Source organism: Macaca nemestrina, chromosome 9 (genome assembly GCF_043159975.1).
Source record: "Macaca nemestrina isolate mMacNem1 chromosome 9, mMacNem.hap1, whole genome shotgun sequence".
Classification (NCBI taxonomy): domain Eukaryota; kingdom Metazoa; phylum Chordata; class Mammalia; order Primates; family Cercopithecidae; genus Macaca; species Macaca nemestrina.
Window position 1 is genome coordinate 21,452,392 of NC_092133.1, and position 144,179 is coordinate 21,596,570.

Below are 144,179 nucleotides of genomic sequence, written 5' to 3' on the forward strand. Positions count from 1 at the left end.
TGCAGTGCTTCCATCCAGAGTTCACCTTCCTCTCACTTAAACAGGCCAGGCAGTGCTCTCAGTAGGCTGTTAGGAAGGAAGCAAGTTGATTCTACCTGTATCTGGGAATCAGATCTCTATCTTCCTTTGAATCATCAATTGCCAGCTTGCTAGCTCTGTGCCTCTAGGTAAGATATTCAGTCTTTCTGAGCCTTAGGTAAAAATGTTTTAAATGCCAACATAACAGCTATTTGTCGGCCTAATTGCCATTTTCTCCATAAATAATGATGAAGCCCTTTTAAATTTCTTTCGTTTTTTTTTTTTCTCTCTTGAACTAAACATCTAGGAAGCCAAGACTGAATATTTAGGAGAAGAATAAAGACCTGTTTTTCATGTGAAGAGTTGAAGTAGGAAGAACATAGGACTTCATTCTGGCTTCAGTTCCTGCCTGGGTAGATTTTGGCAAGTTACTCTAAAGTTTCTGATTCTCCAGGACCTCATCTTTGAAATGACAATAAAAATACTACCTTCCTTTTGCTTAGAGTTGTGGGGAGGGTTACATGAGCGAGAATGTATAATTGTGCTTTATGCACTGTGAAAATCTGTGTAAATGTTAGACTCGGCTGCTGCTGTGACATCATAACTTCTGGCGGGAGAGAAGCCCTTCAATGACTAGCTCTCTCATTTGCTTTGTTCTTTCCTGTTTCCCTGCTATGAGGTTGTGAATTTGTGGCTCTAAGGGTATGCAAACTTGTACATGAATGTCCATAGCAGCATTATTCATGATTTCACAAAACAACAAAGCAAAACATGGAAACCACCCAAATGCCCTCCAGCAGATAAATGGTGGATATCTGTATAAATTGTAGTATATTTATACTATGTAATATTATTCATCAATAAAAAGAAATGAAGTAAACCTTGAAAACTTTATTATACTATGTAATATTATTCATCAATAAAAAGAAATGAAGTAAACCTTGAAAACTTTATGCTAAGAGAAATAAAACTGCTGCAAAGGTCACATATCCTATGATTGCATTTATAGGAAATGTCCAGAGTAGGGGTTTCTGATCTGTAGAAGACATACAGTAGATCAGTAGCTGCCTAGAGCTGGAGGAGGTGTTGGCAGGGTTGGGAGTGATTGTTAATGGGAAGGGAGTTCTTCATGGGGTGATGGAATGTTCTAAAATTCATTCTACTGATGGCCGCACAACTCTGTGTCTGTATTAGAAATCACTGAACTACACATACACTTTAAACGGGTAAATTGTGGGGTGTGTGCATTTTATTTCAACGAGACGTTATATATCAATATTTTTTTAAAAGGAGTGGAGATACACACCTTTGCTTTTTCTCCTTCTTTCCCCAGTAGGAGTGGTGGCTCACACCCGTAATCCCAGCACTTGGGGAGGCCAAGATGGGAGGATCATCTGAGGTCAGAAGTTCGAGACCAGCCTGGCCAACATGGTGAAACCCCATCTCTACTAAAAATAAAAAAATTAGCTGGGTGCATTGGTGGGTGCCTGTAGTCCCAGCTACTTGGGAGGCTGAGGCAGGACAATCTCTTGAAGCCAGGAGGCAGAGGCTGCAGTGAGCCAAGATTGCGCCACCGCACTCCAGCCTGGGGACAGAGTGAGACTCTGTCTCAAAACAAACAAAAATAAAATAAAATAAAAAAGGAGACGAGATATACACCTTTGCTTTTTCTCCTTCTTTCCCTAGTAGAAGCCCTGCAGGGGGTCCCCTTGGAGAATATTTTGACTGTACTTGTCCCTCTGACTTGGATCCGTTTCCTGTCCACCACTACTGGTTTTGTTGTAGTTCCTTTGGACAGGCCTATACCGTTCATGACAAGCCCTCTTCACCAGTCCCTGCCATTGGTTCCACTGCACTCAGGACTTCTTTCACAAACTGCTACCTCCTGTGCTGACCTTGTTTTGGGAGGGCAGGGAACTGCGCCAGGTTTAACTCACCTCAGTGCCCCCAGTCAGCACATCTCTACCAGAGTAGATGCAAAATAAATAACTGTTGCATGAATGCATATTTACCTAACAAGAGGGTTCCCCTTAAGTTCAATATTTAAGCTTAAGAGCTTAAATATTGAACTCTAATACATCAAGACCCTTTGAGGGTTTGCCTACCGGTCTACGGGGCCTGTAAGAGCCTCACAGGAAGGAGAGAGAGTTTTTATGCATTTAGTCTTTGCAACAATTAAACAGGAAGCAACTGACAGTGTTCAAAGTCACATGGACAGGGCTACCAAGGGCCTTTATTGGCCCCTACACCTTCTTAGTCCCCAGAACCTACTCTCTTTGCAAGACCTCTTCATAAGCCAAACAGAGCAATAATAGCTTTGAAAGGGGAGGGTGGCAGCAGCTGGAAAGGGGATGAAGAAATACAGAAGACCAAAGTCATGACTGATTGAAGACAAACAGGAAATGCACGTAAAGCATCTCCGTCATCTCTCCATGACCGTTTCAGGGTTACAGTCAGTGAGCTGCACATTTGGCATCAAATAGACTCACCCTGTGGGGACCCCAGCCCCCCTCAGCCCCACTCAAGCCTCCCTTCCCCTCAGCAGTGAGAAATGCAAGTTGGAAACAGCCAGGCCAGGAGCCTGCCCCACGTGAACACTCAAGCTGCGGACACCTCCACCGAGAATGAGGTTATTGAGCTTGGAGCTTCACTTCCCAGTTAGAAAATCCCCACCAGGCAACGCGAAGAAGACACCATTTGTTGCATCATTAAATTGTAACAAGCCCTGAAATGCACTCCGGAAGCCTGGGTCTGTTTGTCCTTGCAGTCGGAAGGACGCCTGTGATTGGCTGGCCAAGCTCAGCCTAGCAGGCCTTATCTCTGACTGGTTATTATTTGATTAAAGAGCCTTCCTCCTCCTGTGGTGTTTCAAAACTGCTCTGGGAGAATTTGCTGTTGCGGGGGGGACTCTTTCTGAGGTTACTGTGGAGCACCCAAAGTCCGTCAGCCTCTGGCCGTGCAGAGGGGCACCCAGAGGAAGTAGACCTTGCTTCTCATTCACCCACAGCCTGGGACTGTCTTCTCCAGAGTCTCCATCACCTTTGCTAATCGACTGATTGGAAATAATTCCTCAAACACCACCAAGTCAAGGATACAGGTATTTAAAAACCTGGGGGTCATGGAGTAATTTCTTAGGATGTCATGACATGAGACATGGGGGCAGGACGAGGAAGCCAGGGAAGCAGCGTGGAATGCAGGAGAGGCAGACACAGTAGGAAGAAGAAAGTCAAAGACAAGAACTCAGAATCATGGAATTCCATGGCTAAGGCAAAACTGAGGCTCGTGGGCATAGTTGTTTGCAGCTGAAAAGAGGTGCAAGCGCTTTTGTGATGTAACATTCACACCTGTGTGCATTTGCTCCTCATGAAATCCTTCCCGAGTTTTTGCTAGTCTTTTGGCCTCCGTGTAATCCTCCATCCTGGCTCAGAACCCCCAAATCCTCAGAGGATTTTGGACACTTTACGAAAAATGTAATTGCTTTGGCTTGAAACATCATTAAATCTGATTTGCAAACGGCACATGGCCTTCAAAGGCTCTGCTTAGTAGTACAGATCCTGGTACCAATCCTCGTGATGTTGGCTACAGAGGAAAGAGGAGGAGCTGAGCACCTCTTTTAGGAAACTTTGTTTCCCCCTTTAAGATCTGTGTTTAACGGGTGATATTCATTCTCATCCCTACTGTATTCCCTACTCGGGGGTGTTTTCTGAGCTTGGGTCGGGCAGACAGTCTCGTATCAAAGGACTTTCTCATTGTAGGGGAAAGCTGGGCTCCATTTGGGGCCAGCAGGATTTAATTGTCTGGAATGAAGATCAAAGACGGCAGAAAAGACAGGCTTCATTCTCTCTGTTAGATTTGGCTGGAGGTGGCAGCAGAGGGGAAGATACGATGCAAAACCAAGGAAATCAATACTTTTGTTTTAGTACTGAGTGGAAAAGAATGTTTTTTACAGTATGTCAGTATTCTTAACACTGATTTTTCCCTGTATGCGTTTCAGGTTAAAAAATAACCATGCCAACCGCATTTCCTCCCTCCACTCTCTGTGGCTGTCTATATTGTCTTGATTCCCAGTGTTGGTATCCAGATAGTCCCTGCTTTGTTAGCCGCAGTGGAATGAGTCCGTGGATCCCCCGGCAGGACGGTGGAGATGCTTCCTGTGCTGACTGCTGTGGTCCCCAGGGAGCCTTCTCTGCAGGGGTCCCATGGGATTTCCTGAGCTTATCCAGAGTACGAGGGCCGAGAAGTTTGTCATAATGACTCATGCTCTTCTTCATACATTTATGGAAACTGCCAAGAGGCGGAGGACAAGCCCGATGCAAGGGGTTATACTTCTTGGATGTGATTCTTCTCTGCTCTTTTGGAACATTTTCTCCCTTTGCCATTACCAGCATGGTCTGGATCCTGTGTGCCTCTTGGGCCTCTTTTCTCCTCCTTCTCTACCTCTGCCTCACCACAGGAACACGCTTTCTGTTTTCTGGACCCACCGTGGTCGAACCTTATCACATGTTATCCTGTCTGCTTAAAGCATTCTTCACCCTACCCTGCCTCCGGGTCTGACCAAGTCAGGAGATTAGTCAGGACTCTTTCTGAGTAAATCCACTTCTGCTATGAGGTTAGGGTCCCCTGAACTTCCCCTTACTGGACCACTAACCACATTGTCTTACGATTGCTTGTTTCCTGATCCATTGCCCCCGCCAGACTGATAGCTGTGAAGGCAGGGTTCATGCCTTTATGACTCCCAGCCAGGACCCCAGAGCCTAGGAATCTGTGACACCCAGTAGGCTCTTTCTTGTGATAATGGCTAACATTGGTGGAGTGTCTTCCATATACCCAGCACTCTCCTAAGGGCTTTATCTTATTAACTCAGTCCCCACAATGAGCCATTGAAGTCACTGAGGTGTGTGTCAACCCATTTAACGAATGAACAAACTGTAAGTTAAGTAAATGGCAGACTTCAGAGCCCTTTTTTTTTTTACATCTATGTCACGATGGCCACTCTAGGGCTGAATGAGCCAGTGAGGAACGAATGAATGATAGCAGGCTGATGGTAAAAACATTGTAACTGTTTCACATGCTCGGCTGGACCCATTCATTCAGCCGGGCCTACTGAGCACCAGCCATGTGCCAGGCTATGAGCAAGGCTTTGAGAATACAGTGATTAGCAAGTACAGACCCTGAGCTGAGATGTTTCAGTTCTCAGCTCTGCTCTGTTCTCTCTGTCGAGATCAGCTTTCCCGTCCCTCTCACCTGCCTTGGGAGCCAGGGTTAAGCACTTACAGGCTCTCGCCTCAACACGAAGAGGAGCTCCATATTTGGAGTTTGTTCCAGCCTTGAAGTAAACGCTTAATGAAGCTAGCCTTGTCTGGAAGCTGACTGTATCTCAGGCACCAGGCTGAGTGCTTTGCCCTGGCTGATCTCATATTTCCTCCTTGTGAGGCAGAGGGGTTACCACCACCCTGTGTTTCAGACGAACGAACCAAGGCTAAGAGAACATAAGGAATATGCCCAAGCTGGTAAGTGCTAGAGCTGGGACTCAATGGCAGGCTGGTCTAGCCTCCAAGCCTTTGCCCTTTCCATCAACCAGGGACTTTCTCAAGACCCTAAGCTTTGGGCTCACTGCATCCTGATGACTGGTTTCCGTTATTAAAAGTAACAGCAAAAACCAGAACTAACTTTCGCACCAACCTAATAATATTCCTGTCAAACAGATATTCCTGTCTGTCTGCCTCCCCAGTTACTGAGTTTGGGTTTTCTCCCTGCTTAGTGGTCCTCAGCCCCCTCTTCCTTGACTGTACCCCTGACCTAACATCTTTTCTGACCACTGATGCTTGTGGGCTCCACATTTGTGCCTGATTAGGCAAGACGGGGCACCTGCCTGGGGACACCTGCTTTGAGCAGCCCTCAGTCTCCAAGTGGCCCCTCCTCTTCTCTTCTCTCAGGGAATGGTCTTGGAGCATCTCGTTCTAGAACATCATGTTTGAAGAAGTCTAAACCAAGGTCCCCAGCTTGAGAAACCCTCATACATCTGTTATCTTTTGTTAGAAAAGCAGACAGCCTAAGGAAAAGGGTCATTAGAATCCAGAGCCGAATCTCGCGTTTTTCACTTGTTATTTAAATTGTACAAGCTCTAGTTTCCTCCTTTGTAAAATGGGTGTAATACTTTCTCAAGAGGTTACTTTGAGAGTACAGATTCTGTGTTCAGTAAGTATCGGTTGTGTGCTTACTGTGTGTGAGGCACACAGCGGGTAGAGTGGAGAATGAAGCTGAGAAAGCTGCCTGCCCTTGTGGAACTTACAGTTGAATGGGGATGACCGACATTTAAAAAATCACACACACAAATAGCTCAGTCCCATATGTGATGAGAAAAAGAACAGAGGACCGAGTTAGATGGCGTGGGAGCTAGTCAAGAAAAGACCCATTGATGAACCAACAGGATTTGAACCCTTAATACCCTGCCTTGACCAGAATGCAGGAAGTTCTCAATACTTGCCGCCCTGGCCATAGACCTGCACCTCTCTGGGGCTCAGAGTCTGTGAGAATAAAATGAGGGAGTTGGACTGAATGATTCCTAAGACTGAGTTGCCCACCTCTGGCATTTTATAATTTGATGGCAGGTTAGATCCATGTGAAACGAGGGTCTCTGACTCCCTATCCTGGGCTCTTCTTCCCCAGGTGCTTCTGCTGGTGGAGAGAAGCTAGGCCCAAACTCAAGGACGGCAGGAGGAAGAGGTGGCCAGTTCTGTCTTCTAGAATCCCCTTTCTCTCAGCACCTCCCCACTACTTCCCCCAGCTGGAGCCCAGTATTCACTCCCCTGGGGTCACTCCTATCAGAAGAACTCTCTAAGCCCCTTTCCAGGAACTATGGCATTCCTGTAGACCCAGTTCTCTGTGTCCTTCCTCTCCAAGCACCTGCACGTCCAGTCTGGACAATTAACGCACCTGGGGTGGGATTCTTTGGATGGTGAAATTCTGAGAACAGGCAGGCTGCGAGGGCAGCAGGGAGCTGAAGATTTGAGAATAAGCCTAGGTCTGTTCCTTGGCTGCCCATGAATGCTCCCAACACTTTCCACTTGACCTCCCCCAGGCGCACCATGTTCCCTCTGCACAGCACACAGTGTCTATTGTGAGCTCTTATTAGTGACATCTCTTGCAAATGGCTGGTTAGCATTTTTTCCAGACAGAGCAGAAACTCTGGAGGTGGTGGGGAGGCTAAGTTTGCAGAGGGTGATGAAAGGAAATGCTTAGCCTCAGGGCCCTGAAAGAATGGGGATGTCAGCATCTTCAATTCTCTCCCACCTTTCCTGGGTGGGGTGCAGGGGGGCTGTCCCCTTGACCTCCAGAAGCATATGCGTTCTTTCTCCATCTCTTCTTCCCTACCTGGGGTCTCACTCTTGCCTGCAGCTGTCTGTTATCCAATACCCCCATTGCTAGCTGGTCATGGGACCTCGTGGGACCTCCAGGGGCACTGGCATTTTAGCCGACGATGCCTGAAGAGAGTAATAATGGTGAGGAAACTGTGGTAGGCATGAGACTTCAGGGCACACAACTTTTCTCCATATGAATTCAGGATTTGAAAACTCCCTGTTTGATGGTCGAGTGCTAGAGAGTTGAATATTAAGAAAGGGACAGAGATGCTATGCTAGATCAAGAACATTTCCAAAGAGAGGTTGAATAGGAAGTTGTACCCCAGGGCAGTTACCCCCAACAGCTTGTAAGAGGAAAATGACAGTGTATGTGCAATGAAAAGTTCACTCTCATCCTTCAGTTCCCAGAACTTCAGCGTTGCTATTCCCACCATGTGGTGCTGGGTTCTCCAATGGCCACAGCATGTCAGATGTAAAACGGGCACCCTGGATGTCAGACTGAGCGAGTGCTAATTAAAACATTGCATCACGGCTCCTGGGCTCTCCAGGCACAGGCAGGCAGGAGCCCTTTCCCCACTCTGTCCTCCTTGCCTGGGTGCACTTGCTTAGTGAGCTCTGCGTGCAAACTCTACCCATGCCCTGTGGGGCTGGCGGGAAGTGTGGCTGTGTTATGGGCTTTAGCATCCTGCCAGAAATCAGATTGGCCATAAAAACACCCAAAATGAGTCTTGAAAGAAAGCGACATTCATTTCTCTCTGGGCTGGACATTCTGCAGGAAAGGGGTGGTTGCCGTAGAAATGAACTCTGAAGGCTGCTAGTAACAGCGTCATTCCTTTTTTGAGTCAATTCCAAAAAGTGACTATGAGGAACAGGGGCCTGGGAAAATTGAAAACCTTGGGAATGAGAGCTCTGCTAGGACTTGGCTATGGGAAAACCAGGGGGACTATGAAGCAGCCGCAGGCAGGAGGCTGGCTTCTCCCCACCATCAGCTCTGCTTCCACTTGGACATCTGCAGGCACCATGGGACAGGAGCTGAACTTTTGCTCAGTGGTCCCCCCAGGCTGAGGCAACAGCAATTCTGACTCCCATCAGGCTCCCCTTGGGGCGCATTTTAATTATCCTGTGGGTTGATGCTCAGGGTGAGCCTGCTGGGTAAGGCGGGCTGGAGCCCTTTCCACTACCCAGACAGAACAACATGAACTATTAGATACTAGAAAATGTGCTCTCTAATCCTCCAATTTTATGGATCTGTGAAGCAGCACCGTGTGTCCCTGGGGCTTCACCATCGCTCCTTCAGTGCATGACTACACCATCATTCCTGACCCATGTCTGATTAGCTCCATGAATCAGGGCAACAAGGCGTAGTCACTGCTCTCAAGGAACTCACAGCCCAGTGGAAGAGACTGGTAATTAAACAGGCAATTTAGTGCAGCATTACAGAGTGGAAAATGTGACCGGACCATAGAGCAGTGCGGTATATTCACAGTGCAATGTGTTTCTTCCCAACTCTCCCTGTCCCCAATCCCTGTCCCTGCCCTGAACACCGTCTCCATTCTAGCTGGGTCTCAAATCTGATTTTTCTCCAGCCAGTGCCAGTGGTTGTTTAGCATTCATGGCACCCACATTACAGACAGCAGATAGCTGTTGGCTTATGATATTTTTTCCAGTCTAGGGTGAATGTAGTCAATTTGAGGAACTTCCCTTCGTTTTGAGAGTCTCTCCTTCCTGCTTGTTGGAATTTTAAAGCATTATTTCTTTTATCAAATGATGGGGTTTGTTGATTGGCAATTTATGTTTAATTTAATTTTAACGTTATGACTGGGCAGAATAAAAAAGTTAGTATCCCTTGGTTTACTGCACTGTAATAGCTCAGAGTCCAGGAAGCATTGTTCAAAAAGCTGCTTGTCACTGAGGCTAACATTCATGCCTAAACCCATGCAGGAGCCCTTGGGATATCCTTCTTAGTTTCTGATTTCCCAGCCTGTAGCAGAGTAGCAGAGTTGATCTATTCAAATTCCATTCACTTCCCCAAGACACTTAGCTGGCTATTGCAGCCAAATCCTTAAATAGAAACTACTGTTTTCTTGGCGTCCCAGGCTCCTGTATGTTTAATGCCTCAAGTATCCACTTTCTGGGCCAAAGTCATGAAAATCTAAAGGGGAAACTATCCGTCTCAGAAAGCAGTTGCAATGGAAATAAAAGCCATTAGTACTCAGTGTTATCAGGATGTTTAATTTTTCATTGATATTTCAAGATAAAAGTTGATCTTCAGAGTGGTGTTAATTCAGGTCACCAGCTTCCACTTAGATGCAGCTTAGAGACTGCTGCAAAAGATGCCAGTACCTTGGTTTATGGTAGCTGAATCTTGGGGGTTCTCCATCTGCCTGCTTCTGTTAGGGGATCTTGGGATCATTGGCTTTGCTGTGATTAAATGAAGTCCCCTGATGCATGTGGTTATTCTGACACTTGAGATATGTCCAGGGCACTGGAAGTCTCTCACAAGCTTGATAGATGCAACAAAACGTCCACCAGGCAAGCCAAATCCCAAGAATGTAAGTGGCAAAGTCCAAGTTCTTGGGCTATAGTTGAAAGTTCCTGTGTTAAACATTGTTTAAAATAAACAGGTCATGCTAGGACCTCAGTGCTTAGATATTTAGCTGCAAGGAGCGTTTTGTTTGACCCATGTTTGCAATCTTGCCTCCTTTCTGTGACAGCAAATGCAAAAGAGACTCTCATGCTTGTGTTGAGTGCTTCTTGAAGTCAAGGATATACCTTGTGCGTGATATTGGTGGACACCTTCTCCCTCTGCCTGTCGCTCCCTTGAGACCCAACACATCTCCTGGCACATAAGAGGCCAAACATGGTTGTTGGTGACAATGATAATGCAAACAATACACATTTTAGAGAGAATGTTTCTGGCAGTTTCTACCATGACCTAATACGACTACTTAATTATTAATATTTTAACTTGCCTATTTCGTTATTAAAATAAATTCCTTTGACTTGGTCATTGTGTTTGGTTTACTTCCCTAAGAAAAGGAAGTTGATGGAGCATGAAGCTGGTGGGCAGCAGGGCCTGCAGGCGGACACTGTGTTCCTTTGGAACCTGCACTGGCTGCTTATGCAGGGGCAAGAACATTGTAGAAGATTTCAGGCAGTGTTTCTCACCAAGGCTCTGTCAGCTGTGTGGACCTATGCAAGTCTCTTTATGTCTCTGGGTTTGGGTGTCCTTAGCTGTAGAATGTGTTAGGCTGGATCTGAATGGCTCAGCCTTGGCCCTATAGGTGCTATACATTAGATAATTATTTTTGTTGTGGGGACTGTCCCGTGCATCATAGGAAGTTTAGCAGTGTGCTGTCTCTAACTGCTGGATGCCAGTGGTACCCCTCCCTTCATTTGTGACAACTAAATATATCTCCAGACATTTACAAATATCCCCTGGGGAGCAAAATCATCTCTGGTTGAGAACTATTGGAGCAGATGATTTCTACCTGAGTTGGAGAAACCACACTAAGAGTTGTTAATGCATCCTGTTTTATTGAGCTTCTACTCTGTGCTAGGCACTGTATTAGACTTTGTAACTTGAATAGATATTCTATTGAGAAAGGGGCATCTACTTCATGAAAATCTGAATGAGAGCTGGATAATCTGAATTATTTGCACAGGCATGGAGGTAGAGGGAAGAAGATAGAATCCCTGTTTTGATTCTTACTAGCCATGTGAGCTCCATCTCCTCATCTGTAAAACATCATATTTTCACACTGTTGTCAGGATCTAATGCCCAGTGTATAGGAAAGCAACAGATCATAGTAGACACGCAATAATTAAACTTTCCCCAACCACCGAGGGATTCAGATCTGTGAAAATCATTACTTTTGCCAGTATTGTTCTATCTTTACAACCTACTCTTCTTCCCCTACCCACCCCAACCCTCTTCCTTCTCAAGCCAGTGCTGATATATCATCTTAAAATCCCCAACTGTCTATTTCAACAAGAGCCCCCAGATCTCTTGTGTCACCAGATTGTTGAACTTGGGCCATCCTTGAAAGGGTTGTCTCTTCCTATCAAAAAAAAAAAAAAAAAATTCTCTAATAACCGGAGATTTGTAGACAGCCTTGTTCTACCTGTGTGCTTGAGCAGGACAATGGCAATAGGAATTGAGGACAAGGGACCTTCTACCCACATGCATTACCTGCATGCTCCTCCTGGAGGCACTGATTAGGCATGGGTTCTCAGTGTCTCAAGACCATGCTTTGGATATTGACAGCAGCTGCTGTGCCATCTCCTCCACGGAAAAGACCTTGGTGTTTGGTAGCCTGGCATAGTGAGAGTCCTCATGTCACAGTGAGAAGGATTTCGGGGTGAGGGAGTTTGAAGCTGCACCCTCCTCTCAGTGAGAAACTGACTAGGGGCTCCAAGGAACATAACGACTGTGTAGTTCTTTAAAAAACAGACTCTGCCTCAAATCCCAGCTTTGCCACCTACTCCCTGTGTGACCTTGGGAAACTTAGTTCTTTTTCCTGAACCACAGAATCATCTCTGAGAAGTCTGTAATCATAAGGGTCTTTCTCAAGTTGGATAGTTATGAGAATTAAATAACAGAGTGTATGGAGAGCGCGTGGCACAGTTCTGGTAAATACTAAGTGCTCACCAGAAATCCATTATTGTTAATAATATGTATCATCTTAAATGGTAACTCAACACTAATGAATGTAACATGTTAAACAGACAACAAAAAGCATAAGTTTGGGTGGATGAAAAATATGAGGTTGACTCATTCTGTTACCGACAAGAAAACAGGCTTAGAAAGGGCCACAGTGGGAAAGCCTTAGCAACTAGGACCTCGGTGCTGGCTGTTGGCAGAGCTGGGACAGATTCCCCCTCTCCAGATTCCCCTTCAGATGCTGGTTCTCCCACGCTGGGGCTGCTTTCCTGCTCAAACCTTTATGGCTCATGTTTAGAAAATTACACAAGAATTAAGGGAGTAAGGTTTTAGAACAGTGTGCAGTTTGCAGAGGGAATCTTTTTTGGAGGCTTGTTTTCAGAGGGACTCTTTCTTCAGGATAAGAGAGAAATGAATATTTTGTCTAATATGTTCCTAAATACCCAGGGGTACCCCAGAGCAGGGGGTTTCTAAACTTCCGTCTTAGCTAGATGAAACAGGAAGAGGAGACTGAGTGTTTCACAGCTTCTCTCTCCCCCTACCCCGCTCCCCCTACCACAGCGCTGAGAGGAGGCCTGTCCTCTACACACCAGCTCACACTAACCCATTGCTTATGCATCGCCAAGCACTACTGAAACTACCTCCTTTGCCCATTGTTCTCCCACCTTCTCAAAGTTCAGCTCCTGACTCCCAACCTAGACCCAAGGGATGGCGAGTTGATATTTTGCTTCAGTGCTGATATTCGGTCTTAAGAACCACTCTGAATTACTAAACAGCTGAGCACAAATAATATTCACCTTTCCAAATGAGATTTTAGATTTCTCTGGGCTGGCTCAGACCTCATATCTTGCCTTTTACCCTTGGCCAGTGACTCATAAGTTTGCTTGAGAAGGAAAGACTGAGGTGTTCAGGGTCCATGGTTGAAAGAAGAAGAATTTTTAACAGAGTGGCTTGGTACTATTTTAGACATGCTTGAGATGAAAATTTATGTAGGTTTTTTATGGTGTCAGCATGTAAAATTATGCATGACTACAATGTGAATGGAACCTTGCTTAAAATGTCATAAATTATTTGAATTAAACTCTACTGTAGTCTTAAGTGATGGTTATAATTCAGTCAAAAGGTTGAATCAGTGGAGTCATAATTCCTATTAGAACTCTATTTCCTATTTTGCCTTTTTAAACGTAACAGTCATCTACCTGCTGTCTTACTTATTAAAAGAGGGCTCACCATGAACATAGTACACATTTGAATGTTATTCTTTTCCTCACCCCCTCATTTTTAAACCCCTTTCTAGAATAGCATATATAGAACAATGACTTAATGGAAAGATTGGTAACTATGGCTCCTGGGCCAAATGCTGCTTATTCATCAAATCTGTTTGATGAATAAAGTTTTATTGGCACACAGTCACATCAGTTTTCTTATATACTGTCTAAGGCTGCTTTCATGCTACAAAAGGACTGAGTAGTTGTGGACAGGACCATATAGCCCACAAAGCCTAAAATATTTACTATCTGGCCATTGATTTTTTAAAAAGTGCTGATTTTGACTTAGAGAATGAGTGTCAGAGTCAGATACATCTGGGTTCAAATCAAGTCTTGGTTCCTTGCTAGCTGTGACATTGGGAAAGTTGCATAACCTCTCTGCGAAACCTAATCTGTACCGTGGGGATGATCAATACCTATCTTGGAGAGCTGTTGTGCGAGTTAATTGAAAAACCTACAGCCTTGTGCCTGGCACAGAGTAAATGCTCAATAAATGGTAGCTATGCTGATGATCTTTCATTCTTTTATCCAACAAATGTATATTTGGTGCTTTTTCTATGATAGGTCTGGGGGCTATGCAGTTACTAAAATGTAGAAAGTTTCTGCTCTTATGGAGCTCACATTCTAATGAGGAAGATAGACAATGGTCAAGAAAAAAAATTAACAGGTTATTTTCAGAGAGGGATAAGTGCTATAAATAAAATAAATAGGATGATATAGAAGAAAATGACAAGGCAAGGGACAGAAAGTTGCTAACCAAGTTAAGATCTAAAAATAATAATGAATCAGCCACGCAAATGTCTGAAGAAGGAATGTTCCTGGGAGAAGGGACCATAAACACACAGTCTCTGAGCCAGTCATGAGCTGGGGATGGTCCAGGAACAGAGAGATGACCTTGGGGACGAGGGTTGAGTAAGGCAAGGGAGAGTGATAGAGGACCAGAGGCGAGAGGTAGGCAGGGGCAAAACCATGTCAGAGCTTGTAATTCCTGAAAAAATAATTGGCTCAGAGGCAGGGATGCAAGCTGAGACCATGAAAGGGCAGAAATGTAAGTGGGACCTTGACCTTATTCTATGATCTTTGTTCTAAGTATCATCATCCATCCTCTTTGGTCTCAGGCATTGGCCACTGTTGAACAGAGGAATGAGTAGGGTCCTCATGAGTCCTGGTCAAAGTGGCAGCTTTTGGCTGTGGCAAACCCCTCACACCCTACTTGGGTTCTTCTCCTCACAGTGCCCCCTGATTCAGCAGACAGATCTTCTGGCCTATGTCTCTACCTCTTTAAAATAATTCCTTTTCAGAAGCTTTTAATGCTTCTCGAGGTAGAGCACTTAAGGTGAAAATCAGTTAATGTAATCTCAAAACTCTAATAAATGTCCAGCAACATAAGACCACCAGATAAGCATTTTATCCCTAGGGTCACTCAGAATTCACAGCTCAGTTCTCATAATTAGCATTTCTTTTATGTCTGAATCATTGAACAGGTGTGGAGAACTCCATAACAATATTTTACCTGTTTAAGGTTTAAAAGCAGGCCTTAGATATAATCAGTTGCTCAAACTGCCTCCAGAGTTGCTAATAATAGCTACACAGTATTCCACAGTAGCAAAACACTATTGCATACTTGTGGCTCACTTAGAAGTAAAAGTATCCCTTCAGTTTGCTTACCTTTATCCATTTTGAATGACTCCTTCTCCTCCTCTGGTTGTTTTCCTCTTTATTCTCCTTCTTCATCTCCTTCATCATCAGCAAAACTTTTTATTGGAAGTACTTAGCTCACTAATAGTAATTAATATTTCCCTTACAAAGCCGGGCATGGTTGTTCATGCCTGTAATCCCAGCACTTTGGGAGGCCAAGGCAGGAGGATCCCTTGAGCCCAGGAGTTTGAGACCAGCCTGGGCAACATAGTGAGACCCTGTCTCTACAAAAATAAAAACAAAAATTAGCTGAGCCTGGTGGCATGCATCTGTGGTCCCAGCTACTCGAGAGGCTGAGGTGGGAGGATAGCTTGAGATGGGGAAGTCGAGGCTTCAGTGAGCCAAGATCGTGCCACTGCACTCCGGTCTGGGCAACAGTGAGACCCTGTCTCAAAAACAATTAATAGTATAGTTGTTGAAGGAAAACTATTCTCTCTCTATATATATAGTATATATATACTACATGTAATATATACTATATATAGTATATATATACTACATGTAATATATACTATAGTATATATACTACATGTAATATATACTATATATAGTATATATATACACTACATGTAATATATACTATATATAGTATACATATACTACATGTAATATATACTATATATAGTATATACATATATTTCAGTCCTTGGGTTTGCAGAAATTAAGTATTAAGTATAGTTTACTTACATATCTATAGTATAGTATACTTACTATATATAGTATGTTGCTAGATATATATATATACTTACTATAGTATAGTATATATAGTATAGTTTACTATATATACTATATAGTATATGTAGTATAGTATATATAGTATAGTATAGTATATATAGTATAGTATAGCTTACTATATATATAGTAAACTATATTCAGTAAGCCCACCCAGAAGTGGGCTTACTGAATCACATGGTAGCTCTATTTTATTTTTTGAGGAACCCTCATACTGTTTTCCATAATAGTTATACTACAAACACTGATTCTTAATCTGGGGTACAAACACTGATTCTTAATCTAGGGTCCATGAATGACCTTGGAGGGAGGTTATGAAACTGCTGAAATGGAATATAAATTTTTACATGTGCATTTTTTTCTGGGAAAGAGACTGGAGTTTCATCAGATTATCGAAGTGTTCCCAGATGCCAAAAAGTGAGGACTTACTGCTTTATAGACTTCGCTGCCTCAATCAGTAGTATAGTCCTTGAAGGAAAACTATGTAAGTTTATACCTGGAAAAGAAAAACGTGCTGAAGTTGAATCCAGAGAAGCCTGTGATTCTGAAATACACCTATTACCGGCTGTGATCTGTGAAAGCAAGTGGGACTGATATCTGGATCCAGTGGAATCTTCGGTCTTTGAGGGGACCGGACATTTTCCTAGGAACTGCAAGCATTACATAGTACCCACTCTGTGCCAGGCACTGTCTCAGTGCCTTACATATTTTAACTCTTAATCCTTTTAATACTATGAAGTAGGTACTATGATTAGCTTTATTTCACGGATGAGGAAAATGAGGTACAGTGAGATAAAAACCATAAATTGAGTTTACTTTAAACATTCCAAGACCCTTCACAATTGTGGACGGTGTAGTTTGATGAGCTGTAATTAATGGTTCAGAATAATTATCATTTTGACATGAGTAAATGGCAGCCATGTTGTAATCTTGAAGTACATACCAAATTAATAACAGGATTCCTATACATGCCACCTCTGTTTTTGTGACTAAGAATGCCGTACCAGGTCACATACAGAGGAGAGCCAGTTAACTGATTTGCTTAATTAGAATTTGGCTAAGAGTCACTGTGGCTTATAAAATAGGTTTACTAACCAAGTAGGCAATTTTATTTTTGTAACTATTAGCACAATCAAAAAAATTCAGACTGTTTACCTAAGGCATGCCACAACTTTGTGGAGCTTAAAGTCAATGAAACTTTATCTCTGGGAGGTTAAAATTTCATTCATTCAGGATTTGATCAATTGATGGAGCTTTAGATATAATTCATTCTTTACCTGGATTATATTTATTCAACAGTTAACGAGCAGGTGACCTTGAAATTTAAACGAACTATTCTCTAAGAACATCACTTATAAATAAGCTAGAGAAAAACCAACATTATTGTGTTGGTTTTTATTATTATTATTTATGGCCCATGTTTAGAAAGTTAGGCAAAAATTAAGGAGAATAAGGTTTTAGAACAGTGTGCAGTTTGCAGAGGGAATCTTTTTTGGAGACTTGTTTTCAGAGGGACTCTTTCTTCAGGATAAGAGAGAAATGAATATTTTGTCTAATATATTTCTAAATACCTATGGCTACCCTAGAGAAGGGGGTTTCTAAATTTCCATCTTAGCTAGATGAAACAGGAAGAGGAGACTGAGTATTTCACAACTTCTCTCTCCCCTCACCCCGCTCCCCCTACCACAGCGCTGAGAGGAGGCCTGTCCTCTACACTCCAGCTCACACTAACCCATTGCTTACGCATCGCCAAGCACTACTGAAACTACCTCCTTTGCCCATTGTTCTCCCATCTTCTCAAAGTTCAGCTCCTGATTCCCAGCCTAGATCCAAGGGGTGGCGAGTTGATATTTTAAGATTTATTTAACCCATATTAAGATTTATTTAACCCATATTAAGATTTATTTAACCCATTGGTTACCTATAGCAGTTACTAGGAATTCTACAATTTATGTATGTGTGCTTAATTTACACCTGTGTCCAGTGCTTTATGGAGGTGAAGTAGGAACACTGGCCCAGAAGTGAGAGCCTCTGGAGAAATAACTATGATGTGATTGATAAAGGGGGAAGGTGTTTTGTTATCTCGTAAGCAGAATCACATGTGCAAAAGGAATGGGGTGAGGGAAGTGTTGGTCTCTGTGATCCATCCAACCAGTAGTAAAACAAAATGGGGCTAGAAGAAGAAATTGCACCTTGCAATCCTAGATTATGAAAAGCCTGTTCTCTAATATCTCACTTGCATGTTGGAGATCATCCTTGTAATAAACATCAAATATTGTATGGAGTAAGATGATGATGACTGCTAGTTAGAAAAGATGTGGTGAAAACCATAGCCAAATAATCCTGCTATGCTTACTTAAGTTTTGCTTTATGTAAGGTAATTTAGGTAATTGGAAACTAGATTGATAACACTCTTTACTTTGGAGGCCTTTTCTTTTGGGAAATCTGTAAGTTAAAAGCCAAAGACAGTTACACAGAGTATGTTTAGAACACCCAAGAGAATAAATTTTCTAAAGGAAAATATTTGAGCTTTTATATGTCAGATTTCTTTAGAAGTATTCTAAAAATTCTAAATGTCTTTAGAAGTATTCTAAAAATTAGCCTTAGTTGAACTTAGATTGATCTTCCTTTCAATTATACTTAATGAGTGAGGTTCTACCTTACCTTGAACTCATTGGAAAAAGAATAATCCAATTGCCAAGTAGTTCAGCTTCTCCTCTTCAGGAAAATTCTTTCCTTTTGACAAAGACTGATTCTGAGGGAGGAACGATAAAAATAAGTCTTCTAGCCATGCCTAGTTTTTCCCTTTCAAGCCTTTTCAAGTTCCTTCTTTCAAGAGTATTGGACATATGTGTGTTTACCTCCCAGCCTCTGCTTGGCCTTGTTCTAGATCGTGGCATTCTGTTCTGTGTAGACCACCCCATACACTGGAGATCAGGGCGTCTAGTCTTCCTTGTAGTCACATGTTTCCTCTACTCTGACCCAAGGAGTGGGGTCAGGGAGAGAAGATGGGAACTCCGCTGCCTACCTTAGATGCATGCCTGCTCTAAGAGTTACAAAGTGATAAGCCCCCAAACTGTGGTTCACACATCCCTCCTTGAATGTTTTTATTCCTAAGGCTATCCTTGTTCAGGACTCTTGATAGTTATAACAGCCATGCATCCTCTCCTTTTATAAGTAGCTAATCATGTCTTATGCTTAGACATTCAACAAATAGATATTGAGCATCTGCTTTATGCCAGGTACTGTTAGGCACTAAGAATGCAGGGGAAAAGTCAAGAATGCCATTTGAGAGAGAGAGAGGGGCAGATATTAAATGATTAATTCTACAATTAAATGTTTAGTTATAATTGTGGTCATTCCTATGGGGAAGAAGCTTAAGAAAGGGGCCTGCCTTAGTCTGAAGGGTCCACAAAGTTTTTCATGAGGTCATGAGTCCCGAGCTGTGTTATGAAGCATGAGTTGGAGAGGAGATGTGGTGGGGACCACTGCAGGCAGAGCAAATGCCAGAGAAGGGCAGAGCCTGGCTTTCACGGGGAAGTGAAAGAAAGCCAGGGTGACTGGAGTCAGAGAGAGAAAGTGTACGTGGAAGGAGATGGGGGTGGTGAGATTAGCAAGGGCGGACTGAGCCAGGTATTCGACACATGTTACAGGCTTTAGTTTTTGTTCTAAAATCTGTAAGGAATATATGGAAGGATTGTAGTCAGTTGGAATGGTGACAAGGGAGAGAGATGGGGGTATCTGGCGTGGTGCATTTGGCACGCTGCGTTTTCAAATGCTCGGTCTGACTGATGCGTATGGGACGTCTGGATGGGTAGCCAGTGCAGAAATAGATGTGGGGCGTCCAGGCAGTGAGTTTTTATGCCCCCCAGTGAAGATGGTGATATTTTGGATTAGGATAGTGCAGGTGGAGAGGGAGATAAGGGGATGATGAGTTTAAAGCTATTTAAAAGGTACAATTGTTTAAGAGTTAGTGTTCTATTGGATGTAGGAAGAAGTCAAGAACTTCTAGGTTCTTCGTCTGCTGAGGAGATGGTATGAAGTGAGAATGAAGGAAGGACTTGAGCCAGCAAAACATGCCAAGAGAAAACATCTAGGTGGGTAGAAAGAAATGCAGGAGAGCATGGGGTTGTGAAAGCCAAGGGACTGCCTGGCTCTTTACACCCAGAGCCGCGACTTGCTCAGCAAGCCATCCCTACCCAATAATCTGCCGTCAGGTTATACAACAGTAGAAAGCTTGGAATGAGTCTGGGCTTGTCCACATTAGAATCTAGTCCACATTAGGATTTCTTTTCCAGACGGCAAGATGCTTTGTTTTGACTTCATTCCAGCCAGCATCTCAGCTCCCCAAGCCATCTTGGACAGCATCTTTTAAGAACCAATGGTGATTTTTAGGGAAATGGTCTTAAGCAATACTTACGAACAAAAGGTTTTCCTGAAAGACATAGCGTCTGCAGAGATGCAATTTTAAGCACAGCAAAGACAAGTTTTTATGATGTTATATAGTGTAGCCTGGCTTGTTAGAAGCTCCTAAGTCTCTTCATTCTACATTAGGATTTTGGTTTATCTCAGCCCAACCAGAACTGTCATTGATGTGGTATGATTGTCATTAGAGCTGTTCACAAATGTTTAATTATCTGGGATATATGGTAGGATTACACTTCTTTACCCAGCAAAGCAGATTAGGAGCCAGTGTACAACTTACTCCACTCTCTTTTCCAGCCTTGGCAAACACGAAGGTATCTGTCAACATGGAACCTTCCTCAGCCTGGGTTCCTCAGTGACCATTATGAGCAGAGTCCCAGAATAACCTGCTGTTGACATGTAGTATAGGCAAGAAATAAACTCTGTTGTTTCAAGACTAAGACTTTTGTTACTGTATTATAACCTAGCCCATTCTGACTGATAGAGAGTCATTCTTCCTAGAACAAAGTAACTTTAAGGGTTCATATGAGTTTCAAAAATTTTAGGACAAATTTTGCCAGGATCCAAGCTCAAAGCAACAGCATTTTCTCTTTTGTCCCCAAAGTATCTGCAAGAAGTATGTTTTCCAAGCATAAGGTTTTGGCAGCCTAGCCCTGAGATGAGGATCACCGAAGAACTAGAGCCACTTCCAAAGCAAATCCTAAAAACAATTATCATAGTGTTTTCAGACCTGGGATCTGCTAGTCCAGCTCTAACTGCCGTGTTCTTGCGTAGGCTGGCTGAATAATACAGCCCTTGTATGTTTGGGCTTTAGTATCAGGGAGACGCTGAATTCAAAGTGCGTTTCTGCCACTTTACAGATTCTGACCTCTCCTGGTGCCTCAGTTTTCCCCATCTGAAAAATGGGAGTAACAATAGTTTCTAACCCACGGGGCTGTTGAGAGGACAGGTCCATCATCTGCCTGTTTGCCCTCAGATCTATTCCCCATCCTTCCCTGCTCTACTCTAGATCTTAGGACAACGCCCCCTTGCAAACTTATTCCTCAGGCTTCCTTGAAGCTTGGGTCAGCCCCAATTGGCTGAGAGAGGATAAAAGTCATGGTGTCTCCCTCTTTCTCAGGTGGTACCTTCAGCAGTGGTGGCTCCATGGTTTTGGCTCCTCCTGGGCAGGACCCCCTCCTTGGTCCCAGTTGTAGCCTATGAGGTGATGGCTCGTGGCTCTGTCAACACCCGTCTTTGCCACTCCAGCCTGAGGCAGGGCAATGATCTTGTGTTGCTGCTGATCTCTGGGCCTCACCCTTCTCCTTTTGTCCTCTCTGCTCTTCCAGGACCTTTCTAAGTAGTTTTCTGTATTAACGTCTCACTAGTGAACTGTCTGGAAGGGGTTCTTTTTTCCTGATGGCACCATGACTGGCACAGGTGATTATTTGAGAAAATGCCTCTAAAGTACTTAGAATAGTGCTTGGCACATAGAAATTGCTCAATAAAGGGTAGCTAACAAAACGTACTTACTTTCTTCCTTACCTAGATGCTCTGCTGCCAATTCCACCCAGGCAGGCAGGCCCGTGAATACAACATAGCTCCTGAAGCATTGCCCACTTCTTCTCTCCCTGGTTGACCAAGTCCATAGACATAGGCTTCTATTTTGATTCACCCTTCTCTAATCTTACAAGGTAAAGGGTATTCACATACCTCCATGACATTTATGACACATGTCAGAATTTTATTTTGAAATTTCCAAACTTTTTACTATGGCTTACAAAGACCTGGTCTGCCTGCGTTTCCAATTCCTCCCTCTGCCATTTTCTCACTTATCCACTCCAGCCACACTGGCCTTGGTTCAGTTCTCACTCTCTGCCAAGCTCTGCCCTCCCTCCGGGCTTTGGCGTGTACTCTTCCCTCTTCTTGGAAAGGTCTGCTCTGGCCTCCTGTCTTGGCCCAGCCCTGCTCACACCCTGGCCTCAGTGTAACTCCTCTCCCGTTTTAGAAGTCCTCCCTGACCGCCTTATCCAATATTGACCGCCTCTCTTCTTCTCGGGAATGGATGCTGTTTGGATTCTTTATTGCACTTAAAAAAAATTTCATCATGATTTTAAGTTTGTTTATCTTTCTTCTTACTGTCTCCATCCCTACATACCATAGGCCATTAGACCATGAATTCCACAAGGGTAGGATCTGTGTGTGACTTCTTCATCTGTATATCTTCAGCACTTAGCAGGATGCCTGCCACAAAAAAAGGCTCTCAGTCTGTGTTATGAATGAATGGTTGAACGAATGAATACTGTATTACTCTGTCTTTAAACAGCTTATGTCAAAGTTCTCTTGCAGGGCAATAGTGATAATTTGGGGTATTCTACCCCTACTCCTTACCCTGTTGCTTGTGTTGTGTGGAAGCCAAGCAGAGGTCCTGGGTTGGCTCAGGCTGGTTACCTGCCCCATTGCACCTTGCCTGGGCTCTGCGTGGTACTCAAAGTTCCATTCCCTACGTGACATACTCAGCCACTGGGACCTTCGCTGAGGTTTCCAAGGTGCTACACTATCATTCTTCACAGTCCCCCCATCTTCACCCTTTTTTGAAGCCCTGCCACCTCCAAGCCTCTGCATCTGAAGGATCTCAGAGCTGAGCCACCATCAGACCTCTGAGTCCTGTCCCTTCTCAATGCCTGAGCCATCCTGGCCTCCACTCTTTTCTTGGACATTCTCTCCTCCCACAAGCCAGCTTGAGTCCATGAGAAAATAAAGGCCCATTTAGAATTTGTCTTCTTGGATACCAACCCCCCGAGCAGCTTCTTGTTTTTTTGCTTTTGATCACAAAAAGGCAGTTAATTGCAATTACTTAGCCTCCTTCCAGGGCTTAGGAAAGCTCAGGATTTAAACCACAGAGCCTGGCTATGCTCCTGGGAGAAGGGAAAATACCTTTCATTCCTTAAAAATGAGCAAACAGTAGTTACAAATTAAGAGACATCCAAGCTAATTTCTTAACTACTCTGCTCTGCTAGTTACCCCACGCAGGGCCCCCGTTTCCCTCTAGAATTGGTGCCCTGCCCAGTGGCACAGCTAGTGGCTGGAGGCATGGAATACTACCTAGTTCCCACCGTGCTTTCTTCCTGGGGAGCTGAACCTTGTCATGTACCCTATCTGGTGGCACATGACCAGAGAGATCTCCCAGAAGCCTGGCTGCTTACTGCCTGGCTCCAGTGTATTTGACGACCATCTTGAGAGACTGCTGCTCTAACCTGCCTCGTCACAAAGACCCTTTCCATTCTAGGATGTCTGAGTTGGACCTGGGCTTGGTGCATTCTTTGAACACTATGTCTCGTTGTAACTAACTTCAATGTCCAGGAAAATGTGCTTGTTTTCTCTTCTGTTTGGCTCTGCCCTCCTCACTCTCCCTCCTAGAAAGAGGTCCCAGGATACCTTATGCTTGAGCCCAGGAAGTTTACATGATTATAAGCCATGATGTTTGACCACAGTTCCGTCTTCTTTAAGACTTGGAAGCAAGTGTATATGTAAGAAAAAATATCACAAATATTTTAGCTTGGGAGCAATCATTTGGGACTAAGAAAATAGTTGTCTGTGTCTGTAGTGTAGGCCCACTTTTCTTGGTGAAGCATTCTGGAAGATTCTGCCTTCTCTAAAAGAAGGAAGAATATTCATTATTTGCTTCTCTGAATTATTCAGTTCTGAATTATGATTTCATAAACCAATATATATGTGATGGGTAACGCAATTAGCAATCCAAGTGTGGGGTACCGTTACAGACATTTCCAGCCAGCACCATGCTATTCCAGTCATCCTTTAACGTCTCTTATTTGAAGCTTAGTCTATTGATTGGTTTCCTGATGAGGCAGGTTTCAGTCAAAATGAAGTCCTTCTTATGCCATAAATGTGGTAAAAGTAAGTCAGAGGGGTTTCCTTTTCTTCTGGCCTAAGACCCTTTCTTCTTCTTCTTCTTCTTTTTTTTTTGATATGGAGTCTCACTCTGTTGCCCAGGCTAGAGTTCAGTGGCACGATCTAGGCTCACTGCCACCTCTGGCTCCTGGGTTCAAGTGATTCTCTTGCCTCAGCCTCCTGAGTCACTGGGATATCAGACACGTGCCACCACGCCCAGCTAATTTTTTGTATTTTTAGTAGAGAGGGGGTTTCACCATGTTGACTGGGATGGTCTCGATCTCTAGACCTTGTGAAAGACTTAAAGGCAGAATCTAAGGTCATCTTCACTGCCACCCCTCAGCATGTGATACACTGGTAGGGACTATTTCTAGACATTCTCTCTCTCTTTTATTATTTTTAAAGAATGTTTGAGTCATTCTAGCAATAAGATCCAGGCTCAAATATGATAGGAAATGCATGTATTTATTTGCAGCTATTTAATTGTGCATATTTTATTTTATCCAATGAGATCTTGAATTTCTAAAAACAGGGACTAGAGTGTATCCTCCTCACAGAGTATAGGTAGGCAGTAAAAAAGTTTTTGATTAATTGTTTAAATAAACTGGGCTTGGGATGTGTTACAATAAGGATCTAAGCTGCCCATTTCATTAAAATGAACATGCGTGGTGACAATCAGGAATGTATTTACCCAAGAGTAACGAAAGACAACATTGTAATGGCTTACACAGGTAGAGATTTGGCAAAATCCAGAGGTGTGTGTCTTGAGTTTGGACATTGAATTATGTAGCAAATGGGAGAAAAATGAAAAAGGAAGTAGTGCCAGCTGTGTCCTCTTTTACTAAGAAATAAAAACTTCTTAAGGAATCCTCAGTTTGCCTTGCTCTCAGTTCACATTGCCCAGAACTGGGTCATGTGACCTTCTTGGCTATAAGGATAGTTGCAGTATTAGGGAACAAGATGACCATAATTGGCTTAGATACCTTGATTCATTCTTTTCTCAGAGCTAGACAAGAGATCACCCTGAATATAATCAGAGGGTGGAAATACGTCTTGAACAGGTAGGTCTCAGTGACTGCCCCAAATCAGCTGGAACTAGGGAAGTGAATTCTGGAAGCCACAAGTCAATGAACTTGATGCTGATTTTTGAAACTTTTTGAAATAATGATTAAACAGGAGTAGTGTAAATATTCTAGACTATAAGCTTGAAGGGAGGAGGTATGGTGCTGTCTTGTTCAATGCTGTATCTACAATAGCATGGGTGGCATGAAGTAGATGTTCTATAAATGTATACTGAATAAATAAATAAACAATAGCAGCCCAAGGAAAAGTAGGCCATAATGAGAAGAGTATGGATCCAGTAGGAATAATTCATGCCAAGCTACTTCCTTTAAAAATTCTTGACAGAACAATCATTATATTTTATATAAGGGAATTTAATAGATACTTTATCATTGGATTCTGGCAAGTCAGTTGACAATGTCCTTACAATATTCTTGTAGAGCAATGCTATTATACATAGGTAGACCTGCAGCTACTTGAACAAATGAACCCAGGGAAGTTTGGTCAATGAATCTGGATCAGTCTGATGGGGAGCCTCTGAACAGGGACTATTAGGAAGGCAGCATGAATTATTGTCAAGAATATGAGGTTTAGTATGAGAAAGGCCTCGGTTCAAATCCCTTCTGTGCTGCTTTCTGTCTGGTTGATTTGGGCAATTTATTTAATTACTCTGAGCCCGTTTTTCTTATCTGTAAATTAAGGATCATAATATCTTGCAGCTTCATCATGAGAATGAGCCATGTTAAAATGTAGCAGGAATACTGGTCAATATGTAGGATGGCAGAACAAAGATTTTAAAATACCTTGAAAATCTGGAAAATGGCAAAACAAAACAAAATGCAGTGTACACAGAGGTACATGTGCATTACTATCACAAATGCAGGGTGTGCCCCATTTTCATAATTGGCTTAAGTATTATGATTCATTATTTTTTCAGAGTTGGCCAGGAGATTGTCCTGAACAAAATCATAGAGAGGGAAACAGAGAGCGAATAGCTTCTCTGTTGGTACAATGGGTGGGACCAGATTTTTATAGGATCTAATCAGACTCTCCTTATGAAGACAGGAAATCTAACATCTGGTAACACCACTCTGAAAATAAAAGGCAACCAGCTTGGGTAATGAAAGACTGTATTACTGTGTATATAGAATTTGTAGTGCTGTCACTCTTCTTGTTCCTATTACCAATAATGTATGTCCTCCTCTTTTTTCCTTATGAATCTGGCTAGAGGTTCATTAACTCTACTGATTTTCTCAAAGAATTAGCTTTCAGTTTCAAATGCTTTTTATTTTCCTACTTAAAAATTTTTCTGTTTTCATTGATATCTGCCCTTTATTATTTTCTGTTTTTGTTTTGCTTACTTTGGGTTTAATTTACACTTTTTTCTTAAGGCTGAATCTGAGATCAATAATTTGAGATGTTTCTTTTTTTCTAGTATAGGTGCTTTAGTACCATACATTTCTGAGTACTGTTTTAGCAACATGATATATTGTGTGTTCATTATCATTTGGTTCAAGGTACTTACTAATTTTCATTTTTATTTCTTTTTTACATCATGATTTTTTAAAAGTATGTGAGTTTCCAAATAGTTAAGGATTTTCCAAATACCTTTAAGTTAGTGGTTTCTAATTTCTACTGTGCTCAGAGTATATGTTTTACATGATTTGGATCCTTATATGTGCATTGAGACTTGTTTTATGGCCCAGAATGTGATCTATCTTGGTGGATGTTCTGTGCACACTTGAATGTTTATTCTCCTGTTATTGGGTGGAGTGTTCTATAAATGTCAATTAGACCAAGTTGGGTTTATAGTATTGCACAAGCCTTTTACATCTTTATTAATTTTTTACCCACAGTTCTATTAGTTATTGGGGAAGGGATATTGAAATGGCTGACTACAATTGTAGATTTTTAAAATTTTTTCTTGCAATTCGATTAGTTTTTGATTTATGTGTTTTGAAGTGCTGTATCAGAGGAATAAATATGTAGAATCGGTTTGTCCTCATTATGAATTGACCCTTTTATCATTATAAAATGATCCTCTATATTTCTGATAATATTCTTTGTATTGAAATTATGTTATTAATATAACCACCTATATTTCTTTTGATTAGCATTAGTATAGCATACTGTTTTCTAACCTTTTACTTTTATTTGTCTTAATATTTAAAGTAAGTTTTTAAATAGGTAGCGTATCATTGGATCTTCATTTTCTTTCCAATCTGACGATATCTGCCTTTTCATTAGGGTGAATACTTATATGAGCTTAAATCTATCATCTTGCCATGTATTTTCTCTTTATTCTATATATTCTTTTTTTTTCTCCCCCATCATTTACTGCCTTCTTTTGAATTCATTAAACATTTTAAAAATTCAACTTAAGCTTCTTTGTTGGTGTGTTAACAATAACTCTTAGTTTTGCTTTCATAATAGTTGCTTTAGGAGTTAAAGTATACATCTTTAACTTATTACAGTTTACCTTCAAGTATATTATACCACTTAGTGCATAAGATAAGAATCTTACAACGGAATACTTCTCTCTTCCCGGACTTTGTGCTGTTGTCATCATACATTTTATTTCTACATATGTTATAAGCCCCACAAAATATTGTTTTTGTTTGTGCATTAAGCAATTATCTTTTAAAAGGGTTTTAATGACTGACATGGTGGCTCACTCTTATAATCCCAGCACTTTGGGAGGTCAAGGCAGGCGGATCACTTGAGGTCAGGAGATCGAGACCGGCCTGGGCAACATGGTGAAACCCCAACTCTACTAAACATACAGAAAAAAATTAGCTGTGCATTGTGGTGGGTGCCTGTAATCCCAGCTACTCGGGAGGCTAAGGTATGAGAATTGCTTGAACCTGTGAGGAGGTTTCAGTGAGCCGAGATCACGCCACTGTACCACTGCACTCCAGCCTGGGTGACAGAGTAAGATTCTATCTCAAAAATAAAATAAAATAAATTAAAATAAAAGGGTTTTAAAAATAAGAAAAATCATTTACCTACATATTTATGGTTTCTTAAGCTCTAATTCCTTTGCATAGATTCAGAATTCCATCTGATAGCATTTTTTTTTTTTTTTTTTTTTTTTTTTTTTTGCCTGAAAGACTTTCTTTAACATTGCTTACAGAACTAGCCTGCTGGTGATGAATTCTTTTGGCAATTTGATGTCAAAATATGTTTATTTTGTTTTATTTTGATATATATATATAAAGCATATAAAATGTACATATTATATATTAATATAAAAGAACTCTTGAGTGATAGATTCTTCATTCAGTACTTCAGATACTGCTCCACCACCTTCTGGTTTGCATTTTTCTGATGTGAAATCTGCTGTCATTCTTATCTGTGTTCCTCTGTACAGTAATGTGTATATATATATATATATTTTATCTCTGATAGCTTTTAAGATTTTCTCTTTATCAGTGGTCGTAGGCATTTTGATCGTGATGTTTCTTGGTATGGTTTTATTCATGTTTCTACTGAGTTTGTTGAGCTCTTTGGGTTTATGAGTTTATAGTTTTGGTCAAATTTGGAAAGTTTTCATCAATTATTCCTTCAAATACTTTTTTCTGTCCTCCCTAATCTATTCTTATGTCATATTTCTCATTTTCTTCAGGGACTACAATTGCATGTATACTAGGCTCACTGATACTCTTTTACTTTCAGTATTTTTCTTCCTTCAGTGTTCCATTTTGGATAGTTTCTATCACAATGCTTTCAAGTCTGTTTATTTATTTATTTAATTTATTTTTTTTGAGACGGTGTTTCGCTCTGTCACCCAGGCTGGAGTGCAGTGGCAGGATCTCGGCTCACAGCAGGCTCCACCTCCCGGGTTCACGCCATTCTCCTGCCTTATCCTCCCGTCAAGTTTTTTACTGTTTCTTTTTTAGTAATGTCTAACCTATTAATCCCGTGTGTGTGTGTGTGTGTGTGTGTGTGTGTGTGTGTGTGTGTGTGTGTGTGTGTGTGTTAGGGTGCTAAAAATCTCAGATAGTGGTTTTATTATCTCCTAGATGTTTGTGTCTTTTTTTTTTTTTTTTAAGATTGTTCACATCTCTACTTCCCATGCTCAGTTTATTTTTTCTACTTGTTGAACACATTGAATACAGTCATAATTACTTTCTTAATGTCTTTGTTCTCTTATTTTATCTGTCATTTCTGGGATGCTTTCAATTCATTGATTTTTTTTTCTCATTACTTTCCTGCTTCTTTTTGCATGCCTGATAATTCTGATTGGATTCCAGATGTTGCAAATTTTACCTTATTAGGTGTTGGTTATTTTTAATTTCCTGTAAATATTCTTGTGCTTTGCTCTCAGACACTTTGTTCTTAAAAACAGCTTAATCCTTTGGTAGCTGGCTTTTAAGATTTCTTAGATAGAATCAGAGTAGCTTTTACATTAGGGCTACTTTTGCCCCACTACTGAAGCAAAACCATTTGAATTGTGAATTATGAGGTCTTCCAGTGTGGGTGCCAGGATCAGGCACTATTTCTGGTCCTGTAGGTTCAGCTGGGTACCTTTCTACTCTGCCTTGTGGGAGCAGAATTAATTTCCTACCCTGTGCAAGCTTTAGTACTTGCTCTCTCTTTTGTTCATACATGATTATTTCCTGCCCTTAGGTAGCTTCCTCACACACCTGCTCTAATAAGCAGAAGACTGGAGTGAGATCTGTTGTAGATCTCCACAGCTCCTTCTTTCTCTGTGTAGCTTTCTCCTTGCTGATACACAACTCTCAGTTCCAGCTGCTTTGGCTTCCCTGCTCTCCCAGTTCCATCTCCTCAACTCAGGGAGTCTGCCTAGCTCTTTTGTGCTGCTCCCTCTAGTTAGTAAATCAAGGCAATCATAGGGCCACCTCATTTGTTTTCCCTCCTCAAGGACCACTGTCCAGCACAATGTTTAAAAGTCATTGTCTTATAAACGCCTGCTTGTTTTTGTTTTTAGTTGTTTTAGGCAGGAGAGTAAATTCAGTCCTGTTGCTCCATCTTAGCTGGCTAGACTGGATTGCTATAAATGACTGTGGCTCTCTTCATAAAACAGATTGCCAAGGGTGTCACCTGTTTCCAAAACAATTGTTAAGTAACATGAAACACCTGACATTGCAACGTACATCAGCTTCTCAGTAACGACTGTGCAACAAACAGGCATTACCGAAGAGTGGCCTATGAATGAATTTTATGTAAGATGATCCATTTTCCCCTTTGGCTTACATTTTAAAACTCCTGTGGTATTCTCTCTAGTGAATTTGTTGTTACTTTCTCTATAGTAGTTACTTCAAACCCTAATACTTTCCCCTATTTTCTCCCTTCTTTCTTTTTTTCCTTGTCATGGGCCAATAACCTGTATACAAAATTTCATAATGTTTTGGGGTTAAAATTCATCTTTCTCTAGTTAGCATAAAGTGCTTGAGTATTTAAGTGTGTGCTTATTGCTAAGATTATGTGTGTGGGTTGAATAAAGACAGGGTCTTTGACCTCAAGAAGCTCAAAATCTTTTAAAAAATATGAATATAAACTCCCATTGTTTTTGATTGTTGCAAAAGAGGAGAACATTTGCATTTTGGGGTGGATTTATACACCGAGGCATAAGAAAGTTCAAGATTTATACACAGAGGCATGAAAAATTCAAGAGAAGGATTTTTTTTTTTATTGTTCCTTAGCCCCAATAAGTACTGAGTGCTTACTATACAACAAGAGACTTTGGTGTTAACTAAGAGACTGAGGCAAGTCACTGACATAATGTGTTTGTAATCTTCTAGAAGACTTGACAGAAATTGAGAAAGATCCAAGGTGTGGTATTGTAGTATATATTTGAGATGTCACAGGAGAGTGTGGTTATTGAGGGCTGGAGAGATTAGGGAAGGCTTGAAGAACTAGTTCAGGAAGGAACTGTGGAGTTTCAGGGAGAACTGTATAAGCAGAATTAAGAGGATGAGTGCCCATGGCTTGTCTAAGAACAACCAGAGAGGAAGTAAAAGGCTTCTGCTGGAGAAGAGGGAATAGCAGAGGCCTCTCTGTGGAGGCCTTATTGTGTTCCAGGCTCAGGCATTTGTCCTATGAGGGGCTGTAGATGATTTTTTTCCAGGTGGATATGCACGAAGATTTGTATTGAATAGGGGATTAGGATTAGTGAGTATATGAGGGACAAGGACTGGCAGCAGAGGCTTGAGGGAAGGGCATATGCCTTAATCATCTTTGTATTCCCAGATCCTAGTTCATACTTAATGTTTGTTGCTTGAGTGCATGTAAAAGTTTATTTATTATATTTCGAGACAGGGTCTCGTTGCCCACGCTGGAGTGCAGTGGTGTAATTTTGGCTCACTGCAACCCCTTGCCTACCAGACTCCAGCAATCCTCCCACCTCAGCCTCCTGAGCAGCTGGGACTATAGGTGTGTGCCACCACCCCCCGGATAAAAAAGGTTATTTTTCCTTCTAAATTGTTAATGCTCTTGATAATCATTGGCCTTGCCAATGGCATGACAAGTATTGTGAAAGAACTTCATGGTCAGTGTTATTTTGTTCCAAGGGCTAAAGGTAGGCCAACTTCAACTCAGACTCCTTCAAGTCATTTTTTAAAAATTATATTTTAAATTAACTAAATAGTTGCATATATTTAGGGGGTACAAATCAATGTTATGACTTAATACAATGTGGAATAACTGAATCAAGCTAATTGACATATCCACCTCAGATATTCCTGTTTTTGTGGTGAGAACTTTTGAAATGTACTCTTAGCGATTTTGAATTGTATAATACATTATTTACTATGTTCACTATGGTGTGCAACATATAGTCCAAAGGGGGAAAAAAGTCCTTATTTCTCCTAACTCAGGCTTTTTATCCTACAAACCTTATTTGCTTCTTTACGTATCTCATTCTCCTCCTTAAAGGAAAAGGCACTCAGCCACTTTTGTAGAAATTACACAGCATGGCCATTTGCAATCCCTGCCTCTCCCATTCGTAATAAATCCTACATAGTCTTACAGATCTCATAAAAATTCAGACCACACACATAACCTGATAGCCCACGCGCACATTCCCAACAAAGCCTGGAAGAGGGACAAGCTCCCAGATAAGCTGAATTCACACAAAGCAGAATCAGGTACCCACACACACTCACACACGCATGGCCTAGGCAGTGTAACCATCTGTCCAGGCGCTCACACACTATCTTTAGCCACACACAGGCACGCACAGTCGAGTACACACATTTCACCCTCGGATCCACGCACGCTCCCCGAGACCCGCAGGCCGGGCCCTGCCCCCGGCGCTGGCTCGCCGGTGGCCTGCGTCAATTCCACGCGCCGGTTGCGTCATCATGGTGCGCCATTGCAGCAGGCATTGGCCGGGACTTGAAGTGCGGGGTGCTGCAGCAGCCGAAGCCGGAGCTGCTAGGGTGCGAACTGCGAGAGCAGGTGTGGGCTGCGAGAGGCTGCTCTGGCCGGGAGCGCCGGGACAAGTGCGTGGAGCTGGTGCGGGTCCTGCAAGTTGCTGGGGCAGTCGTGTCCCCTTTTCCCCGACCCCCGAGCTCCGGGCTTCTCCCTGAGAAATGGGTCGGGCTCGTGCAGGGGTGGGGGCAGGATTCATCTCTCCTAGGGGGACCAGACTGGGGCATGGGTTCCTCTGGGTTGGAAGGAGTCCTTATGGACTCAGTCCCCTAAGCATCTGCACGCGCGGAGGCGCCGCCAGCCAGCCCGCTTGGGTCCCTGGGGGACACTGAGGCAGCAAGGGGTGCTCTGAAAGGAGCCGGTATGCTGGAGATAATGACAGCGTCACCATTGATTGGACTGAGCGCTCACTGTGTGTTACACACTGTTTTAGACCCTTTGTTTATGTTATTCAGTCCTCTCAGCAACCCAGGAGGTAAGAGCTATCATTCTGCCCATTTTCCAGATGGGAAAACCAAGGCATAGAAGTTAACCAGCTTATGGTAATAAAACAATCACACAGATGGTAAGCAGTGGAAGATTTAAACCTCAGAGCCGGTCTTCCAGCCTCTGTCCTTTTCAGATCCTCCAGTCAGCTTCCCTCAGCGCATGCTGGCTGGTGCCTCTGCGATATTGCTTCTTTATTACTCCTTGACCTTGAGCGAACTGTGGGGAGGGAGGAAGTGCAAAACGTGGACCTCCTATTGGCACAAGCGAGCCTCTTTGTCCTCTCCTCATCCCTTCTTCACTTCGTTTTCTCAGGCAGCAGCGGCTCCCCTGTTGTATGGACATTCTGCACCCGAAACTGATAGCTGAGTCCTGAAGTTTTATGTTATGAAACAGAAGAACTTTCATCCCAGGTGCATTGGTTTATTCTCTCCCCTAGCCTGTTATGTTAGATAGTACTTATGTTAAATTGTTAAGGACATAGGTGGTTATGCCGAGAATAGCAGTGACTGGAGCAAACCCATGTGGGGATTGTAAAGAGATTGGAATATGCCTTCCAAAGGAACACTATTAATCTAGACATGACTTTTCAGGATGTTAAAGGAATAATTTTAGGCCAGGTGAGAAACAGGCAAAATCAAAAATAATTTAAGGCTAGAGACTATGTTTGAAAGTTTTTCTATTTGGGGTTAATATCTATTTTAGGAGTTTACTCTTAGTGAACCTTTTTCCTTAGGGTGGAAAAAAGCTTATCGAAAAGGATGAAAACTTATACATCAGATATTTCAAAATAGTGTGCTTTTCTTTCAGAGCTTTGTAGCTTTGTATTACCTTTGTATTAAAAGTGAAAATGTTTCTTTTAGGACATCACAAGAAAATTAAAATCTTAATTCAATTTAAGTAGGGGAACTTAAGGGGTGCCCTAATTGCCTTAATTAAATAAACATGCCTTCATTCTGCCAGGAACTATTCAATTATTAACAAAAACGAAATAAAAATAAGCTCTTATTTTCACTTGCAAATGACTGTTCATAGCTATTTTGTTTGGATACAATTCATAGCTATTTTGTTTGGAAACCATTTTGTTTGGATACTATATTTTGTTTGGATACTATTCGTAGCTGTTTTGTGTGTATACAAAGGATACAATGTTGTATCCTTATATATTCAGGAAGTCTTAGAATGCAAATGCTGATTTTTTTTTTTTTTTCTAGTCAGGGCCGCCTAACTGTGTTCATATAAACACATCAAAGTCAGTTTTTACCTTGTGACTCAACATGGTAGAAGTCTATCAGTTCATTTGCTATCCCATTATGGAGCAAAGTAATGTAGAAATCAGAATTTTGAGTTCTGGTATTTACTCTTTTGATTCCTTGTTAATTTAAGTGGTACTTATTTTTTATAGCACATGATTTGGGAATTACACTTTGTGACATGGATGAATCTGCACTGACCCTTGGTACAATAGATGTTTCTTATCTGCCGAATTCATCAGAATACAGTGTTGGTCGATGTAAGCACACAAGTGAGGAATGGGTAAGTTTAGGATAGCGTTAAAAGCATTCAGGCTAAAAATGTTCACTTCAGTGGTGTTTGTGAAGGTGCACATACTGGCAGCAACATAATATCACGTCGCGATTAATAGCTACAGAAACTGGTTAAGTTTATGAAGCCTAATAAAAATTTTTATGGCATTATATTGGGAAGAAAAAATGGTTAGGAAATTAATGTACACTGATGATGTTAGAAAATGAAACAATCATTTTGCATAGGAAAAAAAGTAGTAGTTTTGGGTCTTTTTTTCTTTCTTTCTCTTGGTATGTACTTTCCATGAGTTATACTTAAAAAGCATGAATTTTATAATAGAAATAAACTTTAAAAAATTAAAAATAGGAATGTATAGTATGAATTCAATCCAAAAGGCATACATTTTCTTGGATTGTTTTTCTTATTTCAGTATAACATGATGTATTTTAAATATTATCTCAATTGTCTTTATATAAAAAATAGTGGGGTTTTTTTTTCTTGCTTAATTTTGAGAATGTTATATCTGTATAACAGAGATTTGAGCAACTGAGCTCAAAGTTAAGCATTTTTAGAATAGAAGAGCAAGGTTTGACCCTAATTGAACAGCATAGCTATAATTTAAATTCTGGTCTTTAAGTTCCCTTTATAAGATAAAGGAATGTTATATAAGTTTACCTTTTTTTCCAAATTTAAAGTAAAATTATAAAAACTTGCTCACTATGTAAGGCCTTCATGTTCTGTAGTGGGACTGTGTGATTTAAAAGGGGGTAAGGTTAATTGTTATACTAGAGATCCCGGAGTCTGAATTTATTTATCTTGCTATCAGAAATCTGTTTGACCTTCTACAATTTAGTTTTTAAATTTTTGAATACTGCTTTCAGTGTGTAGCTGTTACTATGCTTGGGTGCTCAACGTTTGCTTATGTGGTAAGCTTTTATCCAAGTGTTGATCATGGAGGGAGTACTTAAATGAAAATCACTCCGAATATGCCAGAAGTTTTTCTTCTGTCCAAAATAGTTTTTGAGATCAAGTAGACAAGTATTCTCTTGCCATTTATAAACTATTTTTTTTCCTTAATATTTGTCAGGGTGAGTGTGGTTTTAGACCTACTGTCTTCAGATCTGCAACTTTAAAATGGAAAGAAAGCCTAATGAGTCGGAAAAGGCCATTTGTTGGAAGATGTTGTTACTCCTGCACTCCCCAGAGCTGGGTAAGAACCTTACTGCTTATGGACCTTAATACTCAGCATAAAATATGATTTCCAACTTTGTAGTAGGCGGTCTTATTGGACTAAATTCACTTTCAGAACAGAGACCCATGTTTATGAACTAAATATTTCAAGTAAAGATGTTGACACACTTTTTGTTTCCATTCATTTATTCAGTAAATATTGGTCCCATAATTGATACCGGGTAACATTCTAGTTCTTTTGAGGTTTTAGTAGGATTTTAAGGGGGAGAGTAGATCTTACTTTCAGTTAAGTCTTCAAAGGAGTTAGTGGGAACCTTCATGAACTTTTAGTTGTTGAACTTTAGCACTTAACATTAAAATCCTAGCAAGATAAGAAAGAGATAATGGGACAGAGTAAGAAGTTAAAGCTGTGACTTTGCTCTGAGCCTTTGCTAATGGAAGGTGTCTGTTGACTTTGTGATAGTGAAGGATTGTCACTAAAATGTTAGAATGAAGATTTAAGAGAGTGTATATGGGTTTGTTGATTGTATTTTGGTGAAAAAACACAAGCCATGCAATATCTTTTGCATTACAGTGTAGTCTTTGAGAAGAGTTGAGTGGGTGAGAGGTATGTTTTCGGTGGTAGTTGAAGAGAAGGACAAGTTAGCACAGGAACATAGAATTTCATGTGGTTGTGTTCGAAGGCAGTAGAATTGCCTTTTAAAAGTCATTTCTTGATGTTAAGCTTTCTCTGGGATCCAGTTACCAGGATGTAGAAATTCTGCCGTTTAAGTGCCTGCCGTTTATAGCTGTGGCTAGGTAATTGTGCTGTGTGAATTTTCTGCTCAAGGTTGGCTTGGCAGAAAGTAGAATTCTGAGTCTGATCTAAAGGGATTTACTAACATGGGAGAGATTTGTGTGGAACCCAAGCAGTTTATGTTAAATGTTCAGGTCTGCTGAAGAACGTCTTGTTATAAATATTGCTTCTTTTAAACCACAAGTACTTTGTTGCAAGAATTTGGTAGAATTCAAGGATCACAGAAATTTCTGGCCTAGGAGTAAGGCTAGTTCAGATTAATAGGCCACTTGAAATCAAGATTTAAACAGAATGTCATTTTCTTTTTAAATCTGATATCTAGTCTGATTCTAATTTTGAATGCTTAAAACAATAACTGCAAAGTGTTCTTAAGTCAGAGGCTATATTTGGTGGTGGTGATGGTTTGGAGTAAGGGTAGATGGTACAACAGACAAGTGATTTTTGCCCTACTAGAGTACCTGATGGAGTTGAACTTGATCTTGAATTACTTCCATGACAGGATCATTTAAAATAATTTGCTTAAAAAAGTTTTTTTTGGTAACTTTATGATATTTGCTATCTTTTCTCTGAAATCCTATTTTCCTTTCCTTTAAAGAGATTACAGTTAAGTGTTTTTATATTTTTTATTGAGGGAACACTGTGCTTTTTCAGCATTTGAGTGTGGAACAGTTACTTTTTTGCCCATATTGATAAAACTATAGACTGTCTTTTCAGCAAAGCTATCTCTGGATTATCTTTCAAGATCACATGTAAAGATGGTGACCAGTAGACATGCGATTTCTCATTAAGTGGACAGTTATTTGGGTGTAATAGAAAGACCATACTCTTTAAATCAAGACATAAGATTGAATCCTAAACCTCTGCCAGCCTTAGTTTCTCACCTAGAAAATGGTGATAACTCTTATGTGTCAGGATTTTTGGGAGATTTAGTAAGCAACAATAACTGCATGGTCCTTAGCATGGTCTTTGTATTTTGGGAAACCTGAAATCTCTGATATTCTTGTAGCTTCACTTCTTTCAGGGTGGAGATGAGGAGTCAAGCAGGAAGGGGTACTATTTCCTTTGGTTTTAAGGTGTTTTTTTTTGTTTGTCGGTTTTTTGTTTGTTTGTTTTGAGACGGAGTCTTGCTTTGTCACCCAGGCTAGAGTACAATGGCATTGTGTTGGCTCACTGCAACCTCCGTCTCCTAGGTTCAAGCAATTCTCCTGCCTTAGCCTCCCAAGTAGCTGGGATTACAGGTGCCCACCACCACGCCCAGCTAATTTTTATATTTTTAGTAGAGATGGAATTTCACCATGTTGGCCAGGTTGATCTCAAACTGCTGACCTTAGGTGATCTGCCTGTCTCAGCCTCCCAAAGTGCTGGGATTACAGGTGTGAGCCACTGCACCGGGCTGGTTTTAAGATTTTAAAGATTAGTTTTGAGTTTATGACTTTCTTTGAAGGCTAAAAAGTACTTTTCAATAAAACTTTTTTCTTCACTTAGATTTTTGTGGCAATGTCTGTTTTTATGCTTGATATTAAAGTCGTCAAGAACTTGTAATGAGAGCTCTTCATCAATCTAGTTGTTTATTTATGTCTACATTTACTTTGTTTTATATAGGACAGATTTTTCAACCCCAGTATCCCGTCTTTGGGTTTGCGGAATGTTATTTATATCAATGAAACTCACACAAGGTAAAAATAAATTTCTTGTGTTTTTAATACATCTCAAAAGAAAAACTTCATAATAATCAGTTAATACACTTTAAGCTGAGTTGCTTTGCGTTATTGAGAGTTAATGGAATATGAGTTTCTGACACAAGAGACAGACATTATCTGAAAATTGGAAGCAGTATAGCCACAGAGAGAACTATTACTGTTACCACTTGTGTACTTAAAAATATTTTCAGGGGAGTGTAGATGTCACTTCTTTGACTTATATTGATTTTGCATATGAAGTATGCCAAAATGTGGGAAACATTTGTCTGAGGAGACTGGTAGGTTTGAATCTCTTATGATTTATTATGACTATTTAATACTTTAAAAAAAGTATAAATTACTGAAATCTGCCCAATCTGTAGGGTGTTAGAAGACATTTTCTGTATTGAGCAGATGTTGTTTGAGTTATTGTTTACCCAAGACTTGACTTAGAATTCTTAAAATCTCTAGGCGTATGGGGATAGGCTTGTAAGCACCAGGGTGAGAGAAAAAGGTCTTTGTTTTATCTGACTCTAGGCCAGGGAACAAGGAAGGAGGGTCGAAAGGTTGTGTGAGTGTCTGTGAGGCAAGAGAATCAGTAGCCAAATGCTAGCAGTCCTTGTAATTCTAAAAATAGATACCTGGAGTAGGCAGGCAGATAGGCTCAGATGATGAGAAATACTTGAAATTCTATGAAAATTAGTGCAAGAAATCAACTGCTTGAAGCCCTTATATTACTTCTCATAATTTGATGATTAGATCAAATATGAGAATGATAATACTTGCATATATAGTAAACTTTAAAAAATAGAACTGAGGTCTAAGACGAGCAGATCATTCCCAGGCTGCTGGTCTCTCTCCCTTTTTTAAATGTATGTTTAAATTTAAATTTAAAAAAGAGGGGAGAGACTTTGGTCCATTGAATTTTTTTTTATAAGATGATAAGATCCTAAGAAAAGGGATCTCATAGAGTCTTCCTTATCTAAGTAGATATTTTATATAGAAAGCCAAGAGGTTTGTTTCTTGCCCTCAATTAGAGACAGTTAAGGAAAATTGCGTTTGCCGTGATGACTAAGCAGTATGAAACTATTCAGTGAAATAAGCTGCATGTTCAGCTATTTAGTTCTTCTGTATATTAAATGAAGCAAAGCCTAAAACATTTTTACACATTCACGTACAGAGTCACACACTCGGTCACTGTCACACTCATGCACATGTGCATACACACACACAATTCTTTCAGTCAGTTGCAAAGGGATTACATAGAGAGCTTGGACTTTGTACATTCCAATAATATTTCTGAAAATGTTGGCTGAAGGAAGAGTTTAGGATTAATGTTTAATATATTGGGCCAGATTTTTGGAAGATTTAGACAAAGGAGGAAGAAAAAGAGAATGGCAGGAAGGAGAGGTGAAGAAATAAGTCATTCATAAACAGTTCTCTCTCAAGTTACTTTTTCTTTGCCCAGAATTGAGGGCATTCTGGGTCTTTTCAGAGTTAATGAATTGATAATGCGATATCATGTAATCATTACAAATGGTTTCAAATTATTACATAATGAAAGCTTGTAGCATTCTTATTCTGAAACTTGTCTCTCCATCCTCCCATCTAAATACCTCATAGTAATTTGTAACTGACAGGAATATATTCTATCCCTCAGGTATATTTAAAATGTGAAGGGGAAAAAAAGTGAAAAATTCTGGCTTTGTTAGCCCAGAGTACAGACATTTAGATCATGCTTGACTACTTTCAGCTGATCAGCCTTGTCAATTCAATTAGTCAGCAATTATCTTAGGAAAAAACAAAAACTATAACAATAACAAAAAATTAGCCTTTAATCATAGGAAAAGACTTCTAAATTTATCTTTTATAGCCCATAGCTATAATTATAAACTGTATGGTTTATTAGAATAGATATAGCTTATATATAGCATTAAACATTTTTGCCTTTTTAATGGTATTAATAAACCCAGATGTTCTTATTTCATTTTTGTTTTCATATTAGGGTTATTCAGCACAGTAACACTATTCAAACGTTAATACACAAATTCCAAGTTTCAATTTTAGCTGAGAGTACGTGAATAAAATTGGCTGCACAACATTCTGAACTACTAAGGAGAATTTGCTGTAGGAGAACCCTAAATCTCAGAAATGGATGACATTAGGCTTTGTTTTTATGGGTGGAAAGTTAGTTTATGATTTAAACAACTTGTTTTAGATTTACCTCTAATACTTCTCTGCTAAATCATTTTCACAGACACCGGGGATGGCTTGCAAGACGCCTTTCTTATGTTCTTTTTATTCAAGAGCGAGATGTGCATAAGGGCATGTTTGCCACCAATGTGACTGAAAATGTGCTGAACAGCAGTAGGTAAGGGCAGGACACAGGTGTAAAGGTGGGAAATGGCAGGGATGGGCGGTAGGAGTGGGAGGGGGAAGTAATTCTCCTTAGTAACCTTTAGTTTCTCTGGGACTGTGTCTCAAGAAGTGTTCACATTTCCAAACATTAAATGTTAAGCTCCAAAGGAAACTAAAGAAGGGCAGGCAATAGGTGCTTTGGTGACAGTGCCATGTGGGAATAGCAGTCTTGTGTTATGGATTAATAATCAAATGGGTTTCTAAAACATGAAAGGCAAATAGAAGTTCAGAGATGCACATATTTCTAGAATTCTCTGTTTTCTGTAATATAAATGTTGGAGACATTGAATTTCCTATTTTATAGCCAAAAGAGAAGTGAATTTGATATTTTTGCCAGTTACTGAGTACCTAGGTACAAATTCTTATACTAGAAAGTCATTGCTAGAAATCTTAACAGAATGAGATACTGCCTTTGCTCTCACAGGAGCTTGCTTACAATAGGAAAGACTGATTGGAACTCAGGTGGAATGGGGAAATAAATATTCTAAAGTATGGGAGTTTGGGTGAAGGTGTTCCAAACTTCCATACTCTAGCATATTGATTCTAGAGTACTGGTCTCATTGGTGTGGCCAGTTTTAGAGATCTACCTGGATTTGGGGAGCAGGAGATCAGGGTGAATTAAAAGGCTGCTTTGAATTCACAAGTGTCATTTGTAGACTCTTCGTTACGTTTGTTAAGGCCTGAACAATGCTGGCACATAGTATGTGCTCAAGAGATACTTTTCGAATGGATGAGTGAGTAGTTGATAATTGAGGTGCATCAGTCATGGTAATGACTTGTAGAAACATTCCTGGCCAGAATGCAATGAATGCTTTTTGGGGAATAGACTTGGGGGGCATCAGTGTCCTGTGGTATTGGTCTTTTTGTATTAGTGAATTATGGGGCTGTGTGGAATTTTGCTGTACTTCACTAGTCTAAAATCAACACCAGTGGGATAAAACACAATTATTTGAAACTCTTAGGTTATTGTATATTCTGTTTTCTTGTTAAAACCTTTAAGTATGTTTGTTTCATACAGGTGTTTTGACTAGAAACTGGGATGTTAGAAGTGGTTTAAGGAGGTTGAACCTCATACTTTCTCCCTTAAGTCAGCTGGAAGATTTATAAAACTGGATTAAATGTTTCCTTTTATCTCACTGCTTATGATTCCATGCTGTGCTCTTTTGATCTTGAGCTGTGCCTTTTAAAAACTACTGGTTTGAGTTGAAAAATTTTGTAAATATTTGTGTCCCTTTTTGGCCCCTCCCAGAGTTTTACATATATTTTTACTAATGGAGTCAGAATACAAATTAGAAGTAAATTAAGTCTTCAAAAGAAAAATCACACATTAATTTGGTTGTAGACTTTTGGATACCTCTGAATTATATGCCTAAAGGGATAACCTTTCTTTTTCTCTCTTCTGCTAGAGTACAATTTCATGTCCCTCCCACTTCAGTGGGAACATTCAAATGCACATAGTTGTCACCCAGTAAATTTGAATTAAATTCTTAAGTCCACTTTCCAGATTCCTCAGAGATTCTTTGATTTAGGAATATAATACTCTTAATATTTAGTAGATAGCCAGAAAGAGCACTTCTAGCTTGAGCTTATTCTTTCATGTTGCCACATTTTAAAGAGAACATGTATTTTGTTTTGTGATTTACAGCTGCAGTTTAGAAAATACTGAATACAGAATTTAGTATAGAATCAGTTACATTGTCTCTTTTTCCATTTTCATACCAGAGTACAAGAGGCAATTGCCGAAGTGGCTGCTGAATTAAACCCTGATGGTTCTGCCCAGCAGCAATCAAAAGCCGTTAACAAAGTGAAAAAGAAAGCTAAAAGGATTCTTCAAGAAATGGTTGCCACTGTCTCACCGGCAATGATCAGGTATTAAAAGGCCAGACAAAAAGCTTTCAATCACAGCCATGCTGATTTGAGCAAATAAGACTGAATTATTGAACTTTCCTAGCACAGTTCTCTTTGTCCAAAAGATGTTTCAATGAATCCTGATATTAAATTAAACTCTTCTTAAATTCTTCTTCAGCTTTCATGCAAAGTAGCACTGTGGTAGGCTTGAAGGTGCCTTCATCTCTGTTAATTGATAGCAGCCAATGTATTACTACTAACATCTGCTCATCTAGACTAGTTGTGAATCAACTTTCACATATCCGAGTCATAAAAGGAGTGGTTTGTGTACATCAGAGGGATCATTCTGCTCACTAAATATTCATTCACCTTGGTCATTTGCTTCTGCAGTATAAAATATTTTTAGAGTGAAATATGATTGTAGTCTATAATAAATGGATACTTTTGTAATAGTATATATATATATGAAGTTAGCTCTAGTTCAGCAATTCAGATATACATGCATGCGTGTGCACACACACACACAAAGTCATTTATAAGAAATTTTAGGTTGTAGGTCCATAAATTTAGACAGAAATAACTGTGTATGCTTGTATGTAAAAATATATGTGTGTTCATTTATGTTTTTTTTTGTTTGTACTTTGTTTCAGACTGACTGGGTGGGTGCTGCTAAAACTGTTCAACAGCTTCTTTTGGAACATTCAAATTCACAAAGGTCAACTTGAGATGGTTAAAGCTGCAACTGAGGCAAGAATTTCTGTGAATCTGTTACCCCATTTTCCCCTCATTTCTAGAGTGATTTTAGAGTTCTTGTGGAAATATTCTCTTGTGTACTGTTATGTATTTCAACCCATTTGGAAGATTTCCCTCTTTTGTGATAACTTCAGCAGCTGTGTATTTGGGGAGGAGAAATGGGATACAGGAGTACTTATCAGCAATATGCAGGATTCTTTTTGTAAGTTACCTTGCAACAACCCTGAAAATCTGGTAGAACAATCTCTATTTTGTAGATGAAGCAATAGAGACACAGATAGATAAATAGGTTGTCTCAAGTGGCAGATAATAAGTGACTTGTCCTGGATTTCAAACAGACCAAGCCTGACTCCAAAACCTGTGCTCTTTTTATATCAGTAGAGCTGCTTCTCAGAAAGGGTATAAGTCAACTGGAACTCTTGATTGCTCTTCTTCCCCCAACTTATTTCTGTTGTTATAGTTGCTTTTATTTTTAGCTCAAAAAGTATTACATTGAAGGAAGTTCCTATTATTGGAAAATGTTTTTAAAGAGTGAGTCACTGATTAGCCAGTGTTTGAGTGACTCTAGCCAAATATGCAGTTGCAAAGTGTGATTGAATTTTACATTTGAATTTTAAATTTGGCATTTTTTCCTTTGCTAGATGAATTTGCCGCTTCTGTTTCTACCAGTTCATAGATCCCATATTGACTATCTGCTGCTCACTTTCATTCTCTTCTGCCATAACATCAAAGCACCATACATTGCTTCAGGCAATAATCTCCACATCCCAATCTTCAGGTAAGATGAGCTTATTTTGGAATTTAAGGAATTAAAAAGGCTATGTTTTGAATTTTTGTTTTTTAAATTATACCTTTCGATATGTTATTGTAAAGATGACATTAGCTTTTTTTTCTTTTATTATAAAAGTGATATATATTTATTGTGTAAAATGTGGAGAGTGCAAAAATGCATTAAGACTATCATCATTATTTATATATTTTATGTGGGATACTTGGTGAACTGTGGCTACCTAAACTTTATGGGCATTATTTATCAAATGGATAAAAGGTAGTTAGAAGGGCAAAATAGCAAATTACCAGACCAGGCTCAGCAGTAGGGAGTTGTGTGGTGGGGGAGGGGGCAGTGAAGTGGGAGAAGGGTTAGTGATAAAAAGATAACCATACCTGTAACTTTGACCTCATAATTTAGTGGAGCTAGAACCACTTAAAAAGTGCAATATCATGGGAAAGGTGTCTTTTAGAGGTTTTCACCTTTTGAAAGGTTTTTTAGAGGTTTTCCTCAATGTGTTCCATTTAGGGGAAATGGTATGTGCAAATGTGGAGAGATACAGGAGCATGATATGGTTGGGAAGTGGTGGACAATTTGGTAAGGTGGGAATGTGGGATGCATTAGGAAGGATCAGAGATTGGAGGTGGTAGCTGCATAGGTAGAGCCAGATCAAAACAATTTCTAAGCCAGGAGATTAGAGTTTGTCCCGTAATTGAGAAATGACACGTTCAGATTTGTATTTTGAAAGGTCATTCTGGATTCGGAAGAATGAAATCAATTCTGCTTCCATTAGGATAGTTCAGGCAGAAGATAATGAAGGTTTAAATTAAAAGTATAGTATTGTTTTTGGACAGGAGGGCATAGATTTAAAAAGTATTTAGTAGCTTGAATTTATAAGACCCAATGCTAGTCCATATGGGGTCTCAATAGAGGGGGAGAGGAAGGAGCAAGATTCCCAGGTGTTTACCAGCTAGGAAACTGGGTAGATGGTAGGTCTGATCACCAACAAGGAATTGGTGAGGAACTGGTTGAGCTGGTTTGGGAAATTAAAGTTTGAAACGTGAAAGCACAAAGCATCTCTAAGGTCAACTGTGTAGGTAGAGAGTGGATAAGAGGAGCATGAATTTAGAAAGAGACTAGAAGGAAAGTGGGCTGGCAGGTTGTGCAGGTGGAGCTTCACAAGATGGCATTTGTCACCTTTGTGTGCTATGTCCTCAGTATCACAGTCTAAGGAACTCCTTCTTAATCCCTTGGCTCAGAGTTCTATAGGCTTTCAGAGTTCTGTAGCTAACCAGACTCCTGTGACCAACTGAAGAGAAGCCATGCATTCATGTAGTCAATGATATTTATCCAGCTGTGCTTTAGACAAGAGAGAACAAAATATATAGTCCTTGCCTTCACATAGCTTAATGGATAATGTAGACAGACGGCTAGCTGTAATACAGTGTGATATGATCCTACAGGGTAGATGTGCTTTTCCAGGAATTAGAATATCTGTGTTTGCTCTCCAGGGGACCTCTTCCCAGAACCAAGGAACCTGGGAAACCGAATTAGAAAGTCATCAGGAAGTTTCTGGTGGGCACAGACTTAGAGGGAAGAATGTTCCAGTGGGGCTCTAGAGAAGCCTTGCTTCTCTTGTAATTAGAATATTTCCTGTACCTTTTTCCTTCACATTTGGTTCTCAACTAGGATTTCTTGGAACTACTTAATAAACACTGATAATGTTTTTGTAATCTAACTTCCCTTTCATGGACCCTATGCCAGCGATTGTGTAGCTCACCTGTCCTTCAGACACAGCAGGCTGTAGATAACCCAGTCTGTTTTTGTGCAGCTTTCTTTTGTTACATGACAGTCTACCCATTCACAAACCACTTCTCCTGTGTTATTTTTGTGGATGGCTCATCTCATTCATTTTATTCTGCAGAGTTTTACTCTCAAAGAGTGATACTAAGCTTTGGCAGCACCTTACTGTGGCCTCCTTATATTTATTGTACGGCAGTGGTCCCCACTCTTTTTGGCACCAGGGACTAGTTTCATGGAAGACAATTTCCACGGACCATGGGGGTGGGGAGAATGGTTTTGAGATGATTCAAGCATGTTACATTTATTGTGCACTTTATTTCTATTATTACATTGTAATATATAAAGAAATAATTATACAATTCATCATAATGTAGAATCACTCGACAGTCCCAACTGGAGGTGATGGGAGACAGTGACAGATCATCAGGCATTAGATTCTCATAAGGAATGCACAACCTAGATCCCTCATGGGCAGATTTGCAGTTCACAGTAGGATTTGCACTCCTATCCTATGAGAACCTAATGTTGCTGCTGATCTGACAGGAGGCGGAGCTCAGAGGGTAATGCAAGTGATGGGGAATGGCTGTAAATATAGACGAAGCTTTGCTTGCTTGCCTGCCACTCATCTCCTGCTGTGTGGCCTGGTTCCTAACAGGCCAGGGACCGGTATTGGTCCGTGGCCCTGGGGTTGGGGACTCCTGCTGTAGAGGATACCAAAACTATATATATTAATGTTTATATTAGTATCACTCTACTTGAAAAGAATAGGAGGCTGTGAGTTTGGAAAGATTGACTTAGTTTCAACTTCATATCACAATTAGTGTTGTTGAAAGAGACATGGGGTTGGGGAAAGAATTGTTTTATGCCTGTGTGTGTGCAAAGGAAGCACATTTTTGTTGCATGTTTTGGAAAGATGGTTATGTGTGGTTTCAGTTGGATAAAATTATTTTTGTCTCACAAGGACCCTTTGTAAGCAATAATTATTTGAGAAAATTTCCTCCAAGGAGCTTTCGTGATAAACATCATATTCATTTTGTAGTAAAGATGTCATGGGCAAATTTCAGAATGTCTAAGGGTCAGTGTCTTGAGACCCTGGGCAGGATTTTAAAATTTAGAAGTGTTCTGTAATCCTCTTAAAATCTATACTATCATTTTTACGGGTAATATATCATGCAAACTCCTTTTGGCTTGGAACAGATGTAATAGAGGCTCATTATACACAGTGATATCCCAAAGACTGATGAACAATGTAAATGACTGAAACATGTCAATAATGTGGAAAATGAAAAAAATGCCTGCATTTTTACTGTCAGCTGCTCAAGCAGCACATAAGGGCTTGTATCCATTTGGCAAATGTTTTGAATTAACTTGGAATGTGAGTATTCTTTTTACATTTTTCTTTGTAAATAATTCATGCATTCTGAATTTATAGTACTTTGATCCATAAGCTTGGGGGCTTCTTCATACGACGAAGGCTTGATGAAACACCAGATGGACGGAAAGATGTTCTCTACAGAGCTTTGCTCCATGGGGTATGTGTGAGCTCTAATTATCCTTAGGGCCATTGTGTTGGTTATCACGGTGGAAGGAAAAAGGACTCTTTTGAGTTGAGATTTTTTAAACACTACTCTGAGAAATTTGAGTGATTATTGTTCGAGTTTGTTAATTTTTTGTTGTTATTGTTGTTATTACCAAAATATAGCATTGGAGGAGCTGCTTTATTAGTGTGAATAAGATACTTTGTCACTAGTCAAGTTATAGTTTTTTCTGTTTTGCTTTTAAAGATTTAATTTTTCTGAGCTCATTCTAAGTTGAGTGGTCTTGAATTCGTGTTTTACTTTCTTCTTATATCCCAGCATATAGTTGAATTACTTCGACAGCAGCAATTCTTGGAGATCTTCCTGGAAGGCACACGTTCTAGGAGTGGAAAAACCTCCTGTGCTCGGGCGGGACTTTTGTCAGTTGTGGTAGATACTCTATCTACCAATGTCATCCCAGACATCTTGATAATACCTGTTGGAATCTCCTATGATCGTATTATCGAAGGTCACTACAATGGCGAACAACTGGTAAGGATACCTACACAAAAGTCATCTTTGCTTATCAAGTCTTTTAGACTTAACTTTTAGAATTTAGATTTGCTTTTAGAATTAACTAAGAATGTTTTTTCGGTACTCCCTGTGTTTAAAGCACTGTATGAAATGTGATTGGATGGGCACGGTGAGTAGCTTTCATGCCCTGTCTTTAACTTGATTGGTAGTGCTTGTGTGGTGTTTTCCTGAGCTTGGCAGAAGTGACCTGGTTAGATTTATCAGTGACGACCTTGGTCATGGGATTGGAAAGTGGGAGAAGACTTGCCACCACGTTGCAATCTCTGCTGTGGAAGGTTATCTGTGGTTTGTTCTCCCCAGGGCTTAATGAATATGTGCATATTTTAAATTGGGCATGAAGAACTTGTGAGGTCATAGTGGCAAAAACACCTACAGATTGAGAAGTAGCAATGACTTTTTCAGTATACCTTTTTATTGAAGTGTAATAGTTACAAAAGAGTAGATAAATCATAAGCATGTAGCTTGAATTATCACAAAGTGAATACATCTATGCAACTAGCACCCAGATCAAGGAACAATATTACCAGGACCTTTGAAACCCTCCTCGTGCTTCTCCTGTCATCATCCCCTCAAGGTTAATCATTAATTTCATTTCTTATAGACTGGATTAGTTTTGCATATTTTTGCACTTACGTAAATTGGATAATATGTGGTCTGTACGCATCTGGTTTCCTTTGCTTAAGCAGGTGTTTGTGAGATTCATCCACATTGTTGCATGTAGTCTATTCCTTCTCATAGCTGTGTAGTATTCCAGTGTATGAGTATACCATAATTTATTCTACTGTTAACAAGATGTTTGGCTGTAATTATTCCTGTATATTTTTTCTCGATGACCATATACATTCATTTTGTTGGGTATGCACCTAGGAGAAGAACTGATGGGTCTTAAAACATGTATTTTCAGCTTTAGTAGGTACTGCCAACCACTTTATCAGAATGGTTTTACCAGCTTACCACTCCAGTCAGCCGTTAGAGTTCAAGAGGAATTTAGTTTTGTTCTTATTTATTGTGGAAATTTTTGGTGAGGTACTTATTTCAAGCTTATGGCTCCAGATGTGTCAGAAATTCAAGGACATCTGACAATCAGAGGCTTTAGAAATTAAGTGATAGGCTTACAAATTAAGTGATGTGATCTGTATGACACTCTTCTCCTTGTGTTCTGTGAATCTGTCCTTGATGTATACCCTACTCATCCTGACTGTGTCTCACAAGTTCATATCTGAGTCTGTGTCCATTACATGTCCTGCCATTGTGCCTTATATGTAATAGATACTAGGTGTTTACTGAGTGAATACTCAGTTCAAAGGCCACTGTGAGGCTGGATTTGCAATTACTTGCCTAATATTAGACATTTAGACTCTGGTGATCATCAGACCTCAGATAAATGACCTCTTCGATGTTTTATTCTTATTTAAGAACTACAGAACAGTTTTCCAGGCTATGTCATATTTTTCCTTGATTAGTATGCAATTGTATTTTTGTGAATTGTGTGAACATGATACTAAATGAAATAGTATTAAATGTTTTGTTTTTCATTGACTGAATTCCATCTGCCAATGACATGATTACATCTTTGAGCATCTTTGAATACTAAACATTTTCTGACAGGCCACAGTTAATGACTGCTTCCTTTCCTTCTTCATTCATTGTTCTTTTTCAAGATGAACTTACAGTTTCCATAAAACAAGTTATTCTGTGGATAATAGAATGTTTGTGTATGTGTTGGCTTTATTTCTCACCATGTTATTATCACTATTGGAATTTAGGGCAAGCCAAAGAAGAATGAGAGCCTGTGGAGTATAGCAAGAGGTGTTATTAGAATGTTACGAAAAAACTATGGTTGTGTCCGAGTGGATTTTGCACAGCCGTTTTCCTTAAAGGTGAGTGTCTGTTGAAATGAAACCGTGTTGAAGCATCGACCTGGAGTCAGGAGGCTCCAGTGCTGAATCTAACAGCACCTCTCTGTGTGACTTGGGGGCTGCAGTTTGCTCTCCTGTAAAATGAGGACTATGAGAAAGGTGGTGTTGCCTAAATTTTTCCACAAAATTTGCCTATTGACAAAGAAGAGTGAGTATCTGTTTTTGGGAGATATCAGGCTCAATATTTATTGCTCTTATTATTTTTTTTTAATTCATGACCATCTAAGGGGAACAAAAAACACGTAGAAGGAATGAGTTCTAGTATTTGATAGTACAGTAGGGAAATTTTAGTTAATAGTAATTTATTGTATATTTCAAAATGAAAGAGAAGAATTGTAATATTCCCAACACACACAAAAAAGGTAAGTGTTTGAGGTGATGGTTATCCCAATTACCCTGATTTTATCATTACACATTGTATATAGGTATCAAAATATTGCATATACCCCAAAATATGTACAACTATTATATATCAATTAAAAAACCCCAAAAGCCAAAAAAAATTTTGAGATGGATGAATGAATAAACGAATAAATAATTGTAAAAAAATAAAAATTCATGTGAATCTTGCATGTGCCTTTATAATATGTATTTATATCTTATGTTTTAAAATTGTCTTTAGGGGAAATTTTTCCAAACACCTCCCCTAAAAGCTGCGTAACTTTTTTTTTTTTGAGATGGAGTTTCATGCTCTTGTCACCCAGGCTGGAGTGCAGTGGCGCAATCTCAGCTCACTGCAACCTCTGCCCATTAGGTTCAAGCAATTCTCCTGCCTAAGCCTCCTAAGTAGCTGGGATTACAGGTGCCCACTACCACACCTGGCTAATTTTTGTATTTTTAGTAGAGACAGGGTTTCACCATGTTGGCCAGGCTGGTCTCAAACTTCTGACCTCAGGTGATCATCCCACCTCGGCCTCCCAAAGTGCTGGGATTACAGGTGTGAGCCACTTTGCGCAGCCAAAGCTGGGCAAATTTGACAGGATGATGCTATGTCTTACTGTGTAGAATCCAGTACCACACATCCTAAGGGATAGTGCCATCCTCATTGAAAGTCTGGGACTGGCAGGTCCCTGAGGCCCTTGCTGTTTTAAATTCTTAAGATATTCAAATTGTAAAGGAGAAGGAGAAGAATGGGTACCGAAGTAGGGAGCCCAGGGATAAGGAGCAGAAGGTCCCGCCTCTCCTTTTATTCTACTTCCTGGCTTAACTTTAAGAGATTCCAGCTGCTGTGGTAGATGCTTGCTGGCCTTGAATGCTTTGATCTTTTAGAACCTCATCATTTCTTTTCTTTTTCTTTATTTTTTAAATGGTCACGTAGCTCCTCTGTCTTGTTATGATTTGCTTTTAGATTGAGGTTCTTTTGAAAATAATGTGGTTCTTGGGTTGCCAGATTTTTTAAAGTATGATTATGTCTATCATCACTATTAATGATATTAAGAATGTCAATTTTATGACGATGTGTGAGAAAAGTTAAAAATTTCTTTTAATTTTAAAATGATTTTGTTTAAGCATCCTATTCTTTGTGTCTTCAGTTCTTAAGTTCAGCTTCATGCTTAGCAACAATCTGTGAATCATTCTGGACTTCTGAAGATAGTCTAAGATATAGAAAGTATTTCCCATGCTCTATAGCATGGCTTATTTCATACACAACTGCCTTTTAACCTTTGGAAGATGAAATTACATTTTATATGTTGATGTGAAAGTGAGGGTAAATGATCATGTTGTATTTTTTTTCTCCAGGAATATTTAGAAAGCCAAAGTCAGAAACCGGTGTCTGCTCCACTTTCTCTGGAGCAAGCGTTGTTACCAGCTATACTTCCTTCAAGGTAAAATTTGTAGAGCTATCAAACATCTGTTACTTCTTGTATTGCATAGATTAACCTTATTAAAAATGTGCACATTCTTATTTTCACTTCTTTACTCAAGTAACTTTTCTCTTGGTCCAATAAGGAATATTGAGATGACATGTTTTCATATTAGTTTGGAAGTTTTTAATTATTTGCTTATAAAAGCTTTTTGATTTTGTGAATTATATAGGAGTTCTTATTTGATTTATGCTTTTTGAATACTTGAACTGAGTTTTTGTGGTAGTAGGTTATGCATATTGTATGTAAGTGAACCATAGAAAAGGATTTTGCTGTTTGAATTTTTCAGAATTCAAATTGAATTTTAACTTAGATAAATTGAATATGAAGCCTTTCCTTTCATGTGTGGAAGTGTTGAATTTTCAGAAATGTTTTAGAATCTGGCATCTTGCTTTATGTATTCTTTCCGCCAGTGGTTTTGGAAGTGATGTACCTAGAGACTATTTAGTCATAACTAAATAACAATTTTTGGCCAGGTCATAATATAGTCTATTATGTAGGAGAATAACCCATAGAAATAATCTATGTGTGGTTTAAATTTAAAATATATAGTAATTTAAAGTATCTAATTCATTTAAAGATCAGTTCCACATAGTTTGCCTTGTAAAAGAGTGTGGTTGTGGGTTGATTTTTGAAACACTTTTTAGACCCAATGATGCTGCTGATGAAGGTAGAGACACATCCATTAATGAGTCCAGAAATGCAACAGATGAATTCCTACGAAGGAGGTTGATTGCAAATCTGGCTGAGCATATTCTATTCAGTAAGTAGAATACCAGACTCTTTAATTCTACAATTTAGATTCATCATGGTGTGGTGCAAACTATACAGGTTTTGAAATCTGCTGAGGTTAGTTTCCACTTCTATTAATTCACAGGTGGTGATAGGTAAGTTATTAGAAAGAAGGTGATACCATGGGGATTTGAGGTAATTGGAGTTAAACATCTTATACAGTGTCTGGTAATTGTAGGTGTTCGTGTGGTAGTTGTTGTGCTTTTTAAAGATAGTTATTATTAAAATGATTTGTTGCCTCTGTTGCTCATTAATGTGTTTTATTTGAACTGCTTGAACTAATTTGTGGTACAACGTCTAGATTTATAGTTGCATGTCCATTTCTGCTTTGACCCCGTAGAGTTTTTATAATGCAGCAAATATGAGTGGCCTTGTATAAAGCTTTGCCTTAGCCGTGGAGAATACAAAATGAATAATTAATGGTTCTGAACTCAACGAGCTTATGTTCTCGTCAGTGGGATAGTTATACACAAATAATTAAAGTGAACCTGGAGAGGAGTTTGAGTTCACTGCAGGATCAGTCTTCTTTAAGTTCCAAGTTGTACAATTGTGTGCTGTTGTGGAGGCTGCTTTAAAATCCCAAGGCAGCACGATGGTTCTTTGCTGCTCAGCCCAGTGGTGATTTCTTTCTTGCTGCTCTCTGGGCCAGGACACTGATGATACTCTCAGCGCCTCCTGCCAATGCTACTGGGGAGGCCTCCCTCCCTCACCTGGCTCCTCCCATTCTGGAGGCTCCTATTCCTGCTTGACTTTGGGTCAGAGGATTCTTTCTCAAGCACGTTTGATTGTGTCTCTCTCTGGCTTAAAATCTGGATACGAAAAATAATACCTTATTGTCGAAAAGTTGGAAAATAAAGATGAAATAGATAGCGAAAACCCACTACCCAAATAACCATGGGTGTTGCTGTGTAGTCTCTAATTTTTTACAGTTTTGTATTGTGCAGCTTTCCATTTGTAACACATATATTCATATTTAAAAATTCTTTATAAATATTTTAATAGCTATACATATAGTACTGAGTACTTTTTTTTAAACACTGGAGACAACTTCAATTACAAGTAGTGAATGAAGTGTTCATAAATGTATTGTCACCTTAGAAAACTCACAAATGTTATCGTGTTTTCAGATTATCATTCCATGGGTGTTCTCGGATTTGATTTATATAATTATAATTTTATGCAAATTCACTGTAGGGGTGTGCACTGTAGTCATTCTCAAATGTGTTTCTGTGCCCTTCCTTCTTACGTCTGGGTCAGGTTGAAAGAGGAAATACAAATATATTGAGTGCCCATTACTGTGGCTCCTGTGCCGGGCCAATCATTTTATTCTCACATAGTCTAATGAGCTAGTAGTATTTTCATTTTACCAGTGAGGAAAGTGAAGTCAGGAATTCAAGTAATTTGCCCCAAGTCATGAAGTTAGTTAGTGAGTTAATTAGGATTTGAGCCCAGATTTTTCTGACTTCAAGTCAGCTGTTATCCTTTTACTACACCTTCATTTTAACATGGTGAATACCAGCAAGAAGAGTGAAGTGGAGTTGTAGTTATAATAGACTAGATGGGAGCAAGTCAAGGAATATGGAAATGGGAGATCCTGTAGAACTCAAACAGGCTTGTACTTTGGGTCTTGATATTTCAATAAAAGTGTCTCTTTGTCATTCAGTAACTAAATTCCATTGGCCTGGATTGAATTTGGACCTGTCTTAGCCTGTTGTATGATGAACAGTGATCTCTAATGACGTTCCATTATACCAGAACACTGTAATATTATAACTTCCTTTTGGTAAATCACACTTATGGGAAATGTGATAGATGACTTTTACAGTTTTAAATACTCTTGTTTAAAATTTAGGTATTTCAAAAAAGTTCAGCTATATTTGTAAAAAGTGCAACTAAAAAAAGCTTTGTGTTTGCCTTCCAGCTGCTAGCAAGTCCTGTGCCATTATGTCCACACACATTGTGGCTTGCCTACTCCTCTACAGACACAGGCAGGTATGTCTGCAATGTCACCTGCAGTTAAGTAGGAAGCATTAGGATGTTTTGTTAGCTGCTCAGATACATATTCAGGGGCAAATTTGGCCCACTCATGGCTAGTACCATGAGGTAAACAGTAAAATAAGCTGAGGACCCTGCCCAAAGGAGCTTATCAACTTGGTGGAGGAAGAATCTACATTTAAAAACAAAACAAAACAGACTGCTTAATATATGTAGTACAAAGCTATTGCTTGATTAATACTGTTAATGTAAATAAGATCTATTTCATTAACATGTGGTATGTATTCTGATAGCAAATGCTTTCCAAACAAATTGATTGACATTTTAGAACCCACCGTTTATCCTCCCAAAATACATTTGTCTAAACTTTATGATGGAAGAGACCACATCAGTCTTGTTCAGTCATGTTCTCAACACCAAACACAGTGCCAATATATATAGGCACCAAGTAAATATTTGTCAGATAAATATTTAAAATGAAGGAAATCTTGCTAAAAAATAAGCACTCCTTACTTGCAGATGGCTTTTTTTCTCTCTCTTGTGATCTTATGTGTGCATATCATGTGTCATGGCTAGAGTGTTCACTAGCGTGTGTAATACCTTGACATTCCTGGAGGACCAGCTTTTTAAGCAGTTTTCTGACTCGCTCTGCATTGGTGTTCTGGCCCTACTTCTCTCTGTGCTAGCAGTGAGCTGCAGGAAAGCCAAGGCAAGAAGAAAGTCTTGGAGTGTTGACCTCCCAACTTTTTGGAAAGTAGGTTTTCCACTGTCATGATACCATTTCTGTCTCTTTCTTTAGGGAATTGATCTCTCCACATTGGTGGAAGACTTCTTTGTGATGAAAGAGGAAGTCCTGGCTCGTGATTTTGACCTGGGGTTCTCAGGAAATTCAGAAGATGTAGTCATGCATGCCATACAGCTGCTGGGAAATTGCGTCACAATCACTCACACTAGCAGGAACGATGAGTTTTTTATCACCCCCAGCACAACTGTCCCAGCAGTCTTCGAACTCAACTTCTACAGCAATGGGGTACTTCATGTCTTTATCATGGAGGCCATCATAGGTATGTCAGTCCTTGAAATATTTTCAGTAATTTTCATGGAAAATAAAAAAGCCTAAAACACATAGTGGTATCTGCTTTAATTTGGGTGATAGCCCCTTGCTTGAGGGAATGTGGCTGTAATTTTAGTTTTCAAATGAAAATGTAATCTCCTGTTATATCACTGTTTATAACTACAATGAGTAATTACTGAATTACCATTTGTATAATATTACCCTTATTTCTCAGGAGAGGTAGAGTGTCTTGCAATCCAGGAGCTGAAAATCTAACTGAGATGAGACATATACAGGGCAGCAAAGTGAGTGGAGGGCCTCAGTTGTGATTAAGAGAAAAGAGAAGAAGGAGAGAAGAGGGGGCTTATGTGTTTGGAGAAGGGTTTTGATGCAGTTGGGATCATATGGAATCATAAGCATTTAATCTTGTGGGATTTACTTAAATTTCTAGAAATACAGGCCATTATTTTTGATGTATTAATCTCTTAAGGTTATTTGAGCCAGTTGAAGTTTTTCTTGGAGACTTTGAGCTGGCAACTTCATTGTTGCTTTTCTTTTCTTAGCTTGCAGCCTTTATGCAGTTCTGAACAAGAGGGGATTAGGGGGGCCCACTGGCACCCCACCTAACCTGATCAGCCAGGAGCAGCTGGTACGGAAGGCGGCCAGCCTGTGCTACCTTCTCTCCAATGAGGGCACCATCTCACTGGTGAGTGAAGACTCTTCAGTGTTGCCTGGTCTCTTTTCTTGAGCGTTTTCGTGAAAACATAACCCCCGTATTTTTCTGTTAGAGAACGTTTGGCCCATTTTTGATACTTTATATTCCACTCCTGGATTTCAGTGACCACCAAACCAATATGTCATTTACTATCTTGGTTTGCTCTCTGGGTCACTGCTCCACTGAATCTGTCCTGCAGTATGAGCCATGATAGGACAGATTGCTCAATGTTCTCAGGCAGTCACATCCAAAGCTAGTGAGCACGTATTGTGTGTGAGCCACTGGGTCAGTGGTTTGTAAATAATTAACGCACCCACCTGTAGATGATGAAACCACAGATGGTAAGAGTTAGAAGCAGCCTTAAAAATCATCTGCTCGGCCAGGTGCTGTGACTCATGCCTGTAATCCCAGCACTTAGGGAGGCTGAGGCGGGCAGATCATGAAGTCAGGAGATCAAGACCATCCTGGCTAACGTGGAGAGACCCTGACTCTACTAAAAATACAAAAAAAGTTAGCTGGGTGTAGTAGCACGCGTGTGTAGTCCCAGCTACTTTGGAGGCTGAGGCAGGAGGATCGCTTGAACCTGGGAGGTGAAGATTGCAGTAAGCCAAGATTGCGCCACTGTTCTCCAGTCTGAGAGACAGAGCGAGACTCCATCTCAAAAAAAAAAAACATCTGCTCAACCCCTCTCAGTTTACAAACGAGGAAAACAAAGCCCAGCAGTACTAATGAGCATTTATCATGAGACATATGTATTTAGCAGTAGATTTCCTTCTTCTCAAAATTGTCAACATGTAGAATTCATATTTTATTTGAATTCCGATATTTTCTTTTGTATGAATGTGTCTTGAGATGTTGATGAGATAAGGGCATGTGTTAGAGTACCGCCCCTCCACACCGTGCTTTGGGTGAGGTGTCCTGGTGGTCCTGTTGGGGAATCTGTTTTGCATGAACTGTGGGTGGTGGGATGGGAGGGACGAGGGCGGATAAGACTCGAAGACTGACTTTGGCTTTTCTCTGGTTTTTGTTTACTTATTCCAGTGTTGTGTTTCCTCAATCACCATGTTTGTGTACGGTATTTATTATAACTATTGCAAAAAAACGGTCTTAGAAAGTAAAAGAAGTAGGTGGTGGGGGGCTGATAAGCAGTCTTCAGGGGATTTGCCACGTTGTGGGTGTGGGGAGAGAATTGAGCTCAGGAGTACCCCTTGCAGGTGGTGCAGTGTTGGGTGCTCTGCCAGTGAAGTGACAGAGGTCTCTTCTTGGGCTTTGTCCATGGCCATGTGTGTATCAAGACGGTGGGCACTGGGAATCACAGGACTTGCTCAGTGGGGTGACGGAGGTAACAGAATGGAAGGCTTTGGCAGCTACCTTATACCATGTTTTCTGCCTTTAAAAAAAGAAGTATAAAATGGTGGCATTTACATCTAAATGACTTTTCTTTTCAGCCTTGCCAGACATTTTACCAAGTGTGCCATGAAACAGTAGGAAAGTTTATCCAGTATGGCATTCTTACAGTGGCAGAGGTAAGAGAAAGAGCTTTCCTTTATTTGTCTGTATGAAGTTACTTGCTCTTCATTCCCTTTTCTACCACTTATTTAAACCAATAATTGGCCGGGCGCAGTGGCATGCGCCTGTAATCCCAGCACCTTGGGAGGCGAAAGTGGGTGGATCACCTGAGGTCAGGAGTTTGAGACCAGCCTGGCCAACATGGCAAAACCCTGTCTTTCCTAAAAATACAAAAATTAGCTGGGCATGGTGGCACGCGCCTGCAATCCCAGCTATTTGGGAGGCTGAGGCACGAGAATTGCTTGAATTGGAGAGGTGGAGGTTTCATTGAGCCAAGATCGTGTCACTGCACTCCAGCCTGGGCGACAGAGTGAGACTCAGTCTCATAAATAAATAAATAAACAAATCAATAATTACATTTGGTATACAGTCATGTTCAGATGTAGAGAAGAGAAAAATAAGAATGGGGAGAATAAGTGTCCTTTGGATTATTTAATATTTTGGTTCCTATTTGTAAGTTGTGTTATCTAAAACATATCCTGACTTGATTCTGTGACATCCAGAAGTTTGTATGCTAAGTTGAGATGTTACACCTATCAGTATGCTTGTAGCTTGCACATCTGCAGTTTTCATTTTTGAGATTCTATCTTAATTTTGGTAGATTTAGTGTAGAGGGAATGGCCTGGAAAAGTAGATATCAATTTAGAATATGTGGGGGTACTTTTATTTGATCTTTCTGGTAGCTCTCCCCTCCCACCCGCCCTTTCTTTTGTCCCCTGCTGTCTCCCGACTGAGTTTGAGTTTGGAAGGGAAGTGGATTGACGTTATGAATGGCTAAACAGAGAAGAGCCAGGAAGGGTCAGAGAAGAGGACCGCCTTGTCCTGGCTCCACTGGGCAGTTGTTTGTGTGCCAGTGCATATTTATTTACTATCCATTGTCTCCTTGGCCTAGCACGATGACCAGGAAGATATCAGTCCTAGTCTTGCTGAGCAGCAGTGGGACAAGAAGCTTCCTGAACCTTTGTCTTGGAGAAGTGATGAAGAAGATGAAGACAGTGACTTTGGGGAGGAACAGCGAGATTGCTACCTGAAGGTACTTTGGTGAAGAATTCTGGTGGATATTACAGGGATATGTTGAGGTTTATGTTGCAATGAGATCAGCTGGAGCCCTGGTGATGTCTTCATATCTAAAGAACTCCCCAACTCGCTCTGGTGCCTTCTGTGTGGTAAAGACACTCAAACTGTTTGAGTTGAATTAATACCTTAAATTATTCGGTTTAAGTAGAAAAGGAAAGGAGAGTCTGAAAAGTCAGGAAGATGAATGTCATAGGTGAGACTTTCACCATCCTTTTATGAAATATACAGGTGTATACCTGTTTATCTACACCTGCACCCCCTCATGAGGCAGCAGTTTTGCTATTGAGCTGCCATTGGCCTGGTTGCTCTTTTTGAGTCACTCTTGCTGTCCCTCCCAAAATTTCATATATTGAGCTCTTTGCTGTCAGTTAAAACAAATACCATTATAGGAGAAAATTTAGATTAAGAAAAAGTCCCTGATTTAGAAAAATCAATTTTGTCTAATTTATAATTTTAGAACTTAGTAATAATGACCCATCTTTTCTGAATACTCTAAGTGGATTACTCTTTTTTGACATTTAGAAATTGTCTTCTTTTTCACTTGGGTGGTACTAGTGTAGTTTTAAGATTGGGCAGTGATCTTGCTTTCACACTCCAGAGGGGCTTCACCGAACCCATGTGTTTTGGGTAGGTACCGTGAGAGCCTCTCGGCCATAAAGCACCCCCGTCACGGTGGCCATCATTCCCCACATTGCTGGACTGTGGGCAAAGGCCATTTAGGGGAGGCAGGGAATAGGTGCTGAAGGAGGAATGACTTGATCTTAATGGTCTCTCATTGGTTGTTTTGCAGACTTGAGTGACTGTCGAGCCCAGGCTTCAAACTGTGGAAGGCCTAGTCTTAGGAGCAGCTATTTTCAGTGATGATAGCATATCATAATTATAGCATTCAGTTATGAAAATTTCTTCTAGGTGGCTGTTCAATGAACACAAGCCTCATATACTATAAAAAAGTGAATGATTACCATAAAGAATGTGTTTGAAAGCCAGCAGTTGTTTCCTGCAGAGATTCTCTGCATGAAGGGCAGGGGTCCGCTTTCGTGTAGTGCTGATGTGAGTGGCCATCTTCTCACGTTACTGGCTCTCCAGAGAAAGTCCTCTGTCCTCTTGCCTTGTGTCTCTTGTCCCTTCCTCATGACTTCATCTCCTGCTTTTGCACACTCAGGTGAGCCAATCCAAGGAGCACCAGCAGTTTATCACCTTCTTACAGAGACTCCTTGGGCCTTTGCTGGAGGCCTACAGCTCTGCTGCCATCTTTGTTCACAACTTTAGCGGTCCTGTTCCAGAACCTGAATATCTGCAAAAGTTGCACAAATACCTAGTAACCAGAACAGAAAGAAATGTTGCAGTATATGGTATGTTGAGTCACTATTTGTTCTTTTAAAAAATTTTTTTTGATTACAGAAATTTGCTAATTGTAGAAAATTGGAAAAATGCAAACTTATCCTGACCTCTAACACCATAGAGTATTACTATTATCTTCTTTGGTATGTTATATAAGTTGAATGATACAGTTATACACTCTTATGTCTGGCTTTTTTCACGTAACATTATTTTTGAGATTCATACATGTTGCATATAGTTTGTTCCTTTGTTCTTGTTGTGTAGTGTTCCCTTGTATAAATATTTACCACATTTTATTAATTCTGCTGTTGAAGGATATTTGGGTTGTTTTCAGTTCACAACTGCTTTGAACAGTGTTGCTGTGAGCATGTTTGAATATGTCTTTTGGTGAACATCTGTGCCCCTATATACAGCATATATATGGGAACAGAATTGCCTGGTTGTAGGCTCTAGATATATTCGGCTTTAGTAGATACCGCCAAACAGTTTCCAGTACCTGCTTGTACTCCCACAACAGTGTGTGTTTCACTTGCTGCACATCTTGGCCAGCGCTCCGTCTTGTTTGTTGTAGGAGATATGATTGGGGTGGGAGTAGTATTTCATACAGTTGTAGTTTGGAGCTGAAACTACTTTGAATCACTTTTCAGAGCCAGAAGGAATCTAATCTAATCACCTCATTTTATAGTTGAGGAAAATACCGAAGGTCACACTGCTAGTTAGTGGGTGATCTTGGGATCAGAAATCTTGTTTCGTAACCTCGAGGCCTGTGCTTTCTCTGGTTCCACTGATGTACAGTCATCTGCGTACCACTGGGTAGCTTAAAGAATGTTTATACGCTGTCTCATTTGATTCTCACAACAATCTTGGACAATGGATGTTTTAGGTATTTCTATTTCCCTCCATTCTCCCCATTTCTCTCTCTACACCCTCTTTTCTTTCCCCCTCCCTTTCTTGTTTACCTCAACATAGGCCAAAGTAGGTTTAAACAAAGTAGGTGTAACAGCAAGTCAGCTGAGAACTCATAGGTTGTCAGTGGTGGAAGTGGGGCCCCACCCCTGTCTGCTGACTTGCCCTCATTCTCTTCCGAGCTCCCCGTACTTTCTTACTGTGGCTATTGGGATTGTCATGATTTGTTGGGCCTAACCATTTGACAGGGTTTTATTCTCTCTCTTCAGCTGAGAGTGCCACATACTGTCTTGTGAAGAATGCTGTGAAAATGTTTAAGGATATTGGGGTAGGTGTCCACCATTTATGGTATAAAAGCTATCTTAACTTCTGTTCTCTTTAGATCGAGTCTGTTTGAGCTACCTTTGTGGTGGGGTGAACCCCGAGAGAAGCAGTTTCTGCTGGCTTAATGATACAGGCGTTTTTGGGAATGGAGCATGTAGGATGGGTTGGGCTATGTTGAAGGTGAAACCCATCAGTGTAGATTTATTTGAATGTTCTGGAATTTTACTGGTTTCACATTTATTCCCAAACTGCTATATATAACTGGTATCAATATGTTTCAAGGTGCTACAGGTTGAGTATCCCTTATCTAAAATGTTGGGACCAGAAATGTTGGATTTTGGAATACGTGCCTTAGACTTACAGGTTGAGCGTCTCTAATCCGAAACCCAGAATGCTCTAATGAGCATGTCTTTTGAGCATCATGCTGGCGTTCAAAATGTTTTAGATTTTGGGGTGCTTCAGATTTTTGACTTTGGGATTAGGACCACAATCTTGGCTCTTAATTATTCCATATGATTTTTAGTTACTTTCTTGTATTTTTACAAGTATTTCTAGAAGTATCCTCAGGTGTCCTTTACCTTCATAATTGATGGAGAATGTGAGTTCCATAGAGATACTAGTGGCCTTTTGTGAGGGACTGTTTGTGACTTTATTCTAAGTCATTTTAGAGTACAGTTAAATTGGTTGAAATTTTAGAATATAGTTATGTTGGTTGAACTCCATCAAAAAAAAAAAAAAAAAAAGAAAACCTTGCTTGCATTGGAAACTCCCACCTCATACACACACACATGCATACATTTACTTAAAGCCAGGATATGGTTTTGTGTGTCTTTACTGCCTTCTGAGGTCTAGGAAACCACAGATCAGGTTGGTGATAGAAATTATTTTTTATTTTTTGCCTTTAATTTAATCTAAACTTTTTCTTTAGGTTTTCAAGGAGACCAAACAAAAGAGAGTGTCTGTTTTAGAACTGAGCAGCACTTTTCTACCTCAATGCAACCGGCAAAAACTTCTAGAATATATTCTGAGTTTTGTGGTGCTGTAGGTAACGTGTGGCACCGCTGGCAAATGAAGGTCATGAGATGAGTCCCTTGTAGGTACCAGCTTCTGGCTCGAGAGTTGAAGGTGCCGTCGCAAGGTCACGCCTGCCCTGTCCCGCAGTGATCTCCTGGAAGACAAGTGCCTTCTCCCTCCATGGATCTGTGATCTTCCCAGCTCTGCATCCACACAGCAGCCTGCAGATAACACTTGGGGGGACCTCAGCCTCTATTCGCAACTCACAATCCGTAGACTACAAGATGAAATCTCAATACATTATTTTGGAGTTTATTAAAGATTGACATTTTAAGTACAACTTTTAAGGACTAATTACTGTGATGGACACAGAAATGTAGCTGTGTTCTAGAACTGAATCTTATAGGGTATACTTAGTGCTATTGGGTAATTTGTTGGTATATTATCTGGTTAATGGTTAATGCTTCCTTTAAAAATAATTGAGTCATCCATTCACTCTTTTTCAGTTTTATCTTTGTCAATAGTAGCTACATTTTTAATGGGAGTACCTTTTATCCCAAGTGCTTTATAAATGAATGGACTGATATATATCACACCCAGGTATCACTGTGCTGTCCTTTGCAGTCAGATATAGAAAATGTTTTTAAGAGGTATGTGAAAACAGACAGTATTAGTTTAGGTCGGGAACTGAGATATTGTAATCAAATAGTTAACATCAGGAAGTTAATTTGGCTGGCAAAATTCTAGGGAAACTTGGCCAGAAAACTGGTGTTGAAGGCTTTTGCTCATATAAAAAAGTGCCATTGAGTTTTAAATGACCAGCAAATATTTAGAACCCTTCCTGTTTTATGTCTGTACCCCGTCTACCCCTCAGGTAATACCTGCTTCTCACGGGTACAGCTGTTTCTTGGAAATCCTCCAACCAAATAGCAACTTTCCTAACTTGATTAGCTTGAGCCGACAGACTCTGTTAGAATACAGTGCTCTGGCCACAACTGATGAGGGCTTTCTGTACTGCACACAGATTGTGTACTGCACCCCAGTCCAGGTGACTGGTGCCCACTTGAGTTGTGCCGTGCACAACCTGTCCAGTATATGCATGTGGTGGCCCTACTGACTGGTAATGGTTAGAGGCATTTGTGAATTTTTAGCTTTGAGGAAAAACCATGACTTTTAACAAATTTTTATGGGTTATATGCCTAAATTATGCCACATAGTGGTAAATAATTATGAAAAATGATCTGTTCATAATTGGTAGGTGCCTTTTGTGAACAGGGAGCATAATTATTAGTTTATTATGGTAATTATGGTGATTTCTTAAATATCATGTAATGTTAAAACATTTTCTAACAGTTTACTGTTGCTTATCTCTAAGATATTATGGAATTAAGAATTTTTCCAGATGAGTGTTACATAGTTTCTTTGAATTTAGTATAAAAATACTGAGAATTAAGTTTGTACTTCTATAAGCTTGGGTTTTAAACACTAATAGTGTCTCATGAGTAACGTGTGTTTTGGGAGAGGGAGGGATGCTGATTGATATTTCACATTGTATGAAGTATCACGTTTGAAACTGGTAGCAATAATGCTATGCTGTTGTGATCCCTCTCAAGTTCTGCATTTAAAAGATATTTTTTCTTGATAGGAATTGAGGTACTGTTAAGTCATTGTCAGTTGTAGTAGCTCTGATGTTAATGAGATAATCACGTTTTAGCATTCCATTTTACTGACTAGGGTGGAAGAACACTTTTCTCGGCTACATTTGGAGGATACCCAGGGAGTCTTGGGTGTTCCTTATGTGGGGAATCAAACATTTCACTAGTCTCTTTTTTTCATCCTTTAAATTGTAGATTAAGGATTACTCAAGCTCACCATTATTCAAGGTTGGGACTCACTTCCCAGTGGATACTCTGCCCTGCCTGTCACTGCTGCAAAGAGCTGCTGCTTCGCCAGCCTAAGCAGAGAAAATATGGCTTCTCTTGCATTATTTTCCCTTTTGGTTGGTTTGTTTTCTAGAAGTTTGATCAGATGCTTTGAGGAATGCAATGTATGATTTGCTAGCTCTCTTACCACTTAAGTCACTGTGAGGATAAATATGCATGCATTTTGTAATTAACTGGTGCTTTGAAAATCTTTTTTAAGGGAGAAAAATCTCAACCAAAGTTATGCTCATCCAGACAAGCTGACCTTTGAGTTAATTTCAGCACAACTCATTCTTCAGTGCCTCATGACCGAAAAACAAAAAACAAAAAAGAAAGCATCTTCACAATAAAGCTTCCAGATAGCACCGTTTTGCTAAAAGATACGTTCTCATTGTTTTCCAACAGTGATGGCTTCCATGTAAGGTTAAACAAACTAGGTGCTTGTAAATAATTTTATTACAGTTTACTCTATTGCATTTCTATAACATGAAATGCATGCCCTTCAGGGGAAGACTGTGAGTCAAGTTAAAAAAAAAATATTAAGCAATATGCAACTGCTCTCTGTTTTTAAAATTGAGAATGTCCTAAGTGATTCAAAAGAGAGGAAGGAATTTATGTACTCTTAAAATTGCATGAAAAACAAGGCAAAAACTAGTGTGAAATGTGTAGAACTGTTAACTGAGACGGCATTGAGTCTTCCTTCTGAAATCTGTTAAATCTCACAAAGTCATGAGGGTATATGGAGAAAATATTTCTGGGATTACAATGAATGTAATCCCAGATTGTGGAATTTCCAGTAACCTGGACCGGGAAAAGCATTTCCCATAGTACTCCATGTAATATGAGTGCTCTGTGAGATGTTCATCAGTGTTTTATAGAAATGGTGTTGCTGGGAACTAAGTTTGCACATGGAGACTTACAATGCACTTTAGCGCAGTAAGGGCTTGGCATCTGGCAGTGAAAAACTGTTCAACCCAGCATTGCCCAAACTATTTTGACATCAGGACCTTTTTCTCCTTTGGGATACCTGTGAACCTCTCACTACTGTCCTGTGGAGAACATTTTGGGAAACACTGTTAGATAGTTCTTTAAGGAGACAAAACGGTAATGAACACATGGCACTGGGGCAGAATTCACATGCATTTTGTAACATCCAGTGTGGCATGGAATAGATGTGTATTTCCTCCCCTAAAGAAAATAAGCACAGAAAATTATATTGTAGGTGATCGGAGCTCTTTCCTTTGATAGAAAGAACAGCCCCAATGATCCTGGCTTTTTCACTGAACATATCAGAATACATGGATGAGTTGGGGTTAATAAGGTTTTCATTCAGATGTAGAAGAAAGTATCGTACAATTGAATGCAGATTTTTATCCACAGACAGTTGTAGTGTTTAGACGTGACAGGACCTATCGTTGAGGTTTATAAGACTTACTATGGGCTGTAAACCTATTTTTTAAAACTCTTTTTAGAAACCTGAGACTTGTCATCTGGCATTTTAGTTTAATACAAACTAATGATTGCATTTGAAAGAGATTCTTGACCTTATTTCTGAACATCTAAAGCTCTGAAATGTCTTGATGGAAGGTATTAAACTATTTGCCTGTTGTATAAAGAAATGTTAAGACTGTTGTGAAAAGAATTACTGTAAGGTACTGTGAAATGACTGTGATTTTTGTGAGCGAAACATACTTGGAAATACTGAATTGATTTTTATGCTTGTTAATGTATTGCAAGAAACACAGAAAATGTAGTTTTGTTTTAATAAACCAAAAAATGAACATATTCTTGATGTGTTGGATTTGTATTTAAGACCGTTTCCTACATAATTCACTATACGAACAATCAGTCTTTTCTGACTTTATATAGCAACTTATTAAAATGCTTAATGATATCTTACATAAATGTATGAACCTACAGTACATGCTTTTATTATTGACCCACAGCTTTCCAAATTTGATCAAGCATTTGGAGATGTAGGTCTGCTTCTTAGCTGTTGCTCTCCTTTTATTTAGTAAATATTCATGTTCTAGAGAGATTCTTTGGGTTTTTGTAAATATTTCTTTAAGCTTGGTGCTTTTTGTTATATTTTTACATATTTAAGTTAATAAAAAGTGTTTTCTCCACTAGTTTATCACAGTTGCTCAAACAATGTTAGTTTACTTTTTTGACAAGAAAATTATTTCTTTTATCAGAGCACAGATTTTGTGGATTCTTTGAAAGTTCTCAAATACGGCCTGATATCCAGAGTGTGCCTTCTGGGAACAGTGGTAAACGTGTGCCTGCTGATGACGTCCATGTCCTTTGGATGCATGATGCGGCTGTGAAACTGACTGACGCCCAAGACCATCCCATCCGTTCTCCAGCCAGCCTCTCTCCCTAAACTTTCTACTTGAACCCTTCTGATTTCCTTTGTGATGTTGCCGTGACTGTGCCCCTACTCTGGCACATTCATTCTTTGCATTAGCACTCTCTTGCTGCTGCCAAAGGTTACCTTCCTTTTATTGTAGCTAAATTCTAACTTTTACAGCCACTAGGTAAGTGGATGTTAATTTTGAAGTCTCATCTCTTGTTTAGTCTACGCTCTAATTGTAGTCCTATTATTTTCCTTTTTAAGCTCTTACTGTCTTCTACACACCTAGCGAGTAAAATTCCAACATACCTCCTTGACATGTGCAAGGGCACTTGTGGTGTTGATACCCCCACCTGGCTTCTCTTGCCTCTTCAGTTTCCATGGCCCTGTTGTCTCCTGTCTACCATCACAACTCCGTTCTTCTCCAACTCCTTGCCTCCCATCCCTTACCAGATGGTCCTGGTGGTGTTTCCTGGTCCTCTGATTTGAAAAAAAATTTTTTTCAATATAATCTGGAATTTGCTATTTTTATGTGAAAGCATCTAATTTTTACACGATGGTCCGACAACATGTATGGATCAAGTAAATTGCATTTCCAGGCCATTTCTGTCTTGGCAACTGCCAGTTCGTATCTTTTGGCCTAGGAAAAAGGAGGATGAAAGGATGAGTTTCTAGGTGCCCCTTCCAGGAAGAGCTAGTAGGCAATCCCAGGGGAGAGAAAGCTAACCTTGGTCACCTGACTTAGGCAGGACTAGAGCTTGAGGCAAGTATCTGATGAAGACCGGTGATGTTTAACTAGGCAATGAGAACATCTAGGTCAACCTTTGACATCTGACTCACTCCTGTGCCCATGTCAAAGAAAGTGTGTATCAAATCGAGCTAGCATTTGCTGCTGGCAATGGGCTACCTATGACAGGTGATTAGAGTAAATGATTGGGCAAATGCAATTTCCAGCCCTCTGGGAAAACGTCTTGCCTCTTTTGTCTTGCAGGTTGGTGGACAATCAGAAAGGAAAGAACACAAGTGGACACACCCTCAACTACCTGCTGAAAGTTCCCAACCTACATGGCCGAGATACATCACACAGGACTTAGAAGAAGTGAGGTGACTCCCTCAGGCAAGAGCAGAGGTAGCATGCCTGAGTGTGCTTTTCACCTTGTTCCTTACTTCCTTACTGGTGGGCTAATCCTACGTCCATACCCTCCTTTTTCTTTGTAATTATTAATGCCCTCTCTGACTCTTAGAAGAGTCTAGGTGTGCATAATAGACTATATTGTTGCGTATCCCTGGGCTATGCCGCTGCTAGTGACAAAGAATCTGGCTGGAATTGAGAAAGAGGCTACCTTAAGAATATATATTCAGGTTGTTATCACCTGAGAATTTTAACAGTCTTTGAGTTTACTTGTAAGGAAATGTTTATGCACTATAAAACGTCTAACTTCTGCTTCTTGAACCAATCTTGGCACTTGTTGGGGAGAGCTCAGAAATAGCCCAATTGTCCCCAAGTAATCTCTCTTGGAGACAGAATCCCACAAAGCCCATTTCTTCTCCTACTTTTGGAGGGTTTGAGGCCCAATTTGCCTGCTTTATTATTTCCCCATTGTTGAAATGGTGGGCAAACATCCTGCTTCTATTACACGATGCTAGGTGTGCGTGGTAATGAAGAGAGCGCTGACTCCCTTCACCTAACGAGGGAAAAGTAGAACAGTGTGGGGTCCACAGTGAGGATTTTAAGGAGCCATGGAATACGGTGGCTCTGTCTAGACCAGTGATTGTCAAGTGTGGTTACCAGACAAGCAGCATCAGTATCACCTGGGCAATTTGTTGGAAATGCAACTACTTTGAGCCCCAACCCAGAGACCAGCAATATGTATTTTAACAAGTCCTCAGGTGATTGTGATACACATGAAGTTTGAGCACCCTTGCTCTAGACACTTGACCTTGGCAAAATCTGGCATTTCACAGTTCTACACAGTATACTCTGGAAGTAAAAACGAGGGAGAGGGCATGGGTGATAAACGCCCTTCTAAAATGGCTTTTCCTCCAGGACGTATTAAAGTGATCTAGTAAACGGGACAGAACTGGGCTTTCAGGTAACCGTGCTTAAATCCTCTATGTACCTGGAGATGTTTCTACAACGGGAAATGGCTGCCTCGAACCTTGTCACTGCCTAGCCATCTCTGTAGATGCTGGCATAGCTCCTGTGCAGTTGGGTGACTTACACCACAAAGTTTGGCATCGAGGTGCTTCTCAGCCCTCAGTCTATGAAAAGGAGGCTTGCCCGAATTGAATTCTGTGTATGAGCTTTACACAGTCCTTTAAACTGATCCCTTGGTCAGTAAACCTAGGACTGAGAGCTGGCTTGCTTGTGCGCGTGCAGACTCTGAGCTGGTCACATCACTTCTGTGGACATGGTGGTTCTCCATATGGCACAGGGGCAAATGCACAGTGGATGTTTGAAGATGAAATTAGGTTTAATGAAGGCGGAAGTGTTTTGTAGGCTGGCAAGTGTGAAGCCACTGTGTGTTTTGTATGCTTTCATGTGATGGCCAGTCAGGTGTGGCCACAGAAGAGACACAATTTATTGCTACAACCTGCCTCACAGGTTGTAGAGGCAGGAGGCATGGGACACACCACACAGGGCCACATGGGAAAGACACGGGTGGTCAGGAGGCAGAAGACAGGAGCGAGGGGCGGGGCTTAGGTCAGAGCCTTTATTGATGCTTCTGAGGGAAGGGCAGGGCAGAGCAGGGTGAACTGTTTAGGACTGACAATTGAATAGTCTGGATAATTTCATTAGGCTCTAAACTATAGGAGTGGTCCCTAGTTTGCTGGTATCAGTCCCTGGGATGAGTTAGGTAGAGGAATACTGCTTACGAGGGTATATGGGCCAGATTGAGAAGGCATGACTCTGGATTAATTAGTGTGTATATCAAAGTAGGCTCCTGGCTGAGTCCTTTGCTATCTCTAAGAATTGGCTAGTGCCAGGAGGGGCAGTCTCTCCCTAGCCAGACAGTCTTTTTAGGATGTCAAAGAATCATAGGACAGAAAGTTTAGCTCTGAGGAAGCTTATGGGTCCTTCAGAGGGAAATTAAGGATATTGTGCCTCCAAGTTTTACAGAAGAGAAAATTACCAGTGCTCACACAGTAAGTTGATAGAATCTAGACCAGAAGCAACATTGTTTGACACAGTCCAGTCAACACCAGCCAAATGGAACATGGACAAGTCAGTAAAATGACCCAGTTTTCCTGCACCAAAGTCGAACCGTGCATGTGTTTGATGTGAAGCTTGGCAAATGGCATAATGATGTGGACTGGACGGAAGTTAATTGGCTCCAGCAAAACAGTGTGGCAAACATATCTAGGACTGACTTGTGCTTCTATTGTTAGGCACTGGGCTAAGCACTTTGTATGTATCATCAGTCCTCTGGGGTGGGTACTGTGAGCCCCATCCTACCAGCGATGAAACTGAAACTCGGGTGAAGTAGTTTGCTGAAGACTGGTCAGACGGAGTTCACATTTCTCTTGATCATTGTGACGTGCTTCTTTCTGGAGTTTGCAAACCCAAGGAACCTTCATCTAGGAGCAGTTGACAAAAGCACAGGAAAAGCAGTGCTTGGGAAAACATCCTTAGGATGGGGGAAGAGAGTGAGCAAAGGGCTTCGCAGAAGCTCTCTTAGACTGTTCTTCCGCAGAGTTGAGCGGGAGGAGAGCCTTTGAGGTTGAGAATAGCCAGAATGTGCTACTGCTTATTATAAATCTGTTATGGCACAGAGCCACACTCAGCAACTTAGCAGAGGGTAGTATTTTTATTGTGTGCTCCAGAAACCATGCTGTTCATGGTCCTAAACAACCCTGATAGTAACCTGAATGTGAGCAATTTCTCAGGGTCATCGTGTTGGCAAGCGGTTGGCTGGTTTTCCAACTTGATCTTCAACATTGTGTTTTACAAATGCTCAGTGGAATCACTTAGCATCACTGGTGGGTCCATGTCTGGAAGAGAGAACAACTAACTTTGAAACAGAATCTGGAGATGGCACTTATTTGGGAAGTGGTTTGAGCACAAAGCGAGCTTTAGTCAGGTTCACTTTGAAGTCTCCCACTGTGTTCACTGGGTTGGAAAACTCACTTGTCTGTTGTGGCTGAGGGAAGAGGTTCCACCCTGTCCTCCCTCACTGTGCAGGCTATGGTCCTGGCCCCCTCCCTCTGCAGTCAGGAGAGAACTCTCCCCTCCAAGACACCAAATGGATCACTTCCAAACCTGCAGTCCTGGGACAGTAATGATATTAACAGGGCCAAAGCTACTTAATGCTTTACGGCTCTAAACTACAAGCTGTTTTTTCATTTGTTTGTTTGTTTGTTTTTAGACAAAGTGTCTTTCTGCCTCCGGGTCAGGATTTTTTTTGTTGTTATTTTTGAGATGGAGTCTTGCTCTGTTGCCAGGCTGGAGTGCAGTGGCCCAATCTTGGCTCACTGCAACCTCCTCCTCCCGAGTTCAAGCGATTCTCCTGCCTCAGCCTCCTGAGTAGTTGGGCTTACAGGCACCCGCCACCATGCCCAGCTAATTTTTGTATTTTTAGTAGAGACGGGGTTTCCCCATGTTGGCTAGGATGGTCTCGATCTCTTGACCTCGTGATCCAGCCACCCTGGCCTCCCAAAGTGCTGGGATTACAGGCGTGAGCCACCACACCCAGCCAGGAATTTTTGTACAATCTGTTTTGTAGGAGCCTTCTAGCCTCCTTAACATTCCCCCATAGAAGTTCCCTCTCACTGCAGACACAAAGCAGGAAATTAAATTTGGAGAGTATATCTAAAATGGGCAATGGAACACAATCATTGTTTCTGGTCAGTATGAAACCTAAGTTTTGTTGGCAACAACCTTGCATTTAGTTCTTTCTCTTCGTGACAATTCATTGCTCTTCTTTATTCTAATCTTTTGAACCAGGAGGGTCAGCTAAAATGGTGTGCCTGTGCTTGCTGTTTTAATTCAGTTTTATTAAAGATAAAATCTTGTCAGGGCCCAGAAAATAATTTTACATAATGGTGAAATGTAGAGATTGAAAGAACAACTGTCAGGCATTTGGGTCTCATGGCACTGTGAGGGGCTAGGACTTGGTAGATACTGAATATGGAGTTACTGTAGCCAGGCCAGGCATACAGAGACAGGAGATACCCAACACCAGGTGAATTCCCAAAAAGCTCCAAGGAAATCAACTTTAAAAATTACAACATGATTTTAAAGGATTAAATGCTTTGCTATTTAAAGTAGGTCCCCTGGCAAGGTCTTTAGTCATATGAAGGTCACTGAGTCTGCAAAGTAGAATTAGTAATTGGTTTTATGACTTCGGGCACACACTTGATCTCTCCCTTTTGTTAATTAGGGCCAATAATAATGACTGACCTCATGTCTAGCAAAACCTGCTGAGCCAGTGTGAGGTGCTTTGCAGTGTAATTTAGGTGTAAAGATGGGCTTCGGTCACGGAATTGGACTTTCTTTTTTTTTTTTGAGATGGAGTCTTGCTCTGTCGCCCAGGCTGGAGTGCAGTGGCATGATCTCTGCTCGCTGCAAGCTCCGCCTCCTGGGTTCACCCCATTCTCCTGCCTCAGCCTCCCAAGTAACTGGGACTACAGGCACCTGCCACCACACCCGGCTATTTTTTTTGAATTTTTATTAGAGATGGGGTTTCACCGTGTTAGCCAGGATGGTCTCGATCTTCTGACCTCGTGATCCGCCCGCCTCGGCCTCCCAAAGTGCTGGGATTACAGGTTTGAGCCACTGCGCCCGGCCGAATTGGACTTTCTGGAGGCAGAGTTTTGCAGTAGATTCTGTAGGCCCTACCTCTCTCCCCTCAGCCACCCTGGAGGACAGCCGCGGATGTTCCCGCACCCACTCTCTTCCTGGGTCTCTCTGTAGGGGGTGTTCTTGCTTTCTGCCTCTGGTGCTTGGGAGCCAACACCCCAGAGAGCTGTGGGATAAACAGCCCGCCGTTTCTGTCTCTCAGGGGCGTGCTTTGGAGGGCCCCTGTGGGTGGGATGGTGCTCCAGTTGCCCTCATCGGTGACCTACTCATGAGCACCCCTTTCTTGGCTTTTCCCCCTGTGTCTCCCTGTCCCATCCCTAACTGGACCTTCCTGGCATCAGCTTGCACATAAATGACTTGCAGGCAAACTTGTCTTTCTAGCAGCTTTTAGGGAGATGCAAGCTAAGACAGGCCTCATGACTATTCATCACACCAGATGCTGTACCAGCTGGGCACAGTGGCTCACGCCTTTAATTCCAGCACTTTGGGAGGCTGAGGCAGGTGGATCACTTGAGTTCAGGAGTTCAAGACCAGCCTGGCCAACATGGAGAAACCCCATTTCCGCTATAAACGTATGAGAATTAGCCAGGCGTGGTGGCGCGTGCCTGTAATTTAAGCTACTCATGAAGCTGAGGCAGAAGAATCGCTTGAGCATGGTAGGCGGAGACTGTAGTGAGCCGAGATCGTGCCACTGCACTCCAGCCTGGGCAACAGAGACTTCATCTCAAAAAAAGCAAAAACAAAAACAGAAAAAGATGCCGAGCCACAAAGCCACGTCAACAGCTAGTGTTTCCAAAGACTGTTAAGTTGCACTAACCAATGCAGTGTCCCTCCAGGTTGCGGAACAATTAAAGGGAGAGAGAGGGAAGCTGACGTTTCTAGTTCCGGGTTTGAGGTCCCTGCCAGAAGTTGGTGATGAGGAATGATCTGGAAATACTGCCCTGGTTCCTTTGCTGGTTGCCAGGAAGAAAAATGATCAACTTCTGTGGTTAGAGAGAATAGGATTCAGGGTGGGAAATATTCAGGGAGGGTTATTACCATCATCAACTCTCATTCACAGAGCCTAGAGAAGGCAGAAGATACAAAGGGCCACCCTACCTGGGGCAGCCCTCTGGCTCTCAGGCTCTCAGGGGACACAAGACTTTACCCAAGAAAAGTTACCTAACAATGTTGTAGTTGGAGATTTGGATGGTGATTGAGGGAGGTCTCACATCAGAGTGAGTTTTTAATTGAGCCTTGAAGGAAGGGCAAGAACCAGAGAGTGGGGACAGGAATCCCTTTAACAGTTCACCAGATGGTTTTGTTTTTTGCTTTTTGTTTCTTTGAGACAGAATCTCACTCTGTCGCTCAGGCTGGATTGCCGTGGTATGATCTCATCTCACTGCAACTTCCGCCTACTGGGTTCAAGCGATTCTCCTACCTCAGCCTCCCGAGTAGCTGGGATTACAGGTGAGTGCCACCATGCCTGACCAATTTTTGTATTTTTAGTAGAGATGGGGTTGCCTCATGTTGTCCAGGCTGGTCTCGAACTCCTGACCTCAAGTGATCTGACTGCCTCAGCTCCCAAAGTGCTGGGATTACAGGCATGAGCCGTTGTGCATGGCCCCAACAGTGAAATTTAACAAAACTCTTAAGTGATAATATGCGAGGACTGTGCGTGGCCACACATAGTGGTGACCTGTGAGCTCCGGACAGATGGCCCACCCATCACATCACATCCCTAAAACTACTGTAAATAATTAAAGTAGCTTTAGTTATTTAAAGCTACTTTGATAACTTTAAATTTTCAAAGAAATGAAGTCAATGCTTCAGATGTCAGAAAAGTTTTCTGTAAAATTCTAGCTTTTGTTAAATCTGTAAGAAGACCTGGCGGCCCGGTGTCTGTGCCCTGGCGTGGAGTAAGGGGTTGCCAGTGAACAGAGAGCATTTGGATGGGGCATGTGTCTTTTCATGTGCCACACTCCCCCTACCGAATTGTCCCCTGGTTCTCAGGCCAAAGGTCAGGGGTTGTTAATTATTGGACGTACACTGTTTTCTTTTGCAAAACAGAAAGCAGTGTCTCCAAATGCCTATGTTTATTTAAAATGGAAAAAAAGAAAGCAGATGGACAATTTGTTTTTTTTCAGGGTAAAGGTAAAGTAATACATATTGAGCAAGAACTAATTGCCAGTCATTGGGCTAACAGCTTTACAGGCAAGACTAGCCACTTCCCATTTTACAGATAAAGAAGCAGAATGGGTCTCTGGAAACTCCTCAAGCTCTTAGGGGAAGCTTGGTCAGTGGGCACTCAGACTCCAGCTCTTTCCACTGAATCTCAAGTTTCCTTGACCTTGATTTCCTTCCTGGATGTCTGGATTTCATGATATGGGTGTACTAAGTACCCACCCCACGACCCCACCAATACATTTGGATATGGGTTTTGAGATGAGGGGAAGGAGAAGGAAGGTAATGCACTAGAATGTGGGACTTTACCAGAAAAAAGTAAAGCCCACTTCCCAGGACCCGTGTATCTGCCTTAGGAATTAAACCCACCCGTTCCAGCATAAAGGGGCTATAACTATTTGAAGCGGGGAGGCACACACTGCTGTTGAATGTGATGGGTGGGCCAATCTTATATCAGGGGCCTCAGGATAATAGAAAGCCACAACCCAGAAGGTCATGGGCAAGTCCATTTTCATAGCCTTCTTCCAGTACAGAGCTCTGAACTACCAACAGACGAGAGTTTCGAGCAGCTAGAGTCTGGTGCATGGTCTGTGGGCAGCTTCCTACCTAAATGCCTTCTGGCTTAACTGCCTTCGCATATTACTGCTGTCCAGGGGCTTGTAGCTTTATGATTCAGAATCTGGCTCAGGGTGCCTGGGTTCAAATCCCTGCTCTGCACTTACCAGCCACTTGAACCTTGTGCCTGCATTTTGCTTAGTCACTTCCACTGATAGGAGATTAAATGAAGTAATGAACATGCATGAGGCATTTAGCACCAGAGTGGCACACGGTAAACGCTTTATACACATTAGCTCTGCTAAGAGGCCTACCCTTTTCGAGATGAGTCTGCACACTTTCTGCAGAAGCCACTGCTTTTCTACCCCTACTTGCCCACTGGCTTCTTTGGCCAGCGTATTGAAACCACCGCGTAAACAGGGGCGTCCGTGTGCAGGGGTAGTGCTTTGGGGTTCACCACCCTTGTGAGCCTTTCTAATGGTCATGAATTTTCAGATGCTAATTTGCTTGCTTTAAGCCTCACCTGGACTTAAACAGGGGCATCCGTGTGCAGGACTAGTGGTTTGGGGTTCACCAGCCTTCTCAGCCTTCCTGTTGGTCATGAATTTTCCGATGCTAATTTGCTTGCATCAGGCCCCACCTGGATGGACCAGGATGCAGGGTGTGGCCACACTGCGCATTCCAACTCTGTCCACTAGATGGCGGTCGGATTTCATCAAGGGGTACCAGACCCAGGCCTGGAAAAAAGGTGTGGCCTCCACCCAGACCCTGGGACCAGGTGGACGCCTCCTGGGGTGCTTCTTAGCAACTGCAGCTTATCACTGACTGCCAGAAATGAGACCTCAGGATGGATCCTTCAAGTGGAGGAAAGGAAAGGAGAGATAGAAATGCAGATGGGGTGGGAAGTGGGGTAAAAATGGCAGCAATGGGCATGGCTCAGGGAACCCAAGGTCTCCATCTAGCCTCCGTTTCCTGTCTGCAGCCTAGAGGCACAGGGATGTGGATTGATGGGGACCCGAGGCAGCCCATCTCCTGCCAGGAGACAGGCCCTGTCACCTCTGCCTGGGTTTCACATCCGCCCGTCCCCTGTGCTGGTCCAGGCTCTGGTCACTCTCTGTCAAATTGTCTCTGCTGATTTTATTGCCTTCTCTCCAGTTTCTCTGCCCACCTCTGCCTTGCAGCCTGTCTTCCCTGAGCCTTTCTGTTCCTCCATCCATCACTGTCAGAGCCCTCCAAGACCACCTGCTTTTCCCTGGCCCTCCCTGTTCACTGCACTCTGTGCTTCCTCAGGCGCACCCCATCCCGTACCTTCGCTTCTGCAGTTTCTTATCCCTCACTTCTGCATATTCAAATCTTATTCTCCACCCCAACCCAGAAGTGATTGCTTCCTCCTCTGAACCCTCACTGCATCGCTTCTATGGTGCTGCGCCCTTTCATTTATTCCTTCATTCTAATATTTGCTGAACACCTACTATGTGTGGCAAGATGTCAGGGATACGATGGTGAATGAAGTCAACATCTCAGCTCTCCTTGAGCTTCTGTTCCAGCTGGCAAGATGGGCCTAAAAGTAAACAGTGTAAGGAAAACAATCACAGTCTGCCACGAGGGCGGTTTAGGGAACCCATGGGTGCTGTGGTAGTGTGTTGTGGGGTGCCAGCTGGGGAGCCTTATCTGAGCAAGGTGGTGTTTCAGCCAAGCCTCAAGACTGAGAAAGAGCCAGGTTGGCAAGGGGCTAGTGGGGTGGGAGTGGGCTGCCCTGGCAGAGGGGATGGCATACATAGGACCCTAAGGTGGGAAGAGACTGGGCTGGTGGAGAAGCTCAGAGAAGGCTTGTATTAGTCCGTTTTCATGCCTCTGATAAAGACACACCTGAAACTGGGTAACTTCTAAAGAAAAAGAGGTTTAATGAACTCACAGTTCCACGTGGCTGGGAAGGCCTCACAATCAAGGCAAAAGGCACATCTTAAATGGCAGCAGATGAGAGAGAGCCAAGCGATAGAGGAAACTCCTTATAAAACCATCAGATTTCATGAGACTTATTCACTACCATGAGAACAGTATGGGGAACCGCCCCCATGATTCAATTATTTTCTACCGGGTCCCTCCCACAACAGGTGGGAATTATGGGAGCTATAATTCACGAGATTTGGGTGGAGACACAGCCAAACCATATCAAGGCTGAAGGCAGCATCTGAGCTGAGAGGGGTGCCAGAGGGCCAGGTAGGGAAGCTATTGAAGGGAAGTAATGAAGACTCAAGCTTTTTAAAGAGCATTTTTTTTTTCCTTCGCTGATCTGTATATAGTGTCCTGAGCGGAAGGAGAGGAAAGGAAACCATAGTCCAGAAAGAGATGCTGGTAGCTGGGGTGTGGATGCAGAGAAGTGGGTGAATTTGGGCATTCTGGAGACCAGCTGAGCAGGCCTTCTCCACCATACAGGGAGAGGGTGCACTGTCGAGGTAAACTCCAGTGGCTTGGGGTGGGGTGGGGTGGAGGATGGCTGCCTCCAGAGCACAGTGAGGGAGGGGTTCTGAGGCCATGTGCAGTCTGGGAGGTAAAGTGTGATGTGTTTGACAGCTCTCAGGCAGCACAGCACCGGAGGGGCAGTGTGAGATGGGCAGTTGGATCTGATATTCGATGAATGGCCTCCCAACTCCTCGACGGCAGGAACTGTGCTTGATTCACTGTTGTGTCTCTAAAAAAGCATTTCCTGGGATAGGGGGAAGTGACCTCTCTGACAAGCACGGGGATTTGATACTGTTGGAGAAATGGATGCCAATGGGTCTGGATGGGCTTCTCTTGCCGCGTACTTGGAAGCACCTAGGGATGCCTCCAGTGGCTGCAGAGTGAGGGTGAGGGCGGCTCATTGCTTTTCTCCTCCGTTCTCCATTGCTGTGCCTAGGGGACTCCAAGCCAACTTGGTCCTCCCGCATGTTGCTTAGGCAGTGAGCTCAGGATCCCCCTCACTCCCCTTTAGGGTCCACTGGTTACACTGTGGCCTTTGAAAAGTGGAATGCTCCTGATTTCAAGTCATGTAGGATAGAGGCCGACTTCCTCTCAGAAGGGGAAAGCGGTGCCTCCCGTTCTGCCTAGAAACACCTCTTTCATGCCCAAATCACCATATTGGAACTTCACTCCTAACAGAGACTGTGCCAGCTGCACCTAAAAAGACCACCATATTATCCCTTATTATTCATTTACAGTGTAAATTTCACACGTTGGTAGACAGATTGGCAAAGCAAACTGGGGGAGAGTGGGAGGGAGAATGTGTGGCTTCATGTCTGAGGTCTGTGGGAAGAGGGGGGAATGTTGAGCAGGGACGAGGGGAGGGACGCTGGGGCTGGAAGGAAGTGTCCTGCTCTGCACAGTCGTCCCCTGGGCTGGCGCCTGCCTGGGAACTTGAATCCTTCCTCAGTAGAGGAGCCGGGGGCTCCAGGTGGAGCAAGGTGAGGCCACCTGCCATTTCATCCAGTAGAGGGCACCAGCACCCTGCAATCCAGCCTGGAGTTTTGGGACCTGGCTGGAAAGACCGCTGAGAATGGAAGAGGTTTTGGGGCATCTCAGGACTTCAAGCACCATGTACCTGGAATCTCCTGCCTTGCATCCCCTGAGCTCCTGCTCCCCTCTGCTGCTCCAATAGGGCTGCATTTCCTTGGGTATTTCCCAACCCAACTCTGGCCCCACGTTTGCCAGCATGAGTCCTGGGTTGTGGGACTTCCAGCTAGACCTGGGAACTTCAGGCAGCTGTGATGAGCACCAGAGGGACCCCTGAGCTGGTATGTGCAGCTGGGTCTGCCTGCTCAGGAGCCTCCAGTTCCTATGGCCTCCTCCCTGGAGGGAGAGTTTGCTGGGGAAAGAGAGCTTGTCTTTGCATATTTCATTTATTCCCTATTTCCTTAGGTCCTCACTGGATTGTGCACTGAGTCGTTACTCCCCAAATCGACTGCACCTGTGTGCGTGCTGGGCACTGGGCCTGGCAGCTGCTATGCAGAGTGGGAGTAGAGCCCCGGGAACAGTGAGTGGGTGAGAAGGCTCAGCTGGTGTGCAAAATGGGATCAGAGCAGGGCTGGGAGGCTGGAGATGCTGAGTGTGGAGGAAGGAGAGGAAGAGGAAGGAGAGGGTAGTGAGCTGGTCTTGGAAGCTTGGGGAAGGATTCAGACAGGCACAGAAGAGCCACGTTAAACAAGGGCTGGCAGCCACCTGGGCTGCCAGTGTTCTAGAACTAGGAAACCAACCCAGGAAGCTGGCTCTGTTCCTGGCCCTCAAAGCCCTTTCCTCTAGGCTGTTCTGGGCCAGGGAAGGGAGGGGAAATGTTTTCCTTATTCCACTCTGGCCTTTAGCTGTGGTATCGCCTGCCAAGCTCTCTGGAGGATCCAGGGGGACTGGCCATCAAATCCCCCCAACATCTGTGCCCTTCTGTCCAGACACTGTTCAGCTGCAGCCTCAGGCTGGGCCTTTCTTCTGTGCCCTGGGCCGAGGACCCAGAGCTGCTGGGACCTGTGTGCCCCTCAAGATCCATGAAGGTCTCCACAGCTGCAGGTGCAGGTGTCATATTCTGCATAGGTTGCAGTTCGTGTGATTGTCACCGCCAGCATCTCTGAATATTGCTCACCTGGGTATGGAGCTGCCCAAAGTTCTTATGTGGGTTTTCAGCCATGCTGACATGGGTTATAGACATGCTGGACTATTGGTAAAATCACACTGGCAGGCTGTGTTTTCTTCTCCCAGCCGGTAAAGCTGCAATTCTGGCAGCCAGAGGACGTTGCTTACTTGGTGGTTTCCAGCAGCCAATTCCCCTGTCTGAAAAGGGTCCCTCATTGGGTTCGTTTGTTATGGGCTTATCTAAAATGTTAACCTATTTGTTCTTAAATGTCATCGGTGGATGATTTTTATCACAATGAGAGCCTCATTGATGAAAGTTGTTGAGAGCCCGGGGACTTCGTGCAAAGTCTTTGTGGACCACAAGGGAATCTAGCAGAGAGGGGAAGTGGGCGGGTTGGATATGGCATCACCTTTCAAACTGAGGCCATGGGAGCTGCTTCAGGCTGGGCATTTGGGCAGTTCGCTTCAGTACAGGCCACACCCCTAAGCAATGTTGTGTTACAAAGACAGGTTCACCTGAAACTGGGAGGCAATGGGCAACGGTCAGATTTCCATCCATTCCCTATCACAGCACGACCATCAGGAAGTGTGACTTGAGAGGCTCAGAGAGGTTGAGATTCTTGCTCAGGGCCACACAGCGAAGCAGAGGCAGAGGAATGCTGAGAAGGCAGATTTCTGCATCGTATCTTTGGGAGTTCTTTCAGCAAAGTGGGACCCTGAAAAGCCAGAGATGCAAAGTTTATTCATTTGGTTGGTCAAATAGAACTTACTGAGTGCTTACGGCATGCTAGGTGCCAAGGACAGCTCAGTCTAATGGGGGATGCCCCTGCAGAGTGTCAGGATGATCCTGGGGAGACGCCCACTTCAGCCGAGTCAGGTTTCAAGCAGGCTTCTTGGAGGAAGCAAAAAAATACCTGCGCCCTGTTGGCGGATAATCCATTAATCTGATGCTCCTTTGAGACTGTCCCGAGAGAAACAAGAGAGTAAACACTAATAAACAAATAGCAGAAATAATGAACAGGGATGGAGTTCTTGCTAGACACTACTCCCTGCAAGGCAGGAGTCCCTACCCCTGGGGACACCGAGGCTCAGGGAAGCCAGGAATTGTTGGGAGGGCCCCAGCTGGTCAGTGGTGGAGCTGGGAGTCCGTTGGGTAGAATTTTGTTTTTGTTTTTTTTTGTTTTGTTTTGTTTTTAATTTCTGTTCATCACGGAAAATTCCAAACATGTACACAAGTGGAGAGAACAACAAAGTACCATGATCCCAACATCCATCTTCAACTTAGGGCCAATTTCATTCTATCCATACCCTCTCCACTACCCCACCACTGGATTATTTCATAGTAAATCTCTGACATCATCTCATTTCATCCATAAGTATTTCAGCAGGCAGCTCTAAAGGATAATGACTCCTTAAAAAAAACACACAATCATAATCCCATTATCACACCTAAACCCATCAACAGTAATTCCAGTCAGTGTTCAATCATCAATTGCCTCATTTTTTTTTTTTTTTTTTTACCAGATGGTTTGTTCAACTCAGGATCCAAATAAAATCCACACATTGCATGCAGTTTCATTTGAGCTGTAGTTTCTCTCCCTCTTTCTTTCGTTACAATGTAATTGTTTACACAATCTGGTCATCTTTTCTATGGTTTCTATACCTCACATTTGCTGTTTGTATCCCTGGGGCCCTGTTTAGCATGTTCCTCTGTCCCCTGTATTTCCTATAACCTAGAACTTGAATCAGGAGGCTTGAGCTGATTTAGGTTTGAGTTTTTGTAGTGCCAGTGTCTTGAAGCACAGATCACAGGCAGCCTGCTGAGCTCTGAGTGTGTGTGTGTGTGTGCGCGCACGTGTGCCAGTGTGCCTGTGTGTGTGCACACATGTGTATGTGCCTTTAGGCTTTTCTCCCTGGGCCACTTCTCAGAAACCACTGCTTTCCACTCTCTGGTGGTCACAGGCTCCTCTTAAGGTTACAAAACTGTTTCAAGGCTGCTTGTCAAAGAGCAGGCAAGGAGCAAAGAGCAAGTGTTTCTCCTTGTCAAAGCTTCAAAGAAGCATTCAGCATGGACAGAATTTCTTTTAATGTCTGCACTTCAATTTCCTGCTGCTGCCTCCTTTTGTTGCCCATATTTTGACTGTGGGGTCTTTCCTGTCAGGATCCTTAACAGGTCTGAGGATTCAGCATTCTCCTCCCTCTCCCTTCTGTTGTTCAGCCCCTATTCATGAATAACTTAGCACATATCAGCTCTGCTCCAGTGAAGTTAGACATAAACTTGGGCTTCTACCTCGAAGGTCCTGTGGTCTGAGGGGGGCAGGCTGCCATGGAAATGGCAACAACCACAGTTCACCCACCTGCCAGCCAGCGATTCCTAGGGGTGCTCTGAAAACAGAGGAAGGAGATCTGGGGGAGGACCTGGGAGGACAAGTCAGCTTCTGCCTCTCTGGCTGTGTGGAAGCCCCTGTCCGAGTCAGAGACTGAGCCTGGAGGTGTTGCCTGCAAAGTGGAGAAAGAGGCCATGTGCCCCACTACTCAGATACCTGCTTTGGCACCGGAGATGTTTGCCCTGAGCCATCCATCACCGTGCAGGTACTTAGTGAGCACCTCGTCTGTGCTGGGGGAAGAAGGGGCTTGTCTCATGCTCTCAAAGTATGTATGGTGTCCAGGCAACTGGGTGGCGATCTTTACCCCTCTCCTTTACCCTTCACATCCATCTGGGGCCTATCATGTCCCCTCGACCTCCAAAACAGATTTCAAGTCTATCCCTTCTCTCCACCTCCCCCAGCCCAGCCTGGCCCCCATCATCCCCCAAGTGCCCTGGCTCACTCCTGCTTCCTCTCTTCCTCACTCGAATCCATTCCTCACTGTCCAACCAGAACTCTGTTTTTGAAACATTAATCTCATTATACCCACCCTGCCTAAAATCTCATAGTAGGTTGAATAGGGATTTCCCGCCCCTACAAGTTCATGTCTTCCCAGAACATCAGACTGGGACCTTATTTGGAAGTAAGAGTCCTTGCAGTTGTAAGTAAGTTGAAGTTATCCTGCATGAAGGTGGGCTTTAAATCCAATGACGGATGTTCTTATAAGATGAGGAGACGACACACAATGACAGGCAGAGATTGGAGTGATGTATTAGTCCAGTTGCATGACTGTCAAGGTACACCTGAAACTGAGGAATTGATAGAGAAAAGAGGTTTAATTGGCTCACTGTTCTGCAGGGGGGACAGGAACTTGAGTGCTGGCATCTGCTCCTGGTGAGGGGCCTCAGGAAGCTTCCAGTCATGGCGGAAGGTGAAGGGGGAGTAGGCAGGTCACCTTGTGAGAGTGGGAGCAAAAGAGAGAGAGAGGGGAACAAGAGAGAGAGAGAGAGCAAGAGAGAGAGAGAGAGAGCAAGAGAGAGAGACAGAGAGCAAGAGAGACAGACAGAGAGAGTGGGAGCAAGAGAGAGAGAGAGAGAGAAAATTGGGGAGGTCCCAGACTGTCTTAAACAACCAAACCCAAACCCTGCGTGAACTCACTGAGCAAGAACTCACTCCTCACCAAGGGGACGTTACTAAACCATTCATCCTCCTGATCCAATCACTTCCCACCAGGCCCCACCTCCACCATTAGGAATCACATTTCAGCATGCGATTTGGAGTAGACAGACCTCCAAACCATATCGTGCTGCTATAAGCCAAAGAATGCCAGGGACTGTGGGCAGCTGCTGAAAGTTAGGAAGAGGCATGAGGGAATTTTTTCCTGGATTTCCCTGGAGCTTTCAGAGAAAGCTCTGCCAACACCTTGATTTCAGACTGTCACCCTCCGGGACTGTGGGAGAATACATTTCTGTTGTTTTCAGCACTCAGTTTGTGCTACTTCGTATGGCAGCCCTAGGAATCTAATAAAACCCTTCATAAATGGCATTCCACATTGAAACATTGTACCTAGAATGAAATCCCAAACCATTCACACGGCCTGCCAGGCCTGGCATGTGCCGGTCCTTCTCCCCTGCTGCCTGTGCCTGTGCCCTGTCCACCCCTCACGTTTCATCTGTCCTCCTCCTAATCACTCGACATGCCAGTTCCCCAGAGAGACCTTTCCTGGCCTTTCCTTCTCTGACCCTGCTCTAATCAAAACCAGGTCCGCCTATGCTTCTCTGTCACATCCATCTGGTTTTAACTTCCTCATGGCACTTACTCCAAGTAGTAATTTTGAATAAATTGTGAGGCACGTTTCCTCACCAGATTGTGGTCTCTTTGTGGGCACACCTATCTGTCTTGTCTGTCCTGTATACCCAGCCCTTAATTACACATCTGGCACATAGTAGGTGTTTAATAAATGACTGCTGAATAAATATACCCAATATACACATAAACGAAAATGCCTCATGGGAAGAGGCTGTAGAGAGGGTCAAATGCGAGGTTGGCAGAGAAGAGGAGGGAGATCAGAAATGACTCAGGCAGGCCGGGCGCGGTGGCTCAAGCCTGTAATCCCAGCACTTTGGGAGGCCGAGACGGGCGGATCACAAGGTCAGGAGATCGAGACCATCCTGGCTAACACAGTGAAACCCATGTGGGCACCTGTAGTCCCAGCTACTCGGGAGGCTGAGGCGGGAGAATGGCGTAAACCCGGGAGGCGGAGCTTGCAGTGAGCTGAGATCCGGCTACTGCACTCCAGCCTGGGCGGCAGAGCCAGACTCTGTCTCAAAAAAAAAAAAAAAAAAAAAAAAAAAAAAAAAAAAAAAAAAAAAACTCAGGCCATGTCTCCAGGGGTCAGACGTATCATATTGATGAGGGAGGGCCGTGGCTATCATTGTAAACTTGGAAGCACTGGATGCTCATCACTGTGTGCCGGACGACTCTGCCGGTGGACAGAAGTGGCTCTGCTTGCCGGCGAGGAGGCCCTGAGTTTGAGCAGGAAAGGTTGTTCAGCTCCCTGTGCTGTGATTTACGGCTCCCAGACAGAGGGCAGGTGGTCACAATTTACAAGGGCCACAGACCCTTTGGGCCACAACTGTGGTGAATGACGTCACCCAACAAAGGGAATTTACTGCACAGGCATGATGCCAGGTGTCAGGGTGAGTGAGAAAGGCCTGCCGAGCGTCTGCTCCAACTCCAAGTTCACAGATAGTCCACCGAGGCCTTCGGGGGCACGTGACTTGCCAGAGCCCACCCTGGGTGTCCCCCTGTGGCATCGCAGGCCTGGATCCATGTCTCCTTGTGCTGTTCCTGCTTCCCTCGAGCCTTTCCTTTCAGAAAAACAGCAAAAAGCAAGCCAAGAACCTCACCTTCCGCTCTCTGGGAGGCTGGCACTTACATCAGTCCGTCTGGCTCAGCTTTTCCTTAAAGCTCACAGAGCTGACTGCGCGGCTTTATGGAAAACGTAAACTGTAAAAAACTTTCTAGCTTCTTCAACACCTTTGCCAGTGCCGGACAGGTCACTGCTTTTTCTGCAGCCCCCGCTTCTGTTCTTGCTGCCGTCATGAATCTTTGGTGTCTGGGAGCCTGAGACGAGAACTCGGGGGTGGGAAGGTGTAGCAGCGTGGACAGACAGCAGGTGTGTGACCTCATTCACCTGTCCGACTCCATCCAAGTGAGGCCTTACAAGGAGGCTTTGTGCTGGGCACACAGTGGTGCCCAATTAAGACTGACTGACACAATGAACAGCCATGGATGGTTTGAGTGACGGGGTCCAGCCCCCTCTTTCTGTGACCTGCTCCATCCTCTAAGGCATCGGAATCTTCCTCACTCAGCAATGATGCATCCCCAGCTCTGCCCACCTGTTCAGCCAGGAAATCTGGAGATGGCCCAGGAATGTCCCCTTCACAAGCCGCAGTCTTGATTCCTACCACATCTCAAAGGCCCCACTTCTGACCAGCATCCCTGCTGCCACCGCAGCCCTGCTACCCACCCAGTTGCTGCATGAAGCCCATGACTGGCCCTGGCAGCCGTCCTTGTCTCCCAGGTAGTCTATATGTTACAAAGCAGCTTCAAGGAGGTGAGATTTTTAAGATGAAAGTCACTCAAGTTCTGCTGATTCCTTACGTGAAACTGTCCATAGCTTTCTCTTGCACTTGGAAGAAAATTCCAATTTGCAGGGCCCATGAACCATGCCCACTACCTGCCACCCCCTCCCTTGCCAGCCCCTGACCTCTGTTCTGCCACCAGATGCCCCACTCTGCTAAGCTCGTCCCTACCAGGGGCTCTCTGTCCCCACGGCTGCACTTCCTTATCCTTCAAGTCTCAACTTACACGTCACCTCCTCGGGGGACATCCTCTGTGACCATCCATGTAACATAGGTCTCTGCCCCCATTTCACCCCACAAACATTATACTGTAGCTCAGGGGTCTGTAAACTACAGGGCCAAATCTGACCACAACCTGAGTTTGTAAATAAAGTTGATTGGGACACGACCATGCCCATTCCCCTAGCTGTGGGCTTGGGTGCTCTTAGGTTACATTGGCAGAGCTGAGTAGTTGCAACAGAGACCGCATGGCACACGAAGCCTAAAATCTTTACGATCTGGCCCTCTGTAGAAAAGTTTGCCAACCCGTTCTAGCTCAGCCTCTCATTGGCTTTCTTCAGTGCCATCTTTCACATGTAATTATTATATATATTTTCATGTTTTTTCCCTTAGTTTTTTGCCAATCTTTCCATAAAAATGTGAATTTTCTGAGGGTAGGACCTTATATGACATTCTTAAGCGTATCTCCAGTCTCCAGTTGTTGACAAAAATAAAATTTATAATATTGTCCAATACTTTCCTAGGACTAATAGAGTAACTACTGGTCAGATTGGTTGGTATCTTTGGTTCATCTCTGCTTGGCTTATTGGTTCCAAACACACACACACACACATGCTAGAGCAGATGAGTGTTGACCCTGTATTTATTTACATTGGTGGTCCTCGACCTTTTTGGCACTGGGGATCAGTTTCGTGGAGGACAATTTTTCTATGGACGGGAGTTGGGTGGGGATAGTTTCAGGATGAAACTGTTCCACCTCAGATGATCAGGCATTAGTTAGACTCATAGGAAGTGTGCAGCCTAGATCCCTCTCATTCACAGTTCACAGTAGGGTTTGTGCTCCTATGAGAATCTAATGCCCCACTGATCTGACAGGAGGCAGAGCTCGGGAGGTAATGCCTGCCCGCCCACTGCTCACCTCCTGATATGCGGCCCGGTTCCTAACAGGCTATGGACTGATACTGGTCTGCGGCCAGTACATTACTTCTTGCTCATGCAGTCACACCTGGGCACAGGCTCCTCTTTTATTTATCTCTCAACCATATTGGCTTCTTGGATAACTTTTGGAGCATGAATGAATTGGCTACAAATGATTTTTTAAAAAATGGATAAAAGCACTTTGGGAGGCTGAGGTGGGCGGATCATGAGGTGAAGAGATCGAGACCATCCTGGCCAACATGGTGAAATCCCATCTCTACTAAAATACAAAAAATTAGCCAGGTGTGGTGGTGCACACCTGTAGTCTCAGCTACTCAGGAGGCTGAGGCAGGGGAATCGCTTGAACCTGGGAGGCGGAGGTTGCAGTGAGCCGAGATCGCACCACTGCACTCCAGCCTGGAGACAGAGCGAGACTCTTTTCCCCCCGCCCCCCCTCCAAAAAAAAGAAAACGATAAAACTTTTCCCTTAACAGAGTGAACAGGGTGGAGGACAGACCACAGGCTGGTTTCTGGAGGAAGGAACCTTGAGCTGGGCATCGGTTCTAGTCTTGATGCCATGACCTTGTGAAGGGTGACCTCAATTTCTTTGGAAGTAAGTGGACTATAAATGATAACTGAGAGAGCAGACCCCCTCTGAGCTTAGCATCTTCATCCTGCAACATGGTTTCCAAGGAGTATAGACTTACTGCTTCCCAGTTTCCTGAGGCTCTCCTTGAAGTTGGATTTCCCGTGTGAGGTCAGGTGATTCTCACTCACAGCTGAACCCACCAAACAAAATTATCTCCCATAGTTCATATTCCTGAGGCTAATTTCCTATTCAAATTTTCCCACAAGCATTTGCTCTGTGTCTTTGGGCAGGACGCCTCACGTCTCTGAGCCCCAGCCTCTTAACCTGTGGCAGGATCATATTTTTAAAATGTGATCTGATTGTTGTTATTATCGCTATTTCTTTTTCCCTCATAGAACTCTTCCTTCCATTCCCGTCTTCCTACCCCTTCTTCCTACCTTCCCGTCTTCCTACCCCTCTCTGTGATGGCAGAAAGGGGATGAAAAAGGAACATTCTTGCTGGCCTCAGAGTTTCAGTAGCCCAGATCTTCAGGCAGACAAGGAGCACTCCTGTCTGCAAAAAATTATTTTGAAGGACATGAAATGCATGAGAGGAAGACCCTCCTCCCATCCCTATCGCTGACCAGAAAAGGATTTTCAGGGCTGCAGGCAGGAATGTGAGTTGGAGGGGGGCAGGGAAGGTATCGGCATGGAGAGACCCCAGAGGGGCTTGGCTTCCTGTCCCCAAGGCTGAGCTCTGGGCAAGTAGCAACGTCACCAGGTGTATCTGTGGGAGCTGAGGGCGGAGCAGGCTGTCTGTTTTCCAGGGAGGCAAAGGACCTCAGAGAAGAAACGGCTTCCTCCCGGGTCATGACAAAGCATGCCCTGAACAGCTTCGTGTATCCACCACCTGACATGGAAAAGGCACAGCAGATGATTCCACACGGGCCATGAGGCCAAAAGGGCCCTCACAGGCAGGACTAGGGGTGGCTTGGCAGTGACCTGCATGGGCCTAGGCCATCACAGCCCAGATGGTCCCTTCTCCCTGCCCCCATCAATCCTGGGCATAGAATTGACCTTCTTGAGCCTTCTGGGCAACTTCAGGGGAAAGGGCGGGTGGATCTGAATTGGCTGATGTAAATTCCACCACCCTGATCAGACAAGAAAGAGTATTGTCACTCTGGGTTGACGTTTGTATGTGATACAGGGCAGAACATGTGTGAGGTTGGCTTTGAAAACCGATCAAAGGGGGTATGGGCTTTTGAACTGATGAGAGATTGTTTAGAATAAAACTGCACAGGTGTAGAAGGAGTAAAAAGGAAGGAGAGAGAGAGAGAGAGAGAGAGAAAGAGAAAGAAAGACAGAGAGAGAGAGAGAGAAAGAAAGAGAGAGAGGAGAGATATTGTGAAATCAATCCTCCAGCTGATGGGCAGCAGATGGGAAAAGGTTGATCTACACATCAGGTCTGGTTTACAAGGCTGATGGCAACCATAAGACGCCACCTGCAGCTGACTTCTCAGAAAATCTGGCACCAGAACACGGGGCTTGGAGTAATCCATCTCGGGAACCATTGAGCCATGAACCTGTTAAACGGTATCTGCTGGAGCTCAGCTCATGCCCAGCTGCAAGTGGTGGTGGAATCTCTGCCACTCAAAGGCCAGATGGTGCAAATAGTGGTGGTGAACCTGGGGTCCCAGTGCAGGGAACACACACTGAAGCAGATGCCTGGGCTCACAGCTCCTGGGCCAGCTGAACTCAAGTTGTTGGCACTCCCTGAGCAGTTGAGAGGGGCATCTGTTTATTCTGTGTGTTCCATTTCCTTCCTTCCATGACCACCTTCCTCTGGCTGACACCTGCCCTTCTGCTCCAATGGAGCCTGGTGCTTCTGCTGACCTCCACCTGCCAGGATCAGGCTGGTCCTGATTAGGAATTGAGGCTGTTGCAATGGGAAGAGGTAGACAGAGTAGCATGGTGGAGGGGAGAGCTCTGTGCCCAGATGGACTTGGGCCCCAATCCTGGATCCACCCCTATCTGTGGGACTACAGGCAAGTAACTTAAATCTCTTTAAGCCTTAGTTTCCTCCTCTGTCAAAAGAGAGTACCTACCTCACAGAAAGATTTTTAAGGATTAAATAGTATAATGTGAACAGCATATTTAGTGCAGTACCTGGCACCTAGTATCCAGTGCCTACTCAATGAGGTCACTTCAAGACCATAACCATGGGGATCTTGCATAATAACCATTGTAGTAACAACTCGTGGAGCACTGGCACATGGCAGAGGGGATCCAGAGCCCAGTGCTCAACCATCCAGGGAGGTGGGGGCATAATTTTCCCAGACCTCGGCGATCTTGTCTTTTCAGCCTGTTTTCCCCACCCATCCTGAAATGGGCTTTCTTTTCCTCCTTCCAGCTGCATGCAATGGTGGATGCTGACTCTACCCAGGCAGAATTGTATTAGAGATTTCCATTTCCTGAAACCCTGCCCGTTGGAGATAGCCTGTTTCCAATTACTGTACCTACCCGTAATTAGATGAGAACAAACTGAAAAAATGGCTTTCATGGGAGCCACCGGCACTGCTGGATTGGCTTTGAAGCTTAACCTCGTTATTAATAATAAACATTTTGGCGATGGACTTTTGACCACGCACTCATCCAGCATCTTTTCCTCATGAACGCTCTGCTTGAGAGGCTGTGTGTGGTCTAAATGTTGGAGGTCAGCTCCTTGATTACGCTTGAAAAATCAGCTCCTCTCTCTGCCTGTTTCCTTATCTGTAAAATGAGAGGGTTAGACCCTATGGCCTCTGAGGCTCCTTTTGCTGCTTTATTGAACTTGAATGCTTGTAGGAAAAAATTAAACCACTAAGGTCTAGAGTAAGCAGCTCAGAGAGGCAATGGCCAATCAACGCCCTTTAGTTTATGAAATTACTTCTCTGGGAATGGACCTTTAGTGAGTGGTGATGCTCTGTGACCCTCTCAGAGGGAGCATGTTGAGAAATGACTCCCTGGATTGACAGAATTTTCCTAAGAATATTTTTTCATTTCAAGGCTATCCTGGTTTGGATTTGATCATGTCCGTCTAGGTAGTCCTTGACTTTGGCTTCTCATCAGGGTTTCTGGGGAGCTTTTCAAAATTTTCATGCCCAGGCTACACCTTAGAACAATTACAACAATTTCTGGGAGTAGGGTGGGCCTCCATGCTTTGTGAAAATTGCCCATGTGATTTCAGTGTGCGGATGAGGGGGAGAACCATAGCGCTAGAACTGTACATTTCAAACTTTTGTGAGCCCGTAAATGACTGGGGATCTTGTGAAAATGCAGATTCTGATTTGAGAGGGCTGCAGTGGGGCCTGAGACTCGGAATGTCTAACGAGCTTCCAGCGGATGCTGCCACTGGTTTCCAGATCACACCGTGTGGCAATAGTTGGAAGGCTCAGCCATGTGACTCTGCTGTCAGAAACTACAAGTCCATGAGAATGCAGGCTGCAGACGTCCCTCTGGGAAACTTCTCTGCCCACCCTCATCAGCAGAATGAGACTGAGAAGTGCAGTGCCCTAGTCAGGTGCCCCACCTGAGAATTTGGCCCCTCTTCAAAGGGAGAGTCTTAAAGTACTTATTCAACATTTCTTTAGTGGGAGTGGCATCGGTTTTGGCAAGGATTTTTTTAAATTGTGACTTGAACATCCTGTCTCCAATATACCCATGTCAGCAGCAGCCCTCGTGCCAGATGACATCTCAGTCCCATGGCAGACTAGGAAGGGCCTTTGGCCTTAGCTAAGGCCACTGAGTGCTTCCACTGAGGACCTTGACTTGAGAAAGTAGAGCCTCAAAGGTGCAATGACAGAGTTGATGCAGGCAGCGGTGAGTGTCTCTAGGCACAGGGGTAGTGGTGACAATAGTGACCCAAATCCAGCAGTGGCATTTGCTCTTTGCCAGGCCCTGCCTATGGATGGACCTGGGCTGGGATTCTGGGCATCCAGTCTTGATTAGTTTCAGGTGTTTCATTGATTTTGCAAGCTATTCAATATTCTTCAGTAAATGTTTCTTCATAAAGAGTCTTGCTTTCTGTTGTGTGGAATCAAGAATCCCAATGGGGACATATCAGTCAGACAATTGAGTTGTTAATAGATTAAATGAGATAATCCATATAGAAAGCTTAGAGTTCTACCCAACTTGTAGGAAACAACCAATCAATGTTAGCTAGGTTAATGATGGGGGAGAAGGAGGAGGAAGAGGAGAAGAAACAAGGGGAAGAGGAAGAAGAGGGCATGGGGGAGAGGAGGAGGAGGAGATGTCAAGTAGGAAGCTGCGAGGGGCAATAATGAGGGGGCTTGCTTTCAATAGAGTGATCCTGAAGGCCCCTCTAAGGACTGGCCATCAAAGTTGAGACCTGAAAACAGGAAAGGAGCTTCATGTGAAGAGCACATTAAACAGAGGGAAAGGCATGTGCACCTGTGCATGAGGAGGTCATGAAACCGGCATGTTCCAGGAGTTGCTGGGAGGTCAGTGGGTTGGGGTCATGGTGATGGAGGGGGCTGGGCAGGAGATGTGGCAGAGGGTAGGCAGGAGCCAGATCTCCATGGGTTTCCAGACTGGGGTGAGGACTCAGCCTTTCACATTGAACACTAAGAGCATTGGCAAAGCATTGCCAACCCTGGTCCTTCCTCCCAGTGGTGGGTTCTCTCTGGTTGATATCTGTTGTTGTGGGGGTTCCTCCAGCAACAGGGAGGCGACTCCGCCACCTCCATCAACCAGCTCCATTTTTGCAGAGCACTCATGTGGAGTAAAATGTGCCTTCTTCTCCTTAAGGGGAACAAATTACAGTCTAAAGCTTCCTTTCCTCAGGGATGATGACAGTCTAATCCTGGCTGTAGCCGTAGCTTTGCAAGGAACGTCGTCTCTGTTGAAGGAATTTGGGGCATCAGTGCGGAGGAGTGGAGGGCACAGGATGAGGGAATCCCTCTTGATTGAGGTTAACAGCCTGTTAGTATCTCCTTACCTTGCCCTTGGGTGGGGAGCTCTGGGACTCACTTGAAGTCCAGACCTGGGTCAGGAAGGCAGAGAGTGGTGAATAGAAATAAAGGGTAGTCCTCACGCGCACACACCCAACCCAGATAACAGCTGATCCAACTTTACTTCATGTGGCTTTGTCCATATGTTTATGGGACACATATGGCATTCTCATGTATTCCATAAACATATGGACAAAGCCGCATGAAAAACGCTGCCTTCCTGTCTTCCCAGATTTAAAATCCCATGAGGGCAGAGGCTGATTCCTATTCCTGGCAAGCGATATGGGTTGCTTTTAAGATGCCATTCTAAAAGTACCTTGGGCAGATAGGCCTGGGCGGGGGGGAGAAAAGCACACGTCCGTCTCTTTCTGTGTGCTGTCTTTACCTGGATAGTGTGTGTGTGTGTGTGTGAATGTTTGCATGTGTGTCGTGTGTGTGCATATATAGTGTCTTTGCAGGTCTCTGTATGTACAAATGTGTTTGTGTGCGTGTGTGTGTGTGTGTAACATAAGTTCTTTTTGCCTGGATGGTAGTCTTGATGAGTAAAAGAAATATAAAAGATATCTGCTCTTGGCTGGGTGCGGTGACTCACACCTGTAATCCCAGCACTTTGGGAGGCTGAGGCGGACTGATCGCCTGAGGTCAGGAGTTTGAGACCAGCCTGGCCAACATGGTGAAACCCCATCTCTACTAAAAATACAAAAACTAGCCGGATGTGGTGGCATGCGCCTGTAATCCCAGCTACCCAGGAGGCTGAGGCAGGAAAATTGCTGGAACTTGGGAGGCAGAGGCTGCAGTGAGCCAAGATTGTGCCACTGCACTCCAGCCTGGGTGACAGAGTAAGAAAAGAAAAAAAAGTATCTGCCCTTTTATGTAACAACCCAAAGTTAATAACAGTTTTGCTTTTTCTTCTCAAAATGAAGGATGGAAAAATACAGCCAATGATATTTTCCTGGTTGCTCATAGCTGACAGCCCTGCCAGCTGCAGTCCCCTCAGGCCTGTGAACTGTGCAGGAGCCACAGATGCTTTCTGACGGTGGGGGAAGGGGTCACTGGCTCATTCACTGGCTGGGGGCTTGGAGCCTAAAATCTCCCCTCTTGCCACTTCCCTTTCAGCCCCCAGTGATGGAAGAATGTGCCTTGGTCTCATCTGTCCAGCTCTCAGATCCCTCACCTTCCTACCACCTTAGACACAGCTTCCCCCTGCCGACTTCTCTTTTGATATGATTTTGATTAAGATAGGAAAAAAGAAAAAGGAAACAGTAGTAACTGATGCTGAAATTTTACCAAGCATGGATTTTTTTTTTTTCTTTCCTGAGCAATGTCAGTTTCCTCCACTGCAAACAGAAGGTGTTGGACTGGGTGATCTCACAGATCTCTTCCAGCTTTTAAATCAATTACAGTGCCTCTCCTCCCCACCCCCAAATTCATTTGTGCACATTTCTGGAACTCGGTGAAGAGATGTGTCAGCACCTAAAGCAGCTTCCGGTGTTAATCCTCTGCGATCTCAAAAGTCGGTCAGGGCAACAGCAAGATGGTCTGGGGAGGTCCCATGAAGGCTACTTCCCAAAGCGCAGTTCAAGTTCTCAGGCTTCTAGGTGAGACCTGCAGGAATCCTATTAAACCCTGGTCCTCCTGAGAATCAACAGGGAGCCCCGGAGAGTCTAACTTAGTTGGTTGGGGGCTTCTGTTCCAAAATGTGCATCCCTAGCCATACCCCAAACTAATTCAGATGCAGGTAGTCCAAGAACCAAACTTCAAAAGATGTAACCATAGACCAGGGTTACTCAGCACCGGTACCGTTGACACTGGAGCCGGACAATCAGTTGTTGGGCAGTTGTCCTGTGCATCGTAGGATTTGTAGCAGCAGCCCTGGCCTCCATCCACAATATGTAATAGCAACTCCCCTTTCCCTAATTGGTACAGTTAAAAATGTCTCCAGACACTGTCAGTTGTTCCCTGGGGGGCAAATTGCCCTTGGTTAAGAACCTCTACCATAGGCAGTACTTCCCCTTGGGACCTGCTATTGGACATTTTGATTGACACAACACAGGTTGCTAGAAGTGAGGGGGTTCCTGTCACTGCTGAGGGAAGAATACCTCCCACTGAAGGCAAGCTGTGCTGGAAGCAGCCAACCCGTGTATGGAGGGTGTCTTTTGATCCTGGTGACTACCTGTTGGAGGGAGGTGGGGGTTCTTCGGAGAATCCCTTTGGTAGGACCCATTATAGCACTACCAAACTTTCCTGCTGGTGGGCAGCGAGGCCACCAGCTTTCTCCAACCCCAAGCTCCTTTGGACATAATGAGCTGCTTTGTCACGGCGGAAGGTAATTGTCCCAATCCTGAGTGTTTACCAAGCACTTGCTTTACACCCAGCACTATGCTGAGTGCTTCGCATACATTATCATTTTTGATCTTCCCAGCGACTATATAATATGGCTTCTATTATTATCCCTATTAAAGCCATGAGAACAGTGAGTGAAATAATGTTTCCAAATGGCTGACCTGGAATTTAGACTTGGACAATCTGACTCCAGAGACCACATTGTAAATTGCCGTGCCATATACATATGCATGTCTCTTCCCATTTCCTGAAAAATATAACTCAGTCTTGCCCAAACACCAGGGAAATATAATTTTAGGTTGAAAACGCATTATAATAAAATTGAAGGGATGCTTTTTGCACTAAATTTCCCTTATCAGGAGCACATTGGCCTGGGCAGCTTTCCGCTCCCTGGGGAGCAGCATGGGAATGAAGTCCCACCCAGGGTAAATGACAAGGCACCTCATTCTGTCCATGCTTCTGCCTGTTTGAGAAGTTTTGGAGTGTCAGGCAGTGACGAGTAGCAGCGGGGGAGGTGGAGAGGAGGCGACTTGCAAGAGGACAGTGAGTGGGGTTTAGGACATCTGCATACATCTGCCATCCCCAGTGGGAGGTTTTAGGCAAAGTTCTTTAGCTGTGAATTTTTACAAATATCACCAGAAAACCCCTGTGAGGTGACAGGAACTTTGGCTTGGATTGGTGCCATGGAGGGTCCCACGGTGCTTGGCTTTACTCCCTGAAGATTAGCAAGCAGGGAAAAATGAAGGCATCATTTAGGATGGTTATTGCTTCTGCTAATGAGCATATCGAAATAGTGGTTAAAAACTCCTGAATTCATATGTGGACTGGAAATAGAAAAAACCAAGGAGGCATTGGGCATCAGTGAACTGGGGGTGCCTTGTAAGGGAGCTGCTAAAATGATGGATGCGTTGGGTTTATTTTCCTGTGGCTGAAGATGCAGGTTGTGTTGGAACAGGAAGACGAGCTGAGCAGGTCCCGGGTGGGGCCATGGGGCAGGTTACAAAGTCCTGCGAGAGTGAGAGGAAGGAGGCCTTCGGGCAAGGCAGTGACAGAGATAGTTGGCATGTTTAGTGGAATGTGGACATGGTTTGCCTTGTCAGTACATAAGGAGAGTATTGTCAAAGCACAAATGGCTGTGTTAAATAGCACCCCTGGTGCCAAAGGGGGTTCAGGTGAATAGGATAGAGATGGTAGAAAATAATAATAATAAAAAAATCCAAATTGTGTCAATTGGGAATTGTGTTTGCAAGTGATAGAACCCCAACTTAAACTGATTTAAACAATACACAAACCAAAACCGTGTGTGTGTGTGTATGTGTGTGTGTGTGTGTGTGTGTGTGTGTGTGTGAGTGGGGTAGGGGATCATTTGTGAATGTAATGAAAAATCCCAGAGGTGATGGTTTTTAGGCACGGGTGTCTGCAGACACTCAAATGATGTCAAAGGCCTTTGTTTTTCTGGCATCACTTTTAGCACCACCGTGTCTGTGGGCCACACCTGGGGGCAGATTTCCTTTCCACGATGATTCCCAGGCACTTTCTCCAAGTCTAGCAGAAAGTGAGGCCGGGCGCGGTGGCTCAAGCCTGTAATCCCAGCACTTTGGGAGGCTGAGACGGGCGGATCACGAGGTCAGGAGATCGAGACCATCCTGGCTAATACAATGAAACCCCGTCTCTACTAAAAATACAAAAAAATCAGCCGGGCGAGGTGGCGGGCGCCTGTAGTCCCAGCTACTCGGGAGGCTGAGGCAGGAGAATGGCGTAAACCCGGGAGGCGGAGCTTGCAGTGAGCCGAGATAGCGCCACTGCACTCCAGCCTGGGCGACAGAGCGAGACTCCGTCTCAAAAAAAAAAAAAAAAAAAAAAAAAAAAAAAAAAGAAAGTGAAGGCTTCTCTTTCTTACTAATCCAAGCTGAAATCCCTGATTTAAGTCTCATTGGCCAGTCATGGGTTCTGTACTTCCCCCAGTTTGGGGATTACATCAGGCCCAACCTACATGGCCTGAGAGTAAGATGGATGCACCTCATTCAGAGTGGGAGAAACCTCCTGGTCTCATGGTGGGTTTAGATGGGCAGCCTGATCTTTGTCTCTCCATGTTGAACAATGACCTATCGACAAGAGCTTACTGATTACGTGGTAGTCACACAAGGTATTCCAGCCCCCACGTTTCCTTTTTGTTCTGGAATAAGCTAGGGCTGGCAATTTGATTTTCAGTAATAGTTACTTCCTAGCCGGTGATTTTTTATTTTTTAAAAAGTAAACTCTGGAGTTGGGTTTACTGATAAGTATCATATAATAAGTTATAAAGATGGGCAAAAAACATCACTTTTTTTGCCCGTTGTTAAACACATAAGTTTCTTAAAGGGAGGCCAGGTCTCAGCGTCTCTTCTAACGGTTCCATCACTCAACCCAGTGGCTCCTATGAGTTCCTCTAACAGCAACCAAGTTACACAAACCTCAGGAACAGGTGCTCCTCCATCCTTCGCGCTGTGCTTCCTTTCCTGAGCGTAAGACAGGTGAGGGGCTGTGGCTCACAGATGTTTTTCCGCATTCCCTGCAGATAGGACAGGTGAGGGGCTGTGGGCACACAAACACTTCATTGACTTAATGGTGGCCGTGGCCACATCTGTGCCGACAACTGGTTTGCAGTGGCAGAAATTCCAGATTGAATAAGCTCATTACAGCCTCCCCGATTTTGGTTTTAGAACCTTAGATTAACTTTCTTGTGATCCGATCCTTGGTCCACTGTGCAAGCTCCTCTCAAACTCCAACCCCGATCTTCCCCTGAGGCAATTCAGCAGGACCACCTGTTGCTCTGCCCTAGATTCCTACATATCTTATTGGGTTATGACTTTTTGTTCATAAAGTCATTGACATGAGGATATGACTGGGGCAGCTGGGGGTGGGGCTTGCTCATGGAGTCTTGGACAAACCCTCCCTGCTTAGTGGAGCTCTGATGGGACTCTTGACTCCCTTCTCTCTGCAGGCCCAAGAACACAAATACATTCCATCGACAGCTTATCTTGACTGCATCTTCCAGTGTCTTCCCTGAAACTACTGTTGGCACTTTCAAGTTCTATTGCTATTACAGGGACCTTATGGATCTCATGGCTTTATTTTCTGAAGTTCTTGGAAGTGCTAATTTTCATTTCAATGCAGGGGAAAAAAGATCTAAATCATATCCCAGAACTTAGGCATCAAAAAGCCATAGGCATCATTAGCCATCAGGGAAATGCAAACAAAAATCATCTCAGTGACATACCCCTTCCTACCCACTAGGATGGCTGTCATCAAAAAGGTGGGTTTAGATGAGTTTTATAATCTTAGACTAACTTCTTATGATCCAGTCCTAACAAGTGTCGATGAGGGTGCAGAGAAAGTGGAGCCCTCATACACTGCTGGGAGGAATTCATGGTGTAGTAATTTGGAAAATAGTCTTGCAGTTCCTCAAAAGGTTAAATAGCAGTAATCTAAACAGCATGGTACTGGCATAAAAACAAACACACAGACCAATGGAACAGAATAGAAAGCCCAAAAATAAAACCATGCAGCTACAGTTAATTAATCCTCAGCAGGGGTGCCAAGAACACACAATGGGGAAAGGATAGTCTCTTCAGTCAATGGTGCTGGGAAAACTAGATACCGGATATCCACAGGCAAAGAATAAAATGGACCCCTATCTCATACTATATTCAACTACCTTGAAACAATTAAGAACTTTGTTGTTGTTGTTTTTTGAGACAGAATCTCACTCTGTCACCCAGGCTGGAGTGCAGAGGCATGATCATCTCAGCTCACTGCAACCTCCGTCTCCCAGGTTCAAGTGATTCTCCTGCCTCAGCCTCCCAAGTAGCTGGGGTTACAGGCATGTGTCACCATGCCTGGCTAAGTTTTGTATTTTTACTGGAGACAGGTTTCACCATACTGGCCAGGCTGGTCACAAACTCTTGACCTCAGGTGATCCACTCACCTCGGCCTCCCAAAGTGCTGGGATTACAGGCATGGGCCACCACACCAGGCCTAAAGACTTTTAAATATAAGGAAGACCTGAAACCATAAAACTGCTAGAAGAGAACCTAGGGGAGAAACTTCTTGACATTGGTCTGGGCATTGGTCTGGGCAATATTTTGAATATGACACCAGAAGCATAGGCAACAAAAGCAAAAATAGAGAAGTGAGATTATATCAAGCTAAAAAGCTCCTGCACAGCAAAGGAAGCAATCAACAGAGTGAAAAGGCATTTACAGATTGAGAGAAAATATTTGTAAACCATACATATAAGAGGTTAACATCTGTACCAACCAAACAAAAAAGTTTAAACATAGTTACCATCCCACTCCTAGGTATATATCCAAGAGAAATGAAGACATGTCCACACACGCACGTGAACACAACTGTTCATAGCAACATTATTCATAACAGCCAAAAAGTGGAAACAACCCAAATGTCCATCAATTATGAATGACAAACAGAATGCCATCTATTCATGCCATACAATTATTTAGCAACGAAAAAGAATGAAGTACTGCTACATGCTACAACATGAATGAACCTTAAAGACATTAGGCTAAATGAAAGAAGCTCCCCTCGAAAGACCACATATCGTATGATTCCATTTCCATGAAATAGCCAGAAGAGGCAATCCCACAAACGCAGAAAGTAGCCATTTCTGATGTCTGGGGAGAAAGGGTTATGGGGGGGGCCTCCTTGATGTATGGGGTTGCTTTATGGGGTGATAAAAATGTTCTGAAATTAGATAATGATGATGGTTGCACAACTCAGTGAATACACTAAAAACCATAAATTTGTACAATTTAAATAGGTGAATTGTATGGTATGTAAATTATATCTCAAAATGGACACGTGTGTTTACGTGGAGAGAGAGCTGTCGGCTGAATCTCAGGCTGGGGTGTTCAATCTGCAGAATTATCTGTGGTATAGAAATTAGCTGAAGAAAACATTCAGTGCTGAAGTAACTTCACAAATAACAGTAGTAGAAAGTCCCTTTCCTCTCTAAGCATATCACTCTAATCGTGTATTAGGTCTCAGGTTCTTTACACTAATTCATGAAAATGCTTGTTATTGAGCAGAAAGATTTAATATTCATAACTTCAAGGACAAAGATGCACATCTTAGCTTTGACTGTTGTTTCATGAGACTGTGTTTGCTGCCGGAAATGGGCAGTGTCTTTTAATTATGAAGCAGTGGGAATGCATCTCACAGCTCAAAATGGAAGGGGGCAAGTGAGACCCTGAAAGGAAGTACAAATTCCATTTTGCTTAAGAATCGCAAATGTCGTTTATAAGAGCAATTTTGAATCTCAGGTCTTGCCTCGTGTGATGACTTATGGGAGCTCCCTTCTCCCTGAGCGGTCTTTGGCTTTAGTGTGAGGACCAGACCTGGAGGGGTATTTCAAAGGGTGCTCAGGGAGACCAGAAGGAGGCTCTTTTAAACAGTCAGAATTAATGTCCTTAGCCAACCAGAAGGATGACATCTGGGCCATAGCGGGCTGTAGGCAACTCCGTGTTAGGGACTGGACCTAGCCAACTTGACCTCCTCAGGACCCAGCGTAGTGGCTGACACACAGTAGGCATTTAATATTATTTTCTGAATGTTACATGTCAGCTAGGATGAAGTGGGTAGACACAGACCCTTGCAGAAATAGGGAAATGTTCATTAAATGATCACCTACAGATGCAATTATAAACTACGAAATACCTTAAAGGAAAAACCATGCAGGGGCATATGGAATTATTGATGACGGAACGGCCACGTAAAACCCCTGTTACCTTTACCTCTGGCATACTTTAGGTCCTCCTCTCTTTAGGCGGAAGAGAGATTAAGTCACCCCAGCCGTCACGGGGGTGCAGATGATCAGGACTAATTTGCTAAATGGAAAACTGCTTCTCCCAGTCGGCCTCTTTGTGGAAGAGGCAAAAGGCAAGCACTAGGGCCTCCTTTGGGACTGTTTTGCAGGCGAAGCATTGTCACCTTGTGTCACCCGTTAGAGGCAATGCGTCAGGGAAACAGGAGAGCAATAGGTCCCCACCGAGGAGGGCTCTCTGTGCTGCCCTCATGTGGTGAAGCTGGGAACATGCTCCTTCCTTTACCTCTGGAGTTTCAAAATGTTCGTCAGGTGGTCCATGCACATGAGTCCACACCCGCCCATAGGGAACCAGGGTGTCTTTTTCCATTGCTTCTTTTACTGTTTTTGATAGGTTCTGTTGTAAGGAGCTCTGATTCCACATCTGCTAGCCTATAGGATATGCCTCCACTTAGACACTCCATAGGAATCAGGTATTTAACACATTCAACAGTGAGCTCGCCATCTCCCCGCAGTCCCATCAAGCTGCGTCTCTTTCTACACTCTTTGACCTGGGAAATGGCATCATTCAGTCTTCTAGGCTAGAAATCATGGTACCTTCCCTGCGACCTCCCTCTCCCTCTCTTCCCAGGGTTAATCAATCACAACCCTGTTCGCCATTCATCTATATTCATTGAATCCTTTCGTTTCCATCCCCCGTGCTGCGAAGAGACTGATTTTACCCCATATTAATGCAACTATTTCCTGCCTGGTTTTCTTGTCTTGCATTTGGTGTCCCTTGAATCCATCTTCCACCCTGTCACCAGATCATTCCAAAATGCTAATATGACCACATGAACGCATCCACTTCAAACTCTTTGGTGGCCTGGCCCTGCAGACAGCTTCAGTGTGTTGCTCACAGCTCCTCCAACCCTGGCCCAGAAGCTTCCCTGGAGGACTGGGATTGCATGCCTCGTCTCGCCGGACTTCCTTCTTCTGGGCTGTTCACCCCATGTGCACCACTCATCTTTAGACTTGGCTCAAGAATCACCTCCCCCTTGAAGCCTTTCCTGCTTTCTTCTCCCAGGCCCTATCCAAGATGACACTCACCACTTCCCTGTTGTGGGATTCTATTGCAGCATAATCAAAAATAAAACGGGGTTTAGAGGTGGATGATCCCAGTCTACCCCTTGGCGTCACCACCGTTGCTCTGTATGACCCATGTGGGCTACTGAACTTCTCTAGGCCTCAGTTTCTCTCTCTTTGAAAGGTGAAGGTTACAGTGCCTTGCTCATAGGGTTCACCTCAGGATTAAATGAAATAATCCATGTAAAGTGCTTGGTGTGTGGGAAACCCTAAGCAAATGTTTACTCTGATTTGAACCCCAGAGATAGTCTGAGCAAGCTTCCACCCTAGGAAGGTAACACCTTGGTGTGTCCTTATTTCTGTTTGCACATCTACAGCTGGATTAAGCCTGAGGAAGACAGGTTGATCTTTGTTTCCTCAGTTCCTAGAATAGTGCTCGGCAAATACTAGACTCTTAATCATTTCACAGCTTCCTACTGTGTCTCCATGAATCTCAGGAAACAATTAAGCTACAGCCCATTGATGGTATAATTAAGAGTAGATCTTCAAAGCAGTGATCTGGGCATCATTATAAAGGAAGATGAAAGCACAGTGAGTCCTGTCTACCCTGAATTCCCAGTTCCTCGGGATGATATGCTGGAAGAAATCTTGTTTTTTCTAACTTAGAGAAAAACATCTCAAATAATAAAACTATAAAATTTAAAAAGTCAAACCTTTTAAAAATTAAATTGATTGTTCAGAAGTATATATAGAGTGCACAGGCTGTTGTTTTATTGAAAGGTTGTTATTTAATTTGCTGTTGGTTAGGGTAATCCTTCTTGTTCAATGGACAAACTTATCTAAATATAATGGAGATTGGCCTGTTGGGTTGAAAATGGGCTCCCTTCCAGGAATGTTGTCAGTTACCTGTTTCATTTAGCTGCAAATAAAATATAAACAAAATGACCATCTCTTCATTTTTGGATGGAGCTGTAAATTTAAAAAAAAAATAAAATACTTCATTGTCTGGAAACTATAGCATATACCTTCTGTAAATGTCATCTACATCTGTCTTCAAGTTTGGAGGAATATGTGTTAAAGGTAAAGTATGCAAATGCACATCTTGCAGAAAGCCTTAATTAAATGGAATTTTCCTGATTAATGCTTCAACTCATATTTCGTCATAGAAATCCAAAATGGCTTCTGTAGCACTCACTGTTAATTGACTGATAGACTGGTTAAAAAAAAAAAAAAAGAAGAAGCAAACCTTATGAAATACTTATTTTTTCCTTTTTTTGAGACAGGGTCTCACTCTGTCACCCAGACTGAAGTGCAGCGGCTCAATCTTGGCTCACTGCAACCTCCACCTCCCAGGCTCAAGCGATTCTCCTGCGTTAGCCTCCCTAGTAGCTGGGATTACAGGCATGCGCCACTACCTCCTGGCTAATTTTTGTATTTTTAGTAGAGATGGGGATTTCACCATGATGGCTAGGCTGGTCTCGAACTCCTGACTTCAAATGGTCCACCCAACTCGGCTTCTCAAAGTGCTGGGATTACAGGCGTGAGCCACCACACCTGGCCACAATCCTTATGAAATATTGACTATGCTTTTCCTTTGCCTGGATAAAATTTAGTATTTAGCTTATGTATCATAACTTGTAACCTAGTAGTGATTTGACCCTGTCTAACTCTGAGGAGTGTGTCATTTGAATGACATTTATTGCACTGGAGGTGTTTGGCTTATGTGTAAGTATAGATCAATGAATTACTAAAGGCTGTTTGAGTTGACAAATAATTGGAATTAAGAAAAAAAATCAGGATCTCTTTGGGTCAAAATATCCCCAATTTCTTAGTACTTCCATTGTCTGTGTTTTTGCCCTGTTTCCTTAATTTTAGATATCTTGTGTTGTAGAGTCATAGAATGCAAGCTCAGCAGAGAACTATGAGTTTATCCCCAAATGGAAGTTTCTGGAAAGATTCATAGTCTACTTTGGTCTTTTATGTTCAAAGTTAGAGGTACTTGGGCCCAAATGACTACTTTTGACCCAAGAAGCCAAATGCTTTTTTCTTCCCTTTCTTTGCCTCTTCCCACCTACCTTGTGTAAAAAACACCAAAGGAAGTACAGGTCGTCTCTCAGTCAGTGTTGCCAATGAGCATTGACTAAGCCGCAGTTATGAATCCTACTGAGATGTGCTGTATTTCTTAGGTGTCTTTAATGAGCAGTGTTTTGTTGTGTGTGGTGAACTGAAGCAAATAAATCATCTGCTGATATAAAGCTGATGACATGCAGCTAGTTTTGTTTTATTGAGTTATCCACACTGTTTGGCATAATAAGTTGTGCTGAAATACTTCCCACTTGTGTGCCTGCCTTTAATAGTTTAAAATCTGGGTATTTTTTAAATTGTTGTTGGTGCTTAGTATAGGTTTTATTATGATGTGCAATTATCTCTGTGTCATGTTCATTTTGGTTTAATTGCCTATTCTGTATCCTAATGGGGTAAATGAGCAGAAGACAGTGTCCGTTTGCTTGAGAATACTACATTAAGGTATCTCACATTACTTTATAAACTATTTGTAATTCTAGGCAACATTGAAACTACAAACTTCAGAGATAAATTCCATTTCTATTCCCCTTGAAACTACTTAAAAACCTAACGTCTCTTCACATAACCAGAGAGAGATGCCAATTGCTGTTTGGTTCAAGTTTTTCTTTTTCCCATTTTTACCATTGCTTTGCTGTATTATTTAATTCTGATTTCTGCCTCAGCATTTCCATCTTCTAAATGCAGTAGATCCTTGGCATAGGCAGATTTTCAAATTCATGGGGTTGACTATTTTCTAGAGGCCTGGACATTATTTGTAGTTTTGCAAAAACAAGAAGTAGAATTGTACATAGTACAGGCTGCTATGCTTGAGAGAGGTCCTGTCTAATGAACGTGGCTGACTGATTCAACCCTTAGCGTAGAATGACTTCTCCATCAATAGAAGCTTCTGGCTGCATCTGGGTAACTACTGTCTTAATCTTTACTCTTCTTCAGCTATGTTTTATGGACTAAATTATAGATTATAGAAATATATGTGAATTTGGGGTTTAAGACGGTTAAGGACAACCTTTTAAAAATTACTGATGCTTGGATAACACCCCTAGATATTCTGATTTATTTGAAGGGGGGCCTGAACATGTGTATGTTTAAACAGCTCCCCAGTCAATTCCCATGTACAATCAGGGGTGAGAGTCAGTGGACTAGGAGATACCTAAATCATTCATAACTCTCCAGCTCCAGTTTAAAACACTTTGAATGATTTCCCATTGCTATTAAGATAAAGACCAACCTCTTTATTGTCTTCTAAACCAAAGCCTCTTCTGGTGCCACTTTCATTTTCCTTGTATGCATCTCAGCCTCTTGTATGTATTATACTCCTTTCTGCGACTGTTGTATGTGCTGATTCCTTTTGTTTGGAAAGGTCTGTTTCCCTAGAGAACTTCTATGCATCCCTCAGAACTTTGCCCAGTCATGGCTTCCTTAAGGAAGCCTCTCCTGACCCCTTGACTAGGTGAAATCTCACCATTAATCACTCTTCCACTTCCTTATAGTGCTTACAGTTGCCACTTCACCCTGAGTTGGGTGATTCTTTGCCTTGTGCCCATCTCTCCAACAATTCTGTGAGTTCCACGAGGGTAGGGACCATGCCTTCGTTGCTTCGAAGCCCTCTTCCCAGTATGATGCTCGCATATAGTTGGTATTTAAGGCAACCATTGAGTAAATAAATAAAAGGTTTGCCATATTCCAAATCTGTCATGGTGACTACTCCACCATCAAAATAGAAGAGGATTTTCATTGAGTTAGACCTAAATCAAGTTTATGAATTGCTAATTGAACACTGCAAAATAGTATTCTAAGCTAGGGTTTCTCAACTTTGGCACTATTGACATTTTTGGGGTTTGATGATTCTTTGTTGTGAGAGTGGGCTGCCCTGTGTATTGGGGGATGTTGAGCAGCATCCTTGACTTCTACTTATTATGTACCAGTCAAACCCCCTTCCCCAGTTGTAGCAGAAATGTCTCCAGGCATTGCCAAGTGTCCTTTGGAGTCAAAAGTGACCTTGATTATTGTAAGCAACCTAAGGAGAGAGACCCAGATGGGAAGTTATTATGAGTATCTTTAATGGCTTGCACCTTGGTGGTCAGATTCTGTTACAGGTAGTTAGGTGTGAGTGGGGCAGGAGAGGGCTCTTACCCCCACGCACCAGAAATGTCGGGTGATGGTTTGGCAATTATCACATTACTTCTCTAAAAGTAATAAACTGGCAGCTGGAGCCAGGCAGAGGCCATGAATGGATGGTCCACACCTGTTAACATTAAAGTGTTAATTAAAAGCAGCCCCAGGGAGAAGAAACTTCCTGGGTGTGTTAGTCCGTTTTCGTGCTGCTGATAAACACATACACAAGACTAGGAAGAAAAGGAGGTTTAATGGGACTTACAGTTCCACATGGCTGGGGAGGCCTCAGAATCATGGCGGGAGGTGAAAGGCACTTCTTCCATGGTGGCAGCAAGAGAAAATGAGGAAGAAGCAAAAGTGGAAACCCTCGATAAACCCATTAGATCTTGTGAGACTTGTTCACTATCATGGGAATAGCATGGAAAGACTGGCTCCCATGATTCGATTACCTCCCCCGGGTCCCTCCCACAAAACGTGGGAATTCTGGGAGATACAATTCAAGTTGATATTTGGGTGGGGACACAGCCAAACCATATCACTGGGCATACACATTGAGAGATGAAATTGGCAAAGTGTGATCTTCTGGGTACACTCCACTGGAAAAAGGAAGAAAGCCTCAGATGGGCGTGGATACAACTTCCTAAACACACTGTGCCTGCTCACTTCCCAAAGGCAAGGAGGGCACTGCACATGCAGAAGCCCACCCTAAAGGAAGAATGATGGAAAAGAGGCAAGTCTATAAAAGTCCTAAGATCATGGTTAAACAGGCCACTTGACCTTTTTTCTCTTTAATCTTCAGGTGCCTACTTGGGTCTCTTCTTTCCTTTCTTTCCTGTTCTAAAGCCTTTTTAATAAACTTCCACTCTTGTCCTGGAACTTGCCTTGGTCTCTTTTTCTGCTCTATGCCCCTCAGTCTAATTCTTTCTTCTGAGGAGGCTAGGACTAAACTTGCTGCAGACATGTACGAATTTGCCACCAGTAACTCGGGGTAACTCGGATCTCTTCCACCGCTAACAATTCCCCTGAAGTTGTCCTGACCTGCTGGGAAACAAGAAGCTTAATAATTGTTCATCATAGACTAATTCTTAAAAAAGAAGAAAAAAATTTGAATATGTTGAGTTCTCTCTGAAGGGCTTTTCTCTATAAGGTTAGTGGCTATTGAAAATGATTTGATTTCATGGGCCACCGAAGTCCTCAGAATGAAATCTGCAGGCAGTAGTAGGTGCATGATAAGAGTGTTTTCCCATGACCCCCAGAGCCCTCCCAAGTCTGTTTGTTTTTGGTAATGTCTGGTTCCTCAAAGATTTTCTGCTTACTCATTACCAAACTTGGCCAATCATCAAAATGATAAGAATGGCCTTTTAAAAGCAGAGATGCCCATCCCTCTCCTGTGGAGATTCTGATGGGACAGGATGGGAATCTGAAATTGTAAGGGGCTCATTCAGTAATACTGATGGTTCTCTAGGTTTGGGAGACACTGACCTGAGCCATGGGCACTACCCACAGACCAATAGTCAGACCTTGAGCTGTTAACTCAATTAGCATAGGTAAGAAATTATGTGTTGAGCTCTATGCTAGTCAGGGTTTGGTATGTGTGTTGGTGGGTGGAAAGTGAGAGAGAGTTCCTCAAGGCTGTGGGATGGGCCAGTACTCTGTATGAGGTTTATTGATTATTGAGTGTGGGGAAGAAATGAGTGGTCGGTTTATGGAACTAAAAACAGGTGGCCTGCTTGATGTAGGAAAGAACTGAAGAGAATATTTACACTGGGGATAGTGCCTGCAGCACCAGAGAACTCCAGTCCTTTTTTTTATCAATTCCTTTGAATTCTTTTGGCTACTGTATTAGTCTGTTTTCATGTACCATATCAGCTACCAAGAGGGATTCTCATTCTAAATATCCCTCTTGCTATCCCTCTCTGTCAATGAAATACTTCCAATATTGTCTTAACGTTTTTATGTGGGGAAAATAGAAGGAAGGGGTGAGAAAGGTAAGTGAGGTATGTTGCTACAGGCAAAATTTTCCTCTACTTTGAAAATTTTGCAAAGTCTAGGAAACACTCACCAAATAGCATTTCACTGGCATTTGGACCACTCAGGGCAGGTGGGTACAGGGGTGCACAGGTGTTCTGGGGGTGCTCCACTTTGCTCAGGGACTTCAATATGTCCCAAAGAGGGGAGAGAAGGGGGTAGGGTGAGAGCTTATGTTCTTGGTGAACTTTTGGGTTTATGCAGTGAAGATATTTTCACATATTCCAAGTAGCACTTACATACTGTGTAGCAAGTTCAATTTGTAAGAATCTATTTAAAAGATGTCACCACACGTGTCAGAAAAAATATTCTCACAAGGAAGGAGTTAGTCATGTTTCATATTGCAGGCAATTTGGAAGAATGGGATTTGGATTACAGGACATGAGTGCAATACAAATGTAATTGTTTGGAGGTAATTTGAAAAAAAATGAAGTATGCTTGTACTGGGAGTTCAAGGACATCAAACAGTCTTTATAAGATGGAGTTTTGGGTGAAAGCTCTCTTGGAAATTACAGTCTGAGTTCTGAGCTGTCAGTCCAGGGACTGGGTCCTTCATTCTGGCTGAACTCTCAACTCTGTAAAGGGAAAGTAGCTATTCTAAAAATTCTTCAACATTCAAAGATTTCTTCTTGAAGTTTTATGTAAATTGGCACTTCACTTCTTAGCCTTTGATTGTAGCACAAAACATAATCCTGTGAACTTTGTTTATGATATTGTCAGTGCTTGAGATTTCAGCAAGGACAATATTTAGTTGGATGGGGATATGGTTTGGCTGTGTCCCCACCCAAATCTCATCTTAAATTCCCACGTGTTGTGGGAGGGACCTGGTGAGAGGTAATTGAATCATGGGGGCAGGTCTTTCCCATGCTGTTCTTGTGATGGTGAATAAGTTTCATGAGATCTAATAGTTTTAAAAAAGAGAGTTCTCGTGCACAAGCTCTCTTCTCTTGTCTGCCGCCATGTGAGATGTGCCTTTCATCTTCCACCATGATTTTGGGGCTCTCTGGCCACATGGAACTGTAAGTCCATTAAACATCTTTCTTTTTTAAATTGCCCAGGCTTGTGTATGTCTTTATCAGCAGTGTGAAAATGGACTAATACAATAAATTGGTACCAGTAGAATGGGGTGCTGCTGAAAATATACCCAAAAATATGGAAGTGACTTTGGAACTGGGTAATAGGCAGAGATTGGAATAGTTTGGAGGGCTCTGAACAAGACAGGAAAATGTGACAACGTTTGGAACTTCCTGGAGACTTATTGAATGGCTTTGATAAAAATGTTGATAGTGATATGTACAATAAAGTCCAGGCTGAGGTGGTCTGAGATGGAGATGAGGAACTTGTTGGGAACTGGAGCAAAGGTGACTCTTGTTATGTTTTAGTAAAGAGACTGGTGGCATTTTGCCCCTGCCCTAGAGATTTGTGGAACTTTGAACTTGAGAGATATGATTTAGAGTACCTGGCAGAAGAAATTTCTAAGCAGTAAAGCATTCAAGAGGTGACTTGGGTGCTGTTAAAAGCATTCAGGTTTAAAAGGGAAACAGAGCATAAAAGTTTGGAAAACTTGCAGTCTGATAATGCGATAGAAAAGAAAATCCCATTTTCTGAGTATAAATTCAAGTCAACTGCAGAAGTTTGCAAAAGTAAAGAGGAGCTGAATGTTAATCACCAAGACAATGGGGAAAATGTCTCCAGGGCATGTCAAAGATGTTTGTGACAGCCCCTCCCTACACAGGCCCAGAGGTTTAGGAGGAAAAGATGGCTGGGCCCAGGATCCCTCTGCTGTGTGCAGTCTAGGGATTTGTTGCTGTGTCCCAGCAGCTCCAGCTTTGACTAAAAGGGGCCAAGGTACAGCTCAGGCTGTTCCTTCAGAGGGTGGAAGCCCCAAGCCTTGGCAGCTTCCACATGGGGTTGAGCCTGCGGGTACGCAGAAGACAAGAGTTGAGGTTTGGGAACCTCTGTCTAGATTTCAGAGGATGTATAGAAATGCCTGGGTGCCCAGGCAGAAGTTTGCTGCAGGGGTGGAGCCCTCATGGAGAGCCTCTGCTAGGGCAATGTGGAAGGGAAATGTGGGGTGGGAGCCCCCACAGAGTCCCTACTGGGGTACTACCTTGTGGAGCTGTGAGAAGAGGGCCACTGTCCTCCAGTTCCCAGAATGGTAGATCCACTGACAGCTTGCACTGTGTGCCTATAAAAGCTGCAGAGACTCAATGCCAGCCCATAAAAGGAGCCAGGAGGGAGACTGTACCCTGCAAAGCCACAGGGGCAGAGCTGCCCAAGGCCATGGAAACCCACCTCTTGCATCAATGTGACCTGGATGTGAGACATGGAGTCAAAGGAGATCATTTTGGAGCTTTAAGATTTGACTGCCTTGCTGGCTTTTGGACTTGCATGTGACCTGTAGCCCCTTCGTTTTGGCCAATTTTTCCCATTTGGAAAGGTGTATTTACCAAATGCCTGTATTCCCATTGTACCTAGGAAGTAACAAACTTGCTTTTAATTTTACAGGCTCATAGGCAGAAGGAACTTGCCTTGTCTCAGATGAGATGTTGGACTGTGGACTTTTGAGTTAATGCTGAAATGATTTAAGACTTTGGGGGACTGTTGGGAAGGCATGATTGGTTTTGAAATGTGAGAACATGAGATTTGGGAGGGGCCAGGGGTGGGATGATATGATTTAGCTGTGTCCCCACTTGTGTTCCATTCTCATCTTGAATTCCCATGTATTGTGGAAGGGACACAGTGGGAGGTAATTGAATCATGGGGACAGGTCTTTCCAATGCTCTTCTTGTGATAGTGAATAAGATCTGATGGCTTTAAAAAGGGGAGTTTCCGTGCACAAGTTCTCTTCATTTTTCTTGTCTGCCACCATGTGAAACATGCCTTTCACCTTCCACCATGATTGTGGGGCCTCCCCAGTCAAGTGGAACTGTAAGTCCATTAAACTCCTTTCTTTTGTAAATTGCCCAGTCTCGGGTACGTCTTTCTCAACAGCATGAAAACGGACTAATATAGGTGATGTTGAGATATGGAGACTGGTTTTAACAAGATTTAGATATTTCCTCCTTCTGTTAACTTTGGTTTTTGGCATGGCTGACTCAGGTGTCAATTATTGTCTGTTGATGTGGCATTGAACATGTGTTTGCATAATACCTAGGAATTTTAACTTGGAAGGAAGTACGTGGGGAGCTCAAACCAGAACCATAGAATCTGAATAGGTGGGAGTGTGAAAAGCTACATGAATGTGCAATCTTAGAGCTCAGGGCCCAAATCTATACTGCTTGGGTTTCAATCCAGTTCCATCACTTGCTCATTACTTACCAGTTCCATTACTTAGTTCTGGTGGATTAATAGCTTCTCCAAATCTGTGTTCTTTGCAAAGTGTCTTTGCTCCTCCCATTAAGGAATAGAGTCTATTTCTCCAGCCTATGAATCTGGGCTAGCCTTGTGTCATGCTCTATTCAGCAGAATGCAGACAAAGTGATATCGTGCAAATTCCAAGGCTAGCCCTTAAGGGTTCTTACATACTTTTGCTTTCTTTCAGAATGCTGGTTCTGCCTTGGGAACAGGCCAGAGCTAGCCAACTGGAGCATGAAAGACCATGAGCAGGTGAATGGAAGCACTTCAGTCAACAGGAGCCAGCATCCAGAATCAGAGATGCCTCACCAATCTGCAGTTGATGGCAAAAGGAGAAGGAGCCCCACCAAGACCAGAAAAAGTGCATAGGTGATCCTAGCTTGAATTTTCAAGAGGTTTTGGGGAGTTTTGTAACTCAGCAATAGCTCACTCATCCATGAGTGATACGATCATGGACACACTGCTTAACCTTTCTGTGCTTATTCTCCACCATAAATGGGTATAATCATATTTGCTCAGAGCCTGCTTGTGAAGCTCTTGGCCTGGTGCCTTGTGCATAGTAAGTGGTTATATATATATATCAGTGATTATACTTCAGGACAGATTTGCAGTAAGGCTTGGTCTGAGCTTATTTTAGAGTGTGCTGATAACTGGTATGTAGCTGTAGTGCACTTTAGCCTGAAACTGTGTTGCTCTATGAGAGAAAGGAAATATGGCTAGGTGGGCAGAAGTCAGAGGTTTTTCTCCCAGTTCTAGGGAAATACAAAGAGGGAAAGAGGCAGATCTGATCTTTGGAGGGAAGTCCACACCAGTTCCCAGAGTTGGGGGACTCCTAAGCCACATGGGTAGGGATAGAGAGGGCCTCCCTATCCAGGCCGTTTGCTCTCTCCAGCCAGACTCTGCTTTCACTTGCTGTATTGAATCTGAGCTTTCAATATCAAGTAAAGCAATAATTTATTTCATGGAATTGGAAGCTTCAAAGCAAAGGAAATCAGATTGGTGTTTATTCTATGTGAGATGGGGCAGTATTGGCAGATCTTTCTCTATTAGTCTTCAGCAGACCCAGACACAGAAAAGCATCTTCCAACTCAGCCTTTAAAACTTCCCAGGGTCTGAGAAGGACTGAGGGATTGGACATTGGAGCCACAGAGAAGAGACGTATGTGTTAGGTAGTAAAGGGGTTGTGGAGACACTGAGCATCAGAGGACCCATGGATGTCTAGAAGAGGGCTGCTGGGACCCCACTTCATGGGTTCCTGCTACCAGTCACAACTCGTTTCCTTCCAAGATACAGCACAGCTTCTGCTCTGTAAGGAAATTAACCCCAGAGAGATGAGCCCATGTTATCTGCTTTAGAGAGTTATTCAGAAATTAAGGAAGAACGTGTTTGCACACTAAGCCCTATGTCTGGCACTTACAGGGACATCAAATATTACAAAGGCATAGTTCCTATCCTCAGGAAACTTATAATCTTGTGGTGGTCTGCCATTCTGACTATAGAGCAGAACCATCTTGGAGCTTACAAAAAGTGAGGTCTGGTCTCCACAGCAGTCTGACTAAACTAGAATCTCTGGGAGCAGAACTGGGGCATTGGTATGTTTCAAATATTCCCCAGCTTTTCCTAATGTGCAGGCAGATTGAGAACTGCTGACCCGAGTGGCAGGTACTTTTCACATCTCAAACAATAAAAAAGACAGGGTGGTTCCAGAGTTAGTTAATATATGGGTGAATTATCTTAAAAGCTCTTGTTCTTTTCATGTCTCTTCTCTGCCATCTTCAAGATGTTAGCTTTGGTCCTCAGCCTAATGGTCACAAGATGGCTGCAGTAGTACCAAGCATCACTTCCTCATCAGCTGAATCTAGAGATGGAAGAAAGATGACATTTCCATGTATTTTTCTTTGTAAGAGTGAATAAAGCCTTTCCAAGAAGTTCCTCAGGAGATTTATGTTATAAATCTTATTCCAGAATTGTAACACATGTTCAAGCCTAAACTAAAATCTGGCAAAGAAATTCAAACCACTGTGGCTGACTGAGGTCAATTCATGACTCACCCTCCTAGAGTTGGAGAGGCAGTCACTTTGAGCATGTGGTCAAGCAAAGAATGGACCATGAACAATATTGGGACCTTACCGACAAGGAATGAGGGGATAGGAATGACTGATGGATTATATCTGGCAGGATAGAAAAGACTGGGCTGTGGTGACAAGCAGACCCCAGTATCTCAGTGGCTTAGCACAACAAAAGTTTACTTCTCACTTACAAAATCTGATGCAGGTTAGATGGAGACTGTCCTCCATCCGGTGACTTGGATCCATGCTCCTTTGTCCCACCATCTTGGTAGGTTCCCATTTCACCAGGTGGCCTCAAAGCTTGCTAGAACAGAGGGAGAGAGTGATGGTAGAGACATTTATTTGAACTACCTCGACCCAGGAGTGACACACTTCACAACTGCTCATTATCCATTGACTAGAACCCTCAACTGGTGTCGACCTAATTCCAAGGGAGACTATGATGTATAGTGGACATATGGAGGATTTCATGAGTGCTTGGCCATAGCAGGTAACTAAGAAGTAGGGACGGAAAATGTGAGTTGAGTTCAAGGGAAGAAATGGTTCTGGGTCAAAACATGTATGCATGTTGGTTGTGTCCAGCTTTTGCTTCCAAATGTGTTGGACTCCCACTGTCTCTACTACAAACATGGAAATACCAGTTGCCACTTGCACTGATGCAATAGAGAGATTTTTGTTTATAGTTTTAAAAAGATTGTAAAGAGCTTCTGAGCACCTCAGGGGCAAGAAATATGTAAATATTTGGCGTCAGTATCAAGCTGTTTGATGGCCCCCAAAACTCCAGTCATTACTCAGCTGTGTATCTGCATCCTGACACAGCAGTAAGTGATAATACTCACATCTAGAGAAAAATGATGTTCCACAGCCTTGCCCAACTTCTTCATGTCTTGGTTCAGTACCTCTAAAGACCCTTTTCTGAACAAAATTAGTCATTTTCTTCTATGTGCTTGAATTATTTTCAGAGAGCCATTATACTCACGCATCTGTTTTTTCAAAAGAAGATGGATCAGGTTCTTTCATCAATGCAAGTGTGTTTGTCCATCTGTGGGACTGTGAATTGAATTTGGGGGGTCCAGAGCTTTTGGTATAAACATCTTATCATGAAAAGAGACTATAAACTCTCCCAGAGCAGAAAAGTATCACTTATCTTCTCCATAGTACCTAACATAGTCCTGGGTTTACAATCAGAGCTCTGTAAATCCAATTTGATAGGAAATACGTGGACAGTTTTGTCTCCAGGGCTGGAATGTGCTGAATTCCTGGAGAACTTTTGGTAATGTACAAATAAAGTCAATTTTACTTTGTCAATGTGTGGGTTATTTATTTCATGATCTCTTCTAGGCAAAGTATTTGTCTCAGGATGGCGTCTTTCCCCTGGGCTGACATCACTAAATGCCAGTTTACAGATGTTCAGAAACTACTAACTAGTTTTAGAACAATGCTGCGTCACTTCGCTGAAGGTCATGAATCTGGTAACAACACCCATTATTACAATGCAGCTAAGACACAGGAAGTAAGCAACAAAACACGTTTTCAGCAGATGGAAGACATAAGAGAACTCTTGAATTAAATTTCCTCATATCAGAGTTCCTTACTCAGAGCCCAGTGACTACTGTTGCACCCAGAGTTCTAAAAGAAATTATCATCTGGTCTCATAAAATGTCATAGCAGCATGCAGTATAAGGCTGGTTAAAGAAATGATGATTTCCATGTCATGAAAAGTAGTCATTTAAAATAACAATATAACTGTATCTTGAGTAACACGGAAGTATGTCTACTATCTGTCATTGAAGAACAAGGCAGTTTACAGAGCAGCATGTAGAGTTGTCCCTTGGTGAGAGAGAGACAGAAGAGAAAGAGAGAGAGAGAGAGAGAAAGGATAGGGGGAGAGAGAGAGAGAGAGAGAGAGAGAGAGAGAGAAAGAGGGAGGGAGGGAAGGGGGGAGAGAGAGAGAGAGATGTGTGCTGGGCACTTCTTACAGCAGTGAATACTCCCCTGCCTCCATGGTGAGAAAAAGAGAAGAATCAATAGCAATTGCATTACAGGGGGGGAGTACTGTGACTGGTGCTATGAGAGCACGTATGAGGACCCGCCTTGGGAAGTCAGGGGGCTCCTTCTGGAGGAATCATATCCAACAATGATGACAATTGTATTAAAGTGCAGTGTTACATTGTATCACATCTAATTATATATGACATCATTAATTAGGTAATAATTATAATGATAATAATGTCTAAGCTAGAACCAGGGAGGGAGGTTGAAGGCAGGTTTTTAGAGGGAGAATAAAATTCTTTCAGACAAAGGGATCTGCCGGTGGAAAGGCTTGAGGTGGGGCATGACTGGAGGGACTGAATGAAGCTCAGTCTGGCTTGCAGTTTTAAAAATAAGTAATGCTGACGTTTTTAGGTATTGAAATTTTATTTACTTCTTTACGCATAACTGTATTTTTGATATGTATACTGAACACCTTTTATTTTATAGGGAAAAATCCTATGGATTTATTTTTGTTTTGAGAAACAAGAATATGTTTTGTCATCTGGAACATTTACTTAGGTGGTTCAGAACTTGTGTTCTGAAAAGAGCATGCAAACCTTACAGAAGCACTATGAACAAAATAGAATGAGGAAATTATAAATGTATTCAAGGCTTTTGATTGCCGAAGGAAGATGCTTTTCTATCCTGTGCATACTTTTGATTGTCCACAGATCTGCTTCTTTTTCATATCAGGAAAGATCCTGGGAAGGACCATTTGCAGAAATTCATTCTGCCTGTTTTCTTTCATGAAAATCCTAGATCTGAATTGTTCTTCAAAGATCTTTTATTCCTCTTTGCAGAAGCAGACAAAATTCTAGGAGTTCATGGGAGGCCTCTCAGTCCTAAGCCCTTAAAGGAGAAATATTACTGAACATTCCTTCAATCTCGTCCTAAGAAGAAGGTGGAATGGCTCCAGTTCCTCCGTCACTAAGGATTCTCCAGGTCACAACCTGCACAAATGGTGGTGAGGATGGGAAATGGGGTGGGTCAAGGACATTGAAGAAAAGTGCCTTTATGTGTCCTGTAGCCTTGGCTGTTGTCATGGTATCATCCAAAAGAACCAATCAGGAAGGAAAAGTTATTTGGGGATTATAGTTTCTTCATCTCACATGGGAGCCAACTCACTTGAATCAACTTTCCCTCTATTCTTGTTGTATGATATATTCTGAGATCCACTGAAAATTAGCAGATACAATATGGTATGGTTAAGTAGCACTATCGTTGGGGAATTATAAGGTACTATGGGAGTATCCAAGAAGAAAAGCTAATCCAGACCCCTGGTGGTCAGGGCAGGCTCCTTTGTGGGGCAGCAGTTGGCTATGATGAGGATGAATAATGAATAAGAGCTAGCCAGAGAAAGGCGCACAGGGAAAGGCTATTGCAAGGAACTGGAAGTGGTTGGGTAGGATACAGCATAAACCACAAGTTAGGGTATGCTAGTACGCTAAGCAGAAGACAGTGAGGAGAGGAGAGGCCAACTCAGGAAGCATCTTTTATTCTACATTCAGGAGTTTGGATTCTTCCCAGGGACAGTGGTACAATCAGACTTGCATTTTAGAATGCCCATTTTGTTGCAGGAGGAGAGGAGACTGGTGGAAGCAGCGAAGTGCTCAGCAGGCTGGGACCAGATTGAGAGAGAGAGAGAGAGTGACAATGTGGCCTAGCCTTGGAGATGGAGGCTTAGGTCATTCCACAGAAAGAAAGAGCCAGCCTTCATTTCTTTGGTCCTTTGAAGGAATTTCAATTAATTCAAATAGACTGCATTTATTTCTCAAGAGTCAGTGTCTCAGAACAATGTAGGTGGGAATAAAGACAGCTTTTCTAGAAACTACAGGATGCCTGGGGATGGTTATGCAGCTGTAGGGCCTGGGCTGGTGGTGGATGTAGAATTCTAATTATGTAGAGAAAATCTGGTACAATAAAACTGCTAAGTTCCCATTGCTCCTTCTCCTGGCCTGGAGTTCTATTCTATAAGGCAGTGGTCTTCTTAGGGCTGTAGGGTGACTACAGAGGGCCCTGGAATCCATCTGTGCCTCTAGGCTGAGTAACAAATGTGTAGTACACAGGTATGAATTTTCAAATGCATGTGATAAATGTAGTGCACACTCACTTATCAGTGTAATGAATGCAGAATAGTTCTCTCTGTGAATTTTCTCAATCCAACAATGCTAAAAGCATTATTACCATCAGGTGGAGCTCTGAGAAGTATTTTGTCATTAAAAATATACTTAAAAATTGGAAACCACTGTTTTGGAGGGAGGCATAAGACAGACCCCCAGGACCCATATGATACCACCCGCCCCTGATTAATTACCTTGCTACAGATTTGGATCCAACCCAAACAGGTGGTTTTAAGTAGACTTCCATGAAGAACAGCAACGTGGTGGGTGGATTTAACAAGGTTCTAATGTCTCATTTCTTTGATACCTCCTGCCTCTCCTTAGCACTGGCATTTCCTCTCATTGCAAACTGCAGTCCTTACAGATAGCATATGTGCCTTCACCTAAGTAGGACTTCAGCTAGAGTTGCAGACATCCAGAAACAATTTCACAGCAAGCCTGTAAAATCTAATTTGATTTGATGATGATATCAACAACCGTGACTAACACAGAAACAATGTGAATAACAAGAAGCTTGACATTTACGGGGCCTTTGAAAATGAGATCTTGCCTTTGCCAAGCTTGACCAGTCCATTCTTCAGGGGCTGAAGCATGCAGATTAAGTGCAGATGGAGCTGCCTTTTTGCAGGGAAGCAAGGCAGGTGGGGAAGATAAAGTGATTGTAGATTTGTCTGAAACTGCAGGACTCAGCACATCCCAAGCAGTGCTTCTCAACAGAAACTGACTGCTGGAATCACCTTGGGAATTTCTTCAAAGTGATATTTAGGCCCCACCTAGACCAGACCCAGTCAGGATATCTGGAGTGGGGAGTAAACATTTGAATTTTTTAAAAGCATCCAGTGTAGTCACCATCACGGATATTAATGTCTTCTTGAGGGCTTGTTAAAACACAGATTGAGGGGTCATATTCCTCGGATGTTGGATTCAATAGGGCTGAGTAGTGCCTGAAGATATACATTTCTGATAAGTTCTTAGATGATGCTGTTGCAGTTGTTTCAGAGACACATTTTGAGATTCATACCCCGCTAAGCTCATAGGATTCTAGATAACTTTGAGCCTATAATCCCATTCCAATGGGGCCCCAGGCCTTTCCTTCCACTGTATCTGGAAGAATGTTGAAGGCAGATGAAGTTAGTAATATGCTTTCCTTGGACAACCCTAGCTCCAGAAATAATTTTATAAAAGTCACAGATGGTTTGATCAATAATCCTCATTGCTTATGCTAGGTGGTGTAACAAGATTGTCATAATTATTTTTTCCCGTGAATTCCATTCATTGGAACTGCATAAGTTTATCTCACACTGCTTATGTGAGAGAGTATAATATAAACATAGGGTTGGGCTGGCTGCCATTGGGCCATTGGTATTTCCTGTAATTTCAGCCTTCGCCTGTGTGTAAGCTGGGTTTAGGGGATGGGATTGTGGGACTTTTGACCTAGTGCCATAGTTGTTACGGTGCATATTGCTTAACACAGCTGGGTAATTAAGACTGGGATCAGGTAAGATCCTCCCCGTGAGTGGGAACGGGTACCACAGGCATTTTCTGGAAGAAATGCCGGTAAATAAGAGGTGGCCTCTCTGATGGTCAATACTGGCGGATGAACATTCCAGAGTGTTGGGGTTAAGCAGGGTGATGGGGAATTCAGAAGGAGGTGAGGTTTGGAGACCTAGGCAGATGGCACCAGTAAAGGCAGGAGGGTCTCTGTTATTAGTCTGAGACATCTATCAGAACCCTGGGAGAGGAATGATGAAGGTAGGATGGAGGAGACAGCAGGGGTATTCAATCTTCTGGCTTCCCTGGGCCACATTGAAAGGAGAAGAATTGTCATGGGCCACATGTAAAATAACAATAGCAGATGAACTAAAAAAAATCATAAAAATATCTCATAATATTTTAGGAAAGTTTACAAATTTACATTGGGTTGTATTCAAAGCTGTCCTGGGCCTCACGCAGCACACGGGGTGCAAGGTGGACATGCTTGGGATAGAGTTTCAGTCTTTTGGGGATGGAGGGCCTAGGCAGGGATTGAGATAGGAGAATGAGATAAGGTCTCTTTCTCATTTCTTTCTCATTTCTGAATGAGAAAGTGGGTCTTTGGAACAAGACAGAGGCCTGTTTACTCCAACAAGGACTCAAGATTGGGGCCCCAGGGTACCTGGGTAAGATGATGGCAGAGTTGCTCAAGTACCTCCTGCCTGAAAGCAGGCTGGTTTTAAAATAACGGGCGAGGCAGAACCTGCAGATAGAGGCCAGTGGGCATCAGCTCCAGAGAGATATGTTCTATAGAGGTTTGATATTAGCAAGATCTGACACATTGAGGGTAAACCTTTCCATAATATAACATAATATGCATTTTCTTATTTAATCACCAATCAGTTGCGCTACATTAAATGTTTGCATGAAATGTTGGGGTGAGCATCATGTTCCTGCCTGAATATTCCTTAGGGGCACATGCTGGGACATGCTTGCAAGAGGTGGTCTGCATACATTTCCAATCTCATGTCCTACAGCCAAGGAGATATACTTTGCATGGAGGAAATAAATTATAGCAATTTCCTGAGGATGTTTATGTAGAGATGGGTTTAGCAGATTAGGGAAGCTATTTTATTTTGTTTAAATAAAAGGTTTTCCAAAACTTCTTACTCTGGAAACAGATCTTTTCATCCTGGCTAGAGGGATGGTCCTGGGTGCCAGGCAAGTGTAATGAAAATCATTAGTGACGGATTTAAGAGGTGGACAGGTAATTCTTGCAGAGTCAATTGGAATCCTTCCCTGGGACTGACACATGAACACAGGGAAAAAGCTGGTTTCTCCTTATGTTGGGTTTGCCAAATTGAGTTTACTGGCAGCCATGTTTCTACTTGGCTGCCAGGAGCAAAAAGACCCAGCTGACATGCAAGGCAACGTGGGGATGAACAGGGATCAGAAACATTACACACACCTGGTACATACCTAGTGGTGTGGAATGTCTGGTTCCTGTTGTTGAAGCTTTTTTGTGAATTTTGTGAGTTGATGGAATTTTGTGAGTTGTATTCCTGCCATGAGCACTAAAACATCCCCCCATACCTGACTGATTAACAAGTGAAACCCCCAATTAATACAATGTGTTGATTGGTAATCTCAGAGGGTGGGGAAGTAGCCCAGAGTATTGAAAAATGAAGATCAAATAGTTTGCCTTCTTTTGGGAGGGTAAACCAGTGAGAAGGTGCCCCCCTTGGAGGTATGCAGGACCCCACAATCCTGAATTGGAAATTCAGAGTTCCGAACCTGCTCTGCACCTGTCAGGCTATCTGACCTTCAGTTTTTTAATCTGTAGAAAGAAGAGGGTCAAAGTGCAGATTCTTGCCAATATCTATTCTAGGTCTAGCAAGTAAAGCCATTTTCTTTCCTTCTTTTTTTTTTTTTTATTATGACGTTTCATGGCATGGGGAGTGGGTTTTGCTTTCTTTTACATTATGGCCTGAAGTCAGGGATCTAGTTTTTCCTTGCATCTGCCTCTAATACCTGGCCTCTCCAGTTCATCTTTACTCTGCTGCTGCCACCATTTAAACAAGCCAGGCCATGTCACAGCTCAGCTCACAAAATCTGCAGTGGCTCTCCATCTGCTTCAGAGAGAAGCCCGTGTGTCTTGTTCTGGCATTGAAGAATCTCTCATTCTGGACTCCACTGCCCTCTTCTCAGCCTCATGGAATTACAAAACTTCAGAGAACTTCGTTTAGTTTAACTGCTTTATTCGGATGGAAAACTGGGACTTAGCAAGTTTGTGACTTCTAAAAACCCAGTATTGGGCTCCGTCATCGTTATTTTCTTCTGCATATTTCCTGAGCCACCTGCTTAGAGAATTCGTCTGCAGATAGAGGCCAGTGGGCGTCAGCTCTAGAGCACTTAATGGGCTCTAGAGTTCCCTAATGGGTCATGTCCACTTGATTCCTTGGGCCTTCGCTTCTACCCTCTCCCTGTCTGGTGCACCCTCTTTCCATATCCAATCCTTTGGAAGCAATACATATTCCCAAGGCTCATCTTAAGAGTGACCTCCTATGTCCCAGGGTCCCTCAGTCAGGATGAACTGCTCTCTCCTTGTTATTCCCATAGGACTGTGTGGAATTCCAGGAGTCTTTATTTCATGTTTCTTTCAGCTATAGTTTGTTTCTGTTTTCTTCAGCACAGGGAAGTTTTTTGATGGCAGAGGTCTTGTGCCAGACATCTCAGAAAACTTTTGAGTGTCTGGCCCAGTGTACCCACTGAGTAAACAGCTGCTTGGTAAAATCTCCAAGATGTGGTATAAGGACGTTCCTAACGTCCCTATCAAGGTACCCCAGTCCTGACGCTGAATGCCTCTCACAGCATGGTTGGAATGAACTCTTCTAAGAATGTTAATATTTTGGCTCATTTACCCTCTGTAGGTCAATAACATTTTTAAAATCCATTGGACCTTAGAAAGTACAGTGTCTTGAAATTAGGTGATTTAATTAGCCTTTACAGGCTAATAAAATGTAATCGGCTGACACATAGTTTATCTTTTGGGGAGGAAACTGGATGGGAGTATGGAATGGGTAGGGATGATTTGTGTTAGAATGCGAGGCACTCACAACATTATAGATATTAGAGAGAAAAAACAGGGATACCATTAAGGGTATTTTCATGCTGTATCCTTTGCCCCATCTGACTCTGGACTGTTTTATTTGCCTTGAAATTAGGCCATGAGATTGCTGAAACCAGAGGTTTGATTTTCCTAGAAGGCTGTGGAGCTGCATCTCTTGCTTTTTGGGCTAACAAGGGTGGTGGGGCAGACAGTGAATGTCGGCCACCAGGACTGTGCTGGGCGCTCCTTGCCCAGGCTCCCAGTTATTGCAGACCACTTGCACTTTGAGGTTGACATTTGGAGCATGTCCCAATGCTGTTAAAAGGAACATTAATGAGACAGCCATTTTCCTGTCGACTGCATGTGTCTTCATTATGAGGATGAAAGCTGTGTGCCCTGCAAGAGCACGTGTGCCTGCCCCTCACATCCATCACACTCTATGTCCACAGACCCCGCCCTGCATCCTCATCAAGACACCTGCTCCCCCAGGGAGACGCTCTGCAGGGGAGGGGATAATCTCTGTTTCTGTTTTCCATGTTGGGGCTCCCAAGGGCTGCCTGCATTGGAAGGTGAAGTGGAGACAGCTGAGAGAGACATGGAGTGAGATGAATTACTTCACCTGGAGGTCAGCAAACCTGCTGTGGGAAAGGGAAGGACGTGGAGGAAGAAGGAGGGGGCGGTGGGAGAAGACCACTCAGGTTATGTGTAACTTCACAGAGCCAAAGGCCTGGAGCTTCAAGATGCAATTGTTTCTGTTTTATATCATTCAACAGCACACCACAGAGAAATTTCCATTTAAAATAAGATTAGCCGAAATATGACCTATTTTTCCTGCAAATGCTTCCTAGTTAGTGATGGTCAAGGAGATTCCACAAGGTTCTTTTGAGAATGGAGGGCTCACTGAAATAGCAAAGGATGTTTCTGAATTCTCTTTTTAAATAAGTAGTTTGGCTCTTTCAATTTTTCCAGGTCAGCTTCACTAAGGCACCTCACTGACTTGCTTTACTTGCTTTTATGACGTAAACCTAAACCAAACCTCTGCTCAAATAGGAATGCTGAAAACTGAAACATATACATCATCGTGTAGGAGCCTGGTTGGCGTCCGACACTGTGGGGATGTGTAATCCTGGCATTGGCTCAGACGGGGAAGGATAAGCACTTTCTTCCATTAAGGATGAGACAAGGGGGGTTCTATTCTGGCAAGAGGGATTCATGTAGGACTTTTGGAATTCAAAATTAACTCATTTTATGAAATAGATGTCAAAAAATCCAATTAGAAACTCAGAGAACTGCAGATTAGCTCATTTAAACTTCTCTATAAAATTTGTAACCAAAAGAGACAATCCTGGATCCCACTCTGCCCCACCTCTGATCCTCATTCCTAGAGGCAATTAACAGATCTTTAGTCTTTCACCGTTTCTCCTCCCATTTACTTCTGTATTTCCAAGTGCTATGCATGTATACTTTGATTTTTAATTTTTCAGTGTTAGATATTATTCATTAACTTCCTGCTATGGAAGACCATGATATAGCTTTCTTACCAAGCCATTTCCCCTCTACTCCATCTCAAGGTAACATTTAAAAAAATTCATCATCCAGTGTTTATCCTATTGGGATCATATACAATCACAACTGATAACTCATGTGTATTTGCATAAATCTATGAACACACGCACATATGTACATTCATGTTGTGTCGGTGTTCTGTCATTCTGGAATCTTTCTCCACTATTTTAGCAGTTCCCTTTGCCTGTCTCCTGTATTAGATCCCCATGTTCTCACTCCCATGTCTTCCCATTTGTTGTTTGTTTTTTTATTTGGATGAAGATCATCCTTGTGCACCTTCCTGAGAAAGGGTACATGGTAAATAGACACGTATTTTGTATTATTCTACCCTTCACATTTGATCAATAGTTTGACTTGGTAGAATTCCAGTAGTAAATACTTTTCCCTGAGTATTTTAAAGGCGCTTCCCCTTTCCCTCTCATTCGCTTCATTGTTGCCATTGAGAAATATAATGTGATTCTGATTCTCAATCTTGTTATTGACCTGCTTTTCCTCCCTGGAGGCACTTAGGGTCCACAGTTTATTCCTTGTGTTCTGAAACATCACAATGGTATCAATGGTATGTCTTGGTGTGAGTCTTTTTGTTTTTATTATTATTTTTTTATACAGGGTCTCAATCTGTTACCCAGGTTGGAGTGCGGTGGCATGATCTGGGCTCACTACAACCTTTGCCTCCTGGGCTCAAGCCAACCTCCTGCCTCAGCTTCTCGAGTAGCTGGAAGCACAGGCATAAGCCACCATGCCTGGCTAGTTTTTCTATTTTTTGTAGAAATGAGGGTCTCACTATGTTGCCCAGGCTTGTCTTGTACTTCTGGACTCAAGCTGTCTGCCCACCTCGGCCTCCCAAAGTGTTGGGATTACAGGCGTGAGCCACCATGCCCGGGCTGTGAGTCTTTTTTCTCTGTTTGAACTGCACTTTAAATCTGGAACTCAAGCCCTCTGGTTCTGGGATATTTTCTCCAAGTTGTTTTTTTTTTTCTTCTTTTGAACGTCCTCCCTTTCTGAGTCCTGTTTTCTCTTTCTGCAGCTCTATTCATTGATTTTCCTGGATCTATGAGCTGATTTTCTTCGCTTTTTCCCCCTCCTGCTTCCCAGCTTTTTTGGTTTTAGTTCATGAGAGATTTCCTCAACTCCATTTTTGAGACCATCATTGGATTTCTTATTTCTCCTTCCACACTTTTAAATTCTCAATATATATATTTTAATATATGCACGTTTCTTTTTGTTTAAAAACAGTAACATCATGTTTTTATTTAATGGTTGCTGTGTCTGTTCTTATCATGCTGAGAATATTAACTATAGCTTTCTTTGGATGTTTTTCCTGATCTCTGTTTGTTATTTTGGTTTCTATCTCTCATGTTGGATACTTTTCTCAAATGTTTGAGGATCCTTGGCTTTCTGTTCAGTTGTTTTTTAATTGAAACATAAAAAGTGATGAGAAGCTGCCTGCACTGGTAGGTCTTGCCAGTGAGGGACTCACTTTGGGGGACTGCGGAAGGCCGTTCCAATGGGGAACTCCCCGGGATTTCAATGTCCAGAGGTCATTTTTCTTGGGCTTTTGATATTCCCCAGAGAAAAATTTTTCCAATGTTCTGCCTGGGGGGTATCAACTTGATGGAACATTTATGGAGGACAGTGGGACGGGGACTAAGACTCTCATCACTTGCCCTGGAGACTTTCTCATGGGCCCCCTGTTTTCAACATTGCACTCTCAGCCACAGAGGGCACCTGGAGTCCCCGAGTTCCAGGACCCTTTGGTCCTAACCACCTAATCCTCCAATCTTCTGCTGGAGTGGCATAGAGGCATTGCTTGCCAGCGTGGTCTAGGGAGGGATGGAAATTTGTTTTTGGGGGGGATGGAAATTTGTAAGTCCAATTATTTGTTAGACCTTCAGCCTATCTAGTCCCAGCCACGGCCTTTTGTAAAGAGGCACCTCCAATCACTGAGCCTTTCTGATGTTATACAGAATACTTGGGCTTCATTTTGGCCTCTTCCGCTTTCAACTTAACTTTCATGTTATCTTGCTTTCTGTAAGTTTATTACAATTCCTTCATCTTTTTGGAATTTTGTTGCTATTATCTTCTCTCTCTTCTCTTTGTCCTGTTAGGTTTATAAACTCTTTTATAAAATCATTTACTGAAATTTTAGAATTTTTTAAAATAAGAAAACACGGATAAACACCTATTTTTATTTGTGTTTGGTCTGCCATGTTTAACAGGAGCCGTCCCCCAACCCCTGCCCCTCCTTAATTACCTACAAAACAGCCCCAGAAACAGTAAAGAATTTGCTTAAGGTCACACGTACATTTAGGGGAAGAGTTCTCATTGCACATCTTTCAGTTTAATCTGGGACTATTTTGGTTTACTTCCTATGTTCTTAAGTTCTGCCTTGGTCATAGTGTAACTACGTGAGTCCTCTTTTAAGGGGATTAGTGGAGCCATCACCAGCATCATCACAACAAAAACATTTCCTGATTTCATCCATTTAACAAGCTTTTATTAAGCACCTACTATGTGCCAGGCACAAAGAGCCCAACATACACTATCTTTCCCTTGATGAGTTTACTGTCTAGTGAGAAAGATAGGTCTCCATGAAATAATCATCCTCGGTGGAATTTTACCCACCAGCTGTGTGATCACATTACACTACAAAATCTCCCCAAGCTCAAGTTCATAGTCTGTGAAATAGTGTTAATAAGATGTGAGCGGGCCAGGCATGGTGGCTCACGCCTGTCATCCCAGCACTTTGGGAGCCTGAGGCAGGCGGATCACTTGAGGCCAGGAGTTCAAGACTAGCCTAGGCAACATGGCAAAACCCCTTCTTTACTAAAAATACAACAAAATCAGCCAGGCATGGTGGTGTGATGGTGCCTGCCTGTAATCCCAGATACTAGGGAGGCTGAGGCATGAGAATTGTTTGAACTCTGGTGGTGCCTGACTGTAATCCCAGATACTAGGGAGGCTGAGGCATGAGAATTGCTTGAACCCTGGAGGCAGAGGTTGCAGTGAGCTGAGGTCACACCACTGCACTCCAGCCTGGGTGACAGAGTGACACCCTGTCTCCAAAAAAAAAAAAAAAAAAGAGAAAAAGAAAAAGATGTGAGGATTAAATGAGATGATGTATGAAAGGGGCTTAACACAATGAGTGACCCACCATAAGCTCTTGATTGAGTGTAGCTATTGTTATTTCCGTTATTACCAGCTGTGAAGGAGAAATGAATAGCATTATGGGGGTGCATGTATGTGCACACGGGTGTGTATGTGCAGAGACACTGTGCTAAGTTGGAACTCACCTCCTGTACATAGGACTCTACTAGTTGCTGAAGGCACTTGGTTAAAATGAACCTTAGCATAACATTTTCCCACGGAGAGCAACTGCCCTTTCATTTATTGGTTGCATAAACTGTGATTTATCATGGAACATGTTTGTTTCTATCTGCACTTGGAAATGAAGCCAGTGCTGCTGATGACCATGAAAAATTATAGAATGTCGAAAGAAGTGCAGGCCCATAAAATGAAATTTTATGGGTTAGAGCAATGCAGTTATTTGAAAAAAGAATGTCACTGCAGAAGAGGAAAAATATGGAGATGTTGTGTGTAGTGTTTTACATTAGTCAGACTTCTGGGTAAAATATTATAAACCGTTTGGAGGCGGGAGGAGAGAGGGAGTTCAATAGAAGGAAAGGAGCTATTTGATTTCCGAGTCCACTATAATGGAGGCTCTTGCCTAAGATCACGAGACAGTAAGTCAACCATGGGCATGCATAAAGAGAAAGACCATAGCGGAGCAGTCAGGGTCTCAGGGGAGAAGATTTTCTGGGCAGCAGAAGAGTAGGGTCCAGGGCATTAGGAGAAAGGAAGGGAGGGGATGAGAAGAGGAAAAGAATACATTTCTGGATTCTGTTTGTCAGCAAGTCATGGAGACATGGAGAATTTTAAATTTTTAGAAATGTTTCTGGTTTGTTAGAAAAAAAATTACAAATATGTAAACATGGAAATATCTTTTCAATGTAGAAAGTAACAAATAACCCTGGGAGATAGGTATCTTCTCTTTGTGTTTCCCTAGAAGGAGAAATACATAAGTCAGTAAAAGATCAGAAGGAGCTTGCCATAAGAGGATAAAGCGAGGCATTACCCACCAGCAAGCCTGCTTGATGGGGCTGGTTAGTTTAGGTATATGTTAACTGAGGCTATGATGGTCACTCTTCTTAAGCTTCTTTCTGGACCACACTTTTCCTTTTGCATAAACTTTGCTAAGGCTTCAATCTATCAGGGTAAAGTGGACATGTTAGGGCAAAAATAACTGGAGAACTTGAAAAAAAAAGCAATGCGATGGAATGATGTGCGCGATTCAGGAGAGCAGTTCCTTCTAGGAAGGGAGGGGAGGTGTGTGCACTGAGCAGGGAGCAGGTAAGTTGAGCTTTACAGAGAGGTTTTGGCTTCCTCCCTGGCAAACCTTTCCTCCTAGAGGAAATCGATTTTCAACTTACGCAGAAAATGACTTGAGCTCCTTCAAGACATCTGTGGATTGACTCCTGATATGCTTTCCCCAAACAGGTACTTTTTATTTTCAAAACATGTGATAATTAACGCGATTGCGGCCCAGGTCTGGACTCTGAGGCACCCAACCCTAGATCTCATTGGTGATGCCCTGGTGCCTGGGGCTTGTTTGGGACAAGGTTCCAGTCCCTTCCTCTCCCGGAAGCAAGGCTGACTGTGTGCCAAGACAATAGGCTTCGGAGTCAGAGAGTCTGGAGCTCAAATCCCAGCTGGGCTACTTCCCAAGTTGTCATTTTGAGCAATTAGCTTCGGGATCCTGATTTGACTCATTTGTACAATAAGCACAATAACACTAGCCTGGGAGTGTGTTGTGAGAATTAGAGCTAGGTGGTGCTCAACTGTCATTATGAGCAAGAATCAGAATAACTACCTCAAATATCTGGCCTTACTCGAGAAACATTAACTATCATTAAATTACCAGTTCCTGATAGAACTCCACATGATTTAGCATTCAGAGTTGCTCTTGTGAGAAGTAACTCAATTGTAGATCACCATCTGCACTTTGGGGTATCTACCCATGCAACCTTTATTTAAGGTATTTCCCTTCCCACAGCAGTTCGATAATTATGGCTTGTATTTCTTGATCAACAGCCCTTTTACTGCACTTCAGTTTCAGCTGTGAAATTCAGAGTGGATTTCGTAAGAAACGTAAATTGTGTTTAAGTTAGACTCCCAGATATATTCTCCAAACTGAAAAATCAGTCAAATAATGTTTTCTGTTTGATGTAGTAACAGATATAGATAGAAACTTAATTTTATTTCTCTGGATGAGATAGATTATAACAATAGCATCTGCAGCCATCTGTGTCATTTTCAGGGCCTGGGGAGTCCCTTTATGTCAAGGAGTCCTATTTTCTACTTGTTAATGTTCCCAGTGCCCAGCATGGAGATATCTTACCTTGAATTATGCAGTCATTTATTCAGCAAGGTATTTTTGGGATATTTATTGCAAGGTGTGTGCTGGCTGCTGGGCTCCAGCCCTGAACAAGACAGACACAAGCTTACAATCTTGGGAGAGGGTGATGTTAAATAATTGCCCAAACAATTAATTCCTGTTGATATACACCAAAGAAAAAAGAGTGTCATACAAGTGTACAATGGGGCCCTGACAATGGCAGGATATTTCTGGTTCAGGGGATCTGGAGGTGTTCAAGTTCTCAGGTGAGCCTGACCACAGTGAACTGGATTTATGGAGGCTCCTGTTAACTGTCTGCTCTAAATACCCATAAGTCCAGTGTTTCAGTCCACGTCCACGCTCTAGATAAAGAGGAGGTTGTTTCACTCTCATGCAATGTTGTTTTTCCTTCCTTCCTTCCTTCCTTCCTTCCTTCCTTCCTTCCTTCCTTCCTTCCTTCCTTCCTTCCTTCCTTCCTTCCTTCCTTCCTTCCTTCCTCTTTTCCTTTTTATTTTCTTTTCTCTCACTGTCTCACCCAGGCTGGAGTGCAGTGGCACAATCATGGGTCACTGTAACCCTGAATTCCTGGGCTCAGGCAATCCTCCTATCTCAGCCTCCTGAGAAGCTAGGCCTACAGGTGTTGCCACTTGCTCAGTTAATTTAAAAACTGTTTTTTGTAGAGATGGTGAGGTGGGGGGGGGGGTCTCACTATGTTGCCCATGCTGGTCTCAAACTCCTGACCTCAAGTGATCCTCCAGTCTTGGCCTTCCAAAGTGCTGGTATTACAGCACCATGCCCAGCCTTCATGATGCATGTTTTAAATGCCTCCTCTTTGCCTTGTGCTTTCGTACATGTCACCTCATTTGATCTTCCCAACAACCCAGTGTGTGTGGTGGAAGCCCTACCTACATCTGAAGTGGAGAACACTGAACTTCAGAAAAATTGCACAGTCTAGTTTCCCATAGGTAATAATTGGCTGGGAATGAAAAAATATCTTGTCTTCTGGTTCCAAGCAGTATTCTGTCTACAGTGGTTTTCTTTTCTTTAAAAAAGAATTTTAGTAACAGAACTTTTTTCTGTAGCAAAGCCCAATATATGAAGATGTCAGAAAAGAGCTGCCATGGTTGAATTGAGGGTGGAGGCTCAGATTACCACGTGCTAGTCTCCCTTTGTCTTCCAGGCAGCCTCTGAATTACCTTGAAAGGGTTTAGGAATTGTATGAGCCTTGGTTTTAAAACCACTACTCTATACCATATTGTACTTCTTGGCTCACAAACCCCTGCAGCTTAGTTCCTATTGGATGAGCACAATTAAATGCCAGCAGTTATTAGAGCTTTGTGATTGTAAGGGAGACCTCTCTAAACCCAGTTAATGAGCAAGCCCTGCTAAATATTAATGAGCATTAATATTTTCCAAGTCTTCCTAATCTTAGGTTCATTTATATTTTCACCTGTGTTGCTTTTATGTAAACAAGGAAGCTGCAATGGTCAGGGAAGAGTGCCTTGCTTCCAGCAAGTGCACAGTAAGTATTTGTTGATTTCCTTGCCTAGGTTAGCCCTGGGCAAGGAACTATTTGTGTGCCTACAATGCAGACCATGTCTCTCCCTCTGGGACATAGCAAAGATGTAGACTACATGAGGCCCTTCCCTTGAAGACTGTACAGTTCAATTGCAGACCAAATGTGTGCTGAAACAATTAGACAGCCCTATTAGACGGAAAGTAGTCAAGTGCTAAATTATGTATTGCAGCTACTGGTGCTGTGAGAGGTCAGAGAAGAAGTTGATTAACAGGAGGGAAATGGAATAATGGGGGTTAACTATAAAACCAAGTGGTCCTTCTTCTGAGTCTTGATAAATTGGTGGGAATTAGAGAGTTAGAGAGAAAGATGTTCAAGACAGGGGAAGCTCTGCAAGTAAAGACATGGAGGCAATCACCATGGCTAAGCAGAGGAGAGGAAAGGCATTGGAGGGATGGAGAACATGCTGGGAGTGGGGTCATGGAAAAAGACTTGGGGGGATAGTTGGGGTGTTAGTTAACAGAAGGCACCCTTTTTTTGTAAGAAAGGGTCTTGCTCTATCACCCAGGCTGGAAAGCAGTGGTGTGATCTCTGCTCACTATAACGTCCACCTTCCAGGTTCAAGTGATTTGCATGCCTCAGCCTCTGGGGTAGCTGGGATTACAGATGTGTACTACCACACCTGGCTAATTTTTAGTATGTTTTTAGTAGAGATGGGGTTTTGCCATGTTGGCCCGGCTAGTCTCAAACTCCTGGTTTCATGTCATACACCTGCCTCGGCCCTCCAAAGTGCTGGGATTACAGGCACGAACCCAGCCACAAGTGAACAGAAGACACCCTTAATGCAGGGCATAGTCACAAGAATGAAAAAAGAACAAAAGGAACCAGTTCTAGTGACTTGGCTCTATTTTCTGAGTGTTCATATTGGGTAGGATAGAACAAGGGTTATTGTTCTATCCTACCCACTATTGTGTGGAACTCCTATTAACTTCAACAGGGAAGGCCCCAGGTTCAAGAGGCCGAAGAAGAGACCCAGAGCTGCCAAATGAAACTTGGGGTTTTATCTAGGGGTTGCATACAGGGGAAATAATCCAGTGGTGGCGGGCTGGACAGGAGAACTGTCTTTGTACAGAAACGGTCCAGTAGCAATGGGCTAGACAAGCTGCCTGCCTTACCTACAGTCTAGTGGCAGCAGATGGGGCAGGAAAACTGCAACCACTTGCAAACAGCATGCAGTTTATATAGCATTCTCATGTAACAGCCTCCCCTAAAGACCTCCACCTGGCAATCTTCATTTAACCCAAAACTCAGGATCTCAATTCCTGAATAGCTCGTGTTCCACTGGATGGGCCAGGGACTCAGATATTTGTCATAGATGGGAAATGAATCTCCAGGTTGGCCACTCCCAGATTCCCTGGCTTGGAACACACATTCAGATGTGTCTGCCATACAGGGTCGTTGTCAGGGTATGCTTAAACTACTGCTGTCAGGTGCGTTTACTATACATGAAGCCAGACGGAGGAGCTGTTGTTTGATCTTATGGCAGTAGAGAGCCGTTATGGTTTTCTTGAGAAGTAGTCATCCTTCGTATTTTGGTAAGATTGCTCTTCCAGCATGCTTCTGAAAGATTGAAGGGATACCACCTCTCCTTTGCACACTTTCCAAACTGGAGTCTTCTGACGCTTGCAAATTCACGATGATGACCCAACATGAGGTTGGTTTTGTGAGATTCTTGATGATGACTTCTAGCTAGTTGAGAGCAGTTCCAAATAAATTGCAAATATCAATCAATGAAAATATGTTTGTAAATAATAATTTGGTCAACAGGTAGAGTTAATAATGTATGAACAATGAAGCACAGAGATGCCTCACTTAGGTAAACTATTAGATAATGTGGTGTTCATCTGACAATATTCCTGACTAATATTCTTAAAAGTGCAGAAAGTACATTAAATGGATCAGGCTGTTATATCTGGCAAGTACCAAGTCTGACCTCTGTTATGATGACATCATTTATGTATTGACTTCTGTGAATAAGGAACTTTAGTATTGCCTCCCTGCTCAAATCTATTTTATGACCTACAGGCTGGGTCTCCACAATTCAGAGGGAAGACAAGGCTGGGTCCCTGAGATCAAAGTAGGGGATCGAAAATTAGACAGTGATTTGATATCTCAGAATGATCTAATCACTATGTTTAGTTATTTATTTTTTAAAAATTTATTTCCATAGGCTTTTTGGGTAACAAGCAGTATTTGGTTACATAAGTTCTTGAGTGGTGATTCATGAGATTTCAGTGCACCCATCACATGAGCAGTATACACTGAATCCAATTTGTAGTCTTTTATTCCTCACCCCCTCTCACTCTTTCCTGAGTCCCCAAAGTCCATTGTATCATTATTACACCTTTGCATCCTCATAGCTTAGCTCCCACTTATGAGTGAGAACATACGATGTTTGATTTTCCATTCCTGAGTTACTTCACTTAGAATAATAGTCTCCAGTTCCACCCAGGTTGCTGTGAATGCCATTAATTCATATCTTTTTATGGCTGGGTAGTATTTTGTTGTATTTATATACCAAAGTTTCTTTATCCACTTGTTGATTGATGGGTATTTGTGTTGGTTCCACATTTTTGCAATTGAGAATTGTGCTGCTATAAACATGTCTGGTCAATCACTGTGTTTAAAGGATAATGATGATGATATATACCATTTATCAAATGTTCAGCATTCAGTGAATAAAAACCTTTTACATTTTGTATCTCATTGAATCTTTGAAACACTTTATTGCTGTATGCATTTTTGTTTCTTCTATTTTCTAAGTGAGGCAACTAGAAGTTGAAAATTAAGTGACTAGTACACAGCTAGGAAATGGAGGAACTAGGGAAATGACTCTACATCTTCCTGTCCAGATCCTATTTGTTTAATCGTTTCGTTATCCTGCTTCTCTATCATAATGATGAAGATAGGTGTGATGGCTAATATTGAATATCAACTTGATTGGATTGGAGGATGCAAAGTACTGTTCCTGGGAGAGTCTGTGAGGGTGTTGCCAAAGGCGATTAATATTTGAGTCAGTGGACTAATAGGATATATGAATATATGAAAGGGTGTTTATTAGGAACAATTGACTCACACAATCACAAGGTGAAGTCCCACGATAGACCGTCTGCAAGTTGAGGAACAAGGAAGCCAGTGGTGGATGAGTCAGTGTCCCAAAACTTCAAAAGCAGAGAAGCTGACAGTGTAGCTTTCAGTTGTGGCCAAAGGCCCGAAAGACCCTGGCAAACCACTGCTGTAAGTCCAGGAGTCTAAAAGCAGGAAGCATCCAACACAGGAGAAAGATGAAGGCCAGAAGACTCAGCAAGTCTGTCCTTCCATCATCTCCTGCCTGTTTTATTATACCCACGCTGGCAGCTGATTAAATAGTGCTCACCTAGACTGAGGGTGGGTCTGCCTCTCCCAGTCCACTGACTCAAATATTAATCTCCTTTGGCAACACCCTCACAGACACTCCCAGCAACAGTACTTTGCATCCTCCGATCCAATCAAGTTGATATTCAATATTAACCATCACATCTAACTTCATCATTATCATAGAGAAGCAGGATAATGAAGTGGACCTTTATAGCACCTGACATACATCAGAGTTTTTCAACTGTGACATTTATTGACCTTTTGAGCTGAATACTTCTTTGTGGTTGAGAGCTGTTCTGTGCATTGTAGGATGTTTAGTAGCATCCCTGGTCTCTTTGCCTACCAGTTGTGACAACCAAAATTGTCTCCAGATATTGGCAAATGTCCCCTGAGGGGCAGAATAGCTCCAGTTAGAATCATTGCCATATAGTGTTTTATTTGATCTTCTCAGTGTTTTGTAGGTAAGTAGAAATGTTTATTGATTTAGAAGATGAAGCACTGGAGACTCTAAGACATTAAGTGACATGCTGAGAGTTACGAAATTAGTAAGTGGGGGACAAAGGACTCAAACCCAGGACTTTTTGCTACAGGTTCAGTGTATTTTCCATTGTTTATGCTTGAGGTGTTTGTTTTGGTTAAGACCACTGTTCCAATTGCTTTAGATACTGCCAAATTGTCTTAAGGAAGTATTGCAACTGGATAAGGAAGAGTGTTTAGTGAACAGAAGATAAGTATAACTTTTTTCCCTTTCTTCACTTGGACAGAAAGATGTTACTCAGTATTTTAAAGGACAATCCACAGATCAGGCCTTCCTAAGTGTGCTGATGTTATTGTCCAGATTGCAGTTGGATTGCCTTCTCTTACTTTCAAACAAATAAAATAATAAAGTTACTGGTATAAGCAAGCAGAAGCCAACATTTTCCCTAGCTTTTTCTACGTCCCAATGATACCTTATCCTCAGCCAACCCTTGGGAAGTTAAAAAAAAGTTGAAAAGATTCCATTTTGATTTCTTTTTTCTCCCTGCTTTATTTACTATGAAAGCAATATGCACCAAACACCAGCCACCTACACACTCAGCCCATCTTTGAGTCAAACGCTTCATTTAGCTTCTCTAGTGTTTCCAGATTTCTCAACTGGGATTGCCCACTGGGGTGTGATCTAAGTAGCACCATCATGAGTTCCAATTCTGGGCCTGTAAGCAAAAGAACACAGCTTCTCTTAGCCCATTATTAACTGCCAAGAGAACTGTTCTTCAGTGGGAATATCAGGCAGGGAGTGCCTCTTGAGAGAAGAAGGTATCTTTAAGGGAGCAGTGCTTTATCAACCCACTTCAGCCCTGACCTTTGCTTCTGCCTCATTTTTTTTTTCTAATGGTTTCAGACCAAAAGTCGATTTATTTTTTAAGTGCATCTCTGTCTAGTGTCTTCAGAGAATCCCTGTGAAGTCTGCTAGACTTGCTAATAGCTACCAAGGCTGAATCATGTTACTTTACTAACCACCAGCCTCTGTCAACGTTGTTTGGGTTTATTTTGGAAAGTTATTGGGTTGTTTATGAGTAAATTGTACAGTGTTCTTCTTGAAAAGTTGTTCACCATACCATCTTGTGGCACTAAGGTAGACAGATGAGCACTCCTAAAGGAACATTGTAAGAAAGGTGAAAATTTACGGGTGGCTTTGCCTCATTTTTCTTACTTATTCTAAAAGATTTTCATTTTCCTGTATTGTATGCTGTCTTAAATTCTTTCTTTGAAGAGGGACATAATTAAATGAGTAGGGAATTTATAGATCTAATTTTGTGAAACATGAACCTATTGCATTGATGGGGAATTATAAGATAACTTAAAGAAACAGATATGGATCTAGTTCACTCTGTTAGGTAAATAGCGAAGATAAACAATGCAAAATGATGCCTAAACATGCCTATGCTTTGTAATTGTAAGAGTTTCTGTTCTACAGAGCCTTGGTGTTTATATACGAATTAAATCTATTTTTTCTATTAATTGAACAAATATTTATTTCATGCCTACTATGCAGTAGACATGGTATTAGAAATGGATATTTAAGGATAAATTTAAAAATGATTTTCATGAAGGAATTCAGTCTAAGAGTCAGATACAAAAATAACTAATTATCTGACAATATAATATAAAAGTATAGAGCGCAATAGAAACGGTAATGAAAAAGTGGTATGAAACTGACTTTTATTTGTACCGAACTTTTCATCTTTTGTGGTAAAATCTTTATTGTGGGGAAGTATGATTTTTTCCCCTTCATCATGATTCTATTGCAGGACAGGGTGGTGGGAGGGCAGTTCTGCTTTTCTCCAAATGATGGGAAAATACTGGAGGAGATGTTTTCTCCATTTCTTACTAGTTTTCCTGGAGGGAAGGTGAATATCCAATTGATTGTAGAGAACTTGATTTCCACTGGAGCATGTTTTCCCATGTGTGCATAGTTACTGCATTGAAAATGGAACAAAAGCCCATCTCTTATTTTCTTGGATCCTCATTCTGTGGAGGTCTGAGTTTTAGAGGAAGGCTGATCTGACCGTCAACATGCACTCAGGGTGTATTGGCAGAGGTGACTCTACTAAAGGCAGATACTGGGTCTAGATTTGGAGAGGAACTTCATTAAGAAGGTTCCATTTTGGCTTTCAGTTCAAGCAACATTCTGCAGCATCTCTTTACTAGGGTACCCAAGTTATCAGGTGATGATTTGCAAAGCTATCCATTGATCTCCATTTAGCTTTAGATATTAATCTCTACCAGGTAGAACCCAGAAGATAGGAGAGATGAATTATCAGCATTCCTTACATTCAACAATCTCATTTGATAATCATAACAAACTTATGAGACAGTTAGGGTGGGGATTACTTTTCTCATTTTGCATGTGAAGAAGTAGGTAGAGATTAAAGTTAAGTGGAATAATGGAATGCCGGAAGCACAGATATGGGTTCAAATCCTTGTTCTGCCACCTATGAGTGAGCCAGCATGGGAATAAGTTCCTTAATTTGCTGAGCCTCAGTCTCTTCTTCTGTAAAATTGAGACTGCATCGTCTGTTTTATAAGTTGTTGTGAGAACTAGACATTGTATGTAGACAGCACTAGGCACAATGTCTAACACATACCAGTGAATATTTGACCTGAGATGGAGTGGATATATAAAGCCAAAGCAGAGAATTAAAGGATCCAGGACTATTGAGACCAAGAAGTAACTGAATGAGCCAATGGGGAGGTCATCTGGAGAAGTTCCACAATAAAGTGCAGATATGTAGGATGGCCTCATGGGGGTATCAGCATTACCTAATGTGGGAGTCTTTTCTTCATTCATAGAAGCTAAAACAAGATAGATGTTAAAGTCTTAGACCAATGGCCCCCAACCCTTTTGGCACCAGGGACTGCTTTCATGGAAGATCATTTTTCCGTGGACCAGGGCAGGGAAGGGGTATGGTTTCGGGATGATTCAAGTGCATTACATTGATTATGCACTGTATTTCTGTTATTATTACATTGTAATATATAATAAAATAATGAAATAATTATACAAGTCATCATAATATAGAATCAGTGGGAGCCCTGAGCTTGTTTTCCTGCAACTAGAGGGTCCCATCTGGGACTGATGGGAGACAGTGACAGATCATCAGGTATTAGAGTCTCATAAGGAGCGTGCAACCTATATTCCTCACATGTGCAGTTCACAATAGGGTTCATGCTCCTATGAGAATCTAATGCTGCTGCTGATCTGACAGGAGGTGGAGCTCAGGTGGTAATGCGAGTGATGGGGAGTGGCTGTAAATACAGATGAAACTTCGATCACTGACCTGCCACTTGCTTTCTGCTGTGTAGACTGGTTCTTAGCCCAGTCTGTGGCCCAGGGTGTTGGGGCCCCTGTCATAAACTATGTTAAGCTCACTGAGCAGAAGCATATTTCTCAGAAGATATTCTAGTTTTTTTGTTTGTTTGTTTTTTTGGAGGGAGGTAATTTCTTTAATTTGCTGCACCTCAGTTTTCCCCTGAGTTGGGTGGGTAAACTGTGGTACAGATACAGTGTGCTCCAGGATTGGAGGGACCAGACTGTTTTTCCTCCAGCTCTTTGGTAGGCCAAGGCAAGAGACTCTCCTGAGGCCAGGAGTTCAAGACCAGTCTGGGCAACATAACGAGATCCCGTTTCCACAATTTTTTTTAAAATAAAATATTTTGTTGTATAAACTGAAACACTGGGCACTTGGAGAGACATGATCAATTTTATGGATTGCTGTGAATTATAGCATGATGTATTCAACTGTAACTTTTGTATCTCTTAGGAAGATGGTGAAGATAACTGGATTGTCTCTGCAATTTTTTCATTGGCCATATAAAGTCAAGCTTTGCATTTGGGATTTTCCAGGTTGTTGGTAACAATATATCTTGAAAGCATGCCATTTAGAATTATTTCTTCCTTCCTAGGAACATTGGTGGGTGCATGTGGGAGGAAAAATGGCAAAATAAAGGACAAGCTCTGATGCATACACAGTCCCTCTACAAATGCATCTGAGCCATAACTGAGCAGTCGTGATACTCTCCATTAATTTAATGAAATTAATTTTTTTTTCATATGCCACTTTCAATGCTACAAAGTACTTTACAGTGAGAGGCAAAGGAGATAATGAGATAATGTTTTATGGAACCATGCAGCAGCAAGTTTCCTATCATTAGCAAGACAAAAGAATATATTAAAAACGGCGTGGTTAAAAGAAAACTCCGAAATAGCAACCAGAGAAGAAAGTGCAAAAGCAGGATGTGGCTCTCAAAGCTTTTTATCCTGTACCTTAAAAATGACTCATTTTATTATTGGGATTCAGAATGAGCCGAGGCAAGTGAGTCTAGGAGCTGAGCCCTTTCTAATGCCCTTTCTAGAGCGTTAGTTCAAGGCAAATATATTCAACGCTTCTGGTTGCTCATTCGTAAGGTAGTTTGGCATGGTGGAAAGATTGTAATATTTGGAGTCAACCAAATCTGCGTTCCAATCCAGTTCTGCCATTCACTGGCCCATGTGTGATTCAGTTTCTTCATCTATGGAATGAATATAAAAACTTGTCTCAAAAAAAGCGACTTTCCCCTCCACTTTGGTTAGTAACAAAGGCTTTTAGGTTAGTCTATCACATCATTTGGATCTTTCTGGCTGCAGCTGTGTGTGTGTGTGTGTGTGTGCATGTGTTGGGGAAGGTTGTCAGAGTGGGGAGGGTTCAACAGATGGTACAGGTTGCCTATTCAACACCCATGGCTCTTTTTTTTGCCATGCTGGCAGAGCTCCCGTTTAGTCCCACCCATTCCTAAATGAGACAACTTTGAATTGGTCTAAGCCTATAATGGTCCCGTTTTCTTCACAATTATTCATTTAAGGGTGGACATCAGGACTCAGTTTTGGTCATTGTGACATAAGGAGAATTCTGCCAGGGGACCTTTGGGGAAGTTTTTTTGCTCTTTAAAAGACATGCATGCAAAAGGAGCAGTATTTTTTGTGTGCTGAATGTTATCATATCTGCATAGGATGCATGACACTGCACCAGCCGTCTTGGGACCAGGAGTGAAATTAGCTCCAAAAGAAACATGCTATAGAAAGAGACCAGGGATGTTAGTGGTGGTCTTATCTGCTAAACTAGCCAACTCTGTAATGGCCTCCCACTAGATATCTGTTATGGGAGCTAACACATCCATTTATTGTTTGAGCAATGGTTATTTGGGCCCTCTTTTATTTGTAGCTTAAGACATCCTAACTGATAGAAGAGTCTGTCAGTTGGGAATCTAGAATTTGACCCCAAGTTCAATTACTCTTTAAGTTTAGAGGAAGGTTCTTGTGTTTCTTTCACTGGTGCAGCTTTATTTGAAGTGAAATTAAAAAATAGTTTCCCATGTTCACCTGTCCTAAGTCAGCCTCCAGGGAAGTATTTGGATACCAGCACCTTTCCTGTTCCTGTATACAGACAGATACCTGACTGGGTCTAGTGGACTCATGAGCTGTTCAGCCTGGACAAGAGAAGGGGAAGCTATGAATAATTTATGGAGTCCCCATTTCACATATATTTTGGTTCCCACGATAAGAGTTTAAAAGGACGTAGAATTGTGTTATCTTCATTTAAAGATAGAAAAATTGAGACTAAGAAAGGTATAACAGTTTGCCAAGATGTCTGCTATTTAGTGGTAGAGTCAGTATAAAAATACTAGAATGCGCGCACGATTTCCTAGATGAAGAGATGAAACTCCAACAAAGTTAGGGGACATAAATAAGCAAATTAATTGTTGGGGCTGGTCTAGAATCTAGGTTTCTTGATGCCTTATCCTGAATTTCTTAAATTGCCTATCCTAACCAAGATTCTCTGATGCTAGCAATAAGTAGATTGGTGGAGATTCACCTATCGAATTCATTCATTCTTTCACTATGTATTTATCATGCATCTACTGAATAGCCAGCACTGTGCTGGGAATTGAGTATACAGTGGTGACCAGAAAGAGTTGGTCCCTGCTGCTCCCTTGGTTGGGGCTGTACCTCTGGGTGGGTCATGGATGGGACTGAGACAGCAGATAGGGTGGCCAGGAAAGGCCAAGGACCTGCTTTGTAGAGGACGCAGAGAAAAGCAGGACTTGGCAGAAAAACCCAGTCTCTGGGGCATAGGGACTGAAAGAAATTTACCTGTGGGTGAAGATGAGGCCTCAGGACCTTGGGACATGCTGTCTCTGTTGAGAGCCAGCACCTTGTGTTTCAGGGTAGAGCGTGCGCCCAGGGCCGAGCTTTTCAAAAAAGTTTGGCTCCAGGGGATATTCTTGGTGGGTCTGTTTTATCCAGACCCTTCCAGAAAGCATTTAGATGTGGCCCTGTTTGTTGATATAGTCCTATATCTCCTTTAGTGGGAAGTTTCTGGAAGACGCAACTGCTTTTCTTCTTTCTTTTTTGTAAATGTCCTTTGGCAATGTTCGGCAAGCCTAGACACCTCCCAAGGGAAGCCCACAGGAAAACTGAGAAAGAAGCAGTGGTGTGCTGGTGAAAGTTTAACAACTGGCTCTGTCAGGGGAGAGGCGGCGGGGAGGGGAATTCTTGATTTGTTGCGTTTTCTACTTTCTGTGGTGTGAATACTCCCACCATGGCTGATTTCAAGCCACCAATGTAATGTCAGCCAATATCCAAAAATTCCAAAAATTGAACAATAGGCTCTTGGGAGCCAGTGTGAGGTGGCTGCAGCACATCCTGGCTCTAGTACACTCCCAGAGAGAGGCATAGTGGACCACTGGTGCAGTTGTTAGCCCCCTAGCATATCTGGAAGGGACAATGTGAGTACCACAGGTGATTTCCGGAGGCGGGGCTTATATCAGCATGGACACTTTGCCCTGACGCTTGCACACCTTTCCTCTACCTTTGAAATATCGGCTGATTTCTGGCCATCCTCTCTTTTCCAACTCTTCTCCTTTGCAGTTTTTTCCTTTATCTCTGAGAGAGATATATATATGTGTGTGTATATATGTGTGTGTGTGTGTGTGTGTGTGTGTGTATGTGTATATATATTTTTTAAGAAATACCTGGAACAAAAATCTTGCTTTCTGTTTAAACAAGAGATACTTTTGAGGCTTGTTATTGATTTTTCTGTTATTCCCATATTGCATCAAGTTCGAAAGAAGAGGTGTTTTTTTGTTGTTGTTGTTGTTTTTCTCCCATTAGAGAAAATAAACATCCTACGGGCTTTTCCTCATATCACAAACTGGTACCTTCTGAAGCGTATTTGGAAGGTGAAATGTCAGGTAGCAGGGTCTTGGGGCTGCCTGAAGAGAGTCTCCTATTTCCAACAGACTCTAATTTTCAAAGCTGCTCCTTTCCTTAATATGATTTAGAATTTTATTTGTTCAGCCTGTAAAGTAGAGCTGAGAATATCACAGACTCAAGATATGAATCCTATTAATGAAACAGCATTTAGAAATGAGAGCATTGCTGTCTTGGCTATTACATCGTCTGTAGATTAATCATAATGTTTTGAGGACCCTGTCCGATTAGAAGCTTATTTTAAACAGCAAATTTCATGTGACTAAAGAGTGCAATTATTGGTTGCTATCTTCAGTGGACAGTTACAGGGCAGATTTAAAAAAATGAACGTTTCTTAAAAGTGATGAAATGGGTGGGAGCCCCATTCTGGAAACAGAAGGAGGCAAAGGAAAAATAATGAAATGAAATGAAAAGGGATTTGAAAATTAAAAAGCAAGTTAATTTGTCATTGTTGTGCAGAAAAGCCTCCAAGATGGGAAGTGATTACCTGGGCTGAACTATTGAGGCCTTAAGGCTACGCCTCGTACGTGAGTGTCTGTTATTTTTGTCCTGTCTTAAATAGAAAAGAAGCATTCACTGGAAATCAGAAAGCCAAGGGTTAGAAGTTGCCTCCTCACTTCACTGATATAGGAAGTCTTTGCTAACAACTACTCTTGAGTAAAAGATAGCAAAGAACATCTTAGGAAAAAGGCAAGAGCAAGCTGCTTTTAGAATGAATAGGAAAGAGGGAGAGAACGTATGAGCAGGAAGAGGCAGGTGGAGAAATATTCATTTTTGGAACAAGTCTCTAGATGCAGCAGAGGGGCTACAGCTCTGAAGTCAGACATAGCTGCGTGTGAATCTTGTCCTCATCACATCTTAACTGTGTGACTATGAGCACGTTTCCTAACCTCTCTGAGCTTCAATTTTCCCATCTGAACAATGGGATCAGTGCACCTAGGATTGTTGAGAAAATTAAATAGAAAGTGATGGAACATACAGCACACATTCAATAAGATGTTGTTGCCTTCTCAGGGTCTTGACCAATTGCTCTGAGCCAAAATACAGTTACAGTTATGTTACATGTGGTGAACACTCCCGTTTTTATTGTATTTTCTGCCACAGTCTGATGGGATTCTAGAGGCCAAAGCTGATGGCTATTTAGGCAGATGAGTGAGCCTCAGAGGCCATCCCAGCCCTTCCAGATCCCCAGTGTAGAGAGACTCATCCTGCCTAGGGACAGCTTTTGGGAGTGAGGATGAGATTTAGGTTGACCATGAATCCTTGGCTGATAACTGTCCTTGTCATGAGCTAGTCTCAATCTGTAAACAGGTGGTAGTGGAGGGGAAAAGTCATACATTTTATGTTTTTGGTAGAGTTATTATTTTGTTATTTTCTCTATAAGTGCAGTACTGACTCATTTCACAAAAAAAATCAGCAAACACAAAGAAGCTGAAAGAAGAATATATAAGATACTCACAATTCTTCTACCCACATTAAGATATTAGTGTGTGATTCTTAAACTTTTTATTCTTATTGAATGAGTTTATTCCCCTAAGAATGAGTTCCGTATCTTATTATACACCTACATTTGTTTCAATATACACATCATACTTTCAGTTAAATTACTTAATGTTCCCCACTCCTAGGTACTTGAGGACAATTGACTCTGTGGGTGATTCTATGGCTAATACAGTGGCTTTCTGTGCTGGTAGATAAACTGGTGTGTCCTAGTTTGGGATGTCTTTTTCAAGGCCATTTTCTTATATTCTGTGCATATATATGCTACAGTGCTTACAGCTGTTTGCTCTGGGTAGTTAAAAACATGGATATTCAAAATTTTAATATTTTGCTTGTCTGTTTTTGCTTATGTATTTGAAATGAACATGTATTGGTTTTACAACAACAAACTATTCCATATGTAAAACTTTACAGAAAATATATTGAAATCTGCTTGCAAATTGTGTACGGTCTATACTTGAAATGTAGTAAAGGCCATAAATACAAATGTATACACACACATAGACATATATATATATATATAGCTATGTAGAGATTATATAACTATAGATTTACTTTTATCTATGTATGTTTTAAAATCTCTATATAGTTATACATGTATATGTGTATGGTTTTGTATGGCAGTATGTCATGAATACATGAATATATTTTCATGTCAAATACATTTTACCCCATAATTTTCTTGGTTGCGTGACTGTAATAAAATGCATATAGCCACTGTAAAATATGATTC

General features: G+C 42.4%; 1 protein-coding gene across 1 annotated transcript; it reads left to right on the top strand.

Annotated features, from left to right (window-relative positions):
- The first annotated feature begins 2,876 nt into the window (after window positions 1-2,876).
- Window positions 2,877-66,172, top strand: LOC105466801 (glycerol-3-phosphate acyltransferase, mitochondrial). Its single transcript, XM_011715887.2, has 22 exons — window positions 2,877-3,115; window positions 33,315-33,412; window positions 34,405-34,535; window positions 35,614-35,736; window positions 38,116-38,189; window positions 40,450-40,563; window positions 42,333-42,479; window positions 43,109-43,205; window positions 43,853-43,989; window positions 47,216-47,315; window positions 47,640-47,852; window positions 49,661-49,774; window positions 51,554-51,639; window positions 52,326-52,441; window positions 54,392-54,462; window positions 55,265-55,529; window positions 56,083-56,225; window positions 57,683-57,760; window positions 58,696-58,836; window positions 60,043-60,232; window positions 61,397-61,455; window positions 62,380-66,172. The coding sequence occupies exons 3-22, from the start codon at window positions 34,434-34,436 to the stop codon at window positions 62,494-62,496; spliced, it is 2,487 nt and encodes an 828-aa protein (XP_011714189.2). The 5' UTR covers window positions 2,877-3,115; window positions 33,315-33,412; window positions 34,405-34,433; the 3' UTR covers window positions 62,497-66,172.
- The last annotated feature ends 78,007 nt before the right edge of the window (window positions 66,173-144,179 follow it).

Excerpts from the sequence above, each read along its gene's own strand:
- LOC105466801 (XM_011715887.2), top strand. The coding sequence starts at position 34,434 with ATGGATGAATCTGCACTGACCCTTGGTACAATAGATGTTTCTTATCTG. Across the intron at positions 43,990-47,215 it reads CTCCACATCCCAATCTTCAG|TACTTTGATCCATAAGCTTG; the intron begins GTAAGATGAGCT and ends CTGAATTTATAG. Across the intron at positions 51,640-52,325 it reads CCAGCTATACTTCCTTCAAG|ACCCAATGATGCTGCTGATG; the intron begins GTAAAATTTGTA and ends AACACTTTTTAG.